Consider the following 124,843-nt stretch of genomic DNA (forward strand, 5'->3'; position numbering starts at 1 on the left):
GAGCACGAGAGAGAGCATTTTCCAGATCATCACCAAGTAATGGTGGAATAACGTTAGCATCATGGAATCCATCAACATCGAAAGCAGACTTCATAGTATCACAAGATGGTTCAGGAACACACAAAACAATAAGAGATGCAGTGGAAGCACTTGCTTCAAGGGGCAGCAAGAATCAAGAAAGAACAATTATTTATGTTAGAGCAGGTGTGTACCATGAGAAGGTTGTGATTGGATCCAAATTGAATAATGTGATGTTTGTTGGAGATGGCATGGACAGAACCATTGTCACTGGAAGCAGAAGTGCTGCTGATGGTTCTACTCTTGGTTCAGCCACATTTGGTAAGAGTATAGCAACACTTTTCGCATTCTCATCACAAATTGGTCAACTCTTTAATAATAATATAATATATATACCATCACTACAAAAAAAAAAAATAGAGTGAATACCCCACCCGACTCCTGACAATTACCTCGAAAGGACAACGAGGCCCTCAAGAAAAAAAACATCAAATCCGGCCCCTAATATTTTTTTTGGAACTGATTAGCCCCTGTGCAAAAAAAAACAACATTAACTTTTTTTGGCACAAAGGCCTCGTTGTCCTTTCAAGATATTTTCAGGGGCCGAGTTAGTTTTTTTTTTTTCAAAAGCCTTGTTGTCTTTCGAGATAATTGTCAGGGTTATTTTAGATTTTCTCAAAAAAATAAAAAAAGGTAATTAACAACGGATTTTACCGTTGGAATTTGCCTACTAAAATTACTGACGGAATTTATGAGAATTTTCCAAAAAAAAATATTTTCGCAATAAATAAATTACTGACATAAATAAAAATCAATCGGTAAATTATTACCAACAGACGTAATATGTTGATAATAAAAAAAAGGTGTTGATAAAAAAATAAATTTATCGATAAATTCATCAATAATCTACTATTTTCTAGTAGTGAGTAATAATTTCTATAATTTAATATATATTTTATTTTTCTTCCTTTTTTTTCATATTTAATTTTGACATTTTTACAGTAATATTATCTATTAAATTTCTCAACCAAAAGTCATTTAACATCCAATTTTTACATAAAAAAAATTGTACAACTTTATTTTAGCTCCCAAACAATAATAAATGCCTTTATTTTAAATCATATATAACCATTTTATCTATCACTCAAAAAATTCTTGTCTTAAACAGTTAAACCACTCGACCCTGACATATTTTCATAACATATTTTAAGAATGATTTTTGCAATATAAACACGTTACATTTTACTAATGAAAAAATATAAAAAAAAACTAACTTTTAATTAAAAAATATTAGTCAACGTTAAGTAATTTAAAATCTAAAGTTAAGAGAATTTATGATTTAAGATTTTAAATTTAATATAATAAAATAATAAATTAATTTTGATGTACTGATAGTATAAAATATTTTACACAATCGTACAATCACATCCGTTTTTTTTAGATAATTATTCACGTAATTAAATTAATATCTTAGCATTACTCTTTACTGATGAAGCTAATTAAGCAATTTTTGTACAAAAATAGATATATCTGGAGATGGATTTTGGGCAAGAGACATGACATTTGAAAACACAGCAGGACCAAGAAAGCACCAAGCAGTAGCACTAAAATCAGGTTCAGACTTTTCAGTTTTCTACAGGTGCAGATTCAGAGCATACCAAGACACACTCTATGTCTATGCTAACCGCCAATTCTACCGAGATTGCCAAATCTATGGAACCATAGACTTCATCTTCGGAGATGCCACAGTTGTCATTCAAAACAGTGACATCTATGTGAGAAAACCAATGTCGTCCCAATCAAACTATATAACAGCACAAGGGAGAGAACATCCTACAGAACCAACTGGGATTTCAATAATCAATTGTAAGGTTAGGCCAACAAGTGATTTTGTTACATCTGAGAGTTCAATCAAGACATTCTTGGGTAGGCCTTGGAAGAAGTATTCTAGGACTGTGGTGATTAAGAGTGATTTGGATGGTTTGATTGATCCCAAAGGGTGGGGGCCATGGGACGGTGAATTTGCAATTAGGACTTTGTATTATGGTGAGTATATGAATTATGGGAGTGGTGCTTCTTTAAGGAATAGGGTTAATTGGCCTGGCTTTCATGTTTTGAATAGTGCTAATGAGGCTTATCCTTTTAGTGTTGGTGAGTTCTTGCAAGGTGGTAGGTGGATTCCAGCTTCTGGGGTTCCATTTTCCTCTGGGATCTAATAATAATAAAAGTAAATGTCTTTTACTATTTATCCAAAACATATAATAATATTCTATAATATGAAAATTTTTCTTTGGTTCTTAATGCATGGTGTGGAATTCAAAATCTACAAATTAACCGGCAAGTGTATCGGATCGTATCAAATAATACTTTAGGTGAGTAAGAGTTGATCCCACAAGAATTAATAGACTAAGCAACAATAGTTGAATGATTTACTTAGTCAGACTAGCATAAATAGTGTTTTGAGAGTTTAGTATTAAATCGTAAATTCAGAGAATTTGAAAGCAGACAGTAAACTTGGTGTGAAAGCCATTGGAGAAAACAGTTAAGGTTTTAGAATTGTTTATCTTCCGATTTCTATTTCTTACCAACTATTTTAATCATGCAAGATTCAATTCATGACAAACTATATTTAACTAAACCCTAATTCCTTAGTATTTAGTCTCCTTTAATCTAGTTAACTGCCAATTTCTTGGTCACTTAATTTTGATTAGAGGGTTAAGTCTAATTTTAGTTTATTAACCACAAAAATTCTAATTACCCAAATATAAGAGAATTATATGTCACGTATCCCGTTAAATTCAGATAATTCGTGATTTAGAAGAATTTTTTTCAAACTGTTGTTCAAGTGAATTACTTTTTCAAGATTTAGCAAGAACACAATTAGAATGAGGTTATTCTTTCGATTTACCCAAATCCTTAAGATGAAGAACGAAAACATATTTTATATCTAGCTCTCAGAAGAGGAGGAGAAGAAGAGGAGAAGAAGAAGAGATATCTTCCCTTTTATATCTAGCTCTAATTAATGTAAAATATATTTTCTAAAAACTAATTAATATATTTTATAATTGGGAATAGAATAAAATTTAAATCAAGAGAAAGGAAAAATCACGTTGCTAGCTCTCAGAAAATGTGGAGACCACTCTGGATCCTGGAGTTGGCGCTAAACTTGAGTTGGGCCAAGTTTGGCGCCACTGTGGCTAAAACAAATGGGAGAATATGATGATCCTGGCGCCAAACTTGAGCTGGGTCAAGTTTAGCACCATCATGGCTGCATCTAATGAAGGTTGTATGAGATTCTGGCGCCAAACTTGAGGCAACTGGAGTTTGGTGCCACTACTATGGTCGTATACCATTGTGAACTCCTTGTGAGGCGCCACCTTCTGCTCTAAATTTAGAGAGTAATCATAAACTATTATATATTGTTGGAAAGCTCTGGACGTTAGCTTTCTAATGTCACTCAAAAAACGTCAATTAGACCTCTGTAACTCAAGTTATGCTCGTTGGAGTGAGAGGAGGTCAGGGTTGACTGCATCATTAACTTTCTTCCTTTTTTCTACACGAATTCAATAAAACTCACATGAATACTACCTATAATAAATTAAATTGTAAAACAACTCAAAGTAGTATTTATGGTGACTTAAAACACCTAAATCTTGATTTAATTTAATAATTTCACATACAAATTCACTAAGAAAAAATAAGAAAAATACTCACGCATCACTTAACTAATTAAGTCATTAGTTAAAATAATTTTTAACATATGAGCAGATTATCATTTACAGAAATTACTTAAATTAATTACTTGAATGATTTAAAATTGATTAGACTAATTATTTAAATGATTAAAAATTAGTTAAAGATTTTTGAATTGTGAAAGAGTATTTTATTTTTTGGACAAATGATTAAGGGTCAAAAAGAGTATAAATAAAAGATATATAATTAATTAATTAGTTGATAAAATTTATTAGAAGATGATGATGTTAATTAGTGGATATATAATTAATTAGCATGCATGTGATGTTATGTTAATTGTTATAGCAATTATAATGACTATGTGTTACTACTAATAGTAGGAGATGGTGTTGTGGCTATATAGCTTGTCACGGGTAGACATCCTTTTCCGTGAGGAGACATACTCAAGGAAAGTGTTCTAGAAATCGAATTTTGATGCCGTTTTTTGCAACAACCTCTAGAAAAATAAGATCTTTCCATCCTCCAAATTTGGTGAATTTACACCGTGTGGATTTTTTTTGACGATTTTTTTATCGCCCGAAAAGTCGGAAATTCAAAAAAATGAAAAACAGAGCAAACGTGCGATTTTTGACCTGGATTTTTTTGTGCAGCCTTCACATAATATTACCAAGGTTTCCTCAAAATTTCACGAAAAATGCACGAGCCAATTATGAGATATGAAAATTTGGCTCCTCCGTTGCAACGGCGGGTGCCTCCGTTGGGGGCGGGGGAGTCCGGCGACACACCACAACCACAACGTACTTGCTAGTGTGCCTAAGGAATGGCAAGGCAACGTGTATCTTGCTGGCATTGCGCCCAAAGGCTATATATATATATATATATATAAGCTTAATTGGTTAAATGGAATATGCATATTTTGTACATTATTAACGCGAGGCTTCCTATATTTTATTGTACTATTTTTCTAGTCTATTAACCTTTTATTTTGAGTTAGATTACAATATCTATTATCTATTATTATTTTCTATATATAGTAATAATGTATTTTAATTTTAATTTTTTTAATTTATATCTTTATTTTGGATGAAGAGGACAAAATGATCCCTAATTCCCTTTGTGCAAAAATGACGCCGTTTTCCAATTTTTTCTTGTATCCTCTATAATCCTAACCCAATTACATTATGATGGTCATTAGTGGCTAAAAGAATTGGGGTTGAATCTTAGCTTCTTTTTCTATTGTATAGAATTTTTACTTTCTCACAGAAACTTAGAAGATACTTTTACTTTTGTCTCGTACCGAGTTGAGAGACATTTTATTTTTGTCTCCTAAGTAACAGAAATAGAATCGAAGTAGAGAAGAAGAAATAACACCCAGATATATCATGGTTCAGTTACTTAGTGCAATGTAGCCTACATTCAGTCTCTATCACATACAATAATGACAGAATTTTCACTATCTTCAACAAATTACAATCACCAATTCTTCCCTAGGATCTACCCAATCCTATCTGGGACAAATCCAGATTCTAAACTCAATCCGAATTTGACTAGACCTCAATCTAGCTAGCTTTCAACAGCAAAGTGCTAACCTAACTTGCAAGGGAATCCTCACAGGATCATGACACAAAATAGAAAGATGTACAAAGCAAACCTGAGACATCTTATGGCTTTTTCTCCTAGTTTAACTCATTACCTTTTTTTTCTCATTAGCTTTTTCTTACAAAACTCATCATGTTTGCCTTTTACAATGAGACTCAAATAGATTAAACTGAGAAAAAGAAAATACTAAATGAACTACATGAAGGAGAAGGACTCAAACATCTTGGGTATTTATGAGAGTGAACTTTGTGCTTTTTACTTACTCTCTTTGCCTTCAACCCTTGGCCGTTCATTCTTAATATAGAAGAGTGAAGCTTCCAAGGTTGAATCACGTTCAACCCTAACACTGTCTTCTTCTCCAACATCAGAGACTAGCAGCGGCTTCATCAGAGAGGAGAGAGAAGACCAAATTTATTGCATGCAACTCACCTCTTCTCTCTCATCCTTTTTCTTCAAGCTTCTTCAATCTTGACCATTCAGCTTGACTTTGACTCCAAGTTTTGATTTTGAGCGTTGATGAGCTTCTGAACCAAGTTGACTTCACATTCTCCATTATTGCTTTTTCTATGCTTGAGACCTTGTAGCTTTCTTCTTGGTTTCTCAGTGTATCACAAAAGAGGGAAGAAACTTTTGATGTGCTTTGACCGAATGAGATTTGCTACTTGACCGAATCCCTTCCTTTTTGCTTTGATATGGCAACAATCTTTTTGCCTTTCTTCAAAACCTATCTTTTGTGTTTTTCATTTTCTTCTATCTGCTTCTTTGATTGAGTGATGTGACCGAACCAAGAGAGAGAAGAGAGAAGTGATGGCTTTCGGTGGAAGTTTCAAGGAACTTAATTAAATTGAATTTGAAGTTCCAGTTACCAAGAGTGAGAGTAATCGTATGAGACTTGTGGTCTTTTAGGTTTCTTTCTTTAATTCATCATACTTGGTTCATGGGTTTGTGATTGGGCTTGTTTTTTCTTTCTTATTTCAAGGTTCAGCCACTAAGTTTTGGATCAAACCGAATTTGAATTAATGGATATGGACTTGCTCATTTGTTTATTGGGCCAATATAGGGCTTAGATTACTTTCCTATACACTAAACAAAATTCATTAAACAAACAATTTGTAATAATTTAATAAATATCTAATTAATATTTTAATAATATTTGATAATCATTTTGATGAGTTTGAAAAACTCCTATTTAATTTTGATGATGAACAAACATTATTGAAATATTTAATTACAAAATTATTAATTTGATCTTAATTCACATTTGCTTAATTAATAATTTTGTTGTGCAGATTTTGTGTTGGGCCGAAAATGAAATTCTGGTCTAAGCCCAATTGTGTCAAATAATAAGCCTTGCTATATGTTTCTCATGCAATGAGGATGAAATAATAATTGAGCCAGAATAAATATTATTGCTGCAAGCCCAAACGAATACTTTCTTATGTGCTCTATGCTTGATCCGAAAAATATACATCAGGAAAGCAAATGTTACTAATTGGGCTAGAATAAAACTCAATGTTACAAAGCCCAATCTTATTGTTGATGAATGTTTCCAAACTTGGTCCGAAACCAAGATGAAGAGAAAGCAAAAATGCTTTCAACGGATCCAAGCACTTCACCATGTGATGGATTCCAAAATTCATTACATTGTCATTTAATGCATGGGAACTATGAGAGAGAAAGTTGCAGCTGAATTGATTGATGGCCATAATACTACACGCCACTCTAAGCTAGGGAAGTAAAAGCAACTTTTACCAACTAATTGATTTATTACATTTGAATTGCTTTTCTTTCAAGTTGTTTATTCTCTCTCATCTCTTTCATCTTTTTCGGTCAATATCCAGAAAATAAAGGAAGCCATGGAAGCTACATGGAGCTACCGAAATGAAGCTGCATGCATCAAGACCATTAAGCTAATGATGGCAAGAAAACATACTAAAATAAAAAAGAGCTGTGGCTGAGATTTTCACCAAATATGGTTAGATTTGGTGAAGTAATCTTGAGCTCTTCATGCTCAAAAATGGACAATGAAGATTCGGCCAGCAAGGGAGATTCTTGAAGCATGACTTGTCTTTGATTCTGCTCAACCACCACAGGAAGTAGCTAGAGTGGCAAAGTAATGGTTGAGGCAGAGATTGAAGCAGATGAAGTCATAATCATCATGAAGCATCAAGGGCCAGAAATCCATCTTGGAGAAGCAAGCCAAGGATGGAGAGCTCAGATTGATGAAGGGTGATGATCAAGAAAGGACTAGAGGTAATTGCATGTTGGGTTTTGCATGGTTATCTCTTCTCTCTCTATGTGGCCGAACCGGTTCTGTTTGTTGAAGGAGGAAGAAGTTGGTTCGATTGTTGGCTTCAATAAGTGGAGGCTTCCCTCTTCTATAATAAGAGGGAACAACCAATGTTTGAAGCAAGGAGAAAAATTTGAGAGTGCAAGACACAGTGTTCTCAGAGCTACCTGAGCTAACAGTTTTCTCTTCTCCTTCAATGTATTCTATTTAGTATTTTTCTGTTTAATTTTGTTATGTCTTGAGTCTCATGGAAAAAGGCAAACAGTGAGGTTTGTATGAAAAAGCCATAGAGCGGAAAAAGGCAGAGAGTGCAAAATTAAAAGAAAAAACCATAGATGTCTTAGAGTTCCTTTGTTCATCTATGTTGTGTTTCATGATTCTGTGGGAATCCCCTTGTAAGTTGGGTTAGCACTTTACAGTTTGTAATCAGGATGATTATAGTGAAATTCCATCATAATTGTGATGGAGACTGGATGTAGGCTGCACTGCACTTAGCAGCTGAACCAGGATATATCTGGGTGTAGTTTTTCTCTCTTCTCTACTCCATTTCTGTTTCTACTGCACAGGAGCAAAAACCAGAAATATCTCGTGCCAAGTGACGAGACAAAACGAAAAGTCTCGTGGCTAAGGACGAGAAAAACGAAAAAGTCTTGTGTCCAGTAACGAGATAAAAAGACAAAAAGTTTCCTGAATTGGTCTCACAAGTCAGCAAGGGTTATCAAGCAAAAAAGGGGCTAAGATTCAACTCCCCTTCTCTTAGCCACTGAAACCATCAATTGGTATCAGAGCTTGGTCTCAAAGAGATCAAGCTTTGCAGCTTGGAGTAAAGATCCTTATGGCGGAAAATAGTGGCGCAAATGTGTTGTCCTATAATCTGACTGAAGGACAATCAAGCAATAGACCCCCTCTTTTCAATGGGAAAATATATACCTATTGGAAGGAGAGGATGAAGATATTTGTGCAAGCAGTGGATTACAGACTATGAAAAATCATCTTGGAAGGACCTCAATATCCTACTGTTACCAGTGCCGAAGGAGTTATTTCTCTTAAACCTGAAGCAAGTTGGACGGATGAAGATAGAAAAAAGGTGGAGCTCAACGCCAAGGCCATCAATCTGCTCAACTGTGCTATCAGTTTTGAGGAGTACCGACGGGTATCAAGATGCACAACGACAAAGGAAATCTGGGACAAATTACAAATCACCCATGAAGGAACCACCATTGTAAAGAAGACTCAGACAGACATGTTGAATAGAGAGTATAAAATGTTTGCAATGAAGGAAGGAGAGTCCATTGGTGAACTGTTCAAACGGTTCAGCGCCATCATTGTTGGCTTAGATGCTCTGGAAATTACACATTCTGAATCTGTGCTAGTGAGAAGAGTGTTGAGATGTCTCACAAAAGAGTGAGAAACAAAAGCTTTAATTATTTCTGAGAGCAGTAACTTAGATTCCATGACAGTTGATGATTTGAGAGGAAATCTTCTTACTTTTGAAAACACCTATCTGAAAAATGATTCAAAAAAGAAAGGAATTGCTTTTTCTTCTATGACTAACCCTCTGGATGAAGAGTCCAGTGATAACTTCTCTGAACATGAATTTGTGTTGTTTGCCAAAAAATTCAGGAAAATGATGAAGCTTAAAGGCAAAGGCAACAGCTCAAGGAGAGTGAAGAAAGACCTTAGCAAAGTAACTTGTTACAACTGCAAGGAAATGGGGAATTTCAAATCTGATTGTCCCAAGTTAAAGAAGGAGGAGAAGCCGAAAAGAGGAAAGAAGAAAGGACTGATGGCCTCATGGGAAGATTTGGAAAATGACTCTGATGATGATGATGAGGAAACCGAGACCAAGTCACAAATATGTCTCATGGCAGACCACATAGATCAGGTAGTCTTTCATAACCCTAACACTGAAGATCTTCATCTTATGATAGACCACCTTTCTGAAAAAATAAGATGTTTTCTGCTGGAAAATCAAGAACTTGAACAACAAATCACCATTCTTAAGGCTGAAAACAGTTTTTTAAAAGAAAAAGTGAGAGAGGCCGAAACTGCTTGTGATCTTGTTGAAGAGAATAAGCAGTTAAGAGCCCAAGTTAGAAGCTGTGAAAGTAACCATTCTGTTCTTGCATATGTAGATTGTTTTAAGCAAAATGAAGAGTTGCTTAAAGAGGTTAAAAGACTTAAGGAAGACTTAGCCAAGTTCACCCAAAGTTCTGAAAATCTGAATCACATCTTGGCTAGTCAAAAACCTCTTTATGATAAGGCTGGTTTGGGGTTCTATAAATCCGAAAAATCATATTTTGAAAATATTGCTTCATCTTCTAATGATACAAGATTTCAAGATCCCACCTACCTTAACAAAACAGCAACTCCAAGATTTTGTAGACTATGCAATCGGAATGGACACTTTCCCATTCAATGCTTTTTTGGTGAAAGAATGGTCGGTGATAAGGTTTATAAAATTATTTTTTATTACAATGGGTTAGGACATAGAAGATGATTTAACGTAAAAGGATCCAAAAAGATTTGGATACCTAAGGTTACTTAAGCTTGTTTTGTAGGTGTGCCTAGCATCCAAAAGGAAGGAAAATATGTGGTATATGGACAGCGGATGCTCTAGGCATATGACCGGAAAGACAACCTTCTTCATAAAACTTGATAAATATGATGGAGGGCTTGTCACTTTCGGTGATGATGCAAAAGGAAAAATTGTGACTGTTGGGAAAGTGGGTAAAAATCTCTCATCTTGTATAAATGATGTTCTCCTTGTACATGGCTTGAAACATAATTTACTTAGTGTTAGTCAACTATGTGATTTGGGTTTTGAAGTGATTTTTAAGAAGTTTGTTTGTTTAGTTGTTTGTGAGAAAACTGGGAATGTTCTTCTTGAAGCTAAAAGATGCAACAATGTGTATGGATTAACTCTTGAGGATTTAAAGGAACAAAATGTAACATGCTTTACATCTTTTGAAGCTGAAAAATGGCTTTGGCATAGAAAGTTGGGACATGCTAGCATGTATCAAATTTCTAAGCTAGTCAAAAGAAATTTAGTTAGAGGAATTCCAAACATCAAGTTTGACAAGGATCTTACTTGTGACGCTTGTCAATTGGGCAAACAAGTAAAATCCTCTTTTAAAACAAAAGATGGAATCTCAACCAAAAGGCCATTGGAAATGTTACATATTGATCTTTTTGGTCCTACTAAAACTCAAAGTTTAGGAGGTAAACACTATGGTCTTGTGGTGGTAGATGATTACTCTAGATTTGGATGGGTACTTTTTCTTGCTCATAAGAATGATGCCTTTCATGCTTTTTCCACCCTTTGTAAGAAAATCCAAAATGAAAAAGATTTGAAAATTGCCCATTTGAGAAGTGATCATGGAAGAGAATTTGAAAATCAAGACTTTGAAAAATTCTGTGATAACTTAGGAATTTCTTATAATTTTTCATGCCCTAGAACCCCCCAACAAAATGGGGTGGTTGAAAGAAGGAATAGAAGCCTTCAAGAAATGACTAGGGCTATGTTATGTGAGAATGAGATTCCTAAATTTTTATGAGCTGAGGCTGTGAACACAGCATATTATATTTTGAATAGAACAATTATTAGAAAAGGGTTAAAGAAAACCCCTTATGAGCTATGGAAAGGAACCCCTCCAAATCTTAAGTATTTTCATGTTTTTGGATGCAAATGCTTTGTGCTTAACAATAAGGAAAACCTTGGAAAATTTGATCCAAAATCCTATGAAGGAATGTTTGTTGGATATTCCACCACAAGCAAGGCTTATAGAGTTTATCTCAAAGAACATAGAACCATAGAGGAATTCATACATGTTACTTTTTGTGATTCTAACTTAATTCCCAGTATTGTGAAGGATAATGATTCAGATTGTGAAGAGATTGGAACAAATAAAGAAAATCCCAAATATGTGGAAAATGAAGAATATGTCAGCCCGGTTTTGTCTCGTCAGTTTGGAGGAGACATTTCCATTTTGTCTCCTGAGCAGGCACGAGCAACTGAAACAGTGAGACCACCAGAAGTTCATCAAAGCTCTACACCTATCCGAAAGCCTAGAGAATGGAAGTCTATGAGGGGTTATCCTCATGACTTCATCATTGGTGATCCCTCTCATGGTGTAACAACAAGATCCTCCACCAAAAGGCAAACCGAACCTAGCAACTTTGCTTTCTTGTCACAAATGGAGCCCAATAACGTCAAACAAGCTCTTGAAGATCCATCATGGGTCAAGGTCATGCAAGAGGAGCTAGCTCAATTTGACAAGAATGAGGTTTGGACATTAGTACCTTATCCGGATGGTAAGAAGGTAACGGGTACTAAGTGGGTATTTAAAAACAAACTTGGTGAGGATGGACAAGTTGTTCGTAACAAGGCTAGATTGGTGGCCTAAGTTATGATCAAGAAGAGGGTATAGATTTTGATGAGTCTTTTGCTCCGGTAGCTAGAATGGAAGCAATTCGGTTGCTTCTTGCCTATGTCGTCCATAAAGGTTTCAAAATGTTTCAAATGGATGTTAAATGTGCTTTCCTTAATGGCTTTATTGATAGAGAAGTGTATGTGGCACAACCCTCCGGTTTTGAACATAAAGAGTTTCCAAATCATGTTTTCAAATTAACTAAGGCTCTTTATGGTCTTAGACAAGCTCCAAGAGCTTGGTATGAAAGGCTTAGTGCCTTCTTGTTGGAAAATCAATTTCAAAGGGGTACCACCGACACTACATTATTTATTAAAGCATCTAATGATGATATACTCCTTGTTCAAGTTTATGTTGATGACATTGTATTTGGATCGGCCAACATTTCCTTGTGTGAAGAGTTTGGAAAACTCATGACTAGTGAGTTTGAAATGAGTTTAATGGGAGAGCTTACTTTCTTTCTTGGCCTCCAAATTAAACAAACTCCTAGTGATACTTTTATTTACCAAGGAAATTATGGAAAAGAACTTATTAAAAAGTTTGGCCTAGAAAATTCCAAATCAATGGGTACACCGATGCATCCCAACACAAAACTTGAAAAGGATGATGATGGTCAAGATGTGGATGAAACAAGGTATAGGGGAATGATAGGTTCACTCATGTACCTTACCTCCTCTAGACCGGACATTGTCCAAAGTGTGGATGTATGTTCAAGGTTCCAATCTCACCCAAAAGAATCCCATCTCACGGCTGTTAAACGCATCATTAGATACATTAAGGGAACTTGTGATTATGGGCTATGGTATCCTAAATCTGATGATTTTTGTGCAGTAGGGTTTTGTGATGCAGATTATGCGGGAGATAGAGTGGATAGAAGAAGCACCTCCGGCATGTGTTGCTTCCTTGGAAGTTCACTTAACATGTGGTCAAGCAAGAAACAAGCCACAGTGGCTCTATCCACAGCTGAAGCTGAATATATTTCCGCATCTGCATGTTGCTCACAATTAATTTGGTTAAAAACATAATTGGAAGATTACAAATTAAAAATCAATAGTATACCTTTATTTTGTGATAATATGAGTGCTATAAACATTTCTAAAAATCCTGTTCTGCACTCAAGAACCAAGCACATAGAGATAAAATATCATTTTATTAGGGAACATGTGCAAAAGGGTACTATTGATATTCAATTTGTAAAATCTGAAGACCAAATTGCTGATATTTTTACAAAACCCCTATGTGAAGACAGATTATGTACCTTAAGAAAAAGTTTGGGAATGTTTGATTTAAGTTTCATTGAAAATTTGTGAATTTTTTTTAACTCTGTCCAGTTTTGTCTCGTAGGTTTGGACGAGATAAAAAATGCAAGCTTGATGGAGGAGCTATGATCAAGGGGGAGGCAACGCTGAGTTCAAATCTTATAGGCCCCACCAAAATTCCTTGACCCCACCTTAACAGTTATGGTAGTTATCTCTCTACAAATAAGAATCTCCCTCTTGTGTCATCAAATCTTCTTGGAAGTGGTTATTGTCAAATCAAAATCCTTCTCTCCATCTAATCCCTTGATTTAAGGCAACAACTTTTCAGTTTTAGATTTCAAAAGTTAAAAGGGAAATCAATTTTTTGGGTAATAACCACCCATAATGGTCATTAAACGCCCACTAATGGTCATTACTCTCTTCATATTCTCTCTCCAAACCTCATTTAATTCGTCACTCACCTTGCTTCTCTCTCCCACTCAATTCGGTTATCTCCCTAACCTTTCATATTTCATTCTTTCATCACCATGAAAAATAAAACCGCGCCAAGAAAAAGTGAAAGGCTTCTATTCTCTCAAAAACAGTCTACTCCATAATCACATACACACATTCACATCCATTCTACATCATCTTCATCACCCTCACCCCCATCAAAACGCACAGACATAATGAGAAGAAAGGTCATTGCCACAAGAACTTCCTCAAGGAAGAAGAAAAGTGTTCCCGTGACAGAAGAAGAGGAGTCTCATACTTCTCCCATTCCTTCCCGTCCACAATCACCACCAAAGAGATCAACTCCCCATGCATCCGGGAAGAGTACTCAAAAGACAAAGGGTTTTGCTCTTCACGACACCACCGAACCTCCAAACTTGGAATCCCTGGAATTCAGAAACAAGTATGGCAAGACTCACTCCCACTTTGATCCTAGCAGATTCAACTCTTGTACTTCTTTTGAGTTTCACAATGAGGTTATGGAAAAACGTCATCTATGTACAACCTACCTTGTGAATCTCGACACTCTCACTAACAAGGGCATCAACATCTCCTCCCTGTTTGAACTCCTCAACTGGAAGCCCCTTCTTCTCATTCAGAAACCAGTCTATCCTGGCCTAGTCCGAGAGTTCTACGCCAATATGCGACTCATTGACGACACCCTTCATTCCTATGTCAAAAGGGTTCAAATAGCCCTTGATTCTGAGACCATTGGAGCGGCCCTGGGCTTCAAGGATGAAGGACCGCGAGCGTATATGGTAGACAAATGGGATACACAAGTCGGCATTTTATACAAAACGGTTCTTCAGCACATTTGCGAGAATCTTTCTGGCTTGCATGGAACGATTCCAACCCACAAAGCTCTAGGACCAGTCAACTCTCTGCTTCACCGAATCATCACCCATATTTTGACTCCCCAAAGCGGCTCACACAACCGAGTAACATTTTTTGACTGTCTCATATTATTTGCTTTGGTTACCTCTACTCCTATATCTTTTGGCTATATTATGATTAGGCATATGTGACATTCTGTTAGAAGCACCAAAAAGGCTAATCTGCCTTATGGTATGTTTTTAACAAGAATTTTTGAATACTTTAAAGTTGATCTGTTGAATGAGGCAGTGGAAAACAAAGTATCCTCAATTAGAGGAGGAGGAGCGACTAAGGAAACCAAAGGGGGCAAATCTGTGGCATCGGATAGTGACAATGAGACTCGGCCAGAGTCTTTCAAAACAGTCAAAACCATCAAAGAAATTTTGGGTGAATTCTCAAACATGGCAGACATGATGATTCAATCTCACAAAGAGGCTCGCAAGCAAGCCTCTGAGAGCGAGAAAGCTTGGAAAAATTGCAAAGAAAGGGTCGGCCTGATGTTAGCAACTCTAAAGGAGGATCTGGGCGATAATAGTGAAGAAGGCGTTGAGAACTCTGCTTTTCATCTATCAGATGATTGATGACTGTTATTTTATGTTATTTGATATTGGCATGATTAGGCTCAATCTTTTTTTTGTAGTAGCATGACTTGATACTCACTGCTTCTTGACACTTTGACTTATCTGGCATCTTATGAGTATTTTGTTATATTGCCAATGCTTTCTTGCTGCAAGTACATAATGCCCCTTTGATGACAAAAGGGGGAGAAAAGCTGAAAATTGAAAATAGAAAACAGGGGATGAAATTTTCTGTTGAAAATTCATGATCACCCTTGTTATATTTGGTGCTTGATGATAGCTTGATGATAATATTGAAACTGCATTGTGTTTGCTGATATTGTTTAATAATGATTTGACAATGCATTTGTTTTATGAAGAATGGTTGAAAATTAACCGTGATGAATGTATATGCATGATTAAAACTCTGTTTCATCTTGGTTAATATGTTTAATTTTTTTTTTGGCAGTTCTTTTAAACTATGAAAAGCATAAAAATTGCCATGTTTTGATCATATGTGCTTCAAATATTTTTCTTACCATATTAATGCTCTGATATCTTGCTTAGAAAAATATTTGAATAAACTTTCTTGTTGATTGGTGTGTGTAAAGGTTTGAGCAGTAAATCAGTTTATGATATCAAATGAGTTTTGATTATCAATTAAAACTGCTCATAAATCAAGCATTTAGCATCACATAATATGCTAAATAACATTGTTTTTGAAGCTTGATTAAAATGTTACAGGTTAGTGCTTCCCTTGGTAAAATAAGCATACATCAAGGGGGAGCTATGTGACATTTAGAAAGGGAGAGAAATTCAAATTCAAAGGGAGTATTATTTACTCAATCTTTAAATTTTTTTTCCATTTCAATTTTAATAATGTTTGTCATCAAGGGGGAGATTGATGAGTTTGGAAAACTCCTATTTAATTTTGATGATGAACAAACATTATTGAAATATTTAATTACAAAATTATTAATTTGATCTTAATTCACATTTGCTTAATTAATAATTTTGTTGTGCAGATTTTGTGTTGGGCCGAAAATGAAATTCTGGTCTAAGCCTAATTGTGTCAAATAATAAGCCTTGCTATATGTTTCTCATGCTATGAGGATGAAATAATAATTGGGCCAGAATAAATATTATTGCTGCAAGCCCAAACGAATACTTTCTTATGTGCTCTATGCTTGATCCAAAAAATATACATCAGGAAAACAAATGTTACTAATTGGGCCAGAATAAAACTCAATGTTACAAAGCCCAATCTTATTGTTGATGAATGTTTCCAAACTTGGTCCGAAACCAAGATGAAGAGAAAGCAAAAATGCTTTCAACGGATCCAAGCACTTCACCATGTGATGGATTCCAAAATTCATTACATTGTCATTTAATGCATGGAAACTATGAGAGAGAAAGTTGTAGCTGAATTGATTGATGGCCATAATACTACACGCCACTCTAAGCTAGGGAAGTAAAAGCAACTTTTACCAACTAATTGGTTTATTACATTTGAATTGCTTTTCTTTCAAGTTGTTTACTCTCTCTCATCTCTTTCATCTTTTTTGGTCAATATCCAGAAAATAAAGGAAGCCATGGAAGCTACATGGAGCTACCGAAATGAAGCTGCATGCATCAAGACCATCAAGCTAATGATGGCAAGAAAACATACTAAAATAAAAAAGAGCTGTGGCTGAGATTTTCACAAAATATGGTTAGATTTGGTGAAGTAATCTTGAGCTCTTCATGCTCAAAAATGGACAATGAAGATTCGGCCAGCAAGGGAGATTCTTGAAGCATGACTTGTCTTTGATTCTGCTCAACCACCACAAGAAGTAGCTAGAGTGGCGAAGTGATGGTTGAGGCAGAGATTGAAGCAGATGAAGTCATCATCATCATGAAGCATCAAGGGCCAGAAATCTATCTTGGAGAAGCAAGCCAAGGATGGAGAGCTCAGATTGATGAAGGGTGATGATCAAGAAAGGACTAGAGGTAATTGCATGTTGGGTTTTGCATGGTTATCTCTTCTCTCTCTATGTGGCCGAATCGGTTCTGTTTGTTGAAGGAGGAAGAAGTTGGTTCGGTTGTTGGCTTCAATAAGTAGAGGCTTCCCTCTTCTATAATAAGAGGGAACAACCACTGTTTGAAGCAAGGAGAAAAATTTGAGAGTGCAAGGCACAGTGTTCTCAGAGCTACCTGAACTAACAGTTTTCTCTTCTCCTTCAATGTATTTTGTTTAGTATTTTTCTGTTTAATTTTGTCATGTCTTGAGTCTCATGGAAAAAGGCAAACAGTGAGGTTTGTATGAAAAATCCATAGAGCGGAAAAAGGCAGAGAGTGCAAAATTAAAAGAAAAAGCCATAGATGTCTTAGAGTTCCTTTGTTCATCTATGTTGTGTTTCATGATTCTGTGGGAATCCCCTTGTAAGTTGGGTTAGCACTTTACAGTTTGTAATCAGGATGATTATAGTGAAATTCCATCATAATTGTGATGGAGACTGGATGTAGACTGCACTGCACTTAGCAGCTGAACCAGAATATATCTAGGTGTATTTTTTCTCTCTTCTCTACTCCATTTCTGTTTCTACTGCACAGGAGCAAAAACCAGAAATATCTCGTGCCAAGTGACGAGATAAAACGAAAAGTCTCGTGGCTAAGGACGAGAAAAACAAAAAAGTCTCGTGTCCAGTAACGAGATAAAAAGACAAAAAGTTTCCTGAATTGGTCTCACAAGTCAGCAAGGGTTATCAAGCAAAAAAGAGGCTAAGATTCAACCCCCCTTCTCTTAGCCACTGAAACCATCACATTTTAATATTAGTTTTCCAAACTTAACACATTGAACATGTGTTCTCCCAGCATGGCAATCTTTGGAAGCTCATCAGCTCCATGTCGCTTGAGAAGGGAAAGTGTTACCATTGATCAAAGCATTGGAAGCGCATCCAGTGGAGGGAGAAAGCGAACGGCTAAAGGTGAAAACTCAAGGTATCAATGCGGAGCTTATGCCATTGTGGTGGAGTCTAGCATAACAAAAAATCCAAAAAAGTCATTCTTCGGTTGTTCTTACTTCAAGGTAATAATAATGTTGATTGTGTTGTTGTTTCGTTTGTTGAATTGTTATGATGTTGAATGCTGGGAGATGCTATATTGATGGTGTTCTTTTACCCTACTAAAAATGGAACATTGTGACTTCTTCTAATGGTTTGATCGTGTGTTTGAATATGATGCTGCTATTGAAAAGAAAAAGATTGAAAAATGTGAAGACAGAATCAAACAGTTGAAAGATTTAGTTTGTAATTTTTTAGGGTTCTTGTTCGTGGCTGTTGTTGTATCAATGTTGTGGGTAGGAATAAAAAGGGTTTAGGTCACTTTAGCAGATGGAATTGAGTATTGATAAATATAAATTAATTATTTGGGGATTAAAGTGTATAGTCTGAAATTTTTTGAAAACCAAAATGGGTAAATACTCTTTTATTTTGGAAGTGAATGTGAGGAGTCGCTCACCCGAAGTGTCCGATTTTATGTCTAATCAATTTCCAAAACACATGCAGCATAGGGTATTTCTCCAAAATGATGTCATTTCTGTATAAAGAGAGTCATAGACTATTTTATCCGTTTTATCCACGTGTCACTTAACGTGTGATGTGACAAGTTAACACAACATGTAAGACAACTCCTTTAGGAGTTGACAGAGTGAAATGGATTATGGACCTAAATGATTTATGAAATTAACAGTTAAAGACCAATAAAATAATTAATTTATGTTGAGGATTAAAGTGTCATTTAAAAATTTTTGGAAATCAAAATAGATAAAGATTTATCAAATGAAGTTCGAGCATGAATGACATAATCAAATTCGAGTGGATAAACTAAGTAATCGTTTGGCCTAATCTTCTGAATTCAATTATAAGCAATATCAGTCTGAATCAAAGAGAGTTTCAATTAAAGTATAATTATTATTTCAGCTAACGTTAGAATAAAGAAGAAAAATTACATATATAGTTGACTTTTAAAACGTGAGTTTTTCTCTAAATATAATTCATGTATTGTTATTGTTAAGGGGTGGCAAATGGGTTAGTTCGCTTTGTTCTATTTCGCTAAAAGTTTGCTATTTGATGAGCTGATTTATTCTGTTTTATCTAGTGAGGCAATCTCGAATTTCTCTCCCGTCTTGCTTAACAGCAGATTGGCGGGTTAAGTCTGCCAGCCAATTTTTTTAATTAATAAATTATTAAATATTAAACAAGATATATAATTTCACAACTATTTTAATAAATTTATAATTTTTAAATTCACAAATATTAAAATCTTTATAATTTTAAATATGTAATAAACATAATCACCAAGTTTTTTGAAACAAAATAATAAAACTAACATTGTAAAAAATAAAATAAATATTTTTCAAAACATATAATTAAACATCTTTAAGTTTCTAATCAATCAAATATAAAACCTAATTCAAATTATAACTTAAAATATCTTTAATTACAAAAAAAAAAAAACGACGGATCTGCCGAAAAAGCCTCCCGTGCCAAAAGTTGCCAAAACCTGCGAATCAGACGATGCGGATCGAATTAGGCAGACTTTTTACTTATAATATTTTTAAATTTTCAACTCGACCCACTTCTTTTATTGAATTACGCGGACTAGTTCGACAAGTTTCGACCCATTTGCCACTCTTATAGATATTCTAATATCCAAATCTTATTAATAATCGAAGAGTTTTAATAAAGAAAACACTACATTATACTACTACATACTTATACACATATATACATTATATTGTTAGACAACAAAAACATATTAAAGTACCCAAAATTTTTATTTTTTTCACATATTTTCAATTCTGTCTATAAATAAAGGATATTAAAAGAAAGTACTACTCAACACCTTGATAGTTAAGTTATCAAATGTTTTTCAAATTTATAAAAGCATGAACAAGTTGGTGAAAATTAATTGTCAGTAGTGAAGAATCATTTAGCGGTTACTTTTGGAAGTTTCTTCCAAAATGAATGAACCATCCTTATTAGCATTTCCCCGATGGCTTATTCTTCAATATGCCAATGAAATCCAAAACTATAAAAACAAGACATTTTGTTCATCATTTTGTCTGTAACTTGCTATAGTATAAACACGTACATAACCTTACCAATTGCCAAATCATTCTTTCATCACCTACTTCACCTTCCTTGCACGTAGTTTCGATCGTCAAACTTCTGCATTTAATTAGATAGATAGCTCCTAGAATAATATGCTTCAAGATAGCTAACAAATAATAATATTTAATTCCCCATGCATGAATCAAAGTTGAATAATAACCGAATTGGCATCATCCCCTTTGAGAAGTAAATAAGGTGCAATCACTTGAAAGGGAAGGAAGAATTAATTAATTGCCTTTGAATGGAATTGAATCTAACATTAATTATTGAATGTTTCAAGCTCAGAGAAGATATCCTACTTTATTTATACAAGTAATTTATTGACCAATATTAAATTTTCAAATAAAGTTTAGATTTTATAATGGATTAAACTTTGGCTTGCTTATAGGAAAGATATTCTGAGGAAAAAAAAAAAAAGCGCAATATCATTTAATAAAATAAGATAAAAATTTACATACAGTTGTATGTTTTTACTCTTTATATAAAATTGATAGTTTAAAATTGTTATATGATAATTTAGTCAAATTTATATTTAATAATTTTTAATTATTAATTTCAAATGAAAATAACTGCATTTGAGTTTTAACCATAAAATAAAGAGTAAATCAAAATTGCACCCTATTTTTGAATGCACCGACAAAAATAACCTTTATTTTTTATAACGATAAAAATATCCACAAAATAATATAAAATACAACAAAAATAACTAAAATAATATTTTTTTATAAATAAAAAATAATTTTTTGTATTTGATAAAATTATTTATATATTTGATCTTAAAATTTATAGGAATATTTAGATAACTATTTAGAAATTACATAAAAAAATCGAAGAAAAATTTAAATTCTAGAAATGTATTCATTTTTTAAAAATATTTGTAGTCATTGATTAAAAAATCGTAAATAAAATATACTTGACATAACATTACTAAATTTTAAAGATAAAATTATCTTTTTTTAATGATGTTTGTAAAAAATATATCAAAATTTAATATTTAAATCACTTTTTGATAATATATTTAATATTATATATTTTTATCAAATTTTAAAATGAGTATAATTTTTATGGTTAAGAAAAGTGTGGTAATTTTTATAAGCGTTTTAATAATTTGGATGCAAAATTGGTGGTTTACCAATTTTTTGGGCCAAATGCTTCGTTATTTGATGGGCCTACAATACCAAATAAAAAACGGGTGAGCCCATAAAAACGAACCGAAGAAGCCCAATACCAAAGGCACCATTTTCTTACACGCGAAGTTATTATAATACTTTTCTTGTAATTTTTCTTCCTTTTTGGTCTAAGGTTTTACCATTTCTTGATTTTCTTGAACCCTAGCAAAGTAGCAATTAGCAAAAGACATAGCCTTCAGCATCAGAAAACAGATTGAACCTCCTTCGTCTTCTTTGTGTTGGTGAAATCAAAATGGCTGGTGAATCTGATGTCTCTGAAAATGCACTTTCTTGTGCTAACTGTGGAAAACCCGCAAATCTTCAGTACTTAAACTCTTCTCTCTCGCTCTTTCTATAATTTTACTGTGTACTTGTTCACATATTTTGCAAGCACTTTTGAAAATTTAATCTTGTGTGGATTGAGGTATGCTGTTTTCGCATTGAATAACTTTTGATATATGCGGAAAGGCTTAGTTTTTGAGTTTGATCAAAGTGGATTTTTGAAGTTTTCAGCTGTAGCTGCTGTTGCTGATGACAGCATTGATTTTGGGTAGTTTTTGGATTATTAGAGTAGTTTCGGAAATTTTTTAGTGGTGCCTAATTTGTTATGTTTACCGTGCTATGATGTTGAAAAACTGTGGAAGGTAGAGTTTTTGATCAATTGGGTGGTGAAAGTTACAGTTTTTTTTTTTAAGTCTTGCAATTTGGTTTAGGAGGTTTGGGATGATCATGTTGTAACCAGATAGGGATGCCCTTATGCATAGATGTTTATGTAAAATTTGTAATTTTTATTGTATTTTATTTTATTTTTATTCTTTTTGCTCAGGTGTCCAAAGTGCATTGAATTGAAGCTTCCTCGTGAAGGTTCTGCTTTCTGGTCTGTGATTTTTTTTTTCATTTTTGTCAATGATTTGATGTCCATTTTATTATCCATTAAATTTCTGTGCACAATTATAAAATGATATGAAGACTAAAACCAAGTATAGAGTTGGAATCTTTATGGACTATTTTGCATAGGTAACACCACGTGATACAATATGAGTATGAGGTACAAAATTTTACAAAAAATAGGCTATGAGTGTGAGAAGGAAAAGTAATTAAATTATAAAATAAACATAATTTTTGAGCAAAATCATATCAAATGATATGAGATAAAACTATATCGATTATCAATTTTGACTTTTTTCAGGAATAGTTTGTAGTTAGATATATGTTGTTTTTGTTACAATAGTAATATTTAGAGTTAGACGAATGAGTACACAAGTATCAAACGAGTTTACAGATACAGCAACCATTTAGGAGGGCCATGCTTTAGAGCTTATAGGTTACATTTACAGAGTACGATGGTTGCATCACATAAAACTTTACTAATTGATGTATCGATGTCCTTTTTATATTGTTCATATTGGAGCCTATTTTGATATCTCTTGACAGCTCCCAGGATTGTTTCAAGTCTTCGTGGAGCTCGCACAAGTCGGTGCATGTGAAGGCGAAGCTATCCTCACCTGGCATGGGCACTCCAGGTGAGCAGGACTCAAGCTCACCTGGTGAAAGTTGGTTATACTGCTTGAAGAGAGGGCAGTCACGAACTCCAAAGATGCCTCACTTTGATTGGACTGGGTAATTTCTAGGACACTGAATCGCTTCATATTGTGGAATGTATGCATCTTAATTTAATGATGATTGATCAGAAACTTATGTTCATTGTTACTTATTTGCAAAGATATGATGCTGTTTAAGCATTTTTCAAATCCTTTTTTTTTTTGTTTTTCCCATGTTCACCTTCTTTTTCATTTATCTTATGTATTTTTGGCATTGTAGATGTATGCAGCAGTTTACAGCTAACATACATTTTCTTTTCAGCACTTCATCTTATGTTTGTAATAAACTCAATTTTTGTTGAAAGCAAAATTTCATTTATGCTTTTGTAAGGACGTTGCGGCCATATCCCATATCTGTTAAACGCATTGTTCCAGCTAATATTGATAAACCAGACTGGGCAGATGATGTGAGTTACCTGAGTTCTTCCTATTTAATTTCTTGCATTTTTTTATTTGACTCATTTTACTACAGTTTATGTGATAGCCAATAATTTGATAGCAGGGTTTATTTGTTTCTAAATTGTCTCTATCTTCTATTTCCAGGGAATTCCCAAAATTGAGCCTAATAGTGACTTCCAGCATACTGTTGAGGTGGGTAGTTTTTTAGTTTTTCATGTAGGATAAAGTTGGAGATTATTTATATTTTTTTATTTAGTCTCTCTTCTAACTGATTTTAATATGTAGATTAAATCTCCAGATCTAATTGCGAAAATGAGAGAAACATGTCGGGTAAATTCTTCATGTTTTCTATGGCATTTAGTTTTCATAGATTTTTGTGGTACTTTATTTGGCCCCTCTGCTATCTTAATTTATTCTCGATCATATTAATTTGTAGATTGCAAGGGAGGTTTTGGATGCGGCTGCTCGTATTGTTCGGCCTGGTGTGACAACTGATGAGATTGACAAAGTTGTTCACGACACAACTATTGCTGCAGGTATTACTTTTGTTTGCCAAGTTCCATTTTCAAAATCTTCTGTTACTGTTATTACTTATTATTATAGTTATTATAATCACATGCTCTAGAGACACACTTTTTCATTTATTGTTGTTGCTGCTATTGCCAATTACACTAAATAATTAGCGCTGATGGATGTTTTCCACCGAATTTCCACTTATGCAGGAGGATATCCATCACCTCTCAATTATCATTTCTTCCCTAAATCTTGCTGCACGTAGGTATTTTCCTTCTGTTCATATTCTATTCTTCTCAGATTGACCCAGGTATTTGTTAACCATGAAATCTGCTCTGTTTAACAGGTCAGTTAATGAAGTAATCTGTCATGGAATTCCTGATGCAAGGTAGACTGTTCTGTGATTTTCTCTTATTTATCCTTTTTACAGTTTTTCTTTGTTACCACTTACCAGTACCGGATTGTAGTAATAGATCTTCTGACGTCTGCCTTCATTTTAACATAAACGTCACTATCACTTTTTTGATACATTGAAATGTCAATGTATCTGGATACACATATATATTGATTTTTTCAATGTATCGGGAAAAAAGGTCAAAAGTAACATTTGTTTTGAAAGAGTTTATTATAATCCAATGGAAAATATTTCTCTTGAAATGCCGTATCGGTAATTTACATTTCAAGTAGTGCAAGTGTAGCTATTTTGACAATTATTTCAATTTGAGAATTTTTTTTAATAATGTCATTTTACAGGAAGCTTGAAGATGGAGACATTGTAAATATTGATGTCACTGTGTACTATAAAGGTGTACATGGTGAGTGGATTAATGTATATTGATATATGTGTACACTATTGAGTTGAAGTTTATACATGACACTTGTCTTTCTGTGTTGAGTTTATGCAGGTGATCTCAACGAAACGTACTTCGTGGGAAATGTTGATGAAGACTCTCAGAAGCTGGTCAAATGCACATATGAGTGCCTTGAAAAGGCAATAGCTATTGGTATATTACCATTGTATTTCTACTCAAGTTTGATCATCTCCATTTAGAACGTAATTGAATTTCTAAAAGTATTATAGGTGCCTTGGATTTTATTGTTTTTATGTTTTGACATGTACCTCAAAGCTTCATTGTCAATTCATACACTAACTGTAAATTCAGTTCAATGATAAATTTCGGTTGAAGTCAGAACTCAGAAGGATATGTTTTAATGAGTGATATCAAATAATATCATATTAGCTGCTTATTGATATTTAGTGAGTAATATATATTCTGATTCTTCCTTTTCTATCAATTTCAGTAAAACCCGGAGTACGATTCCGGGAAATTGGTGAAGTTATCAACCGTCATGCAACTATGTCAGGCTTTTCAGTGGTATTGCATTCTGTTCCTTTACAATTAATTTTTTTTCTTGCACAACAGATTTGTTTACTAGTTTGTTAGTTACTGATATTCTCCCTTGCCCCTTTAGGTAAAATCATACTGTGGTCATGGAATTGGAGAGCTCTTTCATTGTGCACCAAACATTCCTCATTATGGAAGTATCCTTTTCATGGTTTAAATGCACTGCAAGAAAAAAGTGATTTAACAAAAGCTGTTTTTTAACACTGCATGTCTTGGCTTCTAGCTTCTCCCCCTATCCCTCCAATTCGTGTTAAAAACAAACTATGATTGCAATGAAATCAAATGCAGTGAACCTTAACCACTTGCAGGAAATAAAGCAGTTGGTATAATGAAGGCTGGACAAACCTTCACAATTGAACCAATGATCAACGCAGGTATGTTTCTAAAAGGTTTAAATCGATTACTTACATGGATACACGTCATATGTCTGATTTGGTTTTTTTTGTTAGGTATCTGGCGTGATCGAATGTGGCCAGATGGATGGACTGCTGTCACCGCAGATGGTAAACGAAGTGCTCAATTTGAGCACACTCTTTTGGTAAGTGCATCTTTCTTTAGTCCTGGTCTTACAAGTGCTGGAAGTGACCAACTGAAAGAAAAAAAAAATGAATCTTTATTGTTTCAAATTTTGGGTAAATTACATTGATTTCTCCATAACTTTTGATTTATTATGCTTAAAAGTGATCTAAGGAAGTCATTGTCCCATTTCGCAAAATACACGAACATACCGAGTATTGACAAATCCCTAGGGAAGATAGTGTATACCTTACAAATGAACAAATATATGTGCAGTATTGTCTAACCTTAGGGGAAGTTAATGTAATTTATCATTAAATTTTTAAAGAAATTTTCTAGAAAGACAATAGCAGTTCCTTTCTCTTTGTACTTACCTCCTTCGAAGATCATGACATCAATGTGACACATAATTTTTTACATGTCCTTGACTAAATCTTTGCAAACCCCTATATGGTATTGGATATTAGAGTACACAATACAATGATATGTTAGTGCTTTAAATCCATGGCCACTTATCTATAATTTGTTATGTTGGTGAATTTATGGCTTTATAGTACTTGTGTATCGTATTTCCTAAGTACCTTAGGCTATGTATTTTGTAGTTAAATTAACCATTTTTTAACCCTTTTTTTTCTCAGGTGACAGACACTGGTGTTGAGGTCCTAACAGGGAGGTTGCAGACATCACCCAATGTTTTTCCATGGTTAAAATCATGAAATTTGTGGCAGTTTTCTGAAAAAAAATACATAGAATGAATAGAACATTAGACAACATTTCATTGCCCTTTCACTTCTTGCCTCTTTTTGGTGGATCATGTTTTGTAACTCATCATAAAGTTCAACATAGATTGAATTCTTCCAAACCCCTGTTGTGACAATATAATGTTTGTTTTGTATAATTAAATGTTAGTCATTTTTAATAATCTTGTCCTATGTTCTTTTCTTCAGCTTATTTGTTGTAATCAATAAAATAGTTAGATCATAAGTAGTCTAATAAATAATATATTCTACTGCATGGTTCATGTTATCTAATTTTTGGGGTATTTGTATCAACTATCAAGTGCACAAGTAATATATTCTTCAGCTTATTTAATTCATGTTATTTATTGTTTGTATAATCAAGACAATAAAAATAGACAGATATGCATTTATTAATATACATATAACAGTACTGGTGCTTCGTTTCTTTTTCTTTTAAAAAGAAATTAGTTGAAATAAATAGTGAAAATTCATTTTATTCAGAAATTATTTTATTTATTTCTTTCTTTCAAAAATGCTAAAAATTTGGAAGTTGAATCTCTCTCCTCTCTTCTAAGATTGAAATTCATAACTTCATATATCACATTCGAAGCAATTTTTTCTGAGGAAAACCTTTGACTTGATTCCCACAAAGCCTATTCAAATGTACAACAAACATGCTATTACATAATATATCTCTGACAATAAAATAAAATAACATATCAAAATTTTAAGGTAGAAACTCACCTGCAGTCGACTGTAGGTGAAGTTGCTTCTGGATGGTTGACACGTGTTACTATATGATTTTAAAAAAATTGATTTATTTTATACAAATGGTTTATTTAAAAAAATCGGTTTAAGTAGATCAAATAACTACTTTTAAAATAATTTCAATTCTTTTTGTGTATTATTCCTAAATTCCTAACAGATGAATTTGGTATGTTCTTCTTCTTCATTCTTATTGACCAATTTTTCTTTAAATTTATCTGAAATTTTTATTTATTTAATTTTCGTCAAATATATGTATACAAATTGTTTGAAAAAGTAACATTTAGTATCCTGAAAAAGAAACAAAATTCACTTTTTTTTATAGGAATGACATAAACGGTATCATCTGTCTTTTTTTTTGTGTCTCTGTTTCTATTTTCTTGATGAGCTTTGTTTTGTTTTCCATAACTTACATTTTCAGTTGCTTTTAAATTAAGCTGTAAACAGATTTTAAATTAAGCTTTAAAAATATCTTCAATTACAAATTTACTGTTAAATTAAATTTCATGGTAATCAATCAATTAACTTTTATTTTACTAATAAATTATTTTCATGCAAATTATTGTTAATTTTTCAATATTATTCTATAAATAAATTATTTTTTTAAGATAATAAGACGATAATTTACTTGTCTAAAAATTATGATTTCATTGTCATGCACGTTTTTGTGTTTTTACTTACCAACTAAAATTTATTTTTAATAAAATTAGAATTTATTTTCAATAAAACAAAAATATCTAATCAAAATATTAATTTGGTCTCCTTAAATAATTGAACATAATTTTTAATAAAATTTTTTAAAATAAAATCAACCCAAGAATAGAGAAAAAAAAACAACTAATGAAAATATTTATTTTGGCATTGCCATCAAGAATAGGATAGTCATAGAAAAAATCCAACCCAATAAAAAGGACCTAACTCATACAATTAAACTACCATCATATCATCACAATAAACTATAACATCACCAACTAAAGAGACATGCAACAAATATGAAAGAGATCATGCCAAAATTTTAACTATGCTCATGTTATCAAACAGTCCACATTATACCATAATTACATTTTTGTCTTCTACCACATGAAATTGCGATGAATTATTTTGGCATTTATGATATCTTCCTTAGATTTGTAAAGAATCTCTATTTTCATTTTTTCTTTCTTCATATTAACCAACTATGTTAAACACAATTCCCACAAAATCATTAACACCAAATTTCAAAGCTAATATTTTCTACGTATTCCATTTGCTAGTACAATTATTTCTTTAAAAAAATAAAAAAGATAAATACATTCTACACATATCTTTTAAGCTTTTTATTTAAATAAAATAAAAAAAATTAATTTTATTTGATTCTTTTAGATTAAATTAAAAAACGTGAATCTTCTAAATCTATTAATACATAAATTGTGTTAGAGTAATGTGTATTAAATATTATATTAAACACCACAATCTAGGATAATTTATGCATCAAACTGCCAAAGATGTGAAAAGTAGAACTCCCAAAATTATTGTCTAATGTCCAATCAATTTCATCTTAAATATCAAAATAGTGTGATGACATAAACATGTACGTATTTATTAAATAATTTTCATCATTCACAGAGGAATGAATAAAAACATAAATTAAGAAATACATTTGAAATAATAAATTTGATTAAGAAATATAAATAAGAAAAACATACCTAATTGAAAGTTTGATATTAGTTCTAAAAAAGGGATTGGAAGAGAACGAATATGTGAAAACGAAGAAGAAGGGAATAAAAGTAATAACCGTTTGGTCCAATTCAAACCGTTTTTTTTTTAAATAAATCATTTATATAAAATAAACTGATTTTTTTTAAACTATATAGTAACACGTGTCAGCCATCCAAAAGCAACTTCACCTGCAGTTAACTAACTGCAGGTGAGTTTCTGCCTAACATTAATCACAAATTTTGGCTTAGTAACATAAATGCTTCATCAATTAAAAGTACAGGGCTTCAAGACAAAAAAAAAAAAAAGGTATAGGGCTTCAAATTCTAACTTGTGTCTTATATTATTCCTTTAATTTCAATTTTTTGCTGCCTTTGTCTTAAATCTTACATTAAGAATCATCCTCCTTTGTTTTAGGTTTTTTTAATTATTTTCCTTTTATTTATATATTTTGTCACTTTTGCTTAGTTTACTTCTTCAATCTTCTTCCACGTGACTTCAGCTGGCTTTGCCAATTAAGAGAGTCTCAGTCAACGGATCAAAAAACTATTACCAATAAGGAAGGAAAATAATAATAATTAAAAAAAATGCAATCCCTAGAAAAGAGAAATAATAAATGAATAACAAAATACAATAAAAAATCACTTCTTTTTAATACAAAATAAATAACTATGAATAACATTATTCATCCAAATTACACTTGATTATTAAAAGATAATAACTACCCACCCAAAGAAAAAACATGTACCTTAATTATAATAGATCAATCTAAATACATACATGAAGAAATTAACAAAGGGTGGTTAATTACTTAATTAAAGCTAATCAAGCTAGCTTTAATTTTGATGATCCCTTTTTAATGATTTCAAGGCTTGGTGTTCCTTGTTGCTGCTTCCATGTACTTATGAATGAAGGCTAATGCATTGCTAGTAACTTGTGCAACATTCATGGCCTTACCCCTAATTGAAGCTGTTCTCTTACTCATTCTATGGCCAGGGAATGCATAGACACAACTACTAGCATCTGTTAAGGCAGTGCTAACCCATGTCTCAACATTGTTAATGTGCCACAAGAAATCATCATTGATTGTTGATCTACTTTTGTTGTTCATCCTTCTTAGCTCCTTGATTGATTGACTAAGTTGGTCAACACTATCACTTAGTTGTGTCACACAATCTTGAATTGTTTGGTACTCCCTTCTCTTCTTTCTGTCGTTATTGTTATTGTTATTGTTGTTGAGATTGTTAATCGCGTCGAGTTCCTTGGAAACTCCCACCAAGTAGTTCTTTGTGTGGATTGCCCTAGCAAGGCTAATTGACAAGGCAACATGTGCTAAGTGTTGTGGACCGTCGATTTCATTGGTGCTGGCGAATTTCGAAAGGGAACGGATGCATAGTTCACGGTAGAGAGTGCCATTGCAAGAGGACTCTATGTATGATAATGTTTGGGATTTAGGCCTTGACAATGTTGGATCAACTTGACCAAGGGTTGGGAAGAAAAGAGAGAGGAAAATTGTGACTAGAAATGTGATATTGAAAGGTGACATTCTTTTAGGATTTGGGCAATTCAAGATTGAAGATTGATGAGACTTTTTTTTAAATTGTGATGATAGAAGAAGAGAATTGAAGTTCTCAAAATGCTTTGATTTGAGTTTGGGAAAATGGGAATGAGTTTGGTGATTATATAGAGGAGTGTTCAAATCACTATCACATGATAATAAATGATAAGTTGCATGTTACGTGATTTTATGTCCACTATGCATGCAATGAGTTGCGCTAAGAAAGAACAATAGGGCATATATTATAAAATTTTAATAGCAATTGGTCGGTCAAAATAATAGACATAATTAAAATAGAAGATTAGCATTACCGTTTGTTATTCAATTAAGCATTATTACATTACATTATTATTGTCATTACATGTGCAATTAATAGTTAATTCAAGTCAAAGGTATTCCCACTCTATGTAACCAAAGAAGAAACCTACCTAGTGTAACCCTATGTGGAAGAAGGTTGTTTAATTGTTTCTCCTTATTTGACTAAGGTTGCCACAAGGCTTTTAAATTTTGTAGTTGTATCCGTGAATATATAATTGTTGTGATTATGAGTATTACATATTGGTGGACTCTATAGTTGTTATTATTGGAATGGTTACTATAATTATACAATTTTAATCACACTTAAAAAATATTATTAAAATTAAAATGATATTTTTTTTATATTTTAATAATATATTTAGTTTAATTTTAATATACTGATAATATAAAATATTTTATATAATTATCTAATTATATTTTTTTAAATAATTATTCATACAATCACATGGTCAATGTAAAAAATAATTATTTTTAGTGATATAGTATTGTATTATTAGAGATAAAAATTATTTTATATTAATAGTTTATCAAAATTAAAGTTATATTATTTATTTTTATTTTTTAACTATAAAACGGTTCTCAAATAATAAAAAAAAATATTTTAGTTTTAGTAACATAATAATATGCATCATAGCATGTACCATGTATATATTATGTATATTATATAATTGATGGAAATTTGATGGAAACTCAGGTGGAGTCAACTTTACGTGAAGTTGATAATTGAGAGTCGTTAGATGAAAATTTAGTCAAATTAGTCAAATCATTTAACGGCTCTCAACTATCAACTTCACGTAAAGTTGACTGTATTTGAGTTTTCACCTATAAAATTTGTGTTTACAACTAAATTATTATTAGTCTATATATTATGACACGTTGCAACTTGATGCGATGCGTTATGATTTTGATGCAAACTATGGCTAATTAAGGTTGCAAACCACAATTTAAAATCATGGTAAAATTAACTAGTATGTAATATGAAGTATAGTCATCAATTATGGCTCAAAACTTATAATAAATTAGTGTCACCCGGTTTAAAGGGTTAATTAGACCTTGACCTTATCACCTTAATATAAAAACAAATTCCGATTAATTAAGTGCGAAGTTAAAAAAGGGATGCAATGCTTAGGAAGGAAAAGAGCATGAAAGTGACTTGAATAATTAGGAATAATTTAATAAGATAATGTTAATGATAATGTAGGCTGAAGCATGGTGCAACATGGAGCTTTTTAGGCGATACCAACGGATTTATGTCTCAAAAATTATTACAACACACATGCGTGTAGCTAATTAATTGGTTGGCAAAATAATAATACCAACACCGCCAACAAGATTAGAAGATTACAGGTAGGCGTAATTTTCTTTAATTAAGCAATATTATGTTTAATTAATTATTGGTTGCTGGATTTTGCAAGTGGAGTGAGACAGTAAGATATTGTAATGTTCCAGCAACAATAAATACTATAATTCAACTCAATCGAAGTTTCTTAACTATGATATATTAAAAACTTGCAATTTACATTAATAATGATTCAATATAAACCCCCTTAATTTTACTATTATAAAATAGAAAAAATCAAGAACAAGTAAGTTCTTGAAGAATTGAAGAATTTTGTGATGGATTTATAAATTCTTAAAAAAAAAAGTACTAAGTAAGTTTTTGAGAAAATTTTTTAATGGACTTATAGATTAGTATGAAAATAAAATTGTAATTGAGTCCTCAAAGAATTGTAACATTGAACTGAAGACTTATAATTCTTTATAATTTTTCAAGAAATTACTTGGTACATTTGTTTTTCTTTAAGGCATATAAATCCAACACAATAATCTTAATACTTTTTTTTTCTTCTTAAAAGCATATAAATTGATTGCAAAACTCACCCTGAAATAAAAATCTAACATTTTTTTACCTAACTCATGACTTGGGAAGGAAGAAAGCAACATATTGAAAACCATGGGCTTTGGTTCAATCACTTGGAAATCACAACTGAGATTTTAAATTTTATCTTGTTTTCTTGTCTTTGAAACTTGTCTGTTATTCTATAGGTTAAGTACCTGAAAGACATTATAAACAAGAAAAATAAAAATTATAAGGTGTTATTTTCTTTATTAATAGGTGGAAAATATTTGAACGTCTAAGTAATTGTACTTGGATGTTAAAGATGTTAAATAGACATTAATTTTTAGATGCTTAAATAAAATCATTTCTAGATATTAATGTGACTAAAGGACAATTTGGTGTACAAGTATTTTGCATAGAATTTTAAGACATGGTTTGCATTTAAATGGTATAATGTAGACAGTTTAACTTAATAATAATGGCTGATTTTAAGGTTTGAATCCGTGATTTTAGGCTACGATTGTTTATAGGTATAAGTCACCAAAATAAGGATATAAAGACACAAAATTATGTTTAGTATATGAGATAAAGATAGAGACATTATATTCAAAGATATTAAATTAATATATTGTGTTCTTCTTAACACAGAGACACTAACAAAAAAATAATTTATTTTTTATTTTTAATTATTCTCATTAATTTTTTATAATTATATTTTTTATCACTATATTTGTTTTCCAAATTTTTTGTATGAAAAAAAAAAGTGAATTGAACTTTCACAATGTTTTAGTTTATCACCAAATAAAATATAAAAACACTAATTTTTCTATCTTTGTCTTTCATAACTTGTTCTTAAGGAATTGTGTTTTCATAACCAAATATAATTTTAGAGGCACATGAAGACAACTCAATCGTTACTCTAAGCCTTTTTTATAGATAATAATTTGATTTAATAATTATTGAATTATTACTTGGCTAACTGTGATTAAAGAATTCTGATTACCAATCCACAGATTGTTGTATTAACGAAAAAAAAAAAAAAAGTGGAGATATGAAAGGACCGAGGAGAATGAAGCCTCTTGGAGAAGGTTGTTGTTCTTAAAGTGGACAGCCAAATATTTCAGGAAATTACATTTATATTTTTGTGAAGTTGTTAGTAGACAATTAGAAATATTCAAATTAGAATAAAAAAATAAATAAATATGTATGAAGAGTGAATTCGAAAACAAAAATAAAATAGCCTAAATACAATTATGTTTGAAGAGATTCTCACTCATACAACACTTGATTTGATAGAGCTTTAAGATATGCCCCATCTTCAAATTAATTGCTAATTCTACAAGAAATTTCTAAAATTCGCTATTCAATTATTTTCAATCTGAGTTACAAAAGATAAAATCCCTTATTTATATATTAATTCTCCATCTTTTTTTTTATCATGATATCTTAATTCTCCATTTCTCCTAGCTAATCCTTTAATAGTTGCTTAATGGGCCTAATACTAATAAAGCTTGACCCTTTTGTGTTTGGTCGGAATTAGTCATGTCAACAAATACCCAATTACCAAAAATTATATATATATATATACACACACACCTATGTAATGACTCGCACATTTTTTCAACTAAATAATTAACTATCAAAATAATAAAACTTATTAAAATAAAATAATTAAATATATAATAGACTAATACTCATTTAATTACAATAATATAATATTTTTTTATAAAATATCAAATACATATTTTATATTTCTATGTTAATTGATAAGTATATATAGCATGGTTGTTTATTTGTTTTATTTATTTATTTTTCTCATTTTAGGCTTGTCTCACCATAAGACCTTTTTTCCAAGTCTAGTTTGTGCTACAATTGCATTAAAGATAATAATAACTCCCACATGTCCCTTCCCACCAAAAGTCCAAAACCAATGATAGTCCAAAATATAATGTAAAGTGGAAAACTTGTATATACCTTACAATCCCCTTCCTACAAACACTACAATTTTGAGTGCAACATGTTTCCACAATACAACAAGGCACTTGACAATAAACAAGGATAATTAAGAACATGGCTATCAAACTCAAGAGTTTATCTAAATCCATCAAGTTTAGGTAGGCTTGAACCGAAAAACTCAAACTCATAAGCTCGTAAAAGCTTACTCGTATGACGAGTTTATACGAGTTGACGAGTTTAGCTCGAGAGTTTGACAACCTTGATTACAAGACTCAATTAACCTCAACAACAACTAAAGGGGATCTTAACAGTTACAGACACAACATTATCTTACAGGTTAAGGAAAAGTGAAGTCCAAATAAACCACATAGAAACACATGAATCTTCTGAAAGGTTTGCCCTGCCAAATTTAGGATCATTCAGCAACTTTCATACCAGATAGATAGACTTTGCTCTGAATCACGCTTCCACCAATCCAGAATCCAGGCATAACCATCAAACCAACCTTTGGTTTTTCGTCGTTGTCTTCCATTATCAGATTCTTGACCACGCTTTCCATGTAAACATCGGAGAACTCGCTCCCACCTTTAACCTGAAAGACCTTGACATTCGGCTCGAAAGAATAGGCCAATCTGTGCAAAAGCCAAATTGACTTGGCCAATTTTAGAAAAGCTTGGTAAAATGGAGTCCTTGGGTGCCCTCCACCCATTACATAATTTCGTTGATCTAAATTTCCAAAGAATGATGCTTCCATCTTTGGATGAACCACCACAAGGTATTTGCTCCTGCAAAATTTCCCAAAAATGGAATCTGGATTTTGTCCTAGCATGTCTAAGGGATCCATCTCCCTTAAAGCAAGAAATTGGTGGAAGAAGCTCTCTTTGGTAACCGTAATATTTTCTGAATTGACAGAGAAGCTTTCTTGCTCAAAACCGCTGAACATTCTTTGGCATATGTAAGACTCGAAGGCATATTTCTTGTGAGCTCTCTTCGCATAAACGACATCAGGTTCTATTGAGTTTGCAGCTGCATCAAGGTCCCACCCAGCAGCTTTCATCATGTTGATCAAAGGTTTAGAAAAATCGTGAATGGCTTTCGCGGCTGCATCCACGGAAGAGGTAAAGAGATCCGGAGTTAGATCAACAGGGAAAAATCCATTTTCATTCTCTGATTCCTTGGTTGACAAACCTCTAAGCTTCAGATTTTTCTCTAGTTTGGCTCTTTTCTGGCTAGCTTCCTCAATCTGCTGCTGTAATTGATGGATCTCTGAATCTTTATTCTGGATTTCAGACTGGAATTTCTTCACCATGACCTCATAGGTTTTCAGGAGGCTCTGCTGTTCTTGAATTTCTGCGGCTAAACGGGAGTCTTGGGGAGAAACACACACCGGTTTTGGGTTGTTTTCCCTGTAGAAATGCTTGAGCTCAGACAAAGTTTTCAGCTCGCTGATAACAAGTTTATCGGCATTTTGGATTTTATCAGGGTCATAGGGGGTATGAGCGGATTGCAGCTGGATATAAGCCGACTTAAGGGAAGAGATATTCGTAAAGATTTTAGAAATAAGGGTTTCCATAGCTTCCGGATTCTGATTCATGGCCTCTTCCATTGGTTGAGGGTGGACCTTCTGACTATTGCTCTCGCGTAATTGAGTGTCTTTCGCTCCAGTGGGTAGCATAGCTAACACCAACAAAGGGGCAGTTTAACAAAGGTTGCAGTCAACAGAATCAAAATTAAGACACAACCTGCAAGCTTCCGAAGAAGTTCAATTGAGGAGATAAGTGCAAAAAAATATTTATTTTTCACATTTCACAAATAAAGTGCTTAAGCTCGACAAGAATATAAATAGATTAAATTGAACTTATTTCATGTCAGATGCTGTTTCTCGCAAGGAGAACTTTTCTGCCGGGTAGTCTTAAGGTATTTTACAAGTTAAATATTTTTCAATTTAAAATAAAATATATACGAAAATATGCATGGAAAGTAAGGCACCATAAGAAAGTGGCAATATGATGAAGATGTAAACATAGAAAGCGAGTAATTATTCAATCATTCGGGAAGTGTAAGTAATATAACAACTCATGAATACAAAAAATAAGTGAATTCCATTGTGCCAATCACAAGCCCAATGTTTATTGATCACTTTCTTTCCGGATACAAAGTCAATACCTAGAAAACACCACAAGTCTACAAGCATTCTGTCCACTCTTTACCTACGTGTCTCCGAAACTGATTTCTAATTCCTCTTGTGACTTATCTTAAAAAGTAAAACCAAATAGTATGTAACGGCTCATGATAGTTAGTTCTCAGAATATAAAATAGTGACCAATTAAGACAACCTAGTAAACAAAGGTACTCGATTTCAGTTAAATCACCTCAGGGATCATGGATATTAATTTGTTACATAAGGAAAGTTCACCAGATCATGTCTCTCCTTCACCTAACTACAAAGTGGCAACTACAACCTGTACATCAAATTTGCTATGATGTGATCCCAACAAGTCTGGAATCTCTTCTATATTGAGTCTTGGAAACCGCAACAAGAATATCAGAATAATCCAGTCTTTAATCTAATATCTAATTATGCAGTTAATATTACTACAAATACAATAGAGATCGCTATATATGCAAAAATACAAGGGTGACCCATGAGCCAAAAAGGTTGATCAGTCAGAAAAGTTCAGGTGTTCCACAACATCAAATTGTGAATGTTCGAAGTACTCAAAATATCATATTAATACACTTCGCAAAACGCAGAAATAAGAAATAACTCAAAATTAGGTATAGAAAAGAAAAAATGTGGGAGTTAGATTTTTCTACCTAGAAAGACTGCATTTCAGGAAGAGAATGCATCCAGCAAGCATAACATCCTTGAACCTAAAAAGCTGAAAAAAAAAATTTAAGGCATAATATGAGAAGAAATAGCTGCAATTATTGCTTTGTACACTCAACTCAAAATTCCGAATCAAAATTCAACAGATATTTTGCATTAATCTGGTTTCAGAAAACACAACCCAAAATCTCAATCAATAAAAAGGGATGATTTTTACTATAAAGAAATGATGGGCAGCATAAAAAAACAATCTTAATGTAGCGAATTCATAAACACACACACACACACACACACACAGAGAGAGAGAGAGAGAGAGAGAGATCTGTGGTTACCTTTGGTGGGAGAATGGAAGAGTGTGTGAAGAGCAAGTTGGAGTTGGGGTGTTCAAGTTGGGGAAAGGGGAGGAGGTGACAACATCAGAGGAATCAAAACCCTATACCAACCATACGGAAATTCGAAGCAACTTGTCGTTTTATGTTTTCTTATTACACTCTTTTATTTCATTTTTATTTTCTTCCTCTTAAGCACCCTATTCTAAGCAGGGCTAATATTTTTTGCTTTTTTTTTTTTTTTCGAAAGGATGGTTCACGTTTCAATTTCATATAAAGAAATGAAACTTTTTTAATTATTTCTAAAAATACCGGTCGTTTTAGCTGATGGTTTTAATTAATATATATTATAATTAAAATTAATAATTAAAATTATTGGAATAATTGTTGTAAAACAACTAAATAAATAAGAAAGATGTAATTATAAAATAATGTAATATAATTAGATAGCTTTAATAATAATATTCACAATGATTACTATTTTAATATAATAAGGATGATTAATATATCTACTAATATTATATGTTGTAGTATATGAATAGAAAAGAACTTTGTACGTAGAAAGAGAGAGAAAATTTTGTATTTGTATTATTGTTTGTGTGTAATTGTTAGAGGCTTAAGCCTCTATTTATACACGTATATGAGGTAGCTTTTTCAACTTCATATTAAATGAAGTCATCCTTGAGAAACTATATATCATGGAAAATGGGCATCCACGTAAGGTGTGATAAAGTATTCTTATCACAACACTCCCTCTTAGATGACTATTTAGGATTATGCCTCGTTAAAACCTTACTAAAGAAAACCCAATGGGAAAAAACTTTAGTGAAGGAAAAAGAGTACAAAATCCTTTGTGATGAGGACTGTCTCATTAAAAACTTTGTCAAGAAAAATCCAATGGAAAAAAACCTGACCAAGGAAAAAAGAGTACAGTCTCCCCCTCTTGTCAACATTATTTAATGTCTCGCAATCGGCACATCCCAATCTCATATACCAATCTTTCAAAGGAGGATTTTGGGAGTGACTTTGTGAATAAATCTGCCAGATTGTCACTTGAGCGGATTTGTTGGACATCAATTGTCCCTTGATTTTGAAGATCATGAGTGAAGAAGAATTTGGGAGAATATGCTTTGTTCTATCGCCTTTGATGTATCCGCCTTTAAGTTGAGCAATGCATGCTGTATTATCTTCAAACAGGACAGTTGGAGCTATCTTATGATCAATCAGTCCACATAATGACAGAATATATTGGATCAAACTCCTGAGCCAAAAACACTCGCGACTAGCTTCATGTATCGCTAGTATTTCGGCATGATTAGAGGATGTTGCAGTAATCGTCTGTTTTGTTGACCTCCATGATATAGTTGTACCACCATATGTGAAAAGGTATCCTGTTTAAGATCTCCCTTTATGTGGATCAGACAAGTATCCAGCATCTGCATAGTCAACTAATTGTGACTCGGATCCATAGGGATAAAACAATCCCATATCAACCGTTCCATGAAGGTATCGAAAGATTTGCTTGATTCCACTCTAATGTCTTCTGGTTGGAGAGGAACTATACCTTGCTAGTAAATTCACCGCGAATGATATGTCAGGTCGCGTATTATTAGCAAGATACATTAGCGCTCCAATGGCACTAAGATATGGTACTTCAGGACCAATGATATCTTCATTTTCTTCTTTAGGACGGAATTGATCCTTTTTCACATCCAAAGACCTTACGATCATTGGGGACTCAAAGGATGTGACTTATGTTGGAATAAATTACTTTTCATAACCCAGATCATCCATATTGAATCATCAAAAATATATCATATCATAATGCGGAAGCGTACCTGAATTTATAAACATGAATCATACGATCGGAAGAGTTTGGATCTTGTGGTTCTTTCGATCTTCCTCAACCGAAACCTTCTGTATTCCTAGGTGGCTGAATTGCAACTCTTTTGATGGGGAAAGAGCAACAAAGGCGGCTTTGGTATATTGGGGACCGAAACCCCGAAGGTCTATTTATATTTGAGCATGGCACCCATTAAACCCTTAAGCCCAAATAAAATAGTATCTAAGGCCCAAAAGATAATATATCTAAAATCCAAAAAGATAATTATCTAAGGAACAAAAGATAATATCCGGTTTTATTCTCATTTAATTCCAAATCAAAAGTAATAATGACTTATTCAATTAGCATTTAAAACAATAAATGAGATCATCATTATATAAGTCATTTAATTTGAAATAGCATAATTTGTGATTATAATGTATTGCCCACAAATAAGTTAGGAAATCAAATAATTTCCTAACAATCTCCCACTTGGGCTATACATATATTATTTCTTGACATAATCACATCTTTATAAACTTTATGCGCGCATCTGAATGCTATTTCTCTCATTACTTTAACAATCTGGTCCGTCTCATACATTAGATATGGAACTACCGCAGCTTTTATCACATTAAATGCCGTGACTAAACCACGTCAATCACCATCCTAATATACTTAACGACATAGATCAAATTTGGATGAGTAATATGGAAATTACATGCCAAGTGATCTCATGCATGCCTATTTCCAGCTGGTCCAACTTTATTGAGATCAAACACAATACAAATATTACAAAATAAACATTTCACATAACATGAAATAAACCATCAACTTAATTCTGCAGAAAAATAATTCAATATCTGTCATAGGACATATAGCATGAACTCCCACTAAACCAAGGCATCACAAATATTGAAACCCATCCGAGCAGTGTGCTCATGAAAAACTTTAGGGGTCAATCCCTTGGTAATGGATCTGCTAGCATATACTCTGTTCCTATATGTTCTATGGAAATCTGTTTTTTTCTTAAACTTTCTCCTTGACAACTAAGAACTTGATGTCTGTATGCTTCGATTTTGTCAAGCTCTTATTGTTATTGGAGTATAGTACTGCTGACTTATCGTCACAAAATATCTTTAATGGCCTTTCAATGTCATCTACTATATGAAGCTTAGTGACAAAGTTTCGCAACCATATGCCATGAAATCGGAATCAGAGTACCTAATGATCTCCAAATTTTCTGATCTCCGATAAATAAGCATGTAATCCTTTGTTGACAAAGTTTCGCAACCATATGCCATGAAATCGGAATCAGAGTACCTAATGATCTCCAAATTTTCTGATCTCCGATAAATAAGCATGTAATCCTTTGTTCTCTTTAAACAACGCATTACGCGTTTAACAGCTATCCAATGATCCATGTCCGGATTGCTCAAGTATCTACCCAACACTCCCACTATAAATGATATATCGGGATGTATGTAGACTTGAGCATACATTAAATTTCCTAGTGCTGATGCATAAGGTTTATCATGCATTGTTGTCTTCTTAAGATCATTTTGGGGCATTACTTGAGACTAAACTTGTCTCCTTTAACTACGGGTGTGTCCATTGGTCTACAACTTTCTATGACATATCTACTTAAAATCTTTTCGATATAGTTCTTTTGTGACAATCCAAGAATACCTTGAGAGCAATCTCTTAGTATCTCGATTCCTAATACAAAAGAGGCATCACCAAGATCTTTCATTTCGAATTTGTTCGATAGAAATTTCTTAGTTTCATGCAACAAGCCTATATCGCTACTGGCAAGTAGAATGTCATCAACATGTAAGACCAAAAGAATGTATTTACTCCCACTGAACTTGCGGTATACACACTCATCTATAATATTTACCTCAAAACCGTACGAGGTAATGACTTGATGAAACTTGTGATACCATTGATGGGAAGCTTGTTTGAGACCATAGATGGATTTTCTCCTTTTCTATTAGATCTCCTTAATGACACTTCTTGAGGTTGTTGAGCTTGCTGTATGGGTTGGGATTGAGAAAAATTCTCATTATTTTTCTGTGCTGTAGCAGTATCTTGAGCAACAACGATATTCTCATTGTTCTCTTGTACTGTAACTGGATCTACAGTAGGATTCTCATTGTGCTCTTGTACTATAACTGTGTCTTGAACAATAGTAGGTACAAAGACCTGATCATTGTCAGTTATAGAATCCTCATCAAAAGCAACTTTCCTAATATTTCCTTCCCCCCCAAACTCAACATCCTCAAGAAATCTCGCATTTTCCGTCTCAAAAATAGACCTTGATGCAGGATTGTAAAACTTGTACCCCCGTGAACGCGCAGTATAACCAACAAAGTAGCAACTAATTGTCTTTGAGTCCAATTTTCTTTCATGCGGCCTATATGGTCGCGCCTCAGTTGGACATTCCCAAATATGCAAATACTTTATACTGGGCCTTTTTCCAGTCCAAATTTCATATGGGGTTTTGTTAACTGCTTTGCTTGGCACCCTATTAAGGATGTACACTGCGGTCTTTAAGGCTTCTCCCCAGAGTGATTCAGGCAAGGAAGAATGACTAATCATACTTCTCACCATGTCCTTAAGAGTTCGGTTCCTTCGCTCTGCAACACCATTCATGCTAGGTTTGCCTGACATGGTGTATTGCGGAACAATACCACACTCCTCTAGGAAAAGAGCAAAAGGCCCGGGACGTTGCTCACCTGAACCGTCATATCTTCCGTAGTATTCACCACCACGATCAGATTTGACAGTTTTAATTTTCTTTCTAAGTTGAAGTTCAACTTCAGCTTTGAAAGACTTGAAAACATCCAAGGCTTGACACTTTTCATGAATTAAATATAGATACCCATAACGAGAGTAATCATCTATGAACGTAATAAAGTACCGTTGTCCATTCCAAGAGACAGTAGGGAATGGACCACATATATCGGTATGTATCAGTTCTAAGACATCTTTAGCTCTCTCGGCACCTAATTTCCTTTCGTTTGTCCTTTTCCCTTTATGCACTCAATGCAGACTTCAAAGTCCGCCAAATTTAGGTGTCCAAGAATTCCATCCGACACGAGTCTCTGAATTCTCTGTTTAGAGATGTGAACTAGGCGTTTGTGCCATAATGATGCCGAATTCTCATTTAGTTTTCATTTTGTACCTATTTGCAGTATTTCATTATTATAGGAATTTAAGTCAAGCCTATATAGATTATCCACCAAATGACCAGAGCAAATATTATTCGAATTATAGAAGAGATTGACTTTATTTTCTCCGAACGAACAAAAATAACCTGATTTGTCCAAACGAGAAACAGAAACCAAATTCCATCTAAATGACGGTACATAAAATGTCTCTAATAAATCCAAATAAAATCCACTCATGGAACATAATCTAAAGATTCCTATAGCTTCGACTGCAACTATATTGCCGTCTGCCACATAGATGTATCTTTCAGCATCACTTGGCGGTCGGCTCCACAGGCAACCCTGCATAATAACACTTACATGAGTAGTAGTAACAGAATCTACCCACCAAGTATCAACAGGTGCATAACTTAAACTAGTCTCAGAACAAACGAAAATAAGAATTATACCTTTCTTTACACGCCATGTGGCATATTTGGTACAATCTTTCTTCATGTGTCCCACCTTCTTACAGAAGAAACAGGTTGAAACTTGATACTGTTTCTTAGCCTTTTTCTGCTAAGAAGGCACATTCGCAGTGGTATTACGCTTTCTTTTATACTGAGAAGATGAAGCTATGTGAGCACTTTCAGTCTTATCTTGCTGTAGCTTCTCTTCTTCTTGCACACAGTGAGATATAAGCTCATTTAAGGACCAAGTGTCTTTCAGAGTGTTATAACTCACTTTGAATTGCCCAAAGTATGCAGGAAGGGAAATCAAAATGAAATGCACGAGTAAATCTTCAGATAACTCTAACTTTAGTGCTTTCAATTTTGAAGCAAGATGAGACATTTCCATAATGTACTCCCTTATGTTCCCTTTATCTTTATACCTCATGGAGACAAGTTTTCTCAAAAGGCTACTTGCCTCCGCCTTTTCATTCTTAGTAAAGAATTTTTCAACATCTTTCAGGAACTGTTTGGCATCTTTATCCTCAGTAATTGAGCTCCGAAACGCCTCAGGAATTGAGCGTTTCATGATCATAATGCTCATTCGATTAGATCTCTCCCACTTCTCTATTTTAACCTCATTGAGGTTTTCCGGAGTGGAAGTGGGTTTCTCCTCTCGAAGAGCTATATCTAGATCCATACAACCGAGGACAATCTCCACGGTATCCTTCCAAACTTTAAAGTTTGAACCATTCAGCATAGGAATACTGCTAATTTGCGCAGAAACATTGGTAGCTAAAGCCATAGTTTCTGGATTAGAACAAAAGAACATGCAGTAAATATTAGTTAATTAATGGGTAAAAATCCATATTGAGATATCCAGCACAACATTAATTTTTAATCTTTGGATAGAAAAATTAACTGTAAGTGATACTCTCATTGCAGTAATCAAATATTGTCAAAATTTCTATCACACATTAAGTCTTTCTTTGGACCGACTTAATGCACACATAGAAACTTAAACTTCGCAACCTATTTATTACCGCATATATTTTCTATTAATTGGCCAAACAATAACCTTCCTTTGGGCCGACTATTGACCGCATAATTAATAGAAAATAAAGAGAAGTGTGCAATGCTTATTATTTGGCCAAACAATAAACTTCCTTTGGGCCGATTATTGTTCGCATAAATAATAAATATTACTTTATTCTTAATTAGTTATACCCAAACATGTATTTACTATCAATATGCGTATGTAATTCGGCCAAATATAGACCTTCCTTTGGGCCGACCAATATTCGCATGAATTACATATCACCATATTCTTAATGTTTTAAATAAATCAATTTTCACAAAAGAGGCTACTTTGACAGCATAATGTTCAATCAATTTATTTCAAAATCAAATCTTTATAAAATAGATGGGTATACTGATCCAAATTGTTACTAGTTTACTTATGCAACAATAAAAAAAAATATTTAAATCGCAAAATGATTTAAATCTTAATGGTGTCTTTTTAGACCTTTAAAAAAATATGATTATAACTCATATGCCAAAAATTCTCGATCCATTAAGATTAAAATTAATCTTTATAAAATTAGTGGGTATAATTAATCAAAAATATAAAAGTTTAACAATACTTTATTTTCTATTTAAAAAAAAAATCAATTTACTGTTTATTATATAAAAAAAAAATCTGCCAAACTAAATAAAAGGCAGACCTTCTCATAAAATATATATACGTAACCATATATATCCTCAAAGTATAACCAAATAATGATATATATAAATGATGGATAGTATATATACACATATATATTCAAAAGCAACCAAAACGGCGATATGTTACGTTGTATATGTGGAACAATACTAAATACATATACACTAACCCACACAGTCGCACAAATATAATATATATACATATATTCTTATATATGTAACATCGTAACGTAATGAGAAACATATATACATCGATCCATATATCAATTCAGTAATTAAAAAAATAAAACTGAATATTTTCGATGATTAAATTATGGATGGCTCTGATACCACTTGTTAGAATAAATTAATTTTCATAACCCAGATCATTCATATTGAATCATCAAAAATATATCATATCATAATGCGGAAGCGTACCTGAATTTATAAACATGAATCATACGATCGGAAGAGTTTGGATCTTGTGGTTCTTTCGATCTTCCTCAACTGAAGCCTTCTGTATTTCTAGGTGGCTGAATTGCAACTCTTTTGATGGGGAAAGAACAACAAATGCGACTTTGGTATATTGGGGATCGAAACCCTGAAGGTCTATTTATATTTGAGCATGGCACCCATTAAACCCTTAAGCCCAAATAAAATAGTATCTAAGGCCCAAAAGATAATATATCTAAAATCCAAAAAGATAATTATCTAAGGAACAAAAGATAATATCCGGTTTTATTCTCATTTAATTCCAAATCAAAAGTAATAATGATTTATTCAATTAGCATTTAAAATAATAAATGAGATTATCATTATATAAGTCATTTAATTTGAAATAGCATAATTTGTGATTATAATTAATATATGTATTGCCCACAAATAAGTTAGGAAATCAAATAATTTCCTAACAACTTATCCATATAAAATCTTTTCAATATCTTCTCTATGTATGTTGTTTGATGAATAAAGATCCCATTTTTTATATGCTTGATCTGCAGGTCGAGACAAAATTCAGTCTTTCCAAGATCTTTCATCTCAAACTCTTCTTTTAAAATTTTTTATAATTGTTGGAATTTCTTCAGGAGTTCCAATGATATTTAAATCATCAACATACACAGCAATTATAATGAATCCAGATGCAGTTTTTCTTTATGAAAACACACGGGCATATATCATCATTCCTGAAACCGTTTTCGGCCAGATACTCAGTAAGACGATTATACCACATTCGTCTAGATTGCTTTAGACCATATAAAGATCTTTGCAATTTGACTGAGTATAACCCTTGTGAATATTCATTGTATGGTTTAGATATCTTTAGTCCTTCAGGGACTTTCATATAGATATCCCGATCTAATGAGCCGTATAAGTAGGCTGTTACCACATCCATTAAATGCATATGCAGTTTATGATATGCAGATAAACTGACTAAATAACGCAATGTTATTGCATCCACTATAAGGGAATACGTTTCTTCCTAATCTATACCGGGTCTTTGTGAAAAACCTTGTGCCACAAGTCGGGCTTTATAGCGCACAACTTCATTTTTCTCATTTCGTTTTCTCACAAATACCCACCTATATCCAACAGGTTTTACATCTTTTGGTATACGGACTACAGGTCCAAAGACTTCACGTTTTGTAAGTGAGTCTAACTCAGCCTTCATGACTTCTTTCCATTTTGGCCAATCATTTCTTTGTCGACATTCTTCGACTGATCTTGGCTCAAGATCATTAATTTCATACATGATATTTAATGCCATATTATATGCAAATATTTCATTGACAATTGTCTTATTTCGATCCCATTTCTCTCCTGTAAAGACATAATTTATCGAGATCTCGTCATTTTCACAATTTTCAGGTACCTGAACGTCTTCTGGCGTTAAAATTATATCAGAATTTTGGACAACTGCAGGTGTCTCTACTATGTCTTTTCCAACAGAAATAGTATTTACCTCTTTTCGCTTTCGAGGATTTTTGTCTTTGGAACCGACAGGCCTGCCACGCTTCTGGCGTGTATTTACTTCGGTGGCAATTTGTCCCACTGGGACATCAATTCGAAGTCGGGCATTTTTCACTGGTATATATGATTTGGTTATCCTCTTTGTATCGAAAAATGCATCAGGCAATTCATTTGCTATTCTTTGCAAATGTATAATCTTTTGAACTTCTAGTTCACATTGCCCTGATCGAGGATCTAAATGCATCAACGATGATGCATTCCAATTAAGTTCCTTTTCAGGAAGCTTATTCTCTCCCCCTAATGTTGGAAATTTTGATTCATCAAAATGACAATCCGCAAACCGGGCTTTAAATACATCTCCAGTTTGTATCTCAAGATACCTCACTATAGAGGGGGAATCATATCCAACATATATCCCCAATTTTCTTTGGAGTCCCATTTTGGTGCAATTGGGTGGTGCAATGGGAACATATATTGCACACCCAAATATTCTTAAATGGGAAACATTTGGCTGCTGGCCAAAAGCTAATTGCATAGGAGAGAATTGATGATAACTCGTTGGCCTCAAACGAATAAGTGTTGCGGCATGTAAAATAGCATGCCCCAAACCGACGTTGGGAGATTTGTTCTCATAAGTAAGGGTCTAGCAATTAATTGGAGGCGTTTAATAAGTGATTCTGCTAACCCATTTTGTGTGTGAACATAAGCTACTAGATGTTCAACACTTATTCCATTAGCCATACAATAAGTATCAAAAGCTTAGGAAGTAAATTCACCAACATTATCAAGATGAATTGCTTTGATTGGATTTTCTGGAAATTGTGCTTTTAATCGAATAATTTGAGCCAGTAATCTCGCAAACGCTAGGTTGCGAGAAGATAATAAGCACACATGTGACTATCTCGAAGATGCGTCTATTAGGACCATAAAATATCTAAACGATCCACATGGTGGATGAATAGGTCCACATATATCACCTTGAATCCTTTCTAGGAATTCAGGGGACTCAAATCCAATCTTTACTGGTGATGGCCTTAAAATTAACTTTCCCTGAGAACATGCAGCACAACAAAATTCACTAGTTTTAAGAATCTTCTGGTTCTTTAGTGAATGTCCATGGGAGTTTTCAATAATTCTCCTCATCATGGTTGTTCCCGGATGACCCAATCTGTCGTGCCAAATTATGAAATCATTTGGGCTAGTAAACTTCTGGTTTACAGTGGCATGTGATTCAATTGCACTAATCTTGGTATAATATAACCTAGATGAAAGTGAGGGCAACTTTTCTAATATTACCTTTTTATTTGAATCATGAGTTATGATACATAAGTACTCATGACTTCCCTCATTCATAGTCTCAATATGATATCCATTTCGGCGAATATCTTTAAAGCTCAACAAGTTTCTTCCAGGCTTGGTAGACAACAGTGCATTATTTATTATAAATTTTGTTTCTCCGGGAAACAAAATTGTAGCTCTTCCGGAGCCTTCAATCACATTGCCTGAGCCAATAATAGTATTAACACATTCTTCTTTTGGCACAAGATGAGTAAAATATATATCACTTTTAAGAATAGTGTGCGAACTTGCACTATCCGCAAGGCATACATCTTCATTACATATCTTTGCCATTTTCTTCAAAGACAAATAATAATAAAATGAGTAGTATGCACAGTTTAAATTGAATACTTGATTGGAATTATTTTTCTAAGAAATACTGCACATAAAAATAATATCATATACTAAAATTTTATTTTAAAACATGACACATTTAATGATTTCAAAATTCATAAACATTAATATTTCATTATTTATATACATCATATTTGAAACTTAAACACATAGAAAATAAAACTTAACAATAAGTTCTTTACATTATTTATTTACATGGATACTTAACAATCTCACATATTAAACTATTCCATCATTGATCAAATGACCAATATTTCCTTTAGAGTCCTCAAAGAAATAAGATACATCATAATGAGAGGTGGAATTTTCAACATCATTTGAAACAAAATTTGTTTCCTTTTCTTTGTCATCCTTTTTCAAAGATGCCTGGTAAAGATTGACTAGTTGCCTTGGGGTACGACAGGTACGTGACCAATGGCCCTTTCCACCACAAGGAAAATATTTATCCTCTATTGATTTATTCGGCCCAATATTTTTTTCTTTATCCCACTTCTGGTGAGATCCTCTCTTTTGAACATAATTCTTTTTCCTTCCACAATTTTTCTTGTTATTAAAACCTTGCCATTTACCTCTTCTGGGGTAATGATTTCCCGCATTTACTTCAGGAAATGGGGCGGCGCCAGCTGGGCGCGCTTCGTGATTCTTTAAAAGCAACTCATTTTTGCGTTCAGCAACAAGAAGACAAGAAATTAACTCAGAATATTTTTTAAATCCTTTTTCTTGATACTGCTGCTGCAGGAGCACATTCGAGGCATGGAAGGTTGAGAAAGTTTTCTCCAACATATCATGATCAGTTATCTTTTTCCCACATAATTTCATTCGTGAGGTGATTCGAAACATTGTAGAATTATATTCATTTATGGATTTAAAATCCTGCAGACGCAAGTGCGTCCATTCATATCGGGCTTGAGGAAGTATCACCATTTTTTAATGATTGTACCTTTCTTCAAGGTCTTTCCAAAGATCTGCAAGATCTTTTAATGTGAGATATTCATTTTTCAATCCTTCGTCAAGATGACGACGAAGAAAAATCATGACTTTGGCTTTATCCTTCTGGGATGCATTATTTTCAGCCTTAATGGTATCTCCAAGATCCATTGAATCAAGATGAATTTCATCATCTAATATCCATGATAAATAATTGTTTCCAAATATATCAAGAGCATTGAATTCAAGATGAGAGAGTTTCGACATAATGAAAATTTGTTACCTGAGTCTTCCTTAAAAATTTGATTAGAGTCTCGTGCTGATAACGTGTTGTAAAACAACTAAATAAATAAGGAAGATGTAATTATAAAATAATGTAATATAATTAGATAGCTTTAATAATAATTTTTACAATGATTACTATCTCTATATAATAAGGATGATTAATATATCTACTAATATTATATGTTATAGTATATGAATAGAAAAGAACTTTGTACGTAGAAAGAGAGAGAAGATTTTGTATTTGTATTATTGCTTGTGTGTAATTGTTAGAGGTTTAAGCCTCTATTTATACACGTACATGAGGTAGCTTTTTCAACTTCATATTAAATGAAGTCATCCTTGAGAAACTATATATCATGAAAAATGGGCATCCACGTAAGGTGTGATAAAGTATCCTTATCACAACAATAATAATATTTTTGAAATATCATTTTTTTTTAAAATTAACTAATAAGTATTTTAAATTTTAAAATGTTAGTTAAGGTTTTAAATATAAAATAAATTTTATATTAAAAAATTAAATTTTCAAATTTTTAAAGTATTTATGGAATAAAAAATAAAAAGTTTAAAATAGAGTTCTGCTTAAATTAATTTATGAAATTCAATAAATTTATGTGTTTATTTTCATTAAAAACTTAAAAGATAATTTATTTAATAAAAACTTTTCGATCTTTAAACAATTTTTTTTACTAAGATTATTTAATGATATCAATTTTTTTAAATTAATAAATATATTACAAAAATATTTAAAATTAATTTTTTGTCTTTTCAATAAAAAAACTTTATATATTAAGAATCTTAAGAGCAAAACTCAAAATTTTTTATTATTTTTGAAATTTTACGGAGTGTCTTCGTTTGCAAAATCATTTATATTACTTAGAGCTAGTGAAGGTTATTAGAGAATGCCACAAATCAACATATAAATTCAATTTGATTAATTAATATGCTAGTGAGTTTAACCATCCAAAAACAAAAAGAAAGAAATCAATTTGGTTGGTCGAGTGATCAGCTTACTCGTCCGCTTAAGTAAGTGTCGGGATTTGAATTTCGTTTTGTGCATGCAGTAATCTATTGGCCAACGACAGACTTTTAAATGAAACTTTAATCCGCAACAAATTGGTCTTTAACCTGTTGAATTGGAGAATACCGTGGATTAAAAAAAAAAATAATAAACAAAAAGAAAGAGTTATGTCAAAGACAAGAAGCTAAGGTTCATACAATTATAAAACTTAGGGGGTAAACCTTTTTTATTAATTGATTTAATTCTATGCATCGCTCTTATTTTACTGATCACTTTTTAATGAGCTTTGTATATAAATAAGTATTTGTTGAGTTAAAATTTAAAATGGTTTTTAAAATTTACGTACTGTACTAATTTAATTCTTGATTTTTTGATTATATTGTTTGTGTTTTTAAATTTATAAAAAATGCACCTAGCATTCTATTTCCAGTTAATTAGTCTATTGTCGGTTAGTAATATAGCACTGACATGATAAATGAGTGTCATGTTGTACATTATAAAATGACGTAGTATGATTTTTGGCGATAAAACGCACTAAAACAATGTTATTTGAAAATTTAGAGAGTTAAACTCTAACATTAATGATCATTTCATCTTTTTTTCTTCTTCTTCTTCTTTTGAATTTAAACATTTAGCGCCATAAAATTCTTGCGCCTATAACTGTTATCTAGAATTTGAACGGTGAAATTATCCGACTTGGTAGAATTCACTCACACTCTGAACTTCGTCCGCAATCATAGTCGTTAAGCGAGGAAAGGAAAAAGCGTTCTCGCGAAATACAGAGGTAGGTCTGTACTGGATTAAAAAGAAAAGTTACCGTCTTTCTATTGAGATATACATTATTGTGTGTATTTGGTCAGAATTTTGTGTAGGTTGATAAAAATTTTTCACTATTTTTTATTTACTAGAGTTTATGTGTGTTTTGTGGGTAGTGGAGGAATTTTTTTTTATGTTCTGTTTTTACATAAGAAAGATAGATATTTTTTTCAATGTAATTTTATTTGGATTAGTTGATAGCTATTTCTAAAATTTTTGTTTGTGTACGAGTGCCATGGTCTATTGTTGTATGTATGAGTGAGATGGCTATTTAGAGTTCTCGTTGTTGATTTCATAGAGTTTTTACTATCTTGACTCACATAATCAATTATGATTCTGCTTTCAGTTTTAAATAAAATCAAAGAAAAAGAAGGACGTTGGTGAAGAAAGAGAAGAAGAAGAACGATAGATTGGCCGAAAATAAAATGAGAAACTAACTAGATGCATTTTTTACAAACTTAAAGACACAAATAAAATAAGGGAGTAAAATGTCGTTTTTGTCCCCAACGTTTGGGGTAAGTTCCAAAGTTGTTCCTAACGTTTCAATCGTCTTATTTAAGTCCCTAACATTTCAAAATTGACTCAATGTTGTCCTGCCGCTAGGGATCCGTTAACAAAATTGACGGCAGGACAAAATTGAGACGATTTTAAAACGTTAGGGACTTAAATAGGACAAAAACGTTGGGGACAAAAACGATACATAGAAATAAATTTTAGTTTTATCCTTCAATAATATTAATTTTTTACTGTACATAGTATTCAATTATTTTTTAATCACATTTAAGTAAATTACACTTAATCACATTACTTTCATTCTAAATAAATTTATTTTTTTTTATAATTTTACACTTAAAGTTATAAGTTAATATAAAAATATAAAAATATTTATTTAGAATAAAAGTAGTGTGATTAAGTATAATTTAGTTAGATGTGATTAAAAAATAATTGAATATTATATATAGTAAAAAATTGATATTATTGAAAGATAAAATTAAAATTTATTTTTATGTATCGTTTTTGTCTTCAACTTTTTCGTTCTATTTAAGTCCCTAACGTGTCAAAATCGTCTCAATTTTGTCCGGCCGTCAATTCTGTTAACGGATCCCAAACAGCAGGACAACATTGAGTCAATTTTGAAACGCTAAGAATTTAAATAGGACGATTAAAACGTTAGAAACAACTTTAAAACTTACCCCAAACGTTAAAGACAAAAACGATACTTTACTCTAAAATAATCAAAAACTAAATTAATACAATCCGTAAATTTTAGGAATCTCTTTAAAGTTTAACTCCTTTTTGTCATTTTAATTTATGCTCAAAACTAATATATTTACTATATACTTAAAATTAAAAATTATATATTACATATTTATTGAATTTTTTATGATATAGAAAAAATATATCTGTACTTGTTTATATATCTATATTTATTAAAAAAATCTTTATTTATATTATATAAGAAATAAAATATGTTTTTCCTTTGTTATCCGATAAATAAAATATGTCTAAACTAGCATAAAGAAATAGCATTGGTCTCTAACTTCAAATATAAAGATATTTATTCACAATTTTTTTTTAAAATTAGATTTCGACACCATTTTTTACAAATATATTTAAAAAATAAATTCTTTCATCTTCTAAATTTAATAATTTTATATTAAAGTGATTTTCTTTTGAACAATTAATTTAAGAATTTATTTTTGATATACTAATATAAATAATTTTATATAATATTTAATTAGATTAATTTGTTTAGATAACTTTTAAATAATAAATTTAAAAAATAATTATTTTTTGATAATATTATGATTAATTATCTGTATAAAAGAATTCTTTTAGACGACATTCCGTGAAAATTAAATTTATAAAATAAGAGTATATTCTAAAGAAAACATATAAACCTATCACCGACACAGGTGCCCCAGAAAATATTTAAAATTGAAAAAAAAAAAAAAAAAAAACTGCATCGCTCCATGTGCCTGAGTAAATCCAATCTGTGTCGGAGTGACTCGTGTTTTTAGGTTCCTTCATCATCATCATCCCATTTCCACCCAAACATTTTTATTACCTTCTTCTTCTTCTTCTTGAACCATATTCTTAATTCTTTCTTTCTCTCGTTTTTGTTCCACCAATCATAGTGTAGAACAGCTCCTATCCACAGCATCGCTCACTAGATCGATCTACTCTCCAACACGGTAACTCTCAATTCTGCTCCATTTCTATCTCCTTATATGTCTTTGATTCATTCGCAAAATGCTTGCTTTTCGTTGAAGTTCTTAACTTTTTCCTATTTTTAGTGATTCATGCTCATTGTCTCGGGTACTTTGGATTCATATTGAAGTCGTGGTTTTTAATGCATTGATTGTGGGGGGTGAGGGTTGGGTTTCCAATTATTGCGATAATCCCCAAGTTGGTTCCTTTTTGCTTAAATTATTGAATGCTTCATGATTCTGTCCACCTTGGATGGGAATAGTGGATTTTTTCAATTGGTTTACGATTTAACATTTTAGCTCTTGATACATGAATATGGTAGGGTTAATTGAAAAGTACTAATAATGATAACTTTGATGCCACTGGCTTAGGATGTTATAGCATTGTGGTTCAATTTGTATTTTAACTTCATTGTTTAATTGAAGATAACAATGAGTTTATGAACTCAGGTATGAGTTTTTCAGCGATAGTTTGTTTGCTGAGTTTTCATTTTCCTGTTAGATTTGCAGGGTGCCAATAAGAGCTATTGTAGTATTGGTAGATGGCGCTCTCGGCTTCGAGGGCAATGTCAAAAGGTGTAGTGATAACAGTGCCTGTGTTGGTTCTTTCTGCTTTGGTGGCTGCTGTATTTTTGTTCTTCTTGTTTTCCTCTCTGTCCTCTTGCTCCTGTCCTTCAACTTCAGGCCCGCCTGTAAACCCCATCGCCAACGCCGTGAGTGTTGGTGGCACTGGTGTGTCTGATTCTGGCAGTGGTGGCTTTACTCTGTCAACAAGGAAGGCTGACGTTGAGTGGGTGAAAAATCAAATCATAGCAAACGGGCTTCATATGCATGACAATGTGCTTCGCAAGGGTATTAATCCTCGGACGAGGGCTCAGCAACTTGAGGATCTTAGACAGTAAGTCCCTTAATCTCAGTCAGTTTTATTCACTTGTGTGTTTCTGTATGAGTATATTGTTGTTTCGGGATTGCCAGATTTTTATCTCATTCATTACATAGAGTTTCAGAATGACAATTATGAGATTTGTGCCATTTCTTGTTTGCATTGAGAGTTTCAATTTGGTAGAGAGAGAGAACACTAAGGGAGACACGATATATTTAATGGTCTGAATTGTAGGGTATGTGGCACTGAATACCTGGTTGTGTCATCTAAAGTATGCAAGATGTGAGAAATGAAAATGAGTGGATGTAGAAAATTCACTCCCCTTTCTTTTATTGGTTTGAAGCACAATTTCTTCAAAATGAAGGAACTACAGATTGCATTTTTCCTTTTATTTTTATTTTATATTATTGGTATAGGAACTGCAGAATGTTATGTTCTTGCATTATGTTTTCTTCTCAACTTGAGTAATCTTCCTTGTCCTGTCTCCATCTCAATGTTCTCTTTGCAAGATTCCAATGTTTTTGGAGCCGTATATGAAATATACTTATCAAGAAGTGGTTGCAATGCCTAGTTTTTATTTGAGCATGAATGCATCAATGCTCTTCTGGATTATGATCACTAAATTTTCATCTAATTGCAGATTTAAGGGTATATCACACTATGAGGGGGATGGATCAGATAATCACACTGCCCTTCCGTGCCCTGGGGAACTCCTTGTTGAAGAACACCATAGCAACTATGGCGAGCCTTGGGCAGGTGGAAGAGACGTTTTTGAGTTTCTTGCTCAAGCTAGTCAACTCCGACCTGACTCACAGGTCTTGGAGATAGGTTGTGGTACGCTCCGTGTTGGTTTACATTTCATCCGATATTTAAATCCTGAACACTTTCATTGTCTCGAAAGGGATGAGCTCTCTTTGATGGCTGCATTTAGATATGAGCTTCCTGCCCAAGGCCTCTTACACAAACGACCTTTGATAGTTAAGGGGGAGGACATGGATTTCAGTAAGTTCGATTCTGCCACAGTGTATGATTTGATTTATGCTAGTGCCGTGTTTCTTCATATGCCTGATAAGCTCGTGTGGATTGGATTGGAAAGATTAGCATCTAAGTTGAGACCTTACGATGGACGAATCTTCGTATCACACAATATTAAGTTCTGTTCGCGATTGGGTGGAGAGGAATGCACAAAGAGGCTCACAAGCTTGGGGCTTGAGTATCTTGGGAAGCATACGCACGATAGTTTGCTATTCAATCACTATGAGATATGGTTTGAATTTAGACGGTCAAAGGCTTAAAAAATTAGCAATTTTATAGAATGAAGCATTTGATATAGCTCCGAATTGCCTCAACTTGCTAAATGTGGTTACGATCACGAAGAAAACTCTTCAGCAATGCAATGATGTTCTTGCTTCAAGTCTGGAGAGGTGGCAGTTTTACTGCTCAGTTTTTCATCAAGTGCCTGAAATCTGTATACTCATTTCAACAATGCTAAAGAGAAAAAGGATCATCTGTAATTGGATTGAGGAGTTGACAAACCGAAGGAAATTAGTTATTTTTTGAGGGGTTTTATGGTGAAAATGGCTAGCTTGATTGGTACGAACTTTTTAGTATAGTTTCTATGTAGGTTCTGATATGATAGTTGTATTTAGCAAGCATATTATTTTGCAACTGATTTTTGTTGTGACTGAAGTGGTGCAAATTATCATGTGTAATGCTCAGAATTTTAAATACTTGTCTATTTTTTGAGGATTTATATGTTGTAACAAAAGCATTTTTGCTGAATCTTTGAAGATGCCCCCCATGTTCATCCGAGTGAAAGAGGGCCAAGAGCTAAATTGTATAGCTGAACAATGAAACTTGTAGCAAACAAATTTAATGGAATGCTTGAAAGGAACAGTATATTCTCCATACCCAGAAATGACAAGAGGAGAGAATTTGTTGATTCACATTGTGTAAATGTCAGTAGGCAGGTAATGTCACATGTAAACAAGGGGATACAACATGCAATGTAGTAATGCTGTGATTATCATGTTTAATGATATATATCTGAATAGAATTATCATAAAGATGTCATTTTTTCATTGTTTAAATCTATACTGCAAATTTAACATTCTGAAAATATAACTAAATTCTATAGCATTGAACAAAATAAACACCATTTTACAGAATTTCAAAGTGTAAGTGCAATCTTCAAGTGTTCGAAGATTTAAGTACAAAGACGTTGACAAAGAGAAAATTATAAACTTGGTAGGAAAGTAAGTGCTTAATCAACTTGAATTGAGTAGTTAGTTTATTCGTTCGCTTAATCAAGTGTCTAGAGTTCGAAATTTGTTATGTATATGCAATAACTCATTGCTAACGGCGATTCTAGAGTTCGAATTTTGTTATGTATATGCAACAACTCATTTCTAACTGCGATTCTTAAATAAAACTTTCATCTGCTGCAAATTAATTCTTGATCTGTTAGGTTAAAAGCTTCAACCTGGTGATATAAATTTTTCCAAAATCAGTAGAAATTTTATTTGGAGATTTTCGTATATAAAAATTTGAGTAGAACGAAATAAAATAAATTTAGTTACAGTTGTGTCATTTTAAACTAAATATTTCATCTACAAATTAAATATATTCCTAAAATAATTCTGGGTTCTGCTTTGTTCCTTTTGACAAACCGCAAATAAGCATATGGTATTTTGATCCATAATCTCTTGTATTTTTGTGTACAATGTAGTGTTTTACTTTCAGTATATTTAGAATAATTTACTACTAATTTTTTATACTATAAATTTAAAAGAATTTTATATTTCCATTAACTTGTATAGTTTTATTTGCAATTGCAATTGAAATGTAGCTTTTTTTTAATTAAGAACATTTTTCTTTAGTAGTGTCTAAGAAAAAATAAATAAAACCCCAAAAAGAAAAAAATGGCCATGGTCATGGACAAATAGCAATGAAAGCATAACAAAAATGGATTTCTTCTTCAATGAACAAAACCCATTTTTCTTTCTTCATTACCCTTTAGCAGCAAGCACTATACTCCATAGGGAACTAAGAACAGAGAAGCAAGGACAACCCAATAAAGTTCTTCATCATGAAATTTCATATTCAAGCCCCCTTTTTGGGTCTCACACACTGAAAGGTTCTAACTTTACTCCTTGTTTCAGCTTTTAATTCATATTACAGAAACACCCATTTTGCTCTTTTCATCTTTTCATTAGTACAGCGCAGAAAGCATCAAAGTTGTAAACTTTTCCGTCTGGGTATTTTAATTTGTCTTTTCACGGAATAAGGATATAGGATTGGAAATTTTGCGCAGGTATAAAAGCACTTGAAAATTGAGTTAATTGATTGAAGAATAATAAGATTCTGTGAATAGTATTTGTTTATGTTATAGCTATTCCTAGCTCTTAATGCTTAAAGTCCCTGTCATCAATTGAAAAATTGTTAATTTAGAGCATTTGGTTTGTTTTCTTGTTTGCACTGTTCCCACTAATGTTTCTTATAATTCTGTTATCTTTAGGTGTGAGGATTATGCAATTTGCTTTTTGCTTTCAACCAGAATGGCATCACACAATTATATGGCAAGTGCCAAATCTGTATCTCTTCATTGTATAAGTTCAGGTGTTTCTCAATCTGCCATTGCTGCACTCTTTTGTAAAATCAATTTCGGCCAGAAGCAATTCTCTACTTGCTGTTTCGGTTTCACTCAACCTTGTTTGATTGACAAGTTCAGGTAAGTCAGTGGTGGCATTTCGATTATGCTTATGCTAGTTGATCATATGGATAATCTGGGAATATATGTGACAACTTTGAAGATTTGGAGGTTCTGTAACATATCAATGCAGCCTTGCACTTTGAGATGTGTGGTTATCTTTTGTACATGATTATATTATAAGCCTGTCTTTCTTAGTTGTTTTCATTGTTTCCATGTGATTACATATTTTCTATTTCTTTAATAAAATAATTATCTATTCAATTAGAGTATCTAATGTTCTAACTGTTCATTAGTGCCTACTGTTGCACTACAATCATAAGTTGAAAGTTAACATCTATCTTCATCAGAAAGATGGAATGTGTTTCATAACTTTAATCATGGTGGATTTAGTTTTGTGTAAAAATTGCTAAAAATGGGTAATATCTCTGTTGGTGTGATTACTTTATATCAGAAAAGAGTTTGGTAATTTTCAGGTAATGGATTATATCTCTTAAGATCTGCATCTATTAGTACATCCATGAATGTGATTTGAATATAGTAAGATAATCATACACTGAGAATCATGCATTAAGTCTTTGTGTTGCTCTTCAGGAGGATGACATGGTCTATAAGAAGCAGCTTAAACGACAGTGGTTTTAGTCCTTCCACTTCTAACGGTACCAATGGAAGAACACGCATAATCCGAGTGATTCAAGAGTTTCAGACCACGTTAGGTTCGAAGATTCAGGAAGTAAAGAAAAATCTTCCGCTGAAGCTTCTTTCCTTCCTGGTTGGTTTTTATTGCGCTACTGCATTTGCCACTGTTATCGGACAAACAGGTGACTGGGATATTCTATCTGCTGGCTTAGCCGTGGTTGTTGTGGAAGGCATCGGCGCTCTCATGTATGGAACTTCTCTTCCATTTGTTAGCAAAGGTAGGAGCCTAATATCAATATTCAATTATTGGAAAGCTGGCCTAACATTGGGACTCTTCTTGGATTCATTTAAATATTGATTGTTTTGGTCTTTGTCACTGGTATTCGGATGTTATTACCAGGAATCTGACAAATCTGGTTTGACGAACTGCGGCTGCCTCTCACACTTATTTAAATTAAGCAGAAGTCCTTCCATGTGAGTTGGATTTTCGCAGTGATAATGACACGCAGTCTGTTCGGTTCTCCATCACAGATATGTTTGAGACATGTGAAAGTGTCACTTCTTTGGACATAATTTAGACTGTAATTTCTAAGGTTAGCATTGCTGAAAGCCATTGCTCAAATTAAGAAGGTAGTCCATTCAAGCTGTTATGTCAGTCATCAGTATTTATGATCAGCAGAGCAATAGTTTTGACTTAGATAATTAAAGGACATTGAAGCAATCGGCAACTTCAATTTTTACCATAGATGGATACTGAGTTCTGTTTGATCAATGCTACAGTCCTTCATTCCCTTATTCTTAAGTTGGTTCATCTTGGTGTTGAATCTTTGCTGTCAGGGTTGCTGGTATTCAAGTTCTTGAAGGTCATTCTGACAGCAGAACAAACAAACCAAACTTTTTATTGGCTTGTGAGTCGTGAGCACAGATGATGAACCACAAATCCTTTCGCAACATGTTAGTTATTGAAACCAAGGAAACTCGATTCAGTTCTTGGCCTGGTGATTTCATATTTTAAGTCTGGCACAAGATTGGCTCATGCAGTGATGTGATTGTGAATCATCTTCTTGCAAGAACTCCAAGATTGTTTGTCATCTGCTGCAGGCTCCATCAAGTAATGCAGATGATGACATATGTTGATTCACAGATTTTGTTTATATATGGTAGACTCCTGCAACATGTTTTGTGAAGGTTATATATAATGTTTAGAGAGTCTTTGCATTTCTGGTGTACATTTGGATCTTGAAGATTGTGGTCTTGTGGATGTAAATATCACTTTTTGATGAACCTCGAGTTTTGGTGAAAGTATATATGAAATTACTTTTTAGTTTAGCAAAAATACTTTTGAGCTGTAATGTCATTATTACCCTCATATTAACATTAACTAACTTATACCTCTAAAAGTAATTTTACTTTATTCAATTAAAAAAAAAATCTAATTCTCTTAACTCATCCATGCTTTGCCAATGATGCTATTACAACAATCACTTGTAAGCTGTAAGTAAACAGGAGCAAGACAAAGTAACTAACTAATCAAACACTAGGTAGTATTATATTAGAACAACACTAACATGTAAGCAGCCTTATCTGAGTGCTAGAAATTATAACTCAAAATAAGGCTCAGGGGTAAGTGCTATGATTTTTACCCTTATTTGTCATTACATTTTGGCAACACCAAATATAACTAATTCAAATCACTATACAAAACTTGTGTATGTTAATGTGTATGTCCAAAGATTATTGACAATGAGGACTTAACATATACAAAGGTGTTGTAACAATCTAAGTTGTGTCATGCAAGAACAAGATATATTCATTGGGGACAGAGCCTCAAATGGAAAGCCAACTTGACCATGTCATGAATGAATTTCTACCATTAATTGATAAGGTTGGCTCTAACATGGATCCACAAGATTATTCAATCAATGGTGGAAGTTCGAAGCTGGCATAGTCAAGTGAATTTTCCAATCGTGAGAATTCAGTCCTGATATTCATTTGTTATGCAGCTCTTCATGGAATTGTAATTTGGAAAGTCATTACGAGACTCAAGCATCAACATTGGGGCCTGGATATGCTGGTAGACTCATTATGCGCTTATCTAAGACGGGACCTCCAACAGTAAAATGATAGAGGCTTTGGTAAGTTGACCCTTCAAACCCAAGCAACTGATGCACTGCAGAAGACACAAAAAGAAAACTAATGAAAGTCTATTCCAGTTATCATCACATCAAGCATAGTGTTGTCCAAGAAAAACCTTTTCCAGGATTTCAATGTTATAACTTAATGGAAAAAAGCTGTCTGAATTATCATTAAGAACGTATGCATACATCGAGATGAGTTCATATTGCTAGAGCTACTATCTTATGCACATGAACAGAATTGAAAGTATCCAATGAAGTTTCTATCTGGAAAGAATCACATTTTCCACCACAATCTAACAAGTTCACCCAGATGTTCAATTAGGAAATGATATAGAAAAGGAGCATAATAATAACTAAACTATGATGCTCATCAGTGACAGCTTAATAATGAAACATTGAATGAATTGAAGTATGATGCAAAATTAGCAATGGTAACTTGATGTGAAAGTGCAACTGCAGAAGTGATGATTAGTTATCAGTAGTTGTGTAGAATTCAATTCACTACTTCCTAGTTACTCAATCTTTGTATTAACTTATAAGTAGCAGATGCAACGTTGATCCACAAGTAACCAACAGACTGAGATTCTCAAAGTAATGGCGAGAAGGAAGAAGCATACCAGGGTCATCAAAGAAACAACCAATTCCAGTTGCTGAGATTCCAACAGCATGTGCTTCAAGGTACAATACCTGTCCAAGGACTCCAGTCTCCCAAAATAAACGAGGATACATCCATACATTCTTCTCACGCAATGTAGGCTCTAACCGAGCCAACATACCAAGGCTGAAGCAACCATCACTTGCAATCTCCTGCAAACATATGTCGCATTAAAAAAATGGAGATCAAAATATGCTAGATTATCAGTTCTATTTAAGCATTTTTTGACTCTTTTTGCAAGGGGAACAAAAAACGCTTCGTACAAAGAACACTATATATAAGGCCATCAAAACAGAGATACTAACTCTACATAATTACTGTACCTCAAAACTAGTAGCTCCTAGGAGGCTTGAATAAATAAATAAAGAGAATAACTAAGTTTTGAAACCCTCAACTTCAACTTCGAGACCTTTTCTCAGATTAATTTGCTGTTAAATATATTTCTAAGAGAATACAATTTGCACAAGGATTTTTATTTGAAAGCAAATGCTAAATTCAGAACGCCTAACTAGCAAAAGCTATAGGCATAAAACCCAAAATTATTGTCCTAAAGAACAGGGAACCATTTTCTTTCTATGTCACTATGTATCATAACTTAAATGGGTTGATATTTGATTAAGTTTTCAGCATTTATGAAACTCTATCATTCAATGTAACAATCTGAAAGACAAGTGAAATATTATTAATCATAATATGAACCTGATGGCACGAGAGCTGCTTGGCAAGCCGCTGACAATCAAATCTCAGGAGTTCATACAAAGGAAGCTCATTGGGACAGCCCTCTGGTTTGGCCCAGACAAAATCGGGACGCATAGCTTTCTTCAACTCACCCAAATGATCCTCATTCCTCACCAGGAAATACAAGCCCTGAGGCAAATCCACTACTCTATGAACAAACAAAGCAGCATGCACCTCAGCATCCCATGGAAGTGCCCGATATGGCAGCGCGAGCTGCCTCCTTTGCTTTCCTCCAGGTTGGCAACCTGAAGGAAGGCAATGTGACATCATCTGATAAAATGTATCCCTCTGAATTCCTGTAACTCCATCCATATCAACAGCGCTCCTTCGCTTCCTAACCACTTGCCTCACACTATATCCCTTGTAAGAACCCTCACTATAACTGCCACTACTCTGAAATGGATCCACCAAGAACCTATCCCCTGAAGTCAAAGGCTTCTTCACAATCTCAGAAGTTCTATATATAATATCCCAGCACACATGCTCCTTGCTAAGGGAATTCGGCTTCCCTCTCCATTCCAATTCCGGAAAAGACTCCAATATAGCATTACTCAACTCCTTGTAATCCAAATCAAAACCTTGAGTCCCACTTGGATAAACAAGCATAACACAATCAGGGTGCTCAAACTCAATCTCAGGGAACTTCCCCATAACAGCACGTGATGGAACCTCAAACTCGGGAAAGACATGGAGCCCCATAAGGTACTTCAATTCCTCACACCCTAAACCATCAAGAATCTTCACATCCCAACCAAGACCAGCAGCAGCCATAGCAACAGCACCAACAGCATGTCCAACATCATGATTACAGTACCTGAAAGCACGCTCCCCGTACTTCCAAGCCTCACGCCAGAAAATCGAAGACAACCCAACAAGGAAAGAGTTCAAAGGAAAGAACTTTTTGAAAAACCCAGGTGGGATTTTGGCCCTTACCTCCAAAGCATGTTCCTTTGGGGCATAATGACAAACACATGGTGTGTCAAAAAGTGATTCAATGGAGTTAGGTGCAATAACATAAGCCTCAGTTGGGTGAAGATTCCCACTACTCGGATTAACCCTTAAGGACCAAGTTGAAAAGCCCGTGGTTTTCCATGCCGAGAGAGCAAGAGAATCATAGAGGAACTTTGAGATGGTGGTTTTGGAAATGGGTTGTGGAGAAGGGAGAGAATGGAAGAGTGAATTGTAAAGGGGTGCATTTGCATCATCATCAGCATTGTTATCATCAGTGGGGAAATGGAGGAGAGGGAGGAGAGGGGAAGAGAGGTACCTGCGAAATGGGTTGGGCTGGTTGGCCCAATCAAGCCCATGTGGACCCCTGGCGTAGCGGTTGAAGTGGTGCTTGGTTTGGTTGTGGTATTTTAGCACGTGAGAGAGTTTGTTTTGGTCGAGGTTTTGATTTTGTTGTTGTTTTTGTTGTTCAGTGGAAGTCGTAGAAGGTGAAGAAGAAGAAGAAGAAGAAGAAGAGAAGGAAGCCATAGCTTGTGATTGGAATGAAGAAGGGTTGTTAATGGAGGGAATGAAATGGAACAGTGATGGCGGAAGTGGGTTCCGAAGGAGGAGTGACATTTTTTTCCTATTTCTTTTTTAAAAAAGCGGTAACAAATAATAAAGTGAGTTTTGTTGAGGTGTGTGGAAGCTCTGAGTTCTTTGCTTGAGAATCTCAATTCTCAAGTCTTCCTTGGACAGTTGGACCATGCTGTTGGGGACTTTCACTTTTGCTTGCTAGAGAATATTCGTTTTCATCTGAAAGAAAAAGAAAAATGATATATTCTTTTTTTACACTCTTGATTTGAATTTTTTTTATAAATAAATAATTTAAATATTTTATTTATCAAAATATATATAATTTAGAGCGTATTTACGAATTTTTATTTTATTATATATCTCGTTTACAATATAAATAAATTAATTATAAACATATTTTGTTTACAAATTATTTATTCTGTAAACGAAATATATGAAAATTTTTAAATACGTAAAAGTTGATATACTCTACATATTTTATTTATAGTGTAAACAAAATATACTCATAATTATAAACGAAATATGAGCATATATAATTATAAAAATTTAATTTTTATAAGTATAAAAAATAATTGTTTTAAAAAATAAAACGGTATTAAATTGCATTAACTAACAATGCAATCATAAAAAGTAAACATTCTAATTTTGCTTGTTAAATTGCATTTAAACTTTTTAGTTTTTACCCAATTTTGTTGATAGTAACTCCAAAATTAAAGTAAACAATATAGATGTTCGATTTTTTTTTAACAGCTAAGATAAAAAATAATAGTTACAATAATAAATAGTTATATTTTAGTATAAAATGATAAATATATAATTTTGTATTTATTTTAAAAAATTCTAAATTTAATCTATATATATGGATAACTAACTAATTATACCAAGAGAAGAAGGAGAAAAAGTCCATGTAAAAATAGTTTATTGTTTTTATTTAAAAAAATTAAAAAGAATATTTTTTTTCATTTTTTGACCATTTAAATATACGACAATTCATCTCATTACAAAAATAAAATGTTACTGCAATTCCTAATTAATTAATCTGTTAGACAAGTTCTTTTGTTAGTTTTTTCGTAAATTTTTAACAGAAAAATTTTATGTGTATCATTTATTACTGAAGTGTTAGAGAACAAATAGAGAGGGACAATTTGGTCTTGCGGCTCAAGATTTGATTATGGAGTAAGGGGTGGTGTTTTAGTTGAAAATAGGTGTATACAAAGTCAAATACGTAGAGGGTGTGTTACATGTAGCATGTGGGGGGCGTGCTAAGTCAGTATGCAGGGGGCGTGCTAACACGTGGTGAAGCCTGGTTCGTCTTGCGTGCTGACACATGACGAGCTCTGATTGACTGATGAAGCAACACGTGGAGGTGTGCTGAATACTCCTCTCTATATAAGAAAAAATTCGGTACCATTTTCATTGCGAAGAAGAGTGTGCTTTGAGTGTTTTTTGAGTGTGTTGGTAGTGTTCTTTGAGTGTGTTGGTAGTGTAATGGAGGGTACTGCGAACTTGGTAGTGTATCGCAACGGTGAGATAATATGGAATACTCATGAAGGAGTAAGGTTTGTGTGTCAGAATCCGTTTTCATTTGTGGTTCAATGCACCATGACGTTAATGGAGTTTCAGAACGGTCTCTGTCAAAGCATGAAGAATGGTGTGTTAAGGAGAGTGAGTAGAATTCTGTACCAAAATTCGGTTGTAGTTTTTGGTGGTTTAACACAGTTTGATATCATGCCGATTATTGATGATGCGAGTATGCAGAATATGTTCCAAATTCATCGGCAGACTCAATGCGACAGCCACAGATTGAGCTGTATGTCGAGTTTGAAAATGTAGAGGCAGATGAGATTCAAAATGATTTAGATATAGAGGATGATAGAGCTGCAGTGTACGAAGGAATGAATAGTGACAGTGAAGATGACTTCGAAGCCACTTATGAAGCCGGAGACGAAGACGGGGATGGTGATGTGGGAGTAGAGGCAGTAGCGAAGAATGTAGTGCTTCATCCCTCGGGTAGTCAACCGATGAACGTTCCACCTTTTATGCGTAACTTGGATCTTGACGCGATGTATGCACCAGAATTTTTGGAATATGCAAACATAGGTACTTGATGACTGAATAATACGTTTTTGTTAATTTATATTATGGACTGATTAATGAATGATGATTTCTGCTTTCTGTAGGCATTGTTGATCCTGAGAACGGAGAGTTCAAGATTGGAATGAAATACAGTTCTAGAAAGTCGGTCGTCGCAGCAATTAGAAGTTACATTATCTCTAGAGAAGTTGACTACAATGTGTATGAGTTTGAGCCATAGACATTCTATGCAAAATACAAGACGTATGGGCGTGGGTACGACTGGCTTATCCGTGCCAACTTGATACGGAAAAAAGGTTGTTGGGAGATATACAGATACAATGGTAGGCACACGTGCACAATGGGAACAATTTCACAGGATCATTCCAAGTTGGACTCGGATACAGTTGTTGAGGCTATAAGGCCATTGGTCGAGACTGACCCGTCCATCAAGGTAAAATCTTTAATAGCGAAAGTCCAATCAAGGTTCAACTATACCATCAGTTACCGAAAGGCTTGGTTGGCAAAGCAGAAGTCCATAGCCAAAGTTTTCGGTGGTTGGGAGGATTCTTACCATGCTTTGCCATGGTGGATCTCGATCATGGTTCAGAAGATGCCTGGTTCAATTGTCCAAATAGAAACACGACCACTGTACAACGGGAATGAGGAGGCGCACGGTGTAAAAATACTTCATCGCGTATTTTGGAGTTTCAATCAATGCATTAGGGTGTTTAGGCATTGCAAGCCTCTAGTTCAGGTTGACGGGACATACCTATATGAAAAATACAAAGGTATACTTTTGGTTGCTGTTGCACAAGATGGGAACCAGAACATTGTGCCGATCGCTTTTGCCTTGGTGGAAGGAGAGCCAGCTGATGTGTGGCACTTCTTTCTCAGGAATCTGCGAACGCATGTTTTTAGAAGAGACAGTGTGGGTATGATCTCAGGCCGACATGAGTCAATCTGAGCAGCAGTAAATCGTTCTAGAGGTGAATGGCAACCTCCAAGAGCATGGTGGATATTTTTGTACAAGGCACATCGGCAGCAACTTCGTAAGGGCATTCAAAGTCCATCACTTGTAAAAACTTATTGTCAACATAGGGTATTCAAGAACGGTGGAGGAGTACAACATCAACTATAAGAGTTTAGAAGAGCGAGGAGAGGCATATGCCAGGTGGTGCGATGCCATTGGACTCCAATATTGGGTATTGGCATTCGATGAGGGACATTGATGGGGCCGTATGATGACGAACCTTGTCGAGTGCATTAACTCAGTGTTAAAGGGTGCCCAAAATCTACCTGTGTTGGCACTCGTCCGAGCAACGTATTATCGGTTAAATGAAATTTTTACGCGAAAGAGTGCTGAAGCTCACGAACACAAGCGTGTTGGATTTACTTACTCCGTATTTGCACAACAACGGATAGAAGTAAATATGCAACAGGCTGGGAATATAGTTGTGCACCGGTTTGATAGACAAAATGATGTGTTTGAGGTGAGCAAAATGACTAGCGGAAAGGGTCTTAGTTATTGATCTTGCGCGACGGACCTGTGACTATGGGCACTTTCAGGTGGAACGACTACCATGTCGCCATGTTATTGCTTGTTGTGCTAACCAGCCTCTCGATTGGCAGTTGTATGTGCATGATGTGTACAAGATTATAGAGGTTCGTAAGGATTTGAGTCCACACCATTAGGCGATCCCGAGACATGACCTGCTTATAAGGGACCCACATTGGTCGCTAATCCTACCTTGATGGCTACCATGACTGTGGTCCAGTGGTTGTGGTATATGATAAGGAAATGGCTCAAATACTGCATGCTGAGGTGGACCCTAAGGTGCATCCTGAGGTGCAGGTGGTTGTGGTGCTGGTGGCTGATATGGATGCTGAGGAACGTGCTTCGACAATCTCGATATATGTCCGTACGAGCCTACGTACTAATCCCAGTACTCCACCGTCGGTATAAAGTCACAGGTCAGAAGGGGGTGCAGATCCCGCAGCCGAGTGTTTCGCTTGTTGCCTCATTTTGCTATCCATACTCCATGTAAAACTGTTCAGTCATGAAGTTGCACTCCGTGAAGAGTGATGCAATGCTGGTCCAGTAGAATGTCTCTTGCTACTCCTGGAGGAGGTTGTGCATGCCCAAACTGACGTATCACTCAGTCCACAGGGTGCCGTTCGACACACTCGAACGACAACAACAGAGCAACGATGTCACACACCTCAAGATATCCATGTAACTCGTCGGGTATGATCAATCCATCGTATGGCCGCCACTCAAACTGCCACATATTATTGGTATATTAGAACCTAATATTAATGTTTGGAAATAGGAATCACACGAACCCTAAATATTTACCTCTTCCATGTAGTCTATATCTTGCCTAAATTTTGCTGCGGTCTTCGATAACCACGTTGTGGTCCGTTCCGAATGACTCCACCTGAAACATGATTCATTGAAAAAATTTTAAAAAGTCACCGTAAATCAAACATGCATCGTGAATATAACGCAGGACTAAAATAGGTTTTTGTTACCTCATGACAACTGGTATCTCAGCCAGTGGAAGGGTCTATCTCGGTACGGACACAATACAGGGCATTCGCTCCCATGCCCAAACAAACAACAGATTAAGAGGGCCATCCATCTCCTTTGTATCATACCTTGATGCACGACATAGTGCTCTGTAAAGATATGCGAGACATGCTGACCCCCAACTATAAGTATGGATCCGCTCGAAATTGTGAAGCAATGGTAGATACTTTGCGTGGGCATATGCGGTTGACTTATCTGTGAATAGAGTCGAACCCAACAAACAGAAAATCTGCCATCTGACATATCTCTTAATGGACTCTTTAGTGTCTAACGGTTCTGCGTCTCTGATACATCGAACCCAACCCAGCTTTATATAGGACTTCGAAGAACTACTGACTTCTAGTTCACGACCAAATATCGCGATGCTCTGGCTCTGTAGGAAGTCGCTACTACTATCTGTTCATTCGCTCACATGCTCTCCATCAATGGGTAGGCTAAATATATGAGCGACTTCTTCCAGTATTACAATAATCTCACCCATCGGCAATACAAAGGTGTGAGTTTCTGGCCTCCACCTTTCCACCAGAGCAGCTAATAAGGGGTAAAATCCTCTTATCACCCCAATCCTAGAAACATGGTAGAAACCCGTCGAGCGTAAGTGGTTTTCGACCATCGAGTTCAACGTCAGTGGCGGATCCAATTTACGGACCATCAAATTCTTGTTAGGCTGGTTCCACAAAAATATATTTATTAGTTTAAAGAAATAATAATTCTTACAAATAATAAATCGACATCAATATAAATATTATTATAAATATTCACATTTTTATTATAATATTTATTTATTAAAATATCTAACAAATATTACCATATTTATTTTTTAAAAAATATTTATTCATTTATTAATATTCAAATTATTTATTAAACTCACAGAAAAATAATTTCATTCTAAGAAAAATAATAAAAAATTTATATATTAACATTTATTTCTCTAAATATTATAAATATATAGTTATACTTCCACTTCTTTTTTTAAATAAATAAATATAAATGATTGATTTTTTTTCCGAAATCAAAATATTTATTTTTTCAATATTTAATAACGATATATTTTATAAATATTTACATATTTATTATAATATTTATTTATGAAAATTTTGAAAATACATGTTCGACACGCATATTTATTTTTAAAAAGTCAAAATATTTATTTATTTATTAGTATATTCATAACAAAAATTATACAATATATATTTCATTATAGTATTTTTATAACAGAAAATTAATTTAATTATAACAAAAAAATTATATATCTACGTTTATATAAAATAAAATATAATTATACTTTACAAATAAAAATTTTATTCTAAAATATTCATAAAATACAAAAATAATAATCCTACTATATTTTTATATGATACTAACAATATTTAAAAAAAATTTAAATAAATAAAAAATATAATTTATCAACTTACATAAATTGGATGATCCAAATAATTTATAATATATTTTTCGGATGTCGTATAATTACGTACCATTTTTTTTAAATAAATGCAAACTAATATTTTTTCTCTATTTTTTTTAGCACCACTAAACCAAACACTATCCTTCTTTCTTTCTTTTCTCGCAACCCTTCATACACTAACAGCAACCGTTCTTCTCTCTAGCACACACTAACAGCAACAACCCTTCTTCTCTCTCAAATACTCTAATGCATGTGATAGGGTGAGGGTCTTTTTTTATAGAGCCCAAGAGTAACGTTCGCTGCTTATCGGGGTGGAAGAACTGTTGCCTGCATGCAGACGGCCTCCAACATGTCCACCCTGTGTTACTGCAGCACATTGAGAAGGCGCGGAACTCTGTAAAGCCTAGCTGATTCGCAGGCACCGTGTGTTGTCAGGGAGCTGCATGCGCGTCGCGTCACCACGCCCACGACGTGTTGCTGAGGAACTAGCACGCCTTTGACGGACAGCGGTACCACGCCCCCTGCATGTTGACCGTGACATCTACAAACCAGCAAAGCACCTCCCTCCTCAATATTCAGCCAAAACACTAATACACCCTCCATATGAAAAATAATTTCTGCCTTATTGCATTATCAAAACATCTGGATAATATTGTGTTGAACACACTGTATAATTTCTTGAAGATTTTAGTTCCTAAGGTATAGGTTGAAAATTTTTTTGTTCCCAACTTTTTTTTTACATATAAAATCGTATTTTTTACTTAATATTAAATTTTATTACCAAATTACCCTAACTAAAAAAATTATAAAATAAAAAAACAAGAGTGAAAAAAACGGACGAGAGGGAGAAAGGGAATTACGTGGGGGGGGGGGAGGGACTCGCCGAGGGGAAGGGGAGGGGGGAGGGAAGAAGAAGACGGCGGAAGGGAAGGTGGCGACGACAACGACGCCAGCAGATCGACGAGGAGGACATCCGCGCGCATCGTCGTTCTGCTCCTCATCGCTAGCCGCTCGCCGTTGCTTCTCGTCGCTCATCGCTGGTCCATTCTTCTAATGGAAGTGGCAAAAGTGGAAGCTTTCTAATGGAATTCGCTTTATACCCGAAGCTTGGTCTTAGAAACACACTTCCAAATCCTATAGCATCTCAACCATTTTTCAAAACACTAAGCTGGCAGCGCTATTCAGGGACATCATGTGACCTTTTCTTTCAAGGTTCAGTGGGTGGGACAAGCATCCCCAATCTCAGACACCCTCCTCCTTCGAGAGAAAGTTATGCCGACACAGCAAACTCAAACCTCTCTCTCTCTCTCTCTCTCTCTCTCTCTCTCTCTCTCTCTCTCTCTCTCTCAAAACATCGGGTTCTAGTAACATGTCACCAAGTCTCGGGTTGAATAACATGTTGAATTTCAGTGGTGCACATGTGACACAACTTGCTACATCATCCCATAGTGAATCCATTCATCAAGTTCCGAATTCCGCATGGTGTTCGAATAAGATTGTCCTCAATCTAGGTCTCAGTCAATTCTCACAGCTTCCCAATAGCCAAGTTTCCGACGAGTTTGATGCACTACAACCAGGTAGGAGGCATCATGTGAATCTAGAGTAGTTCTGATTCTAATTTTATTTTTCTGCTTCTAATTCTATTGTTGTTGATTCTTCTACTTCTGTTCTATTTTTGTTGTTGTTTTTCGGAGTTGAAAGAGATGGTGATGGTTTCTTTTTTTTCTTCTTCTCTTTTACTGTTGCTAGTTGAAATGAATTGTGTTTTGATTCTTTGATATTTGTTAGTTGAATTTTTATTGCTGCGGTTGAAATTCTAGTTGAAGAAGAAGAAAAAGAAGAAGATATGCTGGTGCGATAGAAAAAAAAAAAAAAGAAGAATAGAAATTGAGTATTTTAGTAAAGAAAGGAGAAGGGTATTTTGGTTCGAAGGATAATTTTAAAAATATATCACATTCATAATATATATATATATATATATATATATATATATATATATATATATATATATATATATATATATAACAAGCTCTTAAAATTTTTATAAATAAAAAAATAATAAATTTTTATTCGTATAATATATAAAATAATTACTATATTATTATTATTATTATTATTATTATTATATTATAGATTAAAATTTAGTAATTTAAATTTTGTTTTTATTTTTAATATAAGTATTAGAAATAAATAAATTTTTTATAACAAGATGTAATGTAACAAAATATATATAATATTAATTAGTTTTTAAAAAATTTTGAAAAGATGATTTTTTCTAATAAAGTGTTATTAAAAAATTAATATTATAAAAACTAATTTCAACCAATATGATATAATAGGTTATTAAATATATTTAATAAAAAACACATTGAATATAAATTTTTATTGAGTTTAAATTTTAAATAATTTTTAATTGAATTTCGAATATTTTTATTTTAAAGAGTTAGAATATTTTAACATTATTTTTTTGTATCTTTTTAATTGAGTCTTTGATTTTTTAAATTATAAACTTTATTTATAATTAAGAGTAATGTTTTAACACCACCAATTAGTCACACATATAAAAATACAAGAACAATTCTATTGTCATAATTATAATCTAACTTTATAAGCAATACAATACAATGAAACTATATATAAGTAATATAACTAAATTTTATCTATATCTATAGTCACATTTCATAAATAATATAATTAAATTATATTTATGTTTATAATTAAAATATGAATAAAAATACAAAAAATTATCAAGATAGTTAATTTTTTTCGTTCATAATTTTTTTATTATTTTTTTTGTGAAAAGTTTAATTATTTTAATAATTAATTATTTTTAAAAAAAGATAATTGAATAACACAAAAAAGTCTTATTGAGAGTAATTTATTTATATATAATTAAAAAATAATTGAATAATTATATACGGTAAAAAATTAATATTATTAAAAATTAAAAATAAAATTTATTTTAAAATTAAAAATAAAGTTTATTTAAAAATAAAATTAAAAATCATATTTTTTTTTCAAAATTTATCTACAAGTAATTCTATAAATATTTTATGATGAATAAAAATATTAAACTCGTACTAAAATTTATTCTAATAAAATTTATTTTTATTTTACTAAACGTTAAATAAACTATTGAAAAGAATTTTGTTTCCTCCATTAGAAAAGAATGATAAACTTCCATACTTCTATTATGTTATGGCAATAATTTGGTCTGTTATTTTTTAATGTACATAATAATAATAATAATAATAATAATAATAATAATAATAATAATAATAATAATAATAATAATAATAATAATAATAATAATAATAATAATAATAATAATAATAATAATACAGTAAAAAAGAAAGCACGTCACCAAATAATTTATCATCCGAATTATATATGAATCAAATTGATAATATGAGAGCTAACACTACAAAAATCGATAACATTTATTAAGATCATAGAAAAAAACGTTTATATTTGTGTGATATATAAAACAATTATCATATTATTATTATTATTACATTACATTATATATATATATATATATATATATATATATATATATATATATATGAGCAAAAAAAAGTCTAACTGTTTTAAAGTAAAATTTTCTTTTAATATTTGATTAAATATTCTTGTATTTAGTACCTTTTTTTGCACTTCCTCTTAGTTAAAAATATAATCATTATAATTTTTTAGTTATTATTGCTAGGGGTGTTTATAGATGGGATATGGCTGAAATTTCAATCCAATCTGCACTAAACTCATTTGATCAAATTTGATATTCACACTTTTTATGTTTGGATCAGATATCAAATATATCCATAAAATAAAAAATATTAAAAATTTTTATTTTTATAAAAAAAGTCAATAATTTTTTTGTTTACTTTTGTAAACATATTTACTTCTATCTGATTAGAGTGTGGATCCGATTCGATCCAATCCGATCATCTTACAGATCAGATTATATCCTCAAATTACAGATCAGATACGAATAAATACTGTGGATTTATATGGATATGATCTAATTTATGAACACCCCTAACTACTACTATAGGTTCATTGTTGCAAAAGAATGCTTCTTTTATTATAAACTATTATTAGATCTTAATTACCATTAAAACAACTTAATTGTCAACAAAGAGATAATACTTATTGGTCTCTGAAATTATGTTCGTATTTAAATCCATAGTTGTAAAAACCGAAAAACTGGATCGGTTTACTCCTTAGACCGTTTAAGGAATAAAACCGGTATGAACCGGTAAAAACTCGTGCAAACTGGTCTGCTTGAAAAAATTTTTAAAATATCTCCGCAAGGTTTCGAACCAAGAACCTTGGAGCAAAAACAACCTCTACTTGCCACTTAGCCATTGCCTATTGCACTTCTAAGTATTACATTTGACAAATACTAATTATATAGTATACATAAATATCTAATTTAATTTAATTTTTATTTTTTCTATTTTTAAAATTAATTATATTTTAATTATATACCATTATTAATATAAATAAAAATTTCACTAAAGATTTATTAATTTACTTGATCTATTTTATTGCTAGTATTGTGATTAAGGTTATTTGTTTTGATGTTAGTGTTAAAATCTACTGATATTATAGTTAGATGATAGGCTTTGTGAATTAATTATTTTTTATTGTGTCAAAATAAGATACTATTGTAGTATTAAAATTTTATGATTTTTTATATTAGTTATTTTTAGAAGTTGAGACTTGATTCTTCATAAAATGTTAGTGAAGATATGTATTTCAAATTTTAATTTTATGTTTTTAACTATTTTATATTTTATATTTACATGAGACCGGTTTTATCGGTTCAACCAGTAATTTATCGGTTGAACTAATAAATCAGTGAACCAGTAGCTTGACCGGTTCAATCACTGGTTCGGTTCTAACAACTATGTTTCAATCTAATTTCAAAAATTTCGATTTACTCAATTTAGTCTCCCAACTTAATAGTTATGACTCACATTGGTTCCTAATCTTATTTTTGTCACTGTCTCACAAAATCGTTAACGACATGCTGAGATAGACTAACGACTGTTACATTATACATTCTAGCGACTATTTGACAATTGAATTTTTTTACCTTATTTTTTTTCAACTAAACACTTAAAACCCTAATATGAGTCACGGATACCTAAGTTAAAAAATCAAACTAAGTAAATTAAAACTTTAAAAATCAGATTAAAGCTCGAATATAACTTCAAAACAGAACTTTAACTTATGTAGTGATTAATTTAAATGAGAATCAAATAAATCAAAATTTAACATAATTTTTATCAATTTTTTCAAATTTAAAATTTCTATACCAAAATTAACTAGGATTTTTCTTTAAATTAAAAATTTAATGAAATAGTGACTTTAATTATCTTAACCAATATCCTAATTAATTACTTTTATGTCTTAAAAAAACTATATATGAGAAGAAAATAATTAATTTGTCTACCTTAATAAATAGTTATTTTACTAAAATGAAAGAAACTATTTTTTTAGAATTTTTTAAGAACTAATTAATATTATATATATTTTGTTACATTATATTTAGTTATAAAAATTTTATTTATTTCTAATGCTTATATTAAAAATAAAAAAATTAAAATTAGTGAATCTTAATATATAATATAATAATAATATAATAATTATTTTATATATTGTACAAATATAAATTAATTATTTTTTTATTTATAAAAATTTTAAGAGTTTGTTATATATATATATATGAATGTGATATATTTTTTTTATGTAAATACTTTTTTAAAAAAATTTAATAGTTAATTTATTACTTTTTTTATTTTAGTCCAAATTAAATATTTTTTATTGTTTATGGAAAGAAAATTTTTTGAGGAATTTAGTAATATGTAATGAAGAACACCGAATAAATTATACAAAAACTAATTAAAACACAACAAAAAAATATCTTTAAAAAAAGACGTTTTATGCGTTTTTATCTGAATGATCTCTTTCGTGAAATATGCTCTATGGATGATTCCCATTAGTTTTGAGAAGCAAACTACAGTATCACAAAAAGCTAGACCAAAGTTTGGATATGCAATATTCCAACTTCAATTTGATTGATTAATTTTGTGACTTAAATGTCGTTGAATAGATCATATCCAAAAAATTGGTCCATTATTAAAAATTAAAACAAACTAACCATAAGAATTATTTATATGCAATAAAAACAGAGACAATATAATGTAGGAGCACAAATTCAATCAAATAGAACACAAGTTTAATCATATAGAAATAGAATTTATCGTCGCTAGTGTTTCTGTTCACCGCGACATCGCCGTCAAGTGATCATTGTCACGTGTTTAGTCACTCTGTCTTTGTGGCGATACTCTGGCTCCAAGTATGCTTTGCTTAGAATTTTCTGTAATTATGAGTGAGAAGAAAAGTGAGAAGTGAAAATGTTTCATGCATAGAAAAGAGGTTAACATTCACAAGTTGAAACACATTGTTTCATCTTTGCTCTAATATGCGTACATTTTGATGAGTGTACAAGAGATAATGTGCCCAATCAAATAGTATATTGAGTACTGACATATTCAGAATAAACAATATACATACAATTTTTTCATTAAGAATTCACGGAGAGATTAACTAAGGAGACAAATTGTCTAACAAATCAATTGGTTAGAAACCGTTGTAACGACAACTTTTGTGAGAGGACGAATTGTCATATATAACGGTACCGTTAAATAGCATTTTTGTCAATTTCTACTAATTTTTATTTATAATTATATTTAATAAAAGTATCTTTATGAATGTATCTAATAAAAATATATTTTTTATGATTATATTTAATAGAAGTGTCTTTATAGATATATTTTTTAGATGTGTCTTTTTATATATGTGTTTAAAATATAATAATTAATTATTATTGATAATAAATTGGCAGATAATACATTGGTACCCTATACTTTTCCTATATATAAATAATCAGAAATTTAAAGTGAAATTTTACTCAAATTAAAACTATAACAAATTTACTCATAAATAAATAAAATTAATTTTGTATTCATAAAAATAAAAAATCGTCATTTTTACCTCATAAAAACTTAGAATATCAACAAAATTACAAATAAATAAATTTAATATTTGAGTAATTTTATCACATAAAAATTATACAAAACTAATTCCGTTTACTCATAATTAAATATATCACTGTTTTAAAGTTTCAAGGTTAGAAATAATAGTTTTTTTTTTTAAATAACTTCATATATTAAGTTAACTATTTTTTCAATTTTCCAAAAAGATAATATCAAATCATGTGCGTTTTATAGTAGGCGACAAGGCATTTCTCTTTTCCATTTTTGTTCTGCAACTTTGGCGATCCACACCATTGAAATTTTGGGAAAAGGGGAATACTTTTTGTATATTAAACATTATCAAGTGACGTATCTTTTCAGCGCCGCAGCATTCAGAAAACGAAGCAGAAGCAAATTATATTATTAAAGCGGCACCACACTTCGCTTTCTCTTTCTCATCATCTTCATTGGGTTTTCTCGTTGTTCTTTCAAGCTTCCAAGGTACGCTTTTGTTGCAACACTACCTTCAGCTGTTTTCCCTGTTTGGATCATGTGGAAAGAAAGGAAAGGAGGGAATTTTTTTTTTTTCATTTGGGTTTGTAAAGCTTGAAACTTTAACAATCCTTGATTCTGGGTGTTCCCACAATTTTTGATGTTTTGGTTTGCTAGCTCCTTTTTGTTAGGAATTATAATGAAGCAAAAAATACTTGAGTATTCCTCATAGTAGTTGAACTTTTGGCAGTTTGATTGCTACAAGCAACGGAAGTTGTTCTGACATGCTATGATCAATTGTTGTTTTTGATAGCTTTTTTGCATTTTCTGATTTATTTATTTATTTATTTTTAAAGAATTAATAATCTGTTTTCCCCCTTCTTAGATGGCATGTTTTGATATAGCATTTTAAGTTGTTATTATGAATGCTTTTGTGGTTGTCCGTTGTCTTGAGCTCATTGCCATTGCTACTAACTTGATAAATGGGGGTTGTTGTAGCTGCAACTGTTGTTGCAATATGGCTGCAGTGACTGTTCTATAACTAGTACTGTGGCCACAATTGCAATTGCTGACAATGATTTAAAACGAGGTTAAGTTGCTTTGCTTGGCATACGCCAGGGTTCAAACAAATGCTTGTGTTGGCTTTGCCTTTTGTAATGTCGTCGAGGATAAGCTCAAGTGATTAGATCACAATTTACTTCAAACATAGATCATTCGTCTTGATGTAAATGAGTTGGATAGAATTCTCTGGCCTGTAATTATAAATATCGATTGTTTTGGGATTTCAATGCAGCATGTCAGGTATAGCACGTAAAGGCATCCATTACTTGCAGAGACTAAATGCTTCAAATGTATCTACTGCCATGCTAGAGAAAGGTCAAAACCGTGTGATAGAAGCTTCCCTCACACTTATTCGCGAAAGAGCAAAGCTTAAGGCATGCCATCTTTGCTTTTATCTGTAATTTTCAGTGTTGTCTTTTTGTTACTTGGTGCTGTGTTTTATATGGGTCATTTTCATTATAAGCTTTACAAGAAGGTAATTTAAACAGAAAGTTGCTTTGTTTCTTCTCCAGGGAGAACTCGTGCGTGCTCTAGGAGGGGCTATAGCGTGTCCATCTCTTCTTGGTGTTCCTTTGGGACATAATTCGTCATTCCTTCAAGGGCCTGCCTTTGCACCTCCTCGCATTAGGGAGGCCATTTGGTGTGGTAGCACAAACTCTTCAACCGAAGAAGGTAAGTGTTGGTTTTTCCACAGATGATAGAAGTCTTCTAGAAGGGTTTTCTTTCACCAGCCTAAATTTTGCATCGTAAATGCATCTTCAAATTGTAAATCATTTTTTGCATGAAATCTTGGTAGTAGAAATACTCAAGAATTCAAATCTCTCCTCTAACTTTGTAATTGTTGATATTATTTCTTAGGTTGTTAAATTGGACATTTTATGTTAGGATTTAGAATTTCCAATCAACATAGGCATGAGTTCCCTCTTCTTCTGGTTCTTTGTGCCATGAATGTAACCTTCATTTCTACAATTCATTACATGTGAAGCTAAAATGGTCATTGGAAGCAATTTATTTAATGGGATATGACTCACTTTCATTCTGCTCAGTGCCTTCACACTTCTTGCTGAAACTTTGTTTGATAATGATGAGCTTGAGGTGGCTTGGTTCTGGCTTTGCAGGAAAGGTATTAGATGATCCACGAGTGCTTACTGACGTTGGTGATGTCCCTGTCCAAGAAATTCGAGATTGTGGAGTAGATGATGACAGATTGATGAATGTCATCAGTGAATCTGTGAAGCTAGTGATGGAGGAGGTAACGTACTGATCTGTGAAGTTCTGCTCTGAACACGATCACAGTATTATATTTTTTTTTCTTATTTAATAAACTTAAACTTAGTATAACATCCAATTGAGCCTATTCTTTTCTTTTTTGTTTAATCCAATGAGAGATTTTCTCCACTTGTTTTATATCAGGATTTTGCATTGAAATTTGTTGATTAACCAAATTGTAAAATGTGAGTGCAATTCAGGCTAATTGACGCTTGCTATTTTTTTCTTCCTGCAATTGCTTCACTCGGGCTATTCATGTATGAATCCAGAAGTAACTGCCATGCTGTTAGCTTATAAGTCTTAAACTATGGTATTCATATTGGAATCATTGTCATCAAGGGGGGAAAATGAATCATCTAAAATGGGTGAACACAAGTAGGGAAGGATCCATTTACATGATGATTTGTGAGATCAACTCCTTGGTAGCCCCTGATTTTCATATGTTCAATTTATTCTAACTTCACTTAGATTGGAACAATAAATAATTATGCTTTGTAGAATCAGATCTACTATCACAAGTTATCATGCTGTATGAACTAGATGAAGCTTGATTCTCATGTTTTCTATATTCTTCCAGGCTCCATTACGACCCTTAGTTTTAGGTGGCGATCACTCAATATCATATCCAGTTGTTCGAGCCGTCTCTGAAAAACTTGGAGGACCAGTTGATATTCTTCATCTTGATGCACATCCTGATATCTATCATTGTTTTGAAGGAAACAAGTATTCGCATGCTTCGTCTTTTGCTCGAATCATGGAGGGTGGTTATGCCAGGCGACTATTGCAGGCAATTATTTATTTTTATATTTTAACTATATTTTTTATAGCATTTATATCCAAACATTATAAGTTGATTGTGCATTTTCAAAATATAATCCATTGTTATTGTCTATGGTCATATTGTATTATTGTCATCTCATTTAAGCACTTATATTGACCGTCTTCATCAGAATAATTTTGTTAATTTGTTTTTGTCGCTAACTTGATTTCTTCATGATATTATAATGACTGATTTTTCTTTACTGATGGTGATGAATTTTCAATCTTCCTCCATGGTTTTCATCATGTATCATGTATTCTTAGCAATACATTCCTCAATTTATTTCAGGTTGGTATAAGATCAATAACAACAGAAGGGCGCGAACAAGGCAACAAATTCGGGGTTGAGCAATATGAAATGCGAACATTTTCAAGAGATCGTGAATATTTAGAAAACCTGGTCTCTCTCTCTCTCTCTCTCTCTCTCTCTCTCTCTCTCTCTCTCTCTCTCTCCCCACCTTTATTTCTCTTATTTCTTTTCCCTTTAAGACTTTACACACATACACGCACAACTATACACCATATTTCATGCAGTGTTTCTAGATCTTATTGTAATTTTGATGCAATTGCAAAGACATATACCTTGGTACCTTACAATGATTACTACTGTTGATTGAATGAACTTCTTGAGATTTCTGTTTCAAATGGATGTTTCCGAATTCCAAGCTGCAAAATGATATTATTCATCAAAAACTTTACAAGATATTTTGCAATTTGGTGTTCCTTGGTTTTAAAACAGAGGTTTTCATTTTGCAGAAACTTGGTGAAGGTGTGAAAGGTGTATATGTCTCAATAGATGTGGATTGTCTTGATCCTGCTTTTGCTCCTGGAGTGTCTCACATCGAACCGGGAGGTCTCTCTTTCCGCGATGTTCTCAACATCCTACACAACCTTCAAGGCGACATTGTTGCCGCAGACGTGGTTGAATTCAATCCGCAACGTGATACAGTTGACGGTATGACTGCCATGGTAGCCGCAAAGTTGGTGAGAGAACTGACTGCCAAGATTGCAAAATGATTAAATCTGCAATGCAATCCTCATTCCTTTAAATAGCTTCTAAGAGTGACATTGAATTTTCGGTTAGTTTCATTGAAATCATTCATAAAAGGGTTTACATGTCCTTGTGCTTTAACTATGAAAAAATGTGTGCAACACACAATACATGTAGTTAGTTCTGTGCAGAACATGTATGTAATAAATAGATTGCTACTTCTTTATTGTTAGCATATTTCAAACATATTTATATTTCTGAGTTTAAATGTTTGAAAAACTATAGAATATCAATGTTGTGAGACCTTATGTTTCTGTAGTCAATCTTAAATGAAGAAGCTTCTTAAGTTAAAGTGGAGAAGTTAATTCCTTAAACATTTTCAAATGTGCAAATTAACTATGTTAAACAATGTTTCCGTCAATTAACAAGAATTAGTTCAAAGTGCTAAAATAGGCATATTGGTATGTTGCATTTTTCTTCTTACATTTTTGCCTCTACAATGAAAGAAACTAGTAAACAATGCTGAAGTCTCATGGCACATTGCTATATTTTCTTGCCTAACTAACTCACATGTTATTCAACCAATAACTTAAAAGAAAATTTGTTACTCTAATCTCAACCTAAATAACAACTTCCTCATTGTTTGCTTCTCTTTTCTACCATGCTGTTTCCTTATATTTTCTAGCAGATATAATATATACAATCAAGTTAATGGACGTGAAAAAACAAAGCACACAAGAAGAAAAACATGTCCAAATGACCCTCATTTAGATTTGGTGAAATCCAACCAGGTTGTCCAGATTCTGAAGTAATCTTCATTACTATTGTCAAAACAATGTTGGCAACATTACTACCAACTGCCGAAGAAGGATCAACAACCCTATCCCTATACTTTGAAATCCATCAGGTGTTTGTGATGAGAAAAACTCCATTTGTGCAACATATACAAAAGCCTATGCGACTCCAATGAGCACATATTGCGGTGTTTGCCAAAATATACTCAAAGAACTTGTCTCTTCACTATTGCTTTGACTAGCAAGTTCAAGTCTCTTTCTCTCAACAAAGCCAACAATTATCTACTATTGCAATGTCTAAGCCAATGCCAATTCTTTTTAACTTGCTAAGATGTTTTGGATCTCTTTTCATCAATTTCACGGATAATGGTACTATGAGAGTGTCAAACAGCAAAATAAACATTTTCGTACTTCTCCAATGCGGTCATGTTGGCCGGAGGGATTTAAAAATTCAGGAACGTTCTGTCCAGCGCCTTGCTCGACAAATAAAGAAAGTACTTGTATTTGTATGAAGATGGCACAGGGAAAGACTGTACATAGCCACATTGGCAACAATCTTAAAATACATTTCACTTCTTCAACTTGTGACACAGTGCAAAGATACCAAGAGTTTGGATTTTGATCCTTGCTTAGCAAGGAATTCTTTTCTTCAGTAGAAACAATGATGGAATAATAAAAAAATCTTTGTCACCAATTCAAAATGAAATACATAAATTAGATACAACACAAACTTCTATTAAAATTCTTTCCTAAAGTATATCTTTGTCAATCAAAACATTGGTTTAATATAAGTAGTTTTAGATCAAGAATAATTTTTTTTTTGTTTTCCACGGTATCCCCCAACCCAACAGGTCAATGACTAATCTGTCGCGAATCTGAGCTCTATTTAAGGGTCTGTCGCTGGCCAATAGGTTGTTGCATGCACCTTTAAATTTTATTTTTTACTTTATTAATAATTTACATTGACAATATCTAGTATTCAAGTAATTCTATAATTTTTTTCTTTTATTGGTTGCCCATGATATCCCCAATCCGATAGGACAATGACTAATACGTCGCGAATCTGAGTTTCATTTAAGGGTCTATCACTGACCAATGAATTGTTGCATGCATAAGGCGAGACTCAAACACACTTAAGCCGACGAGTGAGTTAACTATTCGACTAACCCAAATTGGTTAGTACTTAGTAATAATTCTATAAGAGAAATTTTTGGGGCCAACAATTTTTAATATTTTTTTGCCATCATTTGATTAGTATAAATACTAAATTATTTTTAACAAATAAATTTTATTTATTTATGTGTACAAATTCTAAAAAATGTGAGTGCAAAATGTATAAATATAGGTATAAATTATGCTTTGTAGAATCAGATCTACTATCACAAGTTATCATGCTGTATGAACTAGATGAAGCTTGATTCTCATGTTTTCTACATTCTTCCAGCCTCCATTACGACCCTTAGTTTTAGGTGGCGATCACTCAATATCATATCCAGTTGTTCGAGCCGTCTCTGAAAAACTTGGAGGACCAGTTGATATTCTTCATCTTGATGCACATCCTGATATCTATCATTGTTTTGAAGGAAACAAGTATTCACATGCTTCGTCTTTTGCTCGAATCATGGAGGGTGGTTATGCCAGGCGACTATTGCAGGCAATTAATTATTTTTATATTCTAACTATATTTTTTATAGCATTTATATCCAAACATTATAAGTTGATTGTGCATTTTCAAAATATAATCCATTGTTATTGTCTATGGTCATATTGTATTATTGTCATCTCATTTAAGCACTTATATTGACCGTCTTCATCAGAATAATTTTGTTAATTTGTTTTTGTCACTAACTTGATTTCTTCATGATATTATAATGGCTGATTTTTCTTTACTCATGGTGGTGAATTTTCAATCTTCCTCCATGGTTTATTCTTAGCAATACATTCCTCAATTTATTTCAGGTTGGTATAAGATCAATAACAACAGAAGGGCGCGAACAAGGCAACAAATTCGGGGTTGAGCAATATGAAATGCGAACATTTTCAAGAGATCGTGAATATTTAGAAAACCTGGTCTCTCCCTCTCTCTCTCTCTCTCTCTCCACCTTTATTTCTCTTATTTCTTTTCCCCTTAAGACTTTACACACATACACGCACAACTATACACCATATTTCATGCAGTGTTTCTAGATCTTATTGTAATTTTGATGCAATTGCAAAGACATATACTTTGGTACCTTACAATGATTACTACTGTTGATTGAATGAACTTCTTTGGATTTCTGTTTCAAATGGATGTTTCCGAATTCCAAGCTGCAAAATGATATTATTCATCAAAAACTGTACAAGATATTTTGCAATTTGGTGTTCCTTGGTTTTAAAACAGAGATTTTCATTTTGCAGAAACTTGGTGAAGGTGTGAAAGGTGTATATGTCTCAATAGATGTGGATTGTCTTGATCCTGCTTTTGCTCCTGGAGTGTCTCACATCGAACCGGGAGGTCTCTCTTTCCGCGATGTTCTCAACATCCTACACAACCTTCAAGGCGACATTGTTGCCGCAGACGTGGTTGAATTCAATCCGCAACGTGATACAGTTGACGGTATGACTGCCATGGTAGCCGCAAAGTTGGTGAGAGAACTGACTGCCAAGATTGCAAAATGATTAAATCTTCAATGCAATCCTCATTCCTTTAAATAGCTTCTAAGAGTGACATTGAATTTTTGGTTAGTTTCATTGAAATCATTCATAAAAGGGTTTACATGTCCTTTTACATGTCCTTGTGCTTTAACTATGAAAAAATGTGTGCAGCACACAAAACATGTAGTTAGTTCTGTGCAGAACATGTATGTAATAAGTAGATTGCTACTTCTTTATTGTTAGCATATTTCAAACATATTTATATTTCTGAGTTTAAATGTTTGAAAAACTATAGAATATCAATGTTGTGAGACCTTATGTTTCTGTAGTCAATCTTAAATGAAGAAGCTTCTTAAGTTAAAGTGGACAAGTTAATTCCTGAAACATTTTCAAATGTGCAAATTAATTATGTTAACAATGTTTCCGTCGATTAACAAGAATTAGTTCAAAGTGCTAAAATAAGCATATTGGTATGTTGCATTTTTCTTCTTACATTTTTGCCTCTACAATGAGATGGCTTTAGAGGTATTTTTACCCCCATTTTTCTTGGTCATATTTTTATTTATAAGAAAGAAACTAGTAAACAAATGCTGAAGTCTCATGGCACATTGCTATATTTTTTTGCCTGACTAACTCGCATGCTATTCAACCAATAACTTAAAAAAAATATGTTACTCTAATCTCAACCTAAATAACAACTTCCTCATTGTTTGCTTCTCTTTTCTCCCATGCTGTTTCCTTATATTTTCTAGCAGATATAATATATACAATCAAGTTAATAGATGTGAAAAAAGCACACATGAAGAAAAACATGTCCAAATGACCCTCATTTAGATTTGGTGAAATCCAACCAGGTTGTCCATGTTCTGAAGTAATCTTCATTACTATTGTCAAAACAATGTTGACAACATTACTACCAACTGCCGAAGAAGGCATCAACAACCCTATCCCTATACTTTGAAATCCATCAAGTGTTTGTGATGAGAAAAACTCCATTTGTGCAACATATACAAAATCCTATGCGACTCCAATGGGCACATATTGCGGTGTTTGCCAAAATATACTCAAAGAACTTGTCCCTTCACTATTGTTTTGACTAGCAAGTTCAAGTCTCTTTCTCTCAACAAAGCTAACAACCATCTACTATTGCAATGTCTAAGCCAATGCCAATTCTTTTTAACTTGCTAAGATGTTTTGGATCTCTTTTCATCAATTTCACGGATAATGGTACTATGAGAGTGTCAAACAGCAAAATAAACATTTTCGTACTTCTCGAATGCGGTCATGTTAGCCGGAGGGATTTAAAAATTCAGAAACGTTCTGTCCATCGTAGCGCCTTGGTCGACAAACAAAGAAGCTCTGATTCTCATTGATTCTCCTGTTAACAGTCGACCTGAGTTATCCCGAATCACTACTGTAGTTGCTCCCTCCACCGTCGATAGTCTATACGCAGCATCTACGTTGGCCTTCAGCCAGTTCTCCGGTGGAGGTCTCCAGTAATACTCCTATTCTGGTTTTGTCTGAGCTGCTCATTTTTTTTGGTTTCCCACGGTATCCCCCAACCCGGCAGGTTAAGGACTAATCCGTCGCGGTACTGAGCTCCATTTAAGGGTTTGCCGCTGGCCAATGAGTTGCTGCATACACAAGGCGGGATTCGAACCCCTGACACTTGCTTAAGCGGACTAGTGAGCTAACCACTAGACCAACCCAACTTGGTTTTGAGCTGCTCCTTTATTTGCATTGCTTCTCTGATTTCTAATTCTAGGATTTTAGCTCTGATGATGGTAGCACTAGGATTGGGCTTAGTGTTTTGAAATATATCAAGATATTTTTGGTACATTGATGACCCATGATAAAGTTTATCAAAAATATTTAGTTGGGTCTTTGGCCCAAATTAATTCTCCAAAAATGGTACGTTTCTACTTTCTACAACGTTAGTCGTTACTCGTTCCCAATCTTGTTAAGCTTGGTCCGCTTCCTCTGTGCCAGTAATCAGTAGAACCAGAAGCAGACAAGCAGTGCCAATGGCTTCTCCATCGGCATTTTCGCGCCTTAACCTTCTCCTCCCAAAACCTTCTCTTTTTGCCGCCAATTTCCGCAGAACCCAATTCCAATTCTTCCCCACTCTTTCTTCCCGAACCATCTTCTCCTCCTCCTCCTCCCTAACATGCTCTTCTTATTCTAATTCTTCCATAAAGGAGCTCCAAAACCCAACCCCAAAACGCGACAACCACTTTGTCGTTTTGGGCATTGAAACCAGCTGCGACGATACTGCCGCCGCCGTTGTATGTATTTTTCTCTCTTTCTTTTTGTTAAATATGTTCTCCGCCTTAAAAAGTTTACTACTTTTTATTTTATTTTTGGCCCCTCAAGTTATTATTATTATTATTATTATTTTTTGAAGTGTTTCAAGAGTAAATAAAAGATACGTGTGGTTAAGATAAAAAAAAAAGATTTTTTTTAAAAAAAAATGTATTATTTATCCTTTTTGTAATATTTTAAATGACCACTTGAACCACTATAACTAATTTGAGGTACCCTGGCCAAAAAATGGTATGCTTTATTTTGGTGATGAAGATTAATGTTTGAACTATTATGGTTGTTGTTGAAATATATGCCTGCCCTTGAACGAAATTTGATGCCATCATAATACAACGAGATCAATATAAAGCTAGTGCTGATTATAAGGATTAAATTAACCTTCTTTTTATTTGTTGATTTCTGATTATTTTTATATTGCCATTCTTATGGTTTGTGTGGTTTCAGGTGAGAAGCAACGGTGAAATTCTGAGTCAAGTGGTGTCTTCTCAGGTATTGTCTTGTCTTCCAATAAACTTTTATGCATTCTCAAACCAACGTTTTATACCTGCTTTACATCTGGTTAACAAATTCTATTTTGTGGTTAAGTTAATGCCAATTTGCATTAATCACATAATTTACATCAGTATATTATTCATGGAATTTACTTGATTGACAAGAACATTGTGCAGTGTTAAATGTTAACCACTTGTGTCATGATTAGCAGTTAACATTAGGTGATAATATCTCATTTTATTATTTTTTGTTAAAAATTTCTGCTCTTCACTTATTAGCTTTAACAAACTTATCTTTCTCTCTAACTATTTGAATTTTCATAGTTAAGGCAGATCTGCTAGCGAAATATGGAGGTGTCGCTCCAAAAATGGCAGAAGAGGCTCACTCGCAGGTTATTGACCAGGTACAGGAACGGAACTTGATTTACTATGAATGGTTCACTTAGTGATTGATCTGGAATTGACATAGACAAAATCTTTTTGCTTATTTATTATAGGTTGTGCAAGAAGCTCTTGATAAAGCTTACATGACTGAGAAGGATCTTACTGCAGTTGCTGTTACTATTGGTCCTGGTTTAAGTCTTTGCCTTCGTGGTAATACATTATATTTAATTTCAATGTATTTCATTATATATGCCATGGAATGGCTTCTATGTATTAAGCAACGTACTGCCTGGTTAGTGTTATGTTAAGTTTCACTTTTCTGGCTAGTGCTTCCATGGAATGCTCAACAATTCTTCTTACACTATGTAGTTGGAGTGCAGAAGGCTCGACAAATTGCTGGGTCCTTTAAGTTACCAATTATTGGCATACATCACATGGAAGCACATGCTCTAGTAGCCAGGTACATATATAATAGCTTTTTAATGAATATGTATTTTCTGCAAAAGTAATTCAGAGGCATGCTTGCAATATCTGGGATGGCAACTAACTATCTGTATGTTCATGTTGTTTTGGCTTCTGAATTTGATTGCACGTTTGTAATATCCCATAGAATATTTTTGTCTTTCTTTGTGAGGCATACATATCGTTTTGTTTCAGGTTAACCGAGAAAGATTTACAGTTTCCTTTCATAGCCCTACTAATATCAGGTAATATTAAGTTGTTCCTGTTCTGAGTTCTCTTTTTCATTTATTGATAAATGATGGTTTTCTTCCATACAGTTGATCTAATTTCATTTTTCTTCTCTGGGTGATGGAAACACTCTTTGGGCAGTGATGTAAAACTTATATAGTTATATTGGGTTTTCACTGAAGTACCCAACAGCTTAATGATGTGAAAAGTTTACTATTTTGACTTAGCTAGAGTACAAGCTCATGCTAAAAATGTTCTTATTCCCTTTTGTGGTGATTTTTGTTGGCTATTGGAACCTTTCTCCTTAATTATTGTTTCGTATTATCTTTGTCCATAACTTGTCCTGTAGAGGATATGTATAGTTTTCATATTTAACTTCCATTCTTCTCTCAACAATTTGTGTTCCTCCATTGCCCTCCCAAACAAGCACCAAAATTTTGTTTACATAATTGTACATTCAAGTCAAATGTTTGAATTTTTGCTTATTTTTATAAATGTAGATGGTCCTTGTATAGATTCTTTAATTGGAACATTTCAATGCATTGCAAACATATGATTTGATGTCGTCAGTGCTGACTATTACATGTGACTATCTTCTCTGATGATGATGGCATATACTGTTTTGTAGGGGGACATAATCTACTCATTCTAGCTCGTGATCTTGGGCAATATGTACAACTTGGAACAACAATAGATGATGCAATTGGTGAAGCATATGACAAGACAGCCAAATGGCTTGGACTTGATTTGAGGAGAAGTGGTGGTCCTGCTATAGAGGAGCTTGCTAAGGAGGGGAATGCCAAATCAGTAAACTTTTCAGTAAGTATTCTTAGAATATTATATTCCACCCTTCTTGGTTTTCCCATCTGACATGACTCTGGTGGTTGTTATGCTTCTAGTGGAGATTTTAAGTTCACTCCTATTTTTATTTTAGGTTCCAATGAAGCAGCACAAAGATTGCAACTTCTCCTATGCTGGTCTAAAAACCCAAGTAAGGTTGGCAATCGAATCCAAAAAGATGTACGTAAGTATTTTCTGCTGTTTCTATTATATTTTTTATTTTATAAAAATTACAGGGGGAGCTAGGTCATAACTCATAAACCTAGTAGAAGCTGGATAATCTATCCTTTATATCATTGCATGTGCTCTGTTATATTTGTTTACCATACTATATAAAAGATTTCTGCTTTGAAGTTGAGTAAGTGACTGGTTTCTGATGTGCTTCTTTTATAGCTTTACTTTTGTTTGGCTTTGCTCATGTAAGGAGGATCTCCTGTTCTCCCGTATACTTGTGTATTTCCTCTCTGGCTGGCTGATATTCTTCTTTTATCAATAAATAAAAGACTGATTTCCACATTCTGTTAGTGTTAGCTTCATGTAGTCAGATAATAAAAGAAAGATATTGCATGTTGCAAAAGCATTTTTGTGTAGTAGTGATAAATTATGCAAACATCTTTAAATTTATTGTTATGTACATATGAGGATATAGGCTATGGGCTTTTTTGCAGTGATGCCAAGATCCCTATTTCTTCTGCAAGTAAAGAAGATCGATTGGCCCGGGCTGATATTGCTGCTGCTTTTCAGGTTGGTTATGTTTTTGTAGGTTTTGTACATTATGGCATGCGAGACCTGTCTTTCGTATCAGGTCTAGATAATGAGAAATTACTGCATCTGCTCTGTCTTGATCATCTTTAATTTGTGTCTAATTGATGTCTTATTTCTACATGTGGTCAGCGAATTGCAGTGTTACATCTTGAGGAAAGGTGTGAACGTGCGATCCAGTGGGGATTGAAGATGGAGCCTTCTATAAGACACCTGGTAGTTTGAAGTCTGAGTAGTTTCTTTCTTTCAAATAACATCAATCCTTCCTTTTCTATTTATTTTACATCGGAAAATCTAAATGACTTTATATTTTATGCCATCTATTGCAGATTATCTCTGGTGGCGTTGCATCAAATTATTATGTTCGATCTCGGCTTGATATGGTTGTGAAGAAGAATGGCTTGCAACTTGTATGCCCTCCTCCCCGGCTTTGTACTGACAATGGTAATAATATAGTTTTTTAGTTGCTATTAGTAGCAAGTAGTCAAAGTTCTCAAAAAAGCAAATTAGGTTGTTATCTTTTGTTGATGCATGAAAGATAGCTTTTATTTATTTATTTTAAGCTTTTTGTTGAACTGGATAGGTGTAATGGTAGCTTGGACTGGCATTGAGCACTTCCGCATGGGAAGATATGACCCTCCTCCACCTGCAGAAGAACCTGAAAACTTTGTGGTGTGTTTTCTTATCTAAACAATTTGCTTTCCTATCATGACTCAATGGATTTGGATGCTATGATTCATTTAGGGGAAAAGATTATAGTTAATGGTATTTTACAGAATCAATATGATCGATTATTGTAGCCCAGCTCATAGAAAATGTTGAATTCATTTCTGAGTGATCTGTTTTATATGCTCTCATGGATTACAAACTTGAGTTGCTTTTGCTGCCGTTGTCTTATTATATTCCGTATTCAATTCATTCTTTGTCCTACTAAGCAAATGTGAGGATCTAGGCTGTTTTTAAATGAACCTCCTAGATGTTGACGAGGTAATAGTAAAAAGTTAACATTTAGTGTCAGAATTTTCATCTGTTGCTTCATGTTATGCTTGTTTCCTCAATCACTGATTCTTTCAACTGTGATTCATTTCAGTATGATTTGCGGCCGAGGTGGCCGCTGGGGGAAGAATATGCCGAAGGAAGAAGTGATGCACGCTCAATAAGAAGGGCTCGCCTTCATCCATCTCTTACGTCCATAATTCAAGCATCATCACAGCAGTGACATTGCATGCACTTCCATGTTGCTTCAGCCTCTTCATGAAGCTCTGCTGCACTATTTTTGATGGGCTGAAATGTACTAAAACACAATGTGTCAAGTCTGATGCTTTTCTTGGGACACTAGCAATTAGCATCATACCAGTGTCCCAAGAAAATTCAGCTAAGCAATGTCATCATAGGGTAAAAAAAGGTGGGTGAAAGTGAAAATTGAAAAGAGAGGTTATTATATTAAATTAGAGTGATGTTATCACTATTCTTAATTTTTTTTAAGAAAAAAGATTTATAGCTTGAATTCTTAAGGCAATTTGTAAATGTTGTAGCACAAAATGTTTTGTAATTATTCTATCCACCAAGCTGTGGTGGCACTTGTCTTTTTTCTGCATAATCTTCAGATATATATTGTATGTTTTTCACATTTCTCATTTTTTAGTTTCGTTGTTTATATGTCGAGAAAAATTTGAGGGCCAACAATTTTAGTTTATATGGGCCAAGTGGCCAGCAGTCTAACGCTTTTCGTCCATTAGTGAAACTAGAAAGAGACTCGCGCTATGCGCGGGACAGTAAATTAACGATTGTATATAATAAATATTAAAAATTGTTATATTTTGTAGAATTAAATTAAATATGTAAAAATTAAAGTTAAATTTAAAAGGTATTTTATTTAAAATAATTTGTAATACAAAAGATTTGGATGTTGGAATTGTACAAAGTGATATTTTTATTTGGTAGTTTAATTTTTGCATTTGTTTTAGTTGATGAACTTAGTCTTTTTATGTGGCGTTTATCATCTTTTTTTTTTATTGGTTGTTGTTAGAATTGTTGCTTTCTTCTTTCTGTAATAGGTTCTTGGTAGGGGTGTGCATGGATCGGGTGAAATCGGGTTTGATGTGACCCAGACCCGATCCAAAATATATACCGGGCCTATTTATTAGACCCGAATCCGGCTCTAAACCCGATGAAACCTATACACTTTCGGGCCACGATTGTACTGGGTAAAAATCGGGTGAAAACCGAACCGTCAACATTGCATTACTTTGATACCTTCTTACAATCTAGCATATGAAAATATCCAAATTTCCAAGACTCCAACCATTATTTGACATGGTAAAATTCACTTAGAAAAATATAACAAGAACCAACTCTTCTCTAAAATTAAAGCATAACCATAATCAATACTAATATTGTCTAATAACACCAAATATTTAAATCAATACAAATAACACAATATTATGCATTAATCTAAAATCTTATGCATTTTAAACATAAAATATTAACTTATAGTCTTATAATAACTAATAACACAAAATATTAAGGTTTACAATACTTAAATTTCACATAAAAATAGCCATCATCCATCACTAATAACACAAAATATTAATTGTGTATGATGACCGAGCCACTGGGCCGACTTCGGGTGATCCGAGCCATGGTCCGGACCCGACCCGAAATAATGACCGAGTCTATTTTTAAGACCCTTACCCGGCCCTAAACCTAGTGAAATCACACAAAAATAGCCCCTAAAGTGTTCTGGGGCAGGTCGGGCCTTCGGGCCGGGCCGGGCCATGCACACCCCTAGTTCTTGGAAAGTCATTTTCTTTATGAATTGTTGAGTTGTATGCATTTTCTATTATGTTTATTTCATCTTTTGCATGTATGTTCTTCTTCTGAAGACGTGTCTTGAATTTGTATGATTTTCTTTCTCCTTAATCTCTTGATGGGTATGTAATCTACATCTGATGATATTAGTGTTGGCGAAATTGGTTCCTATAATCAATGAATAATTTAAATTAAAAATAAAAATGATGTCTTGAATAAGTGATTTTTTTTGGAATATTACCTGTTTTATTTGTTAGAATGGGTGTTGAGGTTCGATGTTTTTGATTGGAACAAATGTCTTGGTAACAGTATATTGTTGACAATCTGTTTTGAGATTAAAATCATTTACTTTGGCTTCAAATTTAAGTATAAGGTTGCACAAATTTTTCAATTGGGGTGGCGTTTCAATATCATTATTTTTCTGGAGTGTCATTATATTTGAAGCAGTTGTACCCAACAATTTTTTTTCTTCGTCATCAAATAGTACAAAAATTATTGTAGCACTTTGATCTGAAATAAATATTGGGTTAGTGACTAATAATTTGATAGATGGGATTATGAAAAGTATATAGAGTTACCTTATTGTTGGATATTGTGGTGTTTGATTACATGTGCCACAAATGTAGTTGTCTCCTTTTTATCTAATATAATCATTTCTAAACAAAGAGGTTCCTCTTTATTTGTGGTTGTTAATATTTTTCATAGACGAACCATGCAAATTTTGATAAACCAATTGTCTGTTTGTTTGGTAATATTGTCTAAAGAATGATACTCCATTGAGTAAGTTTAAGATGTTGTGCAGTTCGAAAATAATTTTTTGTTAAATTTGATGTTATTTGAATGAATAGTATGCAATTTGAATAAGTGTAACGTAAAATTTATTATGATTAATAATATTTATAGAAATTAATTATTGGGGATTATAAATTTATTGTATTGTCTATAACGGTAAGATATAATAAATATAGGAATATGGATTTATTGTCTTTGTAGATTATAAATTTGATTAGATATTAATTATTGGTATTTTTTATTATTTTGTATATTTTTTTTGTTGATTTGGAAATAATAGGTGATTTGACAAAAATTGAGTAGTTGATTCTAAAATTTTGCCAAGTAAGCAACGTTATTGACATGGCATTAATAGGAGGAGAAACATGTCTTAAAAGTGATGGGGATAAATTTATTCATCTACTTTTATATATTAAGAAAAAGATTTTTTCCCTCTTTTTAAAATCTTTTGTATAATAATTTTATGGGTTAGTTTGATCAATAAAACTATAGAAGTATATTACAAATCAATTTGAGTCGATCAAATTATCAGCTCATTCAGAGTATTTGGAGTTTGAATTTATATAGAGTTAAATCTCAATTTGGCCCTTAAAATTTGACCCGATACTTAGAATGACCCCCTCGTAATTTTGTTGGCCCCAACTAAAACCCCCAAATTTGCAATCGTAACTCCGGCTTGCCTCTGCGATCATCTCCATCACTGGAATGCTGATCTGGCGCAATTGTATGACATGGTGGACACTATTTAAACGACGACGCATTGGTTTCGCGCCCAAATCCTTTGGAAACTAGGTAGTGTAAGGGTTTTCTTGATGTTTTACAACTTATGATCGTTGTAGTGGAAAGAAAGAGAGTTTTAACAAAAAAAAAAAAACTGAAACGACGTGGTTTCCAAAGGGTTTGGGCGCGAAACCAATATGTCGTCATTTAAGTAGTGTCTACCGTGTCATGCAATTAGGTCATATCAGCATTCCGGTGACGGAGATGATCGCAGGGATAAGCCGGAGCCACGATTGTAAATTTGGGGATTCTAATTGGGGCCAACAAAATTGTGGAGGTCATTTTGAGTATCGGACTAAATTTAGGGGACATATTGAGATTTAATGTACCAATTTGTTAGTCAACCAAAGTTTAAATTTGTAATGAATTAAATTAGTTCTTGGTAGTTTCGTAATATTATAAAAAGAAAATATTAAAATAGTACTACATTGCAATTCTAATCATCCACAATATGCAAGGTTATGAAAATCGATTCGAATTGGTTGGTCGAATCGGTTCAATCGTAAATCGAAAAAAAAAAAAACGAATTGGTTAAATGCTAAAATTGGAGATTTAAAAACCATTTTTAAACTGTTAAATCGGCTGAAAACTGGTCAGTCAACCGAACCGTAACCCAGCCGATTTTTTGAATTAAGTTTAGAGGGCGCTGATTTGTAGCACATTAGGCACGGGAGGTAACCCTTACCAGTCTCAGTCCTAAGCCTCTGCCCTTAACCAAAACACGCTCCTGCCTCTTTCACACTCAGCCAGTCCGAGCTCTTGCTCCTTCGTCACTTCCGTCCAACCACTGCCTAATATCGCCGCTGACGCAATTGCGAACTTGGAAGCCACCGTCGAGGCGTCGCATCTTCCTTCTCTTCTGTTGCGCAGCAACCGTCGTAACGTCAAAGCCTCCGTTGCGCAGTAATCCTGCCGGCGCCAAGTCTGTTCCACCTTCAGCATTCGATCGTGCTCCACTACTCCCTGTCCCCCTCTTGCGCCAACTCTACCTTGTTCTGCGCTCCCTTAATCCTAGTATTCAATTTTTTTTGTAACTATAATTGAATAATTTTTTATTAAACTAATAATTTTTGTTGTTGTTAATTTTGTGAACTGTGAACTATTAATTTTTATGTGTATCAAAATAAAAAATAATCTTTAAAAATTAATATTGTACCTGTAAATATGATGTTATAATTGAGATACAAAAATATTTTTTCTCCTTTTAGTACAATACATAAAAAAATAAAGGAAGAAGGGATAAAAATACACCTAAAAATTTATACGCTGGACACGATTACACTTCAATCATTTAATAAATCACGCGTGTACATTATTTATACATTCCGACGGACACATTTATCCTTCCGACCATCGGTTTGTGGTGGCGTTAAATGATTGAAGTATAATTGTGTCCAGCGTGTGAACTTTTAGATGTATTTTTGTCCCTTCTATAAACACGAAAAATACTGTATCTGCCGAAATGTATAAATGGTGTGCACGCGTGACTCATTAAATAATTAAAGTGTAATTGTGTCTAGTGTAAGAACTTTCAAGTGTACTTTTGTCCTTGTTCCATAAATAAATAAATAAATACTTCTTATTCGTTCAGGTATCAATGGTTCTATAATCTATAACCAAATTCATGCAGGGTTTGCAGAATTTCGGTATAAAAATTATATATTTTGCTTTAAAAAAAATACATTACCATAAAATTACTGAGATTATTCTCCTGAAGTGATTCGCACAAGTCAGAATGAAATACAAACAAAAGAGAAGAGCATTGGTTATTCCGAACTCAGAAGTGGCGACTGCTTCTATCAAACTCTGACTCCTTCAATGCCTAACTCAAACCTAAAGCTCTTGTTTTCTGAAGCTTCTTCAACCACTTTCTTCCTTTCTCTTTGTGACGCCGCACAACCCTGATTCCTTCTCTCCTTCCCCGTAAGCCGCCTTTCTTTCTATTCACTCAGCGAACACATCTCATTATATCAAAGTCATGTTTTTTTTTGTTCTGCCGATAACCCATGTCTCAGTTATAAGAAAGTTGTGTTCTTTTTCTGTTTTTCTTATCAAGAGGGATTCTAATGCATAGTACGTGTATAGTATTCATTGGATTATTCACTTTAGCTTTTTTATTGGACTATGTTGTTATGTTTTGTTTTGTTTTTCCTGTGATCTTAAACCATTGTTGATGTTGTTGTTGTTGTTGATAATGCCTGCATATGTTCTTGACATCTTAATTTTAGCTTTCCATATGATTCATATTTGTAGTTGATTATTCCTATGGTTTATGTCAGAAGTGTTGTGTTTACTGAAGTTTGTCATCTACCATGTTCATGTAAGTGACAATAGTTTTTGGCTACATTCTTAAGAAGCAGGGGAAATTTCAGGCATGAACTTTCTTTATATCAGCAAACTCAGATCATTGTCTTCTTTGATCCCAGCCAAACTTTTAGGCTTTTGTTCTTGTTTACATACTCGCTCATTGTTGCCCTATGCCAAACACATCAATTGGAACACAACCCACAGTTTTGTTCATAGAAACCCACTTCTTTCTCTCGTAGAAAGATGTAAATCCTTGGTTCAGTTAAAGCAAATTCAAGCTCAAATGACCTTAACAGGCTTAATAGACAATAGCTTTGCTGCAAGTCGCCTTGTTGCTTTCTGCGCTCTCTCAGAATCTCAAACACTTGGATATTGCACAAAAATTTTATATCATACAAACGAACCAAATGTCTTTTCTTGGAATACGACAATTAGGGGATATATCGAAAGTGGAGACTTAGATGGAGCTCTTGTTTTGTACAAGAAAATGTTGCAGTATGATGGGTTGAAGCCAGATAATCATACTTACCCATTATTGCTTAAAGCATGTTCTTCTCCTTCTCTAAATTGTGTAGGTCATACTATACTTGGACATGTATTAAAGTTTGGTTTTGAATTTGACTTATTTGTGCACAATGGATTGATCTCTATGCTACTGTCCTATGGGGACTTAGAGGCAGCATATGATGTGTTCAATAGAGGATGTGCGAGGGACCTGGTAACTTGGAATGCTATGATCACGGGATGTGTTAGAAGAGGACTGGAGATTGAGGCTATAAAACTTTATCGGGAAATGGAGGCTGAGAAGGTGAAACCAAATGAGATTACAATGATTGGGTTGGTTTCTTCTTGTTCTCGGTTACATGATTTGAATCTTGGCAGAGAATTTCATTGTTACATCGAAGAACATAAGCTTGAGTTGACAGTTCCACTTATTAATGCACTTATGGACATGTATGTGAAGTGTGGAGACCTATTGGCTGCACAAGTTTTATTTGATAACATGGCACAGAAGACCATTGTTTCATGGACTACAATGGTTCTTGGATATGCCAGATTCGGTTACCTTGATATTGCTAGGAAAATTTTATATAAAGTTCCAGAGAAGAGTGTTGTTCCTTGGAATGCAATCATCAGTGGCTGTGTTCAATCCAAGCATAGTAAGGAGGCATTGACTTTATTCCATGAAATGCAAATTAATAATATAGAGCCTGATAAAGTGACCATGATTAACTGCTTGTGTGCATGTTCACAACTAGGAGCACTTGATGTTGGAGTATGGATTCACCATTATATTGAAAGAAAAAATCTTTCTGTAGACGTCACCTTGGGAACTGCTCTAGTTGACATGTATGCCAAGTGCGGAAATATTGACAAGGCTCTCCAAGTTTTTCAAGAGCTTCCTCAAAGAAATTGTTTGACATGGACAGCCATTATTTGCGGTTTAGCATTTAATGGGAATTCCTGTGATGCTATATACTATTTCTCAGAAATGATTCGTGTTGGATTGATGCCTGATGAGATCACCTTTCTTGGTGTCTTATCAGCTTGTTGCCATGGAGGTTTAGTTGAAGAAGGCCGCAAATATTTTTCCCAAATGAGCGCCAAATTCAATATATTCCCTAAGCTTAAACACTACTCTTGCATGGTGGATCTTCTAGGAAGGGCTGGTCATCTGGAGGATGCTGAAGAGCTTATCCAAAATATGCCTATGGAAGCGGATGCTGCGGTATGGGGTGCTTTATTCTTTGCTTGTCGTGTTCATGGCAATGTTCAGATTGGGAAGAGGGCAGCTATGAAGCTCCTTGAGATGGATCCTCAAGATAGTGGGAATTATGTTCTCCTTGCTAGCATGTACAGTGAAGCGAAAATGTGGAAGGAGGCAAGGAGTGCAAGGAAACTAATGAAGGAAAGAGGGGTAGATAAGCTTCCTGGTTGCAGCTCCATTGAGATCAATGGCATTGTTCATGAGTTTGTGGTAAAGGATGCATTACATCCACAGTCTGAAATGATTTATGAAAGCCTGATTTCTTTGACAAAGCAACTGGAGCTTGAAGTTACATCCGCAGTTCCAGCTTCTAGAGATAATCTTTCCTTCTAAACTAGCCTGCTTACTTGGTGTGCCTCTGCCGACTTCTCATAAAATCATGTATCTGAACCTCAACACTACATGAATTTAACATAATAAGGTGCATTATGGCACACTGTCAAAGTTTGAAGTGTTGCACTCTAGTAATGACTTTTTTCTTAGTTGCTCCTATATTCTGTGGGAAGACAAGATCAAGTTAAAGAAATTTAAGTGCTTATGTGATACATAAAACACTTGCTCTTATATATATATTGCTATTATGTTTTGTATTATTAGTATACAGAATCAACAATACCTAAATAATATTGGTTTAAGACATTTGTAGAAATTATATTGTTGACACTTGACACTTATTTGCTTGTTTCTCCTACTACTTTATGCTACTTGCTTCTAATAGTTCCGCAATTTTGGGTTCAGGGCTTAGGAGTCCAGAGGAAGCTGACATTGTAATTTTGCCTGACATTGAGGAGAGCAATTGAGAACTGGATTCGATTCAAGATATTTGTATATCATTGCTGAAGTGGACACTGCTGAAATGGTAAGGCAGCAGAAGTGTTTTATTGCGACTACTTCCCCACATCTCCCTTCACCTTTGAATTACATTGAACCATTGATGTTTACACTAACAACAATTTTCTGCTATAAATAGGCTTCATACAAGGAGAATAGAACTGCCCAAATTCGGCTTGTGAGTTCACATGATGAGGTTTATGAACCATGTGATGATTCTTTTGCGCTGGTTGACGCTCTGCTTGCCGATCGCACTAACTTGTTGGAACATTGTCCTACAATGTGTATGGAGATTGGCTGTGGCAGTGGATATGTCATTACTTCCCTTGCTCTTATTCTTGGGCGCGAAAGAGGTGGCGTCAACTATATCGCAACTGACATAAACCCAAATGCAGTTAAGGTGACCCGTGAGACATTGGATGCACATGGGGTTGACGCAGAGTTGATATTAACAGATATCGCATCTGGGCTAGAAAACCGTCTAGCTGGTTTGGTTGATGTCATGGTTGTGAACCCTCCTTACGTACCTACTCCTGAAGATGAAGTCGGCGCTGAAGGTATTATCTCTTCTTGGGCTGGAGGGGAAAACGGAAGGAGAGTAATTGATCGGATTCTGCCTGTTGCAGACCATCTTTTGTCTGAAAAGGGATGGTTGTACATGGTCACCTTGACGGCAAACAATCCCTCCGAGATATGCTTGCAAATGAAGAAAAAAGGGTATGCTTCTAAGATTATCATTCAAAGATCGACAGAGGAAGAAAGTCTACATATAATCAAGTTCTGGCGGGATTTCGATACTACGGTAGATGAGGTAACAGACCAATCCCTTACTGGGTTCCTGGGCTCCTTGCTTGCACAAATTCCTCTATTTTCTCTCTGGAGAGGCAGCAATAGTAATGATAACTGCTGATTAGAAGGTAAATTAATTGTTATTATTTAAGGGATATCTTTTTGCTATTTTAAACACGAATGTCTTGCTATACCTTGTCTATTCAAAACCCTATAATAAATCCAGTAAATAATCATTGCTTCGCTAGGTGGGGTTAGACATGGATCAACTGAGGCTAGCGAACTCTGTCAAAGACCAAATTTTAAGAGAAAGCATTTAAAGCAAGGTTTTTTATAGGCTTGCCATGATTCTTCCTTTGTTCTATCTCTTTCAATTGTAGTGTGTTCTGCTTGATCCAATTTTCTCACAAGAGCCTCAACTTTTTTTTCTCAATTGAGTAATTTATCACAGGCCAGTTTCTATTGTCACTTCACTAGTTGCAATTTTTTGAGTTCTTTCATTTCTGATGTTATCATTTCTTTTCTTCTTAATTCACGGATCACCAATTGGTTCTGCTCATATCGTTTGCTCTTTTGGACTTCATTTCCCGAAATTTACTACCATAAAACACTGCTGATCTTATAAGCTTGGATTGAATTTTTCTTTTGACTTCACTTATGATTTGCATTTGTATTTGCATTTGCTATTACATGCAAATATGAATTTTTTTTTTCAATCGGAAAAGTGATTTCTTTTCTGCCAGTAAAATGCAAAAATACTCGAAACCTTTAAATACATGACTTCCTGCTTTTACTTTTTACAAGCTAATTTTGAAAAGCGATACCTTAGATAGTTTCAAAATACTCGTAACTTTTAAAAGCTGTAAGCACAAGTATATCATCTTTTTTATTTATCAAATACAGAACTAGATGTTGGTGCTTTTGAAAAGGATAATTTCCTTTTCAAAAAGCTTTTCCAAGCTAAGTTTTAATCTAATCAGTGGACATTATGTGTCCTTGTTTGTTTCATTTTATCCATTTGTGGCTTCTTTCTTTGTTCCCTATAGGGAAGAGTTAAAATTTAGCATATTGTCCTAAAATTGGAGTATACTACAGGATGAAGGACAGAGGTTGCAAATTCATTGAGGATAACACAACATAATTAGCAGTTATAGATGTATGAACTTGCTCAAGATCCAGTTCTTCTACTTGGCTGGCCAGACACCACAAACAGCTGATATTGAAAGTTTGTTTGTAACTTTAGGCATTTGTGTCAGCATCTTCTAATCAATAGTTATAAATATTTTGGCAGAATCACATTTTAACTTCCAATTTACATAGTTTTATATAACTTTTTTTTTTTCAAATTTCAACTCATGCATAATGTTGTTAAAGTGACTTAACAAGAAATTGCAGGGAAGGATAGAAATAAAGTCACAGTCAAGCTGAACATTTTCTCATAAAGCGATTCTATATCTCCATGTCACACGTTCCTCATATTTTCTTTTCAATTTGGTTTATCAAATCAGTATGAACTATGAAGCCCTTTTTGGTAACTCAACTTTATTAGCTTTATGACTTTATCCATGAACTGGAAATAAAGTTGATGCGTAATGTGAGGAATGAACAAAATAAGAGTCAGAGCTTGTAGGAAACGGCATTAAGAGTTTAAGATAGTCAAAATAAGTTATTCCTCTTTGGCAAATGACAACCTATTTTTTATTTTTTTCTTTTTGGTTTTTTGAAGTATCTCCAAGCACAAACACCAAGAATCAATTCCACATGTATTTGAGTTTCAATTAAGAATTTGTTTTTAAATTATTGTATATATAAAGTGAAATTGAAATTTTTGATACTTATTTAACTAGACGAGTGAGGATTAAGTAGTTTTTCAATTAATTAATGGCATTACTTTATAATCAAAGAGCTTCAATTCTAACGGGCCCACTTTACATGTTCATTGAATCATTTCTTTCTATCTTTAATTTCCACAAACATGCTACATCATGGAAAATAACCTCTCCATTATTTATGCATATGTGGTCATATCATGTTGATAAATGCAACCAAGTAATTGTTACGGTCAAGTTGTCCGAAGACTTGCAAAATGAGTATAGAAGACTTTGCAAGACACGGGATAGGACCCTATTATTATTATTCAATGATTATTCATATGAAAACATTTTTATATAAAGATAATAATTAAGAATTATTAGATAATTTGATATAATTGACTAAACTTTTTAATATAATATGTGTCAATATTTTTATTATTTTCATATGTTGATGTCTTCATGTGAGTAACTATTTTATTTTTTAAGTTTTAAACCATACTTAAAAAGTATAAAGCATAAGCTTCATAGCTCAACAAATTAGTTAACACTTTAGATTTTCAACTTGAGAGCTAAACTAATGCATGGTAAGGAGTTTGAGGTGGCAGATGATAGTCGAAGAATATTAGAATTAACTTGAGTCATGTAACTAATTAATTAATTAACAACTCCTGATCTCAATTTTGATACAAAATCCCAATCAATGTATTTATTTTGAATTGTTGAGTGGACCCTATTTTTACACAAGTATAGCTATTTAGTGACCATTTGACACGTTCATTATGATTCCACAAGAACAGTGCAATCTCTTTGGACCGGAAGCTTCCAAAGTTGAAAGTTGAAAGTGAGTGAAGGCATAATTTTCCACAATGAAGCCGTGTTTGTGCGTGCATGGTAATGGTATATAAACATTCACACTAACGCATTGTATGTACAAGAGCCTCTTCTTTCAATTTGAGAACAAAACAATATATAAAATGGTGGCAAAGTGTAGTAACTGTGCTTTACTTATTATAGCAGAGGTGCTTTTGTTTTCTACCACCTGCTCTTATAGGATATTTCCACCAAATGCACCCAACCTCACCACCGTGGAGCCGCCTTCGTCTTCCTTCAATAATTCGGAAAGACAGGCATTGATTCAGAGTGGTTGGTGGGGTAGTCATCACGCCAATGACCCAAACCATTGCTATTGGCCGGGCGTCAGCTGCGACGATGCTGGAAGTGTTGTAGGGATTTACGGATGGGAATTGAATTACAAATCCAAATTATTGCGGCTACAGGCCTTGAACTTCACGGCCTTCCCCAATTTGGATTCTCTGGATCTTGATGGAATGGGACTTATCGGAAGCATCCCCAAAGAAATTGGTACTCTCACAAAACTTTCTAATCTTGTTTTGTCGAATAATAGTCTTTATGGTAAGCTGCCTCCAACACTTTCAAATCTCACTCAACTTTTGTCCCTTTATGTTTCTTTCAATTCTCTTAGTGGCAGCATTCCTTCTACTTTTGGTCTATTGGAGAATTTGATATTTCTCAAATTAGATTCAAATCAAATTGAAGGTCCTATACCACTACAAATAGGGAATTTGAGTAATCTTATATGGTTGAATCTTTCACACAATTTACTCAATGGTTCAATTCCTTTTACCTTGGGACAATCAAAGAATTTGAGATCTCTCTACTTAGATTCAAATCAAATTGAAGGACATATACCAATAGAAATAGGAAATTTGAAACAATTACAAATATTAAATCTTTCAAGTAACTATCTCTCTGGTCAAATACCTCTTCAAATAGAAGCATTGGTGTCTTTACAGGAGTTATACATAGAATTCAATCAAATAAATGGTTCCATTCCTTCAGAGTTTCAAAATTTGATCAATTTACACACTTTATATCTTTCTCATAATATGATATCTGGTGTTATACCACCTAAGCTGTTTCAGCTCACGAATTTGGTCTCTCTTCATCTTTCTAACAATCAATTAAGCGGAAACATACCATCAGAGATAAGAAATCTTGATTCTCTTTGCGATGTAAACCTATCTAATAACAAGTTAGAAGGATTGATCCCATCTCCAATACTAAACTGTTTCATGAGTTTTGGGAAAGTAGACTTGAGTAATAATTTGTTAAGTGGAAATATTCCTTCAAAAATCGGTTATGTTGATAAACTTGACATGAGCCACAATCTTCTTAGTGGTAGCATACCTTTTTTGTCTATTAGTGATAATCCTTATATTCCTTGGAGAGAATATTCTTTATCAAGTTTGGATCTTAGCTACAATAATTTCACAGGTACCTTACCTATAGAACTTACAACTATACCTTATATAAATTTGTCATTTAACTTTTTTGAGTGTCCACAAGGCTGCAAAGGTTTTCATGCAAAATCATTAATTGGTAATACTCCAAGGTCTGTCAATTCTTCCATTTATGTTCAAAAAACCAAAAAATCAAGGAACCTAATTGTAATTGCTCTTCCCATCACTTGTTGCTTCCTCTTTATCATTTCTGTGAGTATATTATGTTATATTCGATGCACCAACAAAGTTAAATTTGAACAAAGTTCAAAAAAGGATGGAGACTTGTTTTCCATATGGAACTATGATGGGAAAATTGCATTTGAAGACATCATCGAAGCAACACAGGATTTTGATATCAGATACTGCATAGGAACTGGCGCTTATGGCAGTGTGTACAAAGCCCAACTTCCAAGTGGCAAAATTGTTGCATTGAAGAAACTTCACCAAAGAGAGTCACAAAATCCATCTTTTGACAAGAGCTTCCGCAACGAGATTAAGATGTTATCACAAATTCGTCATAGAAACATTGTCAAGCTTCATGGATTTTGTCTCCACAATCGGTGCATGTTTTTGGTATACGAATACATGGAACGAGGAAGCTTATTTTATGCCTTAAGCATGGATGATGATGAGGCTAAGGAGCTAAGTTGGAGCAAAAGGGTGAATATCATTAGTGGAACAGCTAATGCTTTGGCTTACATGCATCATGACTGTTTCCCACCGATAGTTCATAGAGATGTAACAAGCAACAACATTTTGTTGAACTCAGAGTTGCATGCTGTTGTCTCGGACTTCGGAACCGCTAGACTTCTTGATCCTGATTCTTCAAATCAAACATTACAAGTTGGAACATATGGATACCTTGTACCAGGTGATGTTTTCTTGTAAAATGTATTGATATTTTATTAAGTAGATTTAGTTCTTGAATATGAGATAGAAATTGGGTTCATTGACACCATTCTTGGTCCGTGCTGCAGAATTGGCCTATACAATGACTGTGACAGAAAAGTGTGATGTTTACAGCTTTGGAGTGGTGGCATTGGAAACATTAATGGGAAGACATCCAGGAGTTCTAATATTGTCATTGTTCAACTCGTCTAACAAAAACATAATGATAAAAGATCTCTTGGATTCACGAATCCGTTTACCATTATGTCAAAGAGACACTCAAGCTATAGTTCAAGTGCTAACATTGGCATTGGCATGCTTGCGTTCTGATCCAAAGTCAAGACCATCAATGCAGCAAGTGGCATATGAACTTTCTAATTTTGAACAATCATCATTGTCTTTGTCCTTTTCTGAAATCTCAGTTTATCATTTGATAGCTTAAGAGATATATTTTATTTCAATTGTGCATGAGTTGCTTGAGTTAAGGTTAATAATAATGTAAATCTTGTTCCTCCTTTTATTATGTTTGTTTTAAGAATAAATGTAGGTTTTTTTATATTGAATTTAATCTTTGCATGCAGCCAAATCAAGTGCTATTAGTCTCTTATAATAGTACTTAGTTGGATTCTCGTCTAACCCATTTTTTATCTTTTCTCTTGGTGCCGAATTTTTTTACTTCCATCTTTCCAGTTTTACATCTCAATATGACTTTCGTGTATAGTAAATATTGTTTTTTTTTTTTATCACATTGTTCATTTTTGTGAAAAGCTGTTTAATTATAATGCTTGAATAGACAAATATAATAACTTGCACAAATTCCTCTGTTTCCACTCTAATCTCCCGGGAGATAGCATAGCAATAGTGAAAGCAACTGCTGATTACACGATGAATAAGGTAACAAATTGTTATTATTTAAGCAATTAATTTTTTTTACGAGTAATTACCCAAACCAGTCAAGTATTTATTAGAAAAAGAATATTAGTATTTTGGTCTCTTGGAATCTTTATAGCACGGGGCTTACCGGAAGCATCCCAAAAAAATTGGTACTCTCACTAAGCTTTTTTATCTTGATCTGTCCCATAATAATCTTCATGGTAAGCATCTTCCAACACTTTCAAATCTCACTCAACTTAAAGCACATTGATATTTCTTTCAATTTACTTAATGACACCATTCCTTCTTCTTTTGGTCAATCACAGAATGAACTCTGTCTTCCTTTAACTCAGTTGCAATTGCTGTACATAGAACTCAATCAAATTAATGGTTCTATTCCTTCACATTTTATAAATTTGCATAATCTAATGGTTTTAGATCTTTCTCATAATAAATTGTCCGGTGTTATTCCTGCACAACTTTTTCTACTTGCCAACTTGCATTCTTTACTTCTCTCATCAAATCAATTGTTTGGTACAATACCATAAACACAAGTATTTTATATTTGGATCTCTCTCACAACAAGCTAATAGGATCTCCTCCATCGGAAATGTTTGGTAGCCAAAGAAAATCAGCCAAAAACAGCCATAACTTACCTTATTTAGCATTCATTAATTGTGGCGACAATTAATGAATGCTAAATAAGGCAAGTTCTGGCTGTTTTTTTTGTCTCCCTAACATTACCCCTCTTCCATTTCCTATTGATTTTTGTTCCTCAGCATTAGTAATACTAGACTTAAAAGCTACAACTTGTTGAATGGAAGCATTACTTCCCAAGCTGGTTGTGTTGTTAACCTCAACCTTAGTCATAATTTGCTTCACCGTGAGGTCCCAGTTATGGTTGGAGAGAATTCTATATTAGATACGTTGGATCTTAGTTATAACAACTTCACAGGTGTATTGCACAAGGTACTTGCTGCAATATGGCATATAAACCTTTGATACAATTCCTTTAACTTTTCTCAAGAAGTTGGCATGAAGTCAGAGTTACCTGACTATTGTTCTTTTAAAGAAGATTCCTTAATTGGTTGCAATACACCAGACTTCAGATCTTGCCATTCTGTCTCACAAACTAGTAAAATTAAGCACCTCATCATAATTGCTGTCCCGGTCACCTGCAACATTCTTATATTCACAATTCTAGCAATATTGCTTTTCGCAAGACGCACCAAAAGTAAGAAACTCGAGAAAAGAACGGCAAAAAACGGAGACTTGTTTTTTATATGGAACTATGATGGGAAAATTGCTTTTGAAGATATCATTGAAGCAACACAGGACTTTGATATCAGATACTGCATAGGAACTGGTGGATATGGCAGTGTGTATAGAGCACAACTTCCAAGTGGCAAAGTTGTTGCATTGAAGAAACTTCATCAATTGGAGTCTCAAAATCCTTCTTTTGAAAAGAGTTTCCGCAATGAGGTCAAGATGTTAACACAAATCATCCATAGAAACATTGTCAAGCTTCAGGGATTTTGTCTTCATAATCGTGTATGTTCCTAATTTATGAATACACGGAAAGAGGAAGCTTACTTTATGCCTTGAGAATGGATGATGAAGCTGAGGAGCTAAGTTGGAGCCAAAAAGTGAATATCGTTAGTGGAACAGCTAATAATTTAGAGATGTAACAAGCAACAACATTTTGTTGAACTCAGAGTTGCATGCTGTTGTCTCAGACTTTGGCGCAGCTAGACTTCTTGATCCTGATTCTTCAAACCAAACCTTGCAAGTTGGAACATATGGATATCTTGCACCAGGTGAAGTTATTGCTTTACAGAAAAAAAATTGTAAAATGTTTTGATACTTTAATTAATGCATAATTAAATTTGAGAAATTAGATTTGTTGACAATTTTCAAGGTCTATTGCACAGAATTGGCCTACACGTTGACTTGACAGAAAAATGTGATGTACACAGTTTTGGAGTGGTGGCATTGGAAACATTAATGGGAAGACACCCAGGAGATCTAATCTTGTCTTTGTTCGAATCTTCTAGCAAAAACATAATAGTAAAAGATCTCTTGGACTCACGCATCTGTTTACAATTATGTCAAAAAGACATTCAAGCTATAGTTCAGGTGGTAACGTTGGCATTGGCATGCTCGCGCTCTAATCCAAAGTCAAGACCAACAATGCAGCAAGTGGCTCATCAACTTTCTAATTTCAAACAATCATCACTGATTTTGCTTTTGTCTGAAATCACAGTCCAACTGTTGATAGCTTAGAAATGTACACTATTATTTTCAGTTCAGTATGGGCTATTGCTTGAGCTATGCTCAATCAGGAAAAAGTTTGTTCCTCGCATTGCTGCAACTGGTGTTCATTTGGATAACTGCCTTAGTTATTTTGGCTCTTCTTAATTTGCTTGAGTCATGTTATCCTGATTCCAACAAAGTACCTGTTAATTGTTTTTGAGTTTTTATATTTCATGTCATGTTTCCATTTTCTCTGTTTCTTTTTCAACTCTTCTAGTTTTAGATCTTCTTGTTTAATTCTTTAATAGTTGTGAACAATATATTTTGATTGTTTAGGAGTGGTGTTTGGTTTTTTAGTGTTGAAAATGGTAATAATAGAGGTAGGAAGGGCAAGCATTTTATTCCCAAATCACTCTCTCTTGTCTCTTCATCTGAAATTCTAATTGATGTCTCAAAAAGGAATGGAAAGAGAGTTGCATTCTTATATTTCAGGCCATATATAGCAGTTATAAATGGACTTAAACTAAGCTCAGTTACTAAAATGGAGTTAGTTACAAGCAGGGAATAGTATAAATATGACTGAGTAGGAAAATTGATTGTCTCCCTTTTCTACTTCTAATTTGATTAAATATTTTTCATTCATCCTTCATCACACTCATGTTTCCATACTCAACCATAAACACAGTTTCCACACTCAATTTCCATTATACTACATCATAAAGACACAGATGTACATATTCAAACAGATTCCATGATATTTCATTCTAGATTCTTGTGCTTCATTCCTTACCTATATTACAACACTATATAAATTGTATATACATCATTCTGTTATTGGTTTTCGTGCAATACCAGTCCAATGTAGCATGAAAATGCAGGGATCTTTGGTTAGGCTCTACATTTATTTTGAGTGAGGTGAGAGAGTTTGAGTAAGAGAAGGTGAGAGAGAAGAGAAGATATTTTGACGAGGGAAGAGAATGAATTGGCCAATCAACACTGCCACATTAAATGAGTGTATATACATATAGTTGGTAAGGCTTTAACAGAATAACTAACTTTATATTCCCTGCGTAACAGCCTAACTAACTCCACAACTAACTATACTTACCTATATCCCTTACACCACGAACTCGGTCAAAGACCAAATTTTAAGTGAAAGCATTTGAAGTGTGTTTGTAACGCAAAAGTTCTTTACGTATGTTGAAATTAAACTCTTATATTATACTTATAAAAAGTATAAAACAATGGAGTTCGTCTGATTAATTATAATTTCAGACATTCAACTTGAGAGATAAACTGGAGAGTGAGAGTTTGAGGTGGTAGATGATAGTTGAAGAATGTTGTTAATTAATTAATTATTTAGCAATTCTGCAGAAAAGCTTATCTCAACTTTGATGCTAAATCACAATCAATCTATCTATTTTGTATTTATGAGTGGACCCTATTTTTTTAATTACACTTTGTTATTTACGGATAATGCATTGAAATGAATAATGAAGAGGATCCTGCACCATATATATATATGGGCATAGTGCACAAACCACAAAGTCAAGTAGCTAACTAGTGCCCGTTTGACGCGTTCATTATGATTCCACAAGAACCAATACTGTCACTAGCTTGTTTATGGAATATAGTGTAATCTCTTTGGATCTGATCAAAGCTTCCAAAGTTGAAAGTGAAAGTGAATGCATAATTTTCCACATTGAAGCCTTGTTTGTGCATGCTTGGCAAATTGGCAATGACATATAAACATACACACTCTCACTTAATTTTTCCACATTGAAGCCTTGTTTGATTTCTTCTAATTTGAAAACAAAAGAATACATATAATGCTGAGAAAGTGTAGTAGTAACTTTGCTTTGCTTATTATAGCAGTGATGCTTCTGTTTTCCACCACAACCTCTTATGTAATACTCCCTCCCAACAAAACCGCTATGGCACCGGCTTTGTCTTCCTTCAATAATTCAGAGAGACAGGCTTTAATACAGAGTGGTTGGTGGAGTTATTACCACAATCTCTCAAACTCAAATCATTGCTATTGGATTGGCATCTACTGTAAAACAGCAGGAAGTGTTTCAGAGATTGATGGATGGGAATTGGATATTAATTCCAAATTTTTGCTTCTACAGAACTTGAATCTCACCGCCTTTTCGAATTTGGTCTCTTTGAATCTTCATGGAATGGGACTTTCTGGAAGCATCCCAAAAGAAATTGGTACCCTTACAAAGCTTGCTGGTCTTGATCTATCCAATAATAATCTTCATAGTGAGTTACCTTCAACACTTTCAAACCTCACTCAACTTGTGGAATTAAATGTTTCTTTCAATTCTCTTAGTGGCATCATTCCTTCTACTTTGGGTCTATTGGATGAATTGGAATACCTCACTCTCACTTCAAACCAAATTGAAGGTTCCATACCACTAGAACTTGGGAAGGTGAATTTGAAATATCTCAACCTTGAATCAAATCAAATTGGAGGTTCTATACCAGCACAAATAGGGAATTTAACAAGCTTATTCGCACTATATCTTTCCAATAACTCCTTTTCTGGTTCAATCCCCTTTCAAATAGGAGCTTTAACTCAGTTGCAAGAGTTGTACATAGGGTTCAATCAGATTAATGGTTCTATTCCCTCACAATTTAAAAACTTGTCTAATCTACAAGTTTTAGATCTTTCTTATAACAAGTTGTCTGGTGTTATTCCTCCACAACTTTTTCTACTTGCCAGCTTGAATTCTTTACTTCTCTCATCAAATCAATTGTTTGGTTCAATTCCATCAAATATTGCTAACACAAATATTTCATATCTTAATCTCTCTCACAACAAGCTAACAGGGCCTATTCCATTTCCTATCCATACTTGTTCTTCCCATTTGACACTAGATTTAAGTTACAACTTGTTGAATGGAAACATAGTTTCTCAAACTGGTTGTGTTGTTAATCTGAACCTTAGTCATAATTCTCTCAGTGGTGACATCCCATCTACCTTTAGTGTGAATTCAATGATGGAGAGTTTGGATCTCAGTTATAATAATTTCACAGGTAAACTGCACAAGGAACTTGCTAATCTCGAATACATAAACCTTTCATACAATTCTCTTGACTTTTCTCAAGACACTGATTATTGTTACTTTCAACAAGAGTCATTAATCGGTTGCAACACACCAAACTTCGCATCCTGCCATTTTACCCCAAAAACCATGCTTCCACATACCAGTAAAACTAAGCACCTCCTTGTAATAGCTCTTCCTGTCACATTCATCATTCTTTTCACAATTCTGGCATCACTGTTGTGGGCAAGACGTACGAAAAGTAGAAAAATTGAGGTGGAAAGAACATCAAAGAATGGAGACTTGTTTTCTATATGGAACTATGATGGGAAAATTGCATTTGAAGATATCATTGAAGCAACACAGGACTTTGATATCAGATATTGCATAGGAACTGGTGCATATGGTAGTGTATATAGAGCACAACTTCCAAGTGGCAAAGTTGTTGCAGTGAAGAAACTTCACCAAAGGGAGTCACAGAATCCTTCTTTTGACAAGAGCTTTCGCAACGAGGTAAAGATGTTAACAGAAATCCGCCATAGAAACATTGTCAAGCTCCACGGATTTTGTCTTCATAGTCAGTGTATGTTTCTAATTTATGAATACATGGAAAGGGGAAGCTTATTTTATGCCTTGAGAATTAATGATGAAGCTGAGGAGCTAACTTGGAGCCATAGGGTGAATATACTTAGTGGAGCTGCTAATGCTTTGTCTTACATGCATCATGATTGTTCCCCACCAATAGTTCACAGAGATGTAACAAGCAACAACATTTTGTTGAACTCAGAGTTGCATGCTGTTGTCTCTGACTTTGGCACCGCTAGAGTTCTTGATCCAGATTCTTCAAACCAAACCTTGAAAGTTGGAACATATGGATATCTTGCTCCAGGTGAAGTTATTTCTTAAAAAAAAAAAAAAGAATTGTAAAATGTTTTGATCTTTACTTAATGATTCTTTAATTAATGCGTAATTACATATGAGAAATCAGATCTGTTGACAATTTCCATGGTTTATTGCACAGAATTGGCATATACATTGAGTGTAACAGAAAAATGTGATGTATATAGTTTTGGAGTGGTGGCATTGGAAACAATAATGGGAAGACATCCAGGAGATCTTATCTTGTCTTTGTTCAACTCTTCTAACAAAAACATAATGGTAAAAGATCTCTTGGATTCACGCATCAGTTTACCATTATGTCAAAAGGATGCTCAAGCTATAGTTCAAGTGGTAACATTGGCATTGACATGCTTGCGCTCTAATCCAAAATCAAGACCATCAATGCAGCAAGTGGCTCATGAACTTTCTAATTTCAAACAATCATCACTGTCTTTGCCTTTGTCTGAAATCACAGTCCATCAACTGATAGCTTAGAGATGTATTTTGTTTCAGTTCAGTATGGACTACTCTGCTCAATCAGGAAAAGCTTGATCCTCACATTGCTGCATCTAGTGTTCATCTGGATAGCATCCTTAGTTATTTTGGCTTATTTTAATCAGCTTGGGTCTTGTAATGTTGAATTTCAACTAAATACATGTTAACTGTTTGAGTTTTTATATATCATCTGATATTTCCATTTGCTATGTTTCTTCTTCATCTCTTCAAGTTTTAGATCTCCTTAACTCTTTACTAGTTCTGAACTATATATTTTAATTGTAGCCTCAAAAAATTATAACCACATTTTAATTAATTAATATAATAAAATAATTTTAAAAATTATATTTATATTATTTAAAATTAATTAATTAAAACTAAATTTAAAAAATCAATTTGTAACCTATTAACTAAAATCAAAACCAAATTTAGAAAAACCCTCATTTCAAAAGCCACACTTCAAGTCTTCACTCTTCAACGGCTCTTCCGGTCTTCCCCTCTTCGAGTCTTCGCCTCTTCTCCTCTGTACGCCGCCGTCAACAGCTCTTCTCCTCTGCCTCTCGCCGGATCTCGTCGGTGGTTCGTCGGACCCCTCCCTCTTCGAGTCTTCACTCTGATTCGCGCCTCTATCTCTCTGCCTCCATTCCTCGACCTCCCATTCTTGCCGCCGGAGTATCTCTTCTTCAATTGAGGTAAGCCTCCTCCTTGCCCTTGGTTCTGCCATTAGCGTCTTCTGAATTCTGAGTTTTCTCCTGAGTTTTTTCTGCCGTGGCATCTGGGTTTCTTCTATTTTGTTCTGTCAAAGAACAAGTTTTCTTCTGTTTTCTTCAAACAAAACCCTTAGTTTTGGATGTGCTCTGATTTTGAACCATTGCATAACCCAGTTTCAGGAAAGATAAAAAGGTGCAGATTTTAAAATCTCTCGGTGTTGAACTCTTCATTTCAATGTTTCTTCTTCACTGTGGTTCACTTTTTGATTGGTTAGGACTTAATTAATTTGCATGAATTAATTTGATAGGATCACAGCTTTTCCCTTTGCTGTGTAACTAGATTGTGTTTGTTGTTTGTATGTTGAATTAGTAGATTGCTGCTAGATTAGGAAGGGATTGAGAAAGCAGGATTGGTGATTTTTGGTAAAATAATCCCAATAAAGTTCATCAGTGACTATAAGAATCGAATCAGAGTAGTACTTATCTTATTTTGTTTGTTGTTTTCGATTATTCTTGTTTGTTCATATAGAAATTTTGGTGATTATGTTTCCCATTTTTATGATCCTAATACAAAATTTGTTGGGAAAATAAACTGTGATTGGTGATTATTCCTGTTTGTTCATATAGATAATGTGTGTGGGACCGAGGGTTATTTTGGGTGCATATGATAACAAATAAACTGTGATTGTTTCAACTCCTCCGTTTGTTTTATTCCACAATTTGTGAAATGATTGGATCGTATGCTTGTGTATGCATTGAGGCGCTTCCTTTGTACTTTGCTGTTTTTTGTTGTTTGATGGAAGAACAATATATTACAAACAACACATGAATTATAATTGATTAATTGATGAAGAAAGGAGATAAAGTGAAAAATGGGGCATTGAGTGGGTTGAGTAATGTCAAGCTAGAGACGAAGAAATGCGGGTTAGTTCAGTGGGATGGAGCAGATATGGCAAAGAAAGTAAAGCATTAGAGAAGTAAGATGGGTGCATTAGATATTTTTTTATGCTCAAGAGGATTTTGCTGGAATTCACTGATTCTCTTTTATTTTTCAGATAGGAAGAATTCACTGCTTGATTAACTCCTATTTTCTATCGTCTACAATTTTGCTTGTTGAGTTATCTAGCAGATTTTGTTATGAGCATTCTATAATTGTGTTCTCTTCTGTTGGTCATTTTATCACTTGCTAATCCAAATATCCTATACTTGAGCTTAAACAAGTGTCTTCACTCTTCAGTCCAAATATCCTTTTAACTTAAATGCTTATGAATGAAATGATAGTAGAGTCCCAATAACACACTTGATTATGCTGATTTCACTTCGACCATTCCAGATATTTTGCTCTTCGGCCCAGCATTGCTCCTTCTTTGTATGCTTCTTCCATGAAAGATCTTGTTACTGTATTTGTAGACTAGGAAGGTTCTGTTTTTTGTACTTTGCTGTTTTTTGTCTCACTAGTGGGCACTCCATTTTTGAGAGTTGATTAATTGATTACAATTAATTAATTTATAGGTGAATTTCATGTCATTAATTAATTTGCTTTGGTGTTAGCGTTTTGCAAGCATGGTATTGGTTATTATAATTTCTGGTTCAAATTGTTTTACATTTTGTATTTGAAAATTTAGATGTATTTTCTTGTCTATGCATGCGAATTTCTGCCATGAATTCCATTGCATTGTTTGAAACTCTGATTTTTCTATTAATCAAATTATTCTCTATGTTAGTAAATTAAGCACTGATTGAGTTGCCAGCATACAATTTAGGAAATGTTTTGACCTACGAGAAGACAATGTGAGGGACTACCTTAACTATTCTTTTTGAAAGAAGAATATAATAACTAAAATGAGATATCTGGTACTAAAATGATACTAATACCAATTTATAAGTGTCAGTGACAATTTTGATTGATTTATCTTGAATTTCATGGTTCAACGTAAGCGAACATTCCATTCTGCATTAGGAGTTGTAGTTGTATGTAGCATATCTGCATATGAAAGTAACATCAGCAGCTTAGGGATATCTGAATCTGGAGATGATTATGTATCATTTCTGGTTAATAATTGATATGATAACAAACACACCTAACCTAGGATTTGTGGGATTTGGTTATAAGATGGCCTGGATAAATAGTAATAGTAGGTATTCATCTCAAACCATAGGACCCCACTTTCCAATTCTTTTTTTTTTTTTTTTTTTTTTTTCACTTTACTTGGAAACAGTCATATTGTCTTAGTATGTTTTACCTATTCATTGACTGAATGTTTGATTTTTTGTGCTTTTGCTTGAAAAATTAAAAAAAAAAAAAAAAAAAACTAACCTAGTCTATCATGTACTCCCTAATGCCTATTCCGTTTTTTCCTCTTTTTTTCCTTCTCTTTTCTTTTCTTTTTTTTTTAAAATGAAAATATCGATCTCAACTTTCTTATGTGATGGTGTGTGAATATGTAACTTTGTTATGTTCTGATGTGTAACTCCATAAGATATAAGCATAACTTATTTTTCTATGAAATGTGTGTGCTTAAAGCTTGTTATATAGAAAAGAATAAGCTTCCACGCTAATTAATCAGATACAGTTTCTCATTTTGCATATTTACCGGGAAAAGGTGTTTTGCTACCAAGTCACCAGACACTAACCTTTGCATCATGAAGAAAGATCTCCTGACTTTGAATCTCACTTTCATTTCCCTTGATTGGATCTGCTCTTAGCCACAGCCTCAGCCTCAGCTTGCCCACAGATCTGTTTATCAAAAGCATCTAATGGTAAAGACATCCAAGAGTTTTGTTGAAGCACTACAATACATTCTCTCTTGTTGGAAAACGTGCAAACATTGTGAAGCTTGTTTCCCTGTCTGGTATTGTGAAGTAATGCGAACCCGGATAAAACAAGGGTGCAAGAGAAAGAAGTGGCTATGCACAAGTTCAACTCAAAAGTTATGCAGATTTCATATAATCCATGTCACCCCTTCAGGCTTATACCATTTCTTCATTGTATCTACACCAGCACAACATCTCATCAATCCATTTACCATTCGAATCAGCTTCTTAATGGGTTGTCAAAATCTGGTCGAGTGGATGATGCCCGGAAATTGTTCGACAAAATGCTCCAGAGGGATGAGTATACTTGGAACACCATGATTTCCATTTATGTTAATGTGGGAAGATTGGCTGAGGCAAGAGATATTTTTTACCGGTTTTCAGGAAGAAGTTCCATCGCATGGTCCTCCCTCATATCTGGGTATTGCAGATTTGGGTATGAAAGTGAAGCTTTTGATTTGTTTAGGTGTATGAGGTTGGAGGGTCAGAATCCAAGCCAATACACTCTGGGAAGTCTTCTGAGGGCGTGTTCAGCATTGGGTTGGATCAAAAGTGGAACATTGATTCATGGGTATGTGATAAAGAACGGATTTAAATCCAATGTGTATGTTGTTACTGGACTTGTTGACATGTACGCCAAGTGCAAATACATTTCAGAAGCTGAGTTTCTCTTCAAGGGGTTGTCCTTTGACAAGGGAAATCATGTACTGTGGACTACCATGGTCACTGGTTATGCTCAAAATGGTGATGGCTTTAAGGCAATTGAGTTTTTTCGGTACATGCGTAGGGAAGGGGTTGACTCCAATCAGTTCACTTTTCCTAGCATAGTGACAGCATGTTCAGCAGTTTCAGCTCATTGTTTTGGGGAACAAGTGCATGGTTGCATTATACGGAGTGGTTTTGGATGCAATGTATACGTTCAAAGTGCATTGGTTGATATGTATGCAAAATGCGGAGAATTTAATAGTGCAAAAAGAGTGTTGGAAACTATGGAGGAGGATGATGTTGTTTCATGGAACTCTATGATAGTTGGCTGTGCAAGACACGGGTTTGAAGACGAAGTTCTAGTCTTGTTTCAAAAGATGCATGCAAGGAACATGAAAATTGATGAATATACATTCCCATCTGTCCTGAACTGTTGCGTAATAGGACTTATAGATTCGAAATCTGTTCATTGCTTAATAATCAAGACAGGGTTTGAGAATTATAAACCTGTTAGCAATGCTCTTGTTGACATGTACGCCAAAACTGGGAAGCTAAGTTGTGCATTTTCAGTATTTGGAAGGATGCTTGAGAAGGATGTTATCTCATGGACCTCTCTTGTCACAGGCTATGCACAAAATGGCTTGCATGAAGAATCCCTTAAAACTTTTTGTGACATGAGAATTGCCGGAGTCGGTCCAGACCAATTTATTTTTGCGAGTATTCTGAGTGTCTGTGCAGAACTGACTGTTCTAGAATTTGGTAAACAAGTGCATGCAGACTTTATTAAATCAGGTCTTAAGTCATCATTATCAGTAGATAACTCTCTTGTGACAATGTATGCAAAATGTGGATGCTTGGATCATGCTGATACTATTTTTATTTCAATGCAAGTCCAGGATGTAATTACTTGGACAGCTCTTATTGTTGGTTATGCACAGAATGGGAAAGGAAGAGAATCCTTAAGAATTTATGATGCTATGGTTTCATGTGGTACAAAACCAGACTATATCACATTTATAGGATTATTATTTGCTTGTAGCCATGCCGGTCTTATGGAAGACGGTCATATATATTTTCAGCAAATGAATAAGGTTTATGGTATAAAACCTGGCCCTGAACACTATGCCTGTATGATTGATCTTTTTGGACGCTCAGGAAAGCTTGATAAGGCAAGAGACTTACTAGATAAAATGGATGTGGAGCCAGATGCAACTGTATGGAAGGCACTCCTTGCTGCATGTAGAGTGCATGGGAACTTGGAATTAGGTGAAAGAGCAGCCACGAATCTTTTTCATTTGGAACCAAAGAATGCAATGCCTTATGTTATGTTGTCTAACATGTATTCCGCAGCTCATAAATGGGATGAAGTTGCAAAAGTTCGAAAGTTGATGAAATCAAAAGGAATAGTTAAGGAGCCTGGATGTAGTTGGATTGAGATCAACGGCACGGTACATACCTTCATTTCTGAAGATAGGGGACATCCAAGGGTGGCTGAGATTTATTCCAAGCTTGATGGAGTTATAACACGAATTAAGGAGGCTGGCTATGTTCCTGATATGACTTTCTCTTTGCATGACATGGATAGAGAGGGAAAGGAGGCCAGTCTTGCTTATCATAGCGAGAAACTGGCTGTTGCTTTTGGAATTCTTGCTTCTTCACCAGGTGTCCCAATTCGGATTTTCAAGAATCTCCGAGTATGTGGAGACTGCCATTCTGCTATGAAATATATATCAAAAGTTCTGAATCATCATATAATATTAAGGGATTCAAACTGCTTTCATCATTTTAAAGGAGGAGAGTGTTCTTGTGGGGATTATTGGTAGGAATAGGATTTTCTTTTGTCCTCGTACAAATCACTCATGCAGCTTCAAGGGGAACTTATACATCTAACATCTAAATCTTCTAGAGCTTGTCTATTGTGAAATTGTCATGATGACATTTTGATCATTTACCCCACAACGATCCTACTTGTACACAATATTGTTACTTCATGGATATTTGAATCACTTTGGTTGTCTCATATATCTTAAAAACAGAAGCACCACTACAGTATATTGTCCTGCAAGCGCGCGGTGGTAGATATACTGTGAAACCTGGTGAGTCTCCTGTTGGGATGGTGATTTTGTACTGCAGCAACAAGGATCGTCGTGTTAACCTAAGGGTGTGGATTTTGCTATGTTTGTTGCATGGTTACCTCATTTTTTGCATCTGGTTGTCAAGTTTTAAGGGGCTGTCTAAATGCTAGGGAACAGAGTATAATTTTTCAGACTGATGATGGAGATTGTGATGACTGATGATGTATTTCAGTTCCTGAAAGTAAGTTTATCAGGTTCTGCAACTCTTTCAATTTCATTTTCTTTTTAAATAATTTTTTGGATATCTCTTATTATCTTTTTTAAATTCTAAATATAAAGGATTTTATAGCAAATTTTTCATATCCAGTCTTACGTTTGGATAAGATGGAGCAATACATGCACTTAATAAGCAACTTTACATCGAACTATTACGACCATAATTATCAGACGTTTCTTTGTTAACCTACAATCTGATTTTGCTACATATCCTTATGCAAGGAGATCTGTGTGTTGGTGAAGTCTAAACAGAATTATTGCTAGATATGGTTGGCTGTCACAATAGATGGTTTATGCTTTATTTAATAGCACCAAGTAAATTCTCTGTCATTGAAATGATCTTCTGTAGATTTTGGTTTCTGCTTTGCTTTTATTTAGCATTTGAGGTTGAGAAATGAATTCCTTGTTTTTTATTGAGTTTGTAATTGCATTGTTCATTGTTTTGTTAGCATCATGAAACATAGTGTCAGCAAATACAATGCTTTCATTCAAATGGTGGATTGTTCACTTCTTTTAGGTACCTGCTATTTGCTTGAATTGGACGAGATGCACATTGCATTACTTGTTAATTGGAACTCGGAGCAACATCTTTTTCTCAAATGGTGATTGGTGAAGGAGGCACGGACCCGTCAGAAACCTACTTGTTAATTGGGCACTTTTTATTTACAAGTAAAATTATTTTGGGGGGTCATTTTCTCATAGCTTCTACTGGTAGTGGTCAAAGTCAAGTAGTGCCTCATTTGACACCTTTGTTCATTTTTCCACAATAACCAATAATAGAATGTTCTCTCCTTCTTAGGAAACTTCAAAGTGGAAAGTGAATGCATAATTTCCACGGTGAAACCGTGTTTGTACATGCATGACAAATGACAATAATGCTATATAAAAACACACACACTTATTTTATACACACGAGCCTTTTCTTCCACTTCGAGAACAAAAGAATATATATAATGGTGACAAAGTATAGTAATTTTGCTTTGCTTACTGTTGCGGTGACGCTTCTGTTTAGACGATGAATAAGGGAAGAAATTGTTATTATTTAAGCCATTATTTTTTTTAATTTAGAATTTGCTATGCCTATTCTATTCAAAACCATGTAATAAATACTATGAATAATCATTACTATATTCGGTGAGGTTAGTCATATGGATCATTCAAGGCCAGCGAATTAGTGAAAGCATTTAAGTTGCGTTTATATACAGGTTACAGGCACGCGTAATAGTGTAGGATGGAATTATATTTGTATTAAATTAGTATATTTTGTATTTTTTTAAACAGGATATAAAGATATTATTAAAAGACAATTTATTTTTTTGTTTTCATTAATTTTTTATAATCATTTTTGAATGATTTTTTTTTTGTATGAGAAAAAGAAAGTAAATTGAAATTTAATAATTTGTTTTTTTTATATTTAAATTATTACTAAGTAAAATACAAAAATAATAATTTTGTATTTTTATTTTATGTATCTTATTCTGTCTTGCTGTTTTGTTCTCATAACAAAATGTAGTCTTGAAGACAGCGTTAAGGCTTTCATGTATTTTCTTTTATCTGTTCAATTTTCTCACAAAGTTTAAGTTTTTTTTACTTCAATTTTATTTAGCTTACCTCCTGTATTAACATGTTCACCGTTCTTTTTATTTTTTTTTAATATTGTTTACATCCTTTTTAATTAGATTAATCAATAATACAAACTACTTTTAGCAGTTCATAGTACTAATAATATAGGCAAAGGATAAAATTTTGAATACTTTTATTTTTATCTGAATTTTTTATATCTTTTATTTTAGTAATGAATTTGTATTGTGACTACATTATAGTAAGAGTTGTTGAGACAAATGACTACATTATATATTTTTAATATCTTTTATTTGAATACTTTTTTATTTATTTTTGTTAATGCATAATTGGTCATGCCAGACATGTGTATTGAACAAATATGAATGTGATAAAATTGTGCGGTTTTGTATTCGTCTTGGTGGTTATGGTTGGTTATGACGAAATGGCCTGAGAGGTGGAAAGAAGATGAGAGTGGTGAAGAAGAGAGGAAGAATATTATACTTTGTATTTTTTGATTGATTGAATTGAATTGTATTATGAAAATAAAACTATATATATATATATATAGAACATTGGTTTAAGAAAGATAAAAGTAAATAAAGATAAGATAAGAACAACTAAAGATAAAATAAGATAATAAAGACTAAAATTGTAATTGAATTTATGTATTCTGTTGGGTTGAATTTGTGGGTCACGAGACTTCTTTATTGTTGTCATGGGTTAAGGTGAAAGAGTAGTTTAATACGCCCCGCAAGCTGATGGATGGAAGATGTCAATAATCCACCGCTTGGATAAGTTCCGATGAAATTGTTGAGGAAGACGCGTCTGATGTCTAATGTGGTGACACGGAGGAAGATGCATGCGGCGGAGCTACAGCAAAAATATAAAAGGAGATGCTGTGCTTCAGCAACGATCTTCAAAAAAAAAAAAAAATGCGCGTAGAGCGCAATAAGATTGATCTTTAGAGGGCACGTAGGGTGCGTAGAGCGCGATAAAAAAGGCGCGTGGAGCGCAATAATAGTGCAGATGTAACTGCTAAAACTGTTGAAACAGAATGTAGATAAAATTGCCGAAAGAAGGTGCAGATGGAAAGCGCAACTATTCCATGTGTCACCATGAATGATAGTTGTTTCTTATTAGAACAGAGGTGGTCAAGACTAATGTTGAATTTTTATTTGGATTGGATGGATGTAATAGAGATTGATTGGATCTTGAGTTAAATTGGAAGATTAATTATTCATTGTGGAAGGAGGTTGACAAAAAAGCATGGTGATTTCTCATCGAAAAGATGATAACTTATATATATCCTCCTCAAAGAGGATACCATTGCTCTGATACCATGATAAAATTGTGAAAGAATAAGAAAAGAATAGAGGAAGAATATTATACTTTGTATTTCTTGATTGATTGAATTGAATTGTATTATGAAGGTAAAACTAAATATGTATAGAGTATTGGTCTAAGAAAGATAAAAATAAATAAAGATAAGATAAGAACAACTAAAGATAAGATAAAGATAAAATAAGATAAGATAATAAAGACTAAAATTGTAATTGAATTTATATATTCTGTTGGGTTGAATTTGTGGGTTACGAAATTTTTTTATTGTTGTAATAGACTAAGATGGAAAAATAGTTTAATAATGTCCGTGTCTTGTGTATTTGATACATCGATAGAACTTTTCATCGAAGTCTATATAGTTCATAAAATAAAAGTGTCAAATGAATTTAAGTTTCTCTTTTTCTTTTTTAAAGTGTCCTAATTAATTATTTTTATATCTTAAAAAAATTGTATATGAGAAGAAAATAATTAATTCGTCTACTTTGATAAATAGTTATTTTACTAAAATGAAAGAAACTATTTTTTAGAATTTTTTAAGAACTAATTAATATTATATATATTTTATTACACTACATTTAATTATAAAAATTTTATTTATTTCTAATGTTTATATTAAAAATAAAAAAATAAATTAGTGAATTTTAATCTATAATATAATAATAATATAGTAATTGCTTTATATATTATATGAATATAAATTAATTATTTTTTTATTGTAAAAATTTTAAGAGACTTGAGCTTGTTTTATATATATATATATATATATATATATATATATATATATATATATATATTGATAAATGTGATATATTTTTTTATATAAATAATTTAAAAAAAATTTAATAGTTAATCTATTACTTTTTTTTGTTTTAGTCCAAATTAAATATTTTTTATTATTTTTGGAAAGAAAATCTTTTGAAAAATTTAATAATATGTGATGAGGAACACCGAATAAATTATACAAAAATCAATTAGAACACAACATGAAAATATCTTTATCAAAAGATGAAATAGGTGTCTTTATCTAAGTGATCACAAAGAAAGAGAATTGCTGATAATAAAAGTAATTTATAACTAAAGAATGTGTGTCTATTTTTTTTAATTAATGCCATATCACAAAAGATTTTAGTATTTCACCTAAACTTCACGTTAAATTTCAAATAATCTAATAGATTGCATTTTTTCTATTGATTAGTTTTATTTTTCATGTTATCAGTAACTAATGGTATGGCCAAAAATTAAAGTGAGGAAAATCTTGCTGATGCAACAAAAAATACAAGATTTTCACCCTCCTCTTAGTGTTCCACCGTTTCTATAAAGTCACCAATAAGTTGATGCATATATATTTCTCATAGATATATGCAGTTGTTGCCACCTCATAAGGCCCTTGTGTATGTAAAGAAAAGAGATTGATAATGCCCTTTTGGTTAATGAAGATCCTGATCTCTATGCTTCTTTATTTATGAACATTTCTATTTTCAAAAGTATCTTGAATTTATTTGTTTTTATTTTTGGGCGCATACATATTCATCTTGAAGAAGGGTTGGTTTATTTTTAATACTTATTAATATTCATGAAACTGAATTGAAGCATTTTATTTTATATTTTCTTTTAGAAATAAAACTGTGAAAGAGTTCACATTTGTTGGTCACATGCATAAACTTGTCAAGCTTTGCATAATAAGTTTTTATCACTGTACATTGATTTCTTTATGTCAAACCTTTTGAGAATATATTTCACTTGTGATCATGGTATATCACCGTCTGCACTACACAACCCTGAGTGTAGATTAAACCTGATCTATGACAGTAGTTCTAGAAATACTTAGAGGACGATGTCTAGTCAAACTTTTATTGAGAACAAAACTAATTTGCACCAAGATAAAAAACATGAATATAGATTGTGCCACAAAAGGGACAAACTTTTCGTTAAACATAATCCCCAAGATAGCTGGTGGCATGGATAATTTCGAGCCACCTTTCGATCATATTATTGATATGAATCCAACACAAGCAAGAGCGAGATGAATACATGATAGATTACATGATACTTAGCAATATTAGTAACTTTGTTAAGAGTAGTAGTTAAAATAAAATAAAAACAAACAAATAAAGTAATAATATATTTTTAATTAAATTTTGACTTATTTTAATATAAATTTTCTGTCGTGATTTTTTAATCTCACATAAATTCGTATTTTTGTTGTGTATTCTACGGATATTTAGGTATTAT

At 33.3% G+C, this 124,843-nt stretch overlaps 16 protein-coding genes and 4 pseudogenes across 24 annotated transcripts in view; 14 read left to right on the plus strand and 6 right to left on the minus strand.

The window, feature by feature from the left end:
• LOC107625924 (Plant invertase/pectin methylesterase inhibitor superfamily) overlaps positions 1–2,301 on the plus strand; it is a 5,808-nt gene extending 3,507 nt beyond the window's left edge. Inside the window, exons 2-3 of the mRNA XM_016328664.3 lie at positions 1–339; positions 1,543–2,301. Of these exons, the coding sequence (XP_016184150.1) occupies positions 1–339; positions 1,543–2,234 (1,031 nt within the window). The 3' untranslated portion in view covers positions 2,235–2,301. The remainder of the gene's footprint in view (positions 340–1,542) is intronic.
• Positions 2,302–21,639: 19,338 nt separating this feature from the next.
• MAP1A (methionine aminopeptidase 1A) lies at positions 21,640–26,984 on the plus strand. The gene is made up of 16 exons (XM_016328665.3): positions 21,640–21,857; positions 22,360–22,410; positions 22,968–23,153; positions 23,466–23,541; positions 23,678–23,725; positions 23,819–23,863; positions 23,970–24,069; positions 24,256–24,307; positions 24,393–24,434; positions 24,800–24,861; positions 24,952–25,050; positions 25,349–25,422; positions 25,520–25,589; positions 25,761–25,826; positions 25,902–25,990; positions 26,607–26,984. Exons 1-16 carry the CDS (start codon positions 21,787–21,789, stop codon positions 26,682–26,684), a joined length of 1,209 nt encoding a protein of 402 aa, XP_016184151.1. The 5' UTR covers positions 21,640–21,786; the 3' UTR covers positions 26,685–26,984.
• Positions 26,985–29,749: 2,765 nt separating this feature from the next.
• Positions 29,750–30,795, minus strand: UNE11 (Plant invertase/pectin methylesterase inhibitor superfamily protein). Its single transcript, XM_016331177.3, has one exon. The coding sequence runs from the start codon at positions 30,712–30,714 to the stop codon at positions 30,034–30,036; it is 681 nt and encodes a 226-aa protein (XP_016186663.1). The 5' UTR covers positions 30,715–30,795; the 3' UTR covers positions 29,750–30,033.
• A 4,020-nt stretch (positions 30,796–34,815) lies between these two features.
• Positions 34,816–38,192, minus strand: LOC107625926 (myosin-4 protein (DUF641)). Of its 3 annotated transcripts, none has more exons than XM_016328669.3 (3): positions 38,003–38,192; positions 37,658–37,722; positions 34,816–36,517 (listed from the first exon to the last, which is right to left on the minus strand). In XM_016328669.3, the coding sequence occupies exon 3, from the start codon at positions 36,513–36,515 to the stop codon at positions 35,256–35,258; it is 1,260 nt and encodes a 419-aa protein (XP_016184155.1). In that variant the 5' UTR covers positions 36,516–36,517; positions 37,658–37,722; positions 38,003–38,192; the 3' UTR covers positions 34,816–35,255. The 3 variants fall into 3 exon arrangements, with proteins under 3 accessions (XP_016184155.1, XP_016184152.1, XP_016184154.1); XM_016328666.3 differs by having other exon boundaries at positions 34,816–36,589; XM_016328668.3 differs by having other exon boundaries at positions 34,816–36,582; positions 38,003–38,166.
• A 15,549-nt stretch (positions 38,193–53,741) lies between these two features.
• LOC107625927 (S-adenosyl-L-methionine-dependent methyltransferases superfamily protein) lies at positions 53,742–56,871 on the plus strand. Of its 4 annotated transcripts, none has more exons than XR_015904904.1 (4): positions 53,742–54,027; positions 54,553–54,940; positions 55,566–56,658; positions 56,823–56,871. XR_015904904.1 is itself a non-coding variant. In XM_016328671.3 (3 exons), the coding sequence occupies exons 2-3, from the start codon at positions 54,585–54,587 to the stop codon at positions 56,218–56,220; spliced, it is 1,011 nt and encodes a 336-aa protein (XP_016184157.1). In that variant the 5' UTR covers positions 53,742–54,027; positions 54,553–54,584; the 3' UTR covers positions 56,221–56,871. The 4 variants fall into 4 exon arrangements, 2 of the variants coding, with proteins under 2 accessions (XP_016184157.1, XP_016184156.1); XR_015904903.1 differs by having other exon boundaries at positions 53,759–54,027; positions 54,545–54,940; XM_016328671.3 differs by having other exon boundaries at positions 55,566–56,871.
• A 1,020-nt stretch (positions 56,872–57,891) lies between these two features.
• LOC107625929 (YCF20-like protein (DUF565)) lies at positions 57,892–60,609 on the plus strand. Of its 2 annotated transcripts, XM_016328672.3 has the most exons (4): positions 57,908–58,061; positions 58,443–58,655; positions 59,229–59,551; positions 59,674–60,609. In XM_016328672.3, exons 2-4 carry the CDS (start codon positions 58,483–58,485, stop codon positions 59,679–59,681), a joined length of 504 nt encoding a protein of 167 aa, XP_016184158.2. In that variant the 5' UTR covers positions 57,908–58,061; positions 58,443–58,482; the 3' UTR covers positions 59,682–60,609. The 2 variants fall into 2 exon arrangements, with proteins under 2 accessions (XP_088360041.1, XP_016184158.2); XM_088503915.1 differs by having other exon boundaries at positions 57,892–58,061; positions 59,229–60,609.
• A 183-nt stretch (positions 60,610–60,792) lies between these two features.
• On the minus strand, positions 60,793–64,528 carry LOC107625930 (nitroreductase family protein). The gene is made up of 3 exons (XM_016328673.3): positions 62,766–64,528; positions 62,029–62,218; positions 60,793–61,443 (listed from the first exon to the last, which is right to left on the minus strand). The coding sequence occupies exons 1-3, from the start codon at positions 64,368–64,370 to the stop codon at positions 61,316–61,318; spliced, it is 1,923 nt and encodes a 640-aa protein (XP_016184159.1). The 5' UTR covers positions 64,371–64,528; the 3' UTR covers positions 60,793–61,315.
• A 1,288-nt stretch (positions 64,529–65,816) lies between these two features.
• On the plus strand, positions 65,817–66,642 carry LOC148575315 (uncharacterized; annotated as a pseudogene).
• Positions 66,643–68,560: 1,918 nt separating this feature from the next.
• LOC148575316 (serine/threonine-protein phosphatase 7 long form homolog) lies at positions 68,561–71,382 on the minus strand. Its single transcript, XM_088506172.1, has 5 exons — positions 71,260–71,382; positions 69,472–69,661; positions 69,063–69,390; positions 68,761–68,842; positions 68,561–68,683 (listed from the first exon to the last, which is right to left on the minus strand). The coding sequence occupies exons 1-5, from the start codon at positions 71,380–71,382 to the stop codon at positions 68,561–68,563; spliced, it is 846 nt and encodes a 281-aa protein (XP_088362298.1).
• A 6,283-nt stretch (positions 71,383–77,665) lies between these two features.
• On the plus strand, positions 77,666–81,842 carry LOC107625931 (arginase 1, mitochondrial). The gene is made up of 7 exons (XM_016328675.3): positions 77,666–77,943; positions 78,728–78,869; positions 79,008–79,167; positions 79,614–79,747; positions 80,342–80,551; positions 80,873–80,983; positions 81,340–81,842. Exons 2-7 carry the CDS (start codon positions 78,729–78,731, stop codon positions 81,598–81,600), a joined length of 1,017 nt encoding a protein of 338 aa, XP_016184161.1. The 5' UTR covers positions 77,666–77,943; position 78,728; the 3' UTR covers positions 81,601–81,842.
• Positions 81,843–82,230: 388 nt separating this feature from the next.
• On the minus strand, positions 82,231–83,388 carry LOC107627802 (protein NRT1/ PTR FAMILY 7.3 pseudogene; annotated as a pseudogene).
• A 398-nt stretch (positions 83,389–83,786) lies between these two features.
• Positions 83,787–85,068, plus strand: LOC107625932 (arginase 1, mitochondrial-like). Its single transcript, XM_016328676.3, has 3 exons — positions 83,787–84,022; positions 84,328–84,438; positions 84,769–85,068. Exons 1-3 carry the CDS (start codon positions 83,792–83,794, stop codon positions 85,027–85,029), a joined length of 603 nt encoding a protein of 200 aa, XP_016184162.1. The 5' UTR covers positions 83,787–83,791; the 3' UTR covers positions 85,030–85,068.
• A 624-nt stretch (positions 85,069–85,692) lies between these two features.
• LOC107627803 (protein NRT1/ PTR FAMILY 7.3 pseudogene) lies at positions 85,693–86,375 on the minus strand (annotated as a pseudogene).
• GCP1 (glycoprotease 1) lies at positions 86,363–92,124 on the plus strand. The gene is made up of 14 exons (XM_016328677.3): positions 86,363–86,529; positions 86,729–87,290; positions 87,772–87,816; positions 88,148–88,222; positions 88,316–88,412; positions 88,572–88,662; positions 88,860–88,909; positions 89,521–89,711; positions 89,827–89,912; positions 90,401–90,476; positions 90,627–90,710; positions 90,824–90,938; positions 91,078–91,166; positions 91,585–92,124. Exons 2-14 carry the CDS (start codon positions 87,030–87,032, stop codon positions 91,711–91,713), a joined length of 1,389 nt encoding a protein of 462 aa, XP_016184163.1. The 5' UTR covers positions 86,363–86,529; positions 86,729–87,029; the 3' UTR covers positions 91,714–92,124.
• Positions 92,125–97,125: 5,001 nt separating this feature from the next.
• LOC107625934 (pentatricopeptide repeat-containing protein At2g22410, mitochondrial) lies at positions 97,126–99,810 on the plus strand. The gene is made up of 2 exons (XM_021116306.2): positions 97,126–99,373; positions 99,691–99,810. Exon 1 carries the CDS (start codon positions 97,252–97,254, stop codon positions 99,283–99,285), a length of 2,034 nt encoding a protein of 677 aa, XP_020971965.1. The 5' UTR covers positions 97,126–97,251; the 3' UTR covers positions 99,286–99,373; positions 99,691–99,810.
• LOC107625935 (uncharacterized) lies at positions 99,691–101,918 on the plus strand. 2 transcript variants are annotated; one of them, XR_001617434.3, is made up of 4 exons: positions 99,691–99,811; positions 99,923–100,700; positions 100,821–100,898; positions 101,668–101,918. XR_001617434.3 is itself a non-coding variant. In XM_016328680.3 (3 exons), exons 1-2 carry the CDS (start codon positions 99,809–99,811, stop codon positions 100,691–100,693), a joined length of 774 nt encoding a protein of 257 aa, XP_016184166.2. In that variant the 5' UTR covers positions 99,691–99,808; the 3' UTR covers positions 100,694–100,700; positions 101,668–101,918. The 2 variants fall into 2 exon arrangements, 1 of the variants encoding a protein (XP_016184166.2); XM_016328680.3 differs by lacking the exon at positions 100,821–100,898.
• A 1,259-nt stretch (positions 101,919–103,177) lies between these two features.
• LOC107625937 (uncharacterized) lies at positions 103,178–106,163 on the plus strand. The gene is made up of 2 exons (XM_016328682.3): positions 103,178–105,560; positions 105,667–106,163. Exons 1-2 carry the CDS (start codon positions 103,313–103,315, stop codon positions 106,017–106,019), a joined length of 2,601 nt encoding a protein of 866 aa, XP_016184168.1. The 5' UTR covers positions 103,178–103,312; the 3' UTR covers positions 106,020–106,163.
• Positions 106,164–107,353: 1,190 nt separating this feature from the next.
• Positions 107,354–108,733, plus strand: LOC107627804 (MDIS1-interacting receptor like kinase 2-like; annotated as a pseudogene).
• A 1,550-nt stretch (positions 108,734–110,283) lies between these two features.
• On the plus strand, positions 110,284–113,336 carry LOC107625938 (uncharacterized). Its single transcript, XM_021116307.2, has 2 exons — positions 110,284–112,642; positions 112,775–113,336. Exons 1-2 carry the CDS (start codon positions 110,533–110,535, stop codon positions 113,125–113,127), a joined length of 2,463 nt encoding a protein of 820 aa, XP_020971966.1. The 5' UTR covers positions 110,284–110,532; the 3' UTR covers positions 113,128–113,336.
• A 144-nt stretch (positions 113,337–113,480) lies between these two features.
• Positions 113,481–120,611, plus strand: LOC107625939 (Tetratricopeptide repeat (TPR)-like superfamily protein). Of its 2 annotated transcripts, XM_088503916.1 has the most exons (4): positions 113,481–113,819; positions 114,012–114,088; positions 116,411–119,672; positions 120,225–120,611. In XM_088503916.1, exon 3 carries the CDS (start codon positions 116,747–116,749, stop codon positions 119,177–119,179), a length of 2,433 nt encoding a protein of 810 aa, XP_088360042.1. In that variant the 5' UTR covers positions 113,481–113,819; positions 114,012–114,088; positions 116,411–116,746; the 3' UTR covers positions 119,180–119,672; positions 120,225–120,611. The 2 variants fall into 2 exon arrangements, with proteins under 2 accessions (XP_088360042.1, XP_016184172.1); XM_016328686.3 differs by lacking the exon at positions 114,012–114,088 and having other exon boundaries at positions 113,534–113,819; positions 116,441–119,672.
• The last annotated feature ends 4,232 nt before the right edge of the window (positions 120,612–124,843 follow it).

This window comes from Arachis ipaensis, chromosome B2 (assembly GCF_059453495.1).
Source record: "Arachis ipaensis isolate K30076 ecotype BB chromosome B2, ASM5945349v1, whole genome shotgun sequence".
Taxonomy (NCBI): domain Eukaryota; kingdom Viridiplantae; phylum Streptophyta; class Magnoliopsida; order Fabales; family Fabaceae; genus Arachis; species Arachis ipaensis.

What these genes read in the sequence shown, in the direction of transcription:
- MAP1A (XM_016328665.3), top strand. Translation starts at nt 21,787, where the DNA reads ATGGCTGGTGAATCTGATGTCTCTGAAAATGCACTTTCTTGTGCTAAC. An exon ending in GGAAAACCCGCAAATCTTCA is followed by an intron (nt 21,858 to 22,359) that starts GTACTTAAACTC and finishes CTTTTTGCTCAG; the next exon opens with GTGTCCAAAGTGCATTGAAT. An exon ending in CGTGAAGGTTCTGCTTTCTG is followed by an intron (nt 22,411 to 22,967) that starts GTCTGTGATTTT and finishes ATCTCTTGACAG; the next exon opens with CTCCCAGGATTGTTTCAAGT.
- UNE11 (XM_016331177.3), bottom strand. Translation starts at nt 30,714, where the DNA reads ATGTCACCTTTCAATATCACATTTCTAGTCACAATTTTCCTCTCTCTT.
- LOC107625926 (XM_016328669.3), bottom strand. Translation starts at nt 36,515, where the DNA reads ATGCTACCCACTGGAGCGAAAGACACTCAATTACGCGAGAGCAATAGT.
- LOC107625927 (XM_016328671.3), top strand. Translation starts at nt 54,585, where the DNA reads ATGGCGCTCTCGGCTTCGAGGGCAATGTCAAAAGGTGTAGTGATAACA. An exon ending in CAACTTGAGGATCTTAGACA is followed by an intron (nt 54,941 to 55,565) that starts GTAAGTCCCTTA and finishes ATCTAATTGCAG; the next exon opens with ATTTAAGGGTATATCACACT.
- LOC107625929 (XM_088503915.1), top strand. Translation starts at nt 58,483, where the DNA reads ATGGCATCACACAATTATATGGCAAGTGCCAAATCTGTATCTCTTCAT. An exon ending in TGTTTGATTGACAAGTTCAG is followed by an intron (nt 58,656 to 59,228) that starts GTAAGTCAGTGG and finishes GTTGCTCTTCAG; the next exon opens with GAGGATGACATGGTCTATAA.
- LOC107625930 (XM_016328673.3), bottom strand. Translation starts at nt 64,370, where the DNA reads ATGTCACTCCTCCTTCGGAACCCACTTCCGCCATCACTGTTCCATTTC. An exon ending in AGCAGCTCTCGTGCCATCAG is followed by an intron (nt 62,219 to 62,765) that starts GTTCATATTATG and finishes ATATGTTTGCAG; the next exon opens with GAGATTGCAAGTGATGGTTG. An exon ending in TTGTTTCTTTGATGACCCTG is followed by an intron (nt 61,444 to 62,028) that starts GTATGCTTCTTC and finishes TGTCTTCTGCAG; the next exon opens with TGCATCAGTTGCTTGGGTTT.
- LOC148575316 (XM_088506172.1), bottom strand. Translation starts at nt 71,382, where the DNA reads ATGCGCGCGGATGTCCTCCTCGTCGATCTGCTGGCGTCGTTGTCGTCG. An exon ending in CACCTTTGTATTGCCGATGG is followed by an intron (nt 69,391 to 69,471) that starts GTGAGATTATTG and finishes GCGAATGAACAG; the next exon opens with ATAGTAGTAGCGACTTCCTA. An exon ending in GCACTATGTCGTGCATCAAG is followed by an intron (nt 68,843 to 69,062) that starts GTATGATACAAA and finishes ATCATGTTTCAG; the next exon opens with GTGGAGTCATTCGGAACGGA.
- LOC107625931 (XM_016328675.3), top strand. Translation starts at nt 78,729, where the DNA reads ATGTCAGGTATAGCACGTAAAGGCATCCATTACTTGCAGAGACTAAAT. An exon ending in GCGAAAGAGCAAAGCTTAAG is followed by an intron (nt 78,870 to 79,007) that starts GCATGCCATCTT and finishes TTTCTTCTCCAG; the next exon opens with GGAGAACTCGTGCGTGCTCT. An exon ending in ATGCCAGGCGACTATTGCAG is followed by an intron (nt 80,552 to 80,872) that starts GCAATTATTTAT and finishes AATTTATTTCAG; the next exon opens with GTTGGTATAAGATCAATAAC.
- LOC107625932 (XM_016328676.3), top strand. Translation starts at nt 83,792, where the DNA reads ATGTTTTCTACATTCTTCCAGCCTCCATTACGACCCTTAGTTTTAGGT. An exon ending in ATGCCAGGCGACTATTGCAG is followed by an intron (nt 84,023 to 84,327) that starts GCAATTAATTAT and finishes AATTTATTTCAG; the next exon opens with GTTGGTATAAGATCAATAAC. An exon ending in GTGAATATTTAGAAAACCTG is followed by an intron (nt 84,439 to 84,768) that starts GTCTCTCCCTCT and finishes TTCATTTTGCAG; the next exon opens with AAACTTGGTGAAGGTGTGAA.
- GCP1 (XM_016328677.3), top strand. Translation starts at nt 87,030, where the DNA reads ATGGCTTCTCCATCGGCATTTTCGCGCCTTAACCTTCTCCTCCCAAAA. An exon ending in GTCAAGTGGTGTCTTCTCAG is followed by an intron (nt 87,817 to 88,147) that starts GTATTGTCTTGT and finishes TTCATAGTTAAG; the next exon opens with GCAGATCTGCTAGCGAAATA. An exon ending in CATAGCCCTACTAATATCAG is followed by an intron (nt 88,910 to 89,520) that starts GTAATATTAAGT and finishes ACTGTTTTGTAG; the next exon opens with GGGGACATAATCTACTCATT.
- LOC107625934 (XM_021116306.2), top strand. Translation starts at nt 97,252, where the DNA reads ATGAACTTTCTTTATATCAGCAAACTCAGATCATTGTCTTCTTTGATC.
- LOC107625937 (XM_016328682.3), top strand. Translation starts at nt 103,313, where the DNA reads ATGTACAAGAGCCTCTTCTTTCAATTTGAGAACAAAACAATATATAAA. An exon ending in ATATGGATACCTTGTACCAG is followed by an intron (nt 105,561 to 105,666) that starts GTGATGTTTTCT and finishes TCCGTGCTGCAG; the next exon opens with AATTGGCCTATACAATGACT.
- LOC107625938 (XM_021116307.2), top strand. Translation starts at nt 110,533, where the DNA reads ATGCTGAGAAAGTGTAGTAGTAACTTTGCTTTGCTTATTATAGCAGTG. An exon ending in ATATGGATATCTTGCTCCAG is followed by an intron (nt 112,643 to 112,774) that starts GTGAAGTTATTT and finishes TTTATTGCACAG; the next exon opens with AATTGGCATATACATTGAGT.
- LOC107625939 (XM_088503916.1), top strand. Translation starts at nt 116,747, where the DNA reads ATGCACAAGTTCAACTCAAAAGTTATGCAGATTTCATATAATCCATGT.